A 144,179-nucleotide genomic window follows, 5' to 3' on the forward strand; every position below is an offset into this window, starting at 1 on the left:
TAGTATTATCAGCAAAGTGTACTTCAGGTGAAAGTAGTATTCAGATCTTTTACTAAAGGCTGACTCACACTAACAGATGTTTCAGATCTTACCAGATGTGTACAATGAGAGCGAGTCCACACGTAACCACATGTTGAGTTAAATGTAGTTAGTTTACAGATTTTTAAAACGGAGGTTGTGTGGACAAGAAGGAAGAAAAACAATTCACAAAAATACCTGAGTACTCGGCGTAGAAGTACTTGTTATATTATGCCATTTGGTTATTACTATTGATACATTACCATATAAGCTGGATATTAATGTTGTAGCTGGCTGCAGTAGAGCTACTCTGACTCATTTAAATACTGTTGGCTGATTTAATTGACTGTATTTTAAATGCTTCATCTACTAAATAACCAACTCCAGCTGTCTGATAGAAATGTAGAGAAGTCAAAGTCTGAAGTAGTAAAATACAAGTACTGCACAAATCACCTCAGACATGAACTGCAGTGAAATACCTGAGTAAATGTAGAAGTATTAGGTACTAGCTGACAGTAGCTGCAGGGTTGTTGAGGAGCATCAGCAGACACAACCACAGAATCAGAAACAACAGAATCATGTGACAGTAACTCATCACAACATCCTGCAGCCGCCGCCGGCTGTCACAGGAAGACGCCAACCTCAGAACAACACCGACAGCATCACTGTCATCACAAAGCACCCAAAGCAGCGGTTCTCAAAGTGCGTCCCGCGGGCCAACGACGGCCCTCAGAAACATTAGTGCAGCCCCTGAATGTGACATGAACTGAAGGCATTATATCTGAATCTCTTCCAGATATAATGCAGTCTTTCAGTAGAAAGACCAACAAGCAGCTGTCGGGGTAGAATTGAGAACTTGTAGAGAGTTACTGGTCTGATGGAAACTAGCAACTCATGGAAATTATGTTCTGTAATCAATGCTAGTGCGGTTAACATAATAAAAGATTGAAACGTCATAGATAGTATATTATGAACATTTGATGACTTCTTTAGACACTATACTAAATATACATAAGTCATAATATAGTATGTCGAAATTTTTAATTAAAAAAAAATCAGTATAGTATGTCAAAATTTTTAATTAAAAAGTCATAGTATAATATGCCAAAAATGTAATAATTAAAAAGTCATAGTATAGTATGTCGAAACTTTTAATAAAAAAAAAGTCATAGTATAGTATGTCGAAATTTTTAATTAAAAAAAAGTCATAGTATAGTTTGTCGAAAATTTTAATAAAAAAAAAAAATCAGTATAGTATGTCGAAATTCTTATGTCGAAATGTTTAGTAAAAAAGTCATAGTATAATGTCAAAAATGTAATAATTAAAAAGTCATGGTATAGTATGTCAAATTTTAATTAAAAAAAAAGTCATAGTATAGTATGTCGAAACTTAATAAAAAAGTCATAGTACAGTATTTCGAAATTTTTAATAAAAAGTCATAGTATAGTATGTCGAAACTTTCATGAAAAAAAAATGTATTCTATAGTTGTGTCGAAAATTTTGTGAAAACAAAGTCATAGTATAGTATGTTGAAAATGTAATAATTAAAAAGTCATAGTACAGTATGTCGAAAATTTTAATAAAAAAAAAAAGTCATAGTAGAGCATGTCGAAAATTTCATTAAAAAAAAGTCATATGATAGTATGTCGAAAATTTTTATGACAAAAGGTGATGGTATCCTTTTTTTCAGTCATTTTTTCGACATACTATACCATGACTTTTTTCTAATTAAAGTTTCGACACATACTATATAATGATTTTTTTTTCATGAAAGTTTCGACACAACTATAGAATACATTTTTTTTTCATGAAAGTTTCGACATACTATACTATGACTTTTTTTATGAAATTATTCGACATACTATACTATGACTTTTTTTCCAATTAAATTTTCAACATACTATACTGTGACTTTTTTTTCATTAAATTATCGACATACTATACTATGACTTTTTTCCTGAAATTTTGAAACATTATACTAAGACCTGTTTTTTCATGACATTTTTGACAAACTATACTATGACTTTTTTTTCATGAAAGTTTCTACAAACTATACTATGACTTTTTTTCCCAACATACTATACCATTACTTTGTTTTCACAATTTTCGACACATAATATAGAATAATTATTTTTTTCATGAAAGTTTCGACATACTATATTACGACTTTTTTCTAATTACATTTTCGACATACTATACTAAAAAAAAATTTCATTAATTTTTTGACATACTGTAGTATGACTTTTTTTTAATGAAATTATACAATGACTTATTTTTTCATAAAATTATCGACATACTATACTATGACTTTTTAATGAAATTTTCGACATACTATACTATGACCTGTTTTTTCATACATTTGACATACTATGCTACGATTTTTTTTACATAAAATCTTCGACATACTATACTGTGACTTATTTTCCAATTAAATTTTCGACATACTCTACTATGACTTTTTTTAATGAAATTATTCGACATACCACACTATGACTTTTTTTAATAGAATTTTCGACATACTATACGATGACTTTTTTTCATGAAATTTTCGACATACTATAATATGACTTTTTTTAATGAAATTTTCGACATACTATACTATGACTTTTTTACTAATTACATTTTTGACATACTATACTATGACATTTTTTCCAATTAAATTTTCAACATACTATACTATGACTTTTTTTTACATAAAATCTTCGACATACTATACTACGACTTTTTTTCTAATTAAATTTTCGACATACTATACTATAATTTTTTTTCTGAAAATCTTCGACATACTATACTATGACTTTTTTTCCAATTAAATTTTCGACATACTATACTCTGACTTTTTTTTCATTCAATTTTCAACATACTATACTATGACTTTTTTACTAATTACATTTTTGACATACTATACTATGACTTATTTTTTCATGAAATTTTCGACATACTAAACTATGACTTTTTTTAATGAAATTTTTGACATATTATACTATGACTTCTTTTTCCAATTAAAATTTCGACATACTATACAATGACTTTTTTCTGAAAATCTTCGACATACTATACTATGACTTTTTTTTCATGAAATGTTCGACATACTATACTATGACTTTTTTTCCAATTAAATTTTCGACATACTATACTATAATTTTTTTTCTGAAAATCTTCGACATACTATACTATGACTTTTTTTCCAATTAAATTTTCGACATACTATATTATGACTTTTTGTTCATTCAATTTTCAACATACTATACTATGACTTTTTTTAATGGAATTTCAACATACTATGACTTTTTTTTCATGACATTTTCAACATACTATACTATGACTTTTTTTTCTGAAAATCTTCGACATACTATGCTATGACTTTTTTCTGAAAATCTTCGACATACTATACTATGACTTTTTTTTCATTCAATTTTCAACATACTATACTATGACTTTTTTACTAATTACATTTTTGACATACTATACTATGACTTTTTTTCCAATTAAATTTTCGACATACTATACTATGACTTTTTTTTCATTCAATTTTCGACATACTATACTATGACTTTTTTTTCATTCAATTTTCAACATACTATACTATGACTTTTTTACTAATTACATTTTTGACATACTATACTATGACTTTTTTTCCAATTAAATTTTCGACATACTATACTATGACTTTTTTTTTCATTCAATTTTCGACATACTATACTATGACTTTTTTTTCATTCAATTTTCAACATACTATACTATGACTTTTTTACTAATTACATTTTTGACATACTATACTATGACTTTTTTTCCAATTAAATTTTCAACATACTAAACTATGACTTTTTTTCCAATTAAAATTTTGACATACTATACGGTGACTTTTTTACTAATTACATTTTTGACATACTATACAATGACTTTTTTTCCAATTAAATTTTCGACATACTATACTATGACTTTTTTTTCTGAAAATCTTCGACATACTATACTATGACTTTTTTTTCATGACATTTTCAACATACTATACTATGACTTATTTTTTCATGAAATTTTTGACATACTAAACTATGACTTTTTTTAATGAAATTTCAACATACTATGACTTTTTTTTCATGACATTTTCAACATACTATACTATGACTTTTTTTTCTGAAAATCTTCGACATACTATGCTATGACTTTTTTCTGAAAATCTTCGACATACTATACTATGACTTTTTTTTCATGACATTTTCAACATACTATACTATGACTTATTTTTTCATGAAATTTTTGACATACTAAACTATGACTTTTTTTTTCATGACATTTTCAAAATACTATACTATGACTTTTTTCTGAAAATCTTCGACATACTATACTATGACTTTTTTTTCATTCAATTTTCAACATACTATACTATGACTTTTTTACTAATTACATTTTTGACATACTATACTATGACTTTTTTTCCAATTAAATTTTCAACATACTAAACTATGACTTTTTTTTCCAATTAAATTTTCGACATATTATACTATGACTTTTTTTTCTGAAAATCTTCGACATACTATACTATGACTTTTTTTTCATGAAAGTTTCGACATACTATACTACGACTTTTTTTCTAATTAAATTTTCAACATACTTTACTATAATTTTTTTTCTGAAAATCTTCGACATACTATACTATGACTTTTTTTTCAAATTAAATTTTCAACATACTATACTGACTTTTTTTTTCATTCAATTTTCAACATACTATAATATGACTTTTTTACTAATTACATTTTTAACATACTATACTTTGACTATTTTACTAATTACATTTTTAACATACTATACTATGACTTTTTTACTAATTACATTTTTAACATACTATACTATGACTATTTTACTAATTACATTTTTAACATACTATACTTTGACTATTTTACTAATTACATTTTTAACATACTATACTATGACTTTTTTACTAATTACATTTTTAACATACTATACTTTGACTATTTTACTAATTACATTTTTAACATACTATACTATGACTTTTTTACTAATTACATTTTTAACATACTATACTATGACTTTTTTTCCAATTAAATTTTCGACATACTATATTATAAATTTTTTTATGAAATTATTCGACATACTATACTATGACTTTTTTCCAATTAAATTTTCGACATACTATACTATGACTTATTTTTCTCAAAATCTTCAACATACTATACTATGATTTTTTTTCTGAAAATCTTCGACATACTATACTATGACTTTTTTACTAATTAAATTTTCGACAAACTATACTATGACTTTTTTACTAATTAAATTTTCTACATACTATACTATGACTTTTTTCCAATTAAATTTTCGACATACTATACTATGACTTTTTTTTAATGAAATTTTCGACATACTATATTATAATTTTTTTTCATACATTTTTTTAACATACTATACTATGATTTTTTTTAATGAAATTTTCAACATACTATATTATAAATTTTTTTATGAAATTATTCGACATACTATACTATGACTTATTTTTCATGAAATTTTCAACATACTATACTATGACTTTTTTTTTCATAAATTTTTTTACATACTATACTATGACTTTTTTTTCAAGAAATTTTCGACATACTATACTATGACTTTTTTTCCAATTAAATTTTCGACATACTATACTATGACTTTTTTTAATGAAATCTTCGACATACTATACTATGACTTATTTTCCAATTAAATTTTCGACATACTATACCATGACTTTTTTCCAATTAAATTTTCGACATACTATCTTATAAATTTTTTTTCATAAATTTTTTGACATACTAAACTATGACTTTTTTTATGAAATTATTCGACATACTATACTATGACTTTTTTCCAATTAAATTTTCGACATACTATACTATGACTTATTTTTCTCAAAATCTTCAACATACTATACTATGACTTTTTTTTCATTAAATTTTCAACATACTATACTATGACTTTTTTACTAATTAAATTTTCGACATACTATACTGTGACTTATTTTCCAATTAAATGTTCGACAAACTATACTATGACCTTTTTAAATGAAATTATTCGACATACTATACTATGACTTTTTTTAATGAAATTTTCAACATACTATACTGTGACTTTTTTTCCAATTAAATTTTCGACATACTATCTTATAAATTTTTTTTCATACATTTTTTGACATACTACACTATGACTTTTTTTATGAAATTATTCGACATACTATACTATGACTTTTTTCCAATTAAATTTTCGACATACTATACTATGACTTTTTTTCCAATTAAATTTTCGACATACTATCTTATAAATTTTTTTTCATAAATTTTTTGACATACTAAATTATGACTTTTTTTATGAAATTATTCGACATACTATACTATGACTTTTTTCCAATTAAATTTTCGACATACTATACTATGACTTTTTTCCGATTAAATTTTCGACATACTATACTATGACTTTTTTACTAATTAAATTTTCGACAAACTATACTATGACTTTTTTACTAATTAAATTTTCGACATACTATACTATGACTTTTTTTAATGAAATTATTCGACATACTATGACTTATTTTTCATGAAATTTTCAACATACTATACTATGACTTTTTTTTCATTAAATTTTCGACATACTATACTATGACTTTTTTTTCCAATTAAAATTTCGACATACTATACTATGACTTTTTTTTCTGAAAATCTTCGACATACTATACTATGACTTTTTTTCCAATTAAATTTTCGACATACTATACTATGACTTTTTTTTTCATTAAATTTTCAACATACTATACTATGACTTTTTTCCAATTAAATTTTCGACATACTATACTATGACTTTTTTTTTCATTAAATTTTCAACATACTATACTATGACTTTTTTTAATGAAATTTTCGACATACTATATTATAATTTTTTTTCATACATTTTTTTTACATACTATACTATGACCTTTTTTAAATTCAATTTCAACATACTATACTATGACTTTTTTACTAATTAAATTTTCGACAAACTATACTATGATTTTTTTACTAATTAAATTTTCGACATACTGTACTATGACTTTTTTACTAATTAAATTTTCGACAAACTATACTATGATTTTTTTTCCAATTAAAATTTTGACATACTATACTATGACTTTTTTTTCTGAAAATCTTCGACATACTATACTATGACTTTTTTTCCAATTAAATTTTCAACATACTATACTATATATTACTATATACTATATATGAAATTATTCGACATACTATACTATGACTTATTTTTTCATGAAATTTTCGACATACTATACTATGACTTTTTTACTAATTAAATTTTCGACAAACTATACTATGACTTTTTTACTAATTAAATTTTCGACATACTATACTATGACTTTTTTTAATGAAATTTTCGACATATTATACTATGACTTTTTTCCAATTAAATTTTCGACATACTATACTATGACTTATTTTTCTCAAAATCTTCAACATACTATACTATGACTTTTTTTCCAATTAAATTTTCAACATACTATACCATGACTTTTTTTCCAATTAAATTTTCGACATACTATATTATAATTTTTTTTCATAAATTTTTTTTACATACTATACTATGACATTTTTTTCAATTTTAAACATACTATACTATGACCTTTTTTAAATTCAATTTCAACATACTATACTATGAACTTTTTAGTTAAATTTTCGACATACTATACTATGACTTTTTTTCCAATTAAATTTTCGACATACTATACTATGACTTTTTTTTAATGAAATTTTCAACATACTATACTATTACTTTTTTACTAATTAAATTTTCGACAAACTATACTATGACTTTTTTACTAATTAAATTTTCGACAAACTATACTATGATTTTTTTACTAATTAAATTTTCGACATACTATACTATGACTTTTTTACTAATTAAATTTTCGACATACTATACTATGACTTTTTTTAATGAAATTATTCGACATACTATGACTTATTTTTCATGAAATTTTCAACATACTATACTATGACTTTTTTTTCATACATTTTTTTACATACTATACTATGACTTTTTTTTTCATTAAATTTTCGACATACTATACTATGACTTTTTTTTCCAATTAAATTTTCGACATACTATACTATGACTTTTTTTTCTGAAAATCTTCGACATACTATACTATGACTTTTTTTCCAATTAAATTTTCAACATACTATACCATGACTTTTTTTCCAATTAAATTTTCAACATACTATACTATGACTTTTTTTTTCATTCAATTTTCGACATACTATACTATGACTTTTTTCCAATTAAATTTTCGACATACTATACTATGACTTTTTTTTTCATTAAATTTTCAACATACTATACTATGACTTTTTTAATGAAATTTTCGACATACTATACTATGACTGTTTTTTAAATGAAATTTTCGACATACTATAGTATGACTTTTTTACTAATTAAATTTTCGACAAACTATACTATGATTTTTTTACTAATTAAATTTTCGACATACTATACTATGACTTTTTTTCCAATTAAATTTTCGACATACTATACTATGACTTTTTTTTTAATGAAATTTTCGACATACTATATTATGACTTTTGTTTTAATGAAATTTTCGACATACTATACTATGACTTTTGTTTTAATGAAATTTTCAACATACTATACTATGACTTTTTTACTAATTAAATTTTCGACATACTATACTATGACTTTTTTCCAATTAAATTTTCGACATACTATACTATGACTTTTTTACTAATTAAATTTTCGACAAACTATACTATGACTTTTTTATTAATTAAATTTTCGACATACTATACTATGACTTTTTTTAATGAAATTATTCGACATACTATACTCTGACTTATTTTTTCATGAAATGTTCGACATACTATACTATGACTTTTTTTAATGAAATTATTCGACATACTATACTATAACTTATTTTTTCATGAAATGTTCGACATACTATACTATGACTTTTTTCCAATTAAATTTTCGACATACTATACTATGACTTTTTTTAATGAAATTTTCAACATACTATATTATAAATTTTTTTTCATAAATTTTTTTACATACTAAACTATGACCTTTTTTAAATTCAATTTCAACATACTATACTATGAACTTTTTAATTAAATTTTCGACATACTATACTATGACTTTTTTTTTAATGAAATTTTCAACATACTATACTATTACTTTTTTACTAATTAAATTTTCGACAAACTATACTATGACTTTTTTACTAATTAAATTTTCGACAAACTATACTATGATTTTTTTACTAATTAAATTTTCGACATACTATACTATGACTTTTTTTTCCAATTAAAATTTCGACATACTATATTATGACTTTTTTTTCTGAAAATCTTCGACATACTATACTATGACTTTTTTTTCAAATTAAATTTTCGACAAACTATACTATGACTTTTTTTTTAATGAAATTTTCAACATACTATACTATGACTTTTTTACTAATTAAATTTTCGACATACTATACTATGACTTTTTTACTAATTAAATTTTCGACATACTATACTATGACTTTTTTCCAATTAAATTTTCGACATACTAAACTATGACTTTTTTACTAATTAAATTTTCGACATACTATACTATGACTTTTTTCCAATTAAATTTTCGACATACTAAACTATGACTTTTTTTATGAAATTATTCGACATACTATACTATGACTTTTTTCCAATTAAATTTTCGACATACTATACTATGACCTTTTTTAAATTCAATTTCAACATACTATACTATGACTTTTTTTAATGAAATTATTCGACATACTATACTATGACTTATTTTTTCATGAAATGTTCGACATACTATTTTACAAATTTTTTTTCATAATTTTTTGACATACTATATTATAAATTTATTTTCATAAATTTTTTTACATACTAAACTATGACTTTTTTTTATGAAATTATTCAACATACTATACTATGACTTTTTTTAATGAAATTTTCGACATACTATATTATAATTTTTTTTCATACATTTTTTTACATACTATACTATGACCTTTTTTTAAATTCAATTTCAACATACTATACTATGACCTTTTTAATGAAATTTTCGACATACTATACTATAACTTTTTTTTCGATTAAATTTCGACATACTATACTATGACTTTTTTTTCATGAAATTTTTGACATACTATACTATGACTTTTTTCCAATTAAATATTCGACATACTATGACTTATTTTTTCATGAAATGTTCGACATCCTATACTATGACTTTTTTTAATGAAATTTTCAACATACTATATTATAAATTTGTTTTTATAAATTTTTGACATACTATATTATGACTTTTTTACTAATTAAATTTTCGACATACTATACTATGACTTTTTTCCAATTAAATTTTCGACATACTATACTATGACCTTTTTTAAATTCAATTTCAACATACTATACTATGACTTTTTTTAATGAAATTATTCGACATACTATACTATGACTTATTTTTTCATGAAATGTTCGACATACTATTTTACAAATTTTTTTTCATAATTTTTTGACATACTATATTATAATTCTTTTTTCATAAATTGTTTTACATACTATACTATAACTTTTTTTCAATGAAATTTTTGACATACTATATTATAAATTTTTTTTCATAAATTTTTTTACATACTAAACTATGACTTTTTTTTATGAAATTATTCAACATACTATACTATGACTTTTTTTAATGAAATTTTCGACATACTATATTATAATTTTTTTTCATACATTTTTTTACATACTATACTATGACCTTTTTTTAAATTCAATTTCAACATATTATACTATGACCTTTTTAATGAAATTTTCGACATACTATACTATAACTTTTTTTTCGATTAAATTTCGACATACTATACTATGACTTTTTTTTCATGAAATTTTTGACATACTATACTATGACTTTTTTCCAATTAAATATTCGACATACTATGACTTATTTTTTCATGAAATGTTCGACATACTATACTATGACTTTTTTTAATGAAATTTTCAACATACTATATTATAAATTTGTTTTCATAAATTTTTGACATACTATATTATAATTTTTTTTTCATAAATTGTTTTACATACTATACTATGACCTTTTTTTATGAAATTCTCGACATTCTATGCTAAAACATTGATGTTGAGTTTGGAAGAACGATAATATATATAAAGCATATAATAAGTAAGGATGTACGAGGAGCTCACCTGCCCAGACCTTTGATACCAGACGATCCTCTGGTCAGACACTGCAGCCGGAGTCTCTCCACCGGGTCAGAACACTCCTTCAGCTGACGCTTGGCGTTCATCGCCATCTCTCGATCGTGTCTCGACGTCCCCGCCATCGCTGCCGGCACAAACACACAACGTTCATTATTCAAAGGACTGATGGTGGAAATCAATCAAAGTATTCTCATGTCAATAATTCACAGAGAAGTACTGAACGACATCTACTGTACTACATTCATCTGGCAGCTTTACTGACTTTACACAGTAAAACATATAAATATATACAAGTACAGCTGAAACCATTAGTCTATTAATCAATTACACAATCAATCAATTAGATAATAAATCAATTAGTCCATTAATAAATCAATTAGTCAATTAACAGACAATTTGTGAAACTGTACTTTTATACTGAACATTTTCAGTGCAGTACTTTTACTGTTACAGAGTATTTGTACAGTGTGGTATTAGTACTTTTACTATAACAGAGTATTAGTACAGTGTGGTATTAGTACTTTTACTATAACAGAGTATTTGTACAGTGTGGTATTAGTACTTTTACTATAATAGAGTATTTTTTACAGTGTGGTATTAGTACTTTTACTATAATAGAGTATTTTTTACAGTGTGGTATTAGTACTTTTACTGTTACAGAGTATTTGTACAGTGTGGTATTAGTACTTTTAATATAACAGAGTATTTGTACAGTGTGATATTAGTACTTTTACTATAATAGAGTATTTTTTACAGTGTGGTATTAGTACTTTTAATATAACAGAGTATTAGTACAGTGTGATATTAGTACTTTTACTATAACAGAGTATTTGTACAGTGTGGTATTAGTACTTTTACTATAATAGAGTATTTTTTACAGTGTGGTATTAGTACTTTTACTATAATAGAGTATTTTTTACAGTGTGGTATTAGTACTTTTACTGTTACAGAGTATTTGTACAGTGTGGTATTAGTACTTTTAATATAACAGAGTATTTGTACAGTGTGATATTAGTACTTTTACTATAATAGAGTATTTTTTACAGTGTGGTATTAGTACTTTTAATATAACAGAGTATTAGTACAGTGTGATATTAGTACTTTTACTATAACAGAGTATTTGTACAGTGTGGTATTAGTACTTTTACTATAATAGAGTATTTTTTACAGTGTGGTATTAGTACTTTTACTATAATAGAGTATTTTTTACAGTGTGGTATTAGTACTTTTACTGTTACAGAGTATTTGTACAGTGTGGTATTAGTACTTTTAATATAACAGAGTATTTGTACAGTGTGATATTAGTACTTTTACTATAATAGAGTATTTTTTACAGTGTGGTATTAGTACTTTTAATATAACAGAGTATTAGTACAGTGTGATATTAGTACTTTTACTATAACAGAGTATTTGTACAGTGTGGTATTAGTACTTTTACTATAATAGAGTATTTTTTACAGTGTGGTATTAGTACTTTTAATATAACAGAGTATTAGTACAGTGTGATATTAGTACTTATTAAAAGTGTTATCATCAAAATATACTTAAAGTACCAAGGTAACTTTAATATTACATTAACGTGTCAGAGACTCACCGACTCTTCAAGGTTTTAATCTTCAGCTGGAAACAACAACCGGAAGTAGGACAGGCTGCCCTTCCCCAAACAACCCGGTTACCATGGAGACCTGCTGTCCTCTCCTCTGATTGGCTGTCTGAGGCTCTACTGTTTCTAATAAAGACATCAACGTTCACATCAGCGCTTCTAAAGTTAAACCGAGTGACGAGCCAGATGTGTGACGCACTTCCTGTGGTTGTTTCAAAATAAACGTCTACTACTCGCCTTCACATTAAAATGCTTTTATTTTGTATTATAATGAAACACACATGAAGAGTTGTGTTAGTGTGATCAGTAGCTGTATAAATGATCAGTAATAAAATAATGATATGAAGTCAATACATTAAATAAAAACGCAGGATGTGTTTTAATTACATTAAAATATTTAATCACAATTAATTACTCATGTTTTATCTGTTCTAAATGAACCTTAAAGGGAGAATAGTCCAGTATTTAATCCTCTTATCAACATGGGACTGGACAAATATGCTGCTTTATGTAAATGTATGTTTATATTTATTATTGTAAATCAATTAACACTAAACAATGACAGATATTGTCCAGAAACCCTCACAGGTACTGCATTTAGCATAAAACAATATGCTGTAGACTTTTCTTCTGCCTTTCTTTCAGACATTTATCTGACATTTTTTGGACTTTTTCTTTTTTACATTTTGAGACATTTTTTCAAAAATTTTGGGACTTTTTTCAGATATTTTTGAGACATTTTTTGGACATTTCTTTGGGACTTTTTATTGGACATTTATTCGGACAAAAACCCTCACACATTCACTGATCTGGAGGTCAGAGGTCAAGGGACCCCTTTGAAAATGGACATGACAGTTTTTCCTCTCCAACATTTAGTGTCAGTTTGGAGCGTTATTTAACTCCTTCATGACCAGCTAGTCTGACCTGGTTGGTACAGATGGATTCATCAGGTTCTACAGTTTACTATGAAACCAGGAGTAGTAGTAGTAGTAATAGTAGTTGTTGTAGGAGTAGCAGTAGTCTGATGTAGGGATTTGGCAGTAACAGGTTTGGTTATTAGCAAATTAATTAATAAATAATAATTGAATTATTAATAAAGATTATCAATAATCATTAATAATAAACGGGGCACCACCCTGGAATCAGGGACCAATAACCAAAACGTTAATATAGTCTCATTAAATATACTAAACTATCAATTTGGAACGCTGATTAATAATTAAATTAATAACTATAACCAAATTAGATAGTAAAGGTTGAAGGATATCGGAGTTCTTGACATAGCAGAGGTTGGCATTATTCACTCTTGTGCAACATTAAACAGACCAGCATGTATATTCCACAAACATTTATTTACAAGATAATAAAGGTTTAAAACACAATATTCATCTAACTAAATAACTAAACTAAACAAACCAAACAAAGTGTGTAAGCATGTGTGTGTGAGTGAGTGAGTGAGTGAGTGAGTTAGTGAGGGAGAGAGACAAGATGGCTTCATGTCTCAAGATGTCTGCATGGCCTACAGACAAAAGGGGCGAGCACTGTAAAACTACAATGATGGCGGGATCAAAGATGGCCACCAACATGTCACCACATGACCTCTTTGTTCTTCAGAGCACATGTGCTCAGGAAGGACAGAGAGGGGGGTGATGTGGGGTTAAGATTATCTGAAGCTGTATGTTTATGTTTAACTAATTCACAGTTCCTGTATGTGATCTTAATGTGTGTTAGATAATACAGTAGGTTAGAAAAGATGGTTAGTTTGCATGCAAGACCTTGTCTATGTGAAGCATAAACTAAACACATCAGATGTGGCAAAGCCAGCTACCCAAATATCATAACCACAAATAATATCACAACAGTGAAACTCAATGAATAACATTAAACATATCAATACAAGTACATTCTAGAAATCAAAGTTGAACAGTCTTGCTCAGCCATGTGTAATTGCTACTGCTAAGGTAAGCCCAGTACGTTACCGATCCATGGAAGAAAAGGGTTTGTGATTCCATGTGTTGAAGTTGTGGTTCCAAGTCAAAGATGTCGTCTTTGCTGTGCAGATTGGAGGAAGCTGAGCGCTCCAATACTTCTTCCCAGCAGCTTGATAGCTTGGTGCTAACTTCCTTGCGGTTGTTGCTTGAAGTTAGTTGGTCAAAAGTCAGGCTCTCGCGTCCTCTGCCTTAGAGGTTCCTTGTGTTCCTATGGCTGTTTCCTAACAGGCCATAGATCAGAGCAGAGCTGCTTCTGGTCTGGAGAGCAGCAGCTCACCTTCAGCAGGTCAGCTGGGGTGAAGAGAAGATGAAGAAAAAAAGAAGGAACAAAGAGATTCCTCTGGTTTTGTCCTGGGTGAATTTCACACCTATGTGTGAATGCTACAGTAGCCAATGGCTACTGAGCTCAATCCTCAGCCAATGGCTACTGAGCTGAGCTGAGTCCATGGGCCAAGGATCATGTTACTGAGTTCATGTGGTCACTTGTCACCAGTCAAATTGGTGGGTCCCTACACTGACATGGTTGGTACCGATGGATTCATCAGGTTCTATAGTTTCAGATGATACCAGGATCTTCACTCTTGTCAGGGATGTGAGTTTAAAGGGAACCCAAACGCAGAGTTACCAGGCAGAAAGGTAGATTTAAATAAAAGCAAGCTTTAATAAATGAAGCTGAACATCCAAAACAACAAAAACCAACAGGCATCAAAAACCAAAAATGCAGGGAGGGGAACAAAGTACAACAGAATAAATCCAACAAACAACAAAAACCAAACTGAGAACAAAACCAAAATTACCAACCCGAGGACACGAGGAACTCTAGGATCAGGTCAGGAGGGACGAGCAACACAGGGGACAAGGTAGACGAGGCTGGAGCGACAAACGAACCGACCAAGACAGAGGTGAACACACAGGGTTAAATACAAGAGGGTGATTAAACACAGGTGGAACTAATCAGAGCGCGGCAGACAATCAACAAAGGCGGGAAAACAAACAAAGGTAGGAAGTAGAACCAGACAAGACACAGGAGGAGTGAATTACAAAATAAAACAGGAAACACTGGAATGAAAGAATATAAAAGAAACCAAATCCAACACAAACCAAAATCACATTAACAGAACTAATAAACCCAAAGGAGGAACATTAGACATCTTAACTTATAACAAACAGCCAGACCACGACAACTCTAGCTTTAAAACTGAGCCGCTACAACCTCCCCGAGATTGATTGCACGTTATTATCGCGTTAACTTTGACAGCCTTAGTCCAAAATCAAACCTAAAAAAGAAAATGCAGATATCACACTCATAAAAGAAATGGCAGAAATATCAATACTCTTAATTAATGTAGGAAACACTGAAGGCTAAATGTGCAACGATCCCATGCTCAGTCATTTTATCACTTACGATGTTACTGCGGTTACAAAACTTATACTTAATCAAACAACATCAAACAATAAGACTAGAATAGTTTTGAAGCATTTAGGCAGATTCATTTGTCTATATTATCATATCTGTTATACAAAAGAAAGCATCATTAAATACACAGTTAAAAAGTCATTAATCTGCTGTGAAAGTTAGAATGCTTTAATTTCACTATAAAGGGAACAGACCACCGTAACAGACAGAGAGCGTATTAGAAGCTGTGTAAAACTACTGCTACCACACACTGCATTATGGGTAATGATTGAATGACCTGTCATGCATCTATACAGCAACCTGCTGATGCAGCCTCCCAATTATTCAATATTATATAATTTACCTTTCCCCTTAAACATCTAAAATAATGCATTAGAAGACTAAAACCATATTAATAACCAGCGTTATTATACAATCCATGCTGGCCCACTTCTCAAAACCATATTTACTAAAGTGGGAAATGTGATTTAAATATAAAAATATAGAGTATATTTACACCAAATTATAATATTCTTTGCTGAACAAACACACCATAAACATATCCTGTTAAAACTAGCAGGATTGTTTTGTTAATAAGAAATTTATACCCTTAAACATTAAGTTATTTATAGTTTTATTGACTTTTATTTGCTTGAGGAGGACCTAAACCCTACAGCAGCTCACCCCATCATTAATAATCATGAATTATTATAAATCCTCTATGATTAAATGACAGTTCTATCATTAATAATCATAAATGATGGAGTGATAATGTGGATCAACAAATCACCTTTTAACTGCTATAAATCACTTCTTCTGCTTTGACTCATTACCTCTTTAATCCAAACTTTTCAATTTGTCACTTCTAAAATTACAAAATCTATTTACACTCTTTTTATCCTCTATTTTATTACCTTTTGTTTCTCTTTGTCTGATGTAAAGCACATTGTACAAATAAATCTACATCTCTCTTCATAATGTCAATATTCATTTAGTTATCAATCACCATTAAGTCCCTTTTAAATGTGAGTCATTCTAATACAATAAATACTAACTTGTCTGATGTTTGATTCTATTGGTTTATTATAAACAGTAATAAGTGTTGACGGTTGTCATTGGTGTAAAATCACAAGCATTCACTGCCCTCTAGTGGTCGGAGTCAGGAGCTACAGTTCTCAGAGGGAATAATGCAGCCATTAATACTAATTTAACTCCTTATTAGTGTTCTTGTTATTATAGGTAAAGGAGAGGATGTAGGTCTGGTGTAACTTCCACTGGGGATGAGATAGAAATGACAGTTTCAGTTTGATTCCTTCATCCTCTGAGTGTCTGAAGTGTTCTTCAGGTGTCACAGCGTTTAAAGTCTCCAAGCAGCAGCAGCAGGAGGAACTCAGCCAGACAACATTCAGGCTGTTGGGGCTGTCTCCTTGTGAGGAAAACCTGCAGACTCCTCTCAATTATGGCTTTTTATTTACAGATAATTCTCCTCAAAAGACGCTCACGCTGATCACCAATCAAAGATAACGCAGTAACAGACTGAACTCTCTGTAGGAGGGAAAGAAAACTTTATTTAATGAGTATTGTTGACATTGGAAATAGTTTTTTAGTCAAATATTTGTAATATAACATAACAACAATATCAGGTTTCTATCAAGGAAAACAGGTGATTGGTGTTTTATAATGCAGTGATTTATACTTTATAACGCTGTTGTTTTATGTTAACATTAATGTGGAAAGCATGATAAACTATTTAATTATGATTTATAGTTTAGTAGTATAATTTAGCCAGTTTAATTAATGATTCACAGAAAACTGCATCAGTCAGGACGTGATTTCATGTAAAATAACAGAATATAATGCAATCACTAAAAACACGGCAGCTTGTACAACATGAATGGATCAAAAGGCATTAATACACATGAAGACACCAGAGTATATAATATATATGAATATGTATTGATTATATATCAGATAAAAGTACATTAGACTTCGTGACTGGAGGTTTAACGTTTGATTGAGCTCCAACACAACAGAATAGTTCTGTACCAAACTGATTAACATGAGAAGAAAACATCAAGTTTAACAGCTTTATATGTAGATATAAGTAGATATATGTATATATTCTATATGTCAGTGATGTGTTACAGTCCCACCACCAGTTAACTTCTGTCATCAGAATAAATCACAGCCTGGACTGACTGAAAAACACTTTAGATAAACCCTGAAAACATTAAACTCAAAGAAAGTAAAGAAAATAAATGTGTTTTTGTACATCACATCTTTGTGTTTGATGTGTAATGACCTCAAAGAGGTCTCTTTGTCTCTTTGTGGTGGTTTTGCGTCTCTTTGTGGTTGTCTTGCGTCTCCTTGTGGTTGTTTTGCGTCTCTTTGTGGTTGTCTTGCGTCTCCTTGTGGTTGTTTTGCGTCTCTTTGTGGTTGTCTTGCGTCTCCTTGTGTTTGTGGTTGTTTTGCATCTGTGGGATCATTACACATGTCTCTGTTGTCAACTTGTCTCTTTGTGGTTGTTTTGCGTCTCTGTAATTATTACACATCTCTCTTTGGTCACTTCATCTCTTTGTGGTTGTTTTGCATCTCTGTGGTTGTTTTGCGTCTCTTTGTGGTTGTTTTGCGTCTCTTTGTGGTTGTTTTGCATCTCTTTGTGGTTGTTTTTAGGTCTTTTAGTGGTTGTTTTCAGTCTCTTTGTGGTTGTTTTGCGTCTCTTTGTGGTTGTTTTCAGTCTCTTTGTGGTTGTTTTGCGTCTCTTTGTGGTTGTTTTGCATCTCTTTGTGGTTGTTTTCAGTCTCTTTGTGGTTGTTTTCTGTGGTCTCACCCACCGGCTAACCTGCTGCACGTCCCAGCGGCGTGTTTTGGTCTCCCCGCCCGGGCGAAGCCTGTAGCTTTGCGGCTACAGCCAACACACTCAACCGCTCCACCTATACATGGCTGGCTTTGTGGCCTCATCATCATCATCTGGATTACAAAACTGTTGGATTATAGTGTTTTACAACTCTCCACACCATCATGTTGGTCTTCAAACTCCTCATCTGGATCGCTCTGTGTTTCACCGTCACAAGCGCCACCCTGCCGCTGAAATACTCTGCAACAGAACTGTTGTCTCTCCGATCTCACTACACGATCCCTCCAGCTCTGCTTCCACATCGGGACATCCTCAAACGACCCAGATATGTGCATCGTGGATCACGACGGAACTTTCAGTTCACCAAGCACAACAACAACAACGACAACAACGACAACAACAACGACAACAACAACAACAACAACAACAACAACAACACAACCATTCCCTCCTTCTGGTCCATTAAGCCCCAGCCCCCTCGCACTGCCACCCGTCCTGTCAATCATAGTGTGTTGTCCCCCCTGCACAAAGCAGCCACCTATGCACCACTTGTCTGTTTAAAACTGGCTCTTTTTAACATTAGATCCCTCACTAGCAAGGGTTTGCTGATTAATGAATTTATTATGGACAACAAACTGGACCTTTTATGCCTCACTGAGACCTGGCAACAGCCAAATGATTTCTCCCAGCTCAATGAAGCTGTCCCACCTGGCTTTAATTACACCAGCAAACCCCGTGCTTCAGGGAGGGGGGGCGGTCTTGCTGTGCTCTATCGTGAGAGCATCAAAGTCTGTACAGTCACCGTCCCCCCTCATTCCACTTTTTAATGTTTAGCTGTAAAACTCACAGGCTCCACACCCATCATCATTATCACCATCTACAGACCACCAAAGCCCTCTGCCCTCTTTCTCACTGAACTATCACCACTATTAACATCTCTGTGTGCCATGTCCCTCCTGTCATCCTTCTGGGTGACTTCAACATCCACATTGACAACTCTTCCAGTGGTCTTATCAATGATTTCACCTCACTCCTTGAATGTCTCGATATCACACAATATGTCAACTTCCCAACCCATAACAAAGGACACATACTTGATCTAATCTGCTGCACTGGTATCACCCCTCATAACCTCACTAATGCTGACCTCCCCATCTCTCACCACAAAGTCATCCTGTTTGAAATCTACGCCCCCCTATCCAAAATAAAAGAGCAACGGACCATCTCCTTCAGAAACATCAAGCATATCAACCCCACAGATCTCATCACCCTTATTAACTCCTCCCCCAGTCCTCAACCATCCGCCTCCCCTGCTGAACTGGTGAATCACTACAACAACTGTCTCTCCTCTTCCCTGGATACCCTGGCTCCCGTGAAAACCCGCACAGTCTCCTTCACCCACACAGCTCCCTGGTACACCGCTGACCTCCGCCATCTTAACACCACCGCTCGTCGACTTGAGCGGTTATACAAAAAGACTGGACTTTCAGTGCACATCCAACTCTACTCAGAACACTTACACCTCTACAAGAACGCTCTCTCCACCGCCAAATCCTCCTACTACTCCAACCTCATCAGTACCGGTCAAGGTAACACCAGAACCCTCTTTTCAACAGTCAACCACCTTCTTCAGCCTCCAAGAACCCTCCCCCCAAATACCTCCACTGATCACTGCACTGCCTTTCTGCAATTCTTTGAAAACAAAATCAACACCATCCACCAACAGCTGGCCTCATCCTGCACCTCCCCATGTGACCCACCCTGGATGGTTACCTCCTGCCAACCACTCATCAGCACCCTCTCTAACTTCACACCCACAACGGAATTAACCATCACTGAGCTCATTCATAAAGCCAAACCCACTACCTGTCAGCTCGATCCCCTCGCCACAATCCGCGTCAAAGCCTGTCTGCCCTCCATCTTCCCATGATCACAAGAATCATTAACTCCTCCCTCACCACTGGTATTGTACCCCCCACCCTCAAAACTGCTGCAATTACACCAACTCTCAAACAACCCGGTCCTGACCCAGCTGATCTGAACCGCTACAGGCCCATCTCCAACCTCACCTTCATCTCCAAAACCCTTGAGAGAGTGGTCGCCGCCCAACTTCAGTCCCACCTCAACTCAAACAACCTCCATGAACCCTTCCAATCTGGTTTCCGCCCCAAACACAGTACTGAAACATCCCTGGTCAAAATCACCAACGACCTCCTCCGTGCAGCTGACTCTGGACTGCTCACCATCCTCATCTTTGACGCCATCTCCCACCCACTACTCATCAAACGTCTGGCTGACATTGGTATCACTGGTGTTGCACTCACATGGTTTTCCTCATATTTCACCGACAGACAACAATATGTACAACTGAGCAACCACAGGTCAAGGTGTTCCACGGGGTGTCCCCCACGGGTCAGTTTTGGGTCCACTGCTATTCATCATTTACCTCCCTTGGCACTATCCTCCATCATCACGATGTCCACTTTCACTGCTATGCCGACGACACACAGGTCTACATTTCAACTAAACCCACCGCTGCCCTGCCACCCACCTCCCTCGCCTCCTGCCTACAACACATCAGGAGCTGGATGAGCAGGAACTTTTTAAACCTCAATGGCAATAAAACAGAGGTCCCGCTCATCGGCTCCAAAAACAACGTCTCCAAATCACAAAACACCACTGTCCCAAACCTCATCATTGATGGCTTCTCTGCACCCTTACAAGAGCCTCGGGGTCACCCTAGACAGCACCCTCTCCTTTGCACCCCACATAACAAAATGTCACCCACACTTCTTTCTTCCACCTCCGCAACATCTCCAGACTCCGCCCATCCCTGTCTCACTCCAGCACAGAAATCTTTGTCCACGCATTTGTCACATCCCAGATTGACTACTGCAACGCTGTCCTCTCTGGCCTTCCCACCAAACTGCTCAACAGATTTCAAATCATTCAGAACTCTGTCGCCCGGATCCTCACCCGCACCAGATCCTCCGACCACATCACCCCCCATTCTCATCCAACTACATCGGCTCCCTGTTAAATACCGGATCGACTATAAAAACCTTCTGCTCACCTACAAAGCCCTCCACAACCTCACCCCCACCTACCTCACTGACCTCCTTCAGGAGTATATCCCCTCCCATTCCCTGTGCTGCTCATCAGCTGGTCTTCAGACCCCCCCCCCCACCTCACACCTCAGCACCATGGGAGCTAATGTGTTCAGCTGCACTGCTCCCAGGCTCTGGTACTCACTCCCTCCTCACATCCGGCAGTCTGACACCATTACAACATTCAAATCCCACCTCAAAACTCACCTGTTCAAACTGGCCTATTCTCTGTAGTGTCCATCAGTTCATCATATGAGTCTGCCTAAATGTGTCTCTGTCATGTCCGGCTGTTTTTATCTGTTAATGTATAATTTTATCTTTGTTAAGTGACCTTGGGTGTCCTGAAAGGTGCCACCAAATAAAATGTATTATTAGGGCCCGAGCACCGACAACGTCGGTCCGAGGACCTATTGTATTTCAAATGATTATTATTATTCTTCTTATTATTATTATTCTATTATGTCTTTGCGCGTAAAAATGAGGTGCTTGGGATAATGAACGCGTTTTGAAATTTTGCACACGTGTCAGACGTGCGTGAAATAAATATCTGATATGGGTTTCGTGCTCGGGTGTGGCAAATTGGCTCGCTAGCGCCCCCTATTGAGTAGCCCCGACGACACGTTTCCCCTAAATTTACGAAATTTGGTAGGTATATGTACCATGACGAGACGTAAATAAAACCCTCTTGGAGGTATACCGTAAACCCAACCGGAAGTCGGCCATATTGGATTTTATGGCGTTTTTTTACCATTTCCAGGCGCTGTACTTTAACGAACTCCTCCTAGAGATTTAACCCGATCAACTTCAAATTTGGTCAGTAGTATCTTAAGACCTTTGGGATGAAAAGTTACTCAAAGATCAAAAAGTTATCGAACTATGTTGCCGTGGCGTGGCGGCGAAAAAGCGCCTTTCGCCAAGAAACAGGAAGTTGTTGTAACTTTGTCGTACATTAACCTATATGCTCCAAATTTCTCATGCCTGATAAAGGTCCCTGTCTGACAACATCCATATGCAAATTTTGACTCACAGTCATAGCGCCACCTAGTGGTAACAGGAAATATCATGTTTTACACGTTGATGTACTCTGCCTCAGAAATTAATCACATCTACCTGAAACTTGGTCAGTAGTATCTTAAGACCTTTGGGAAGAAAACTTATCAAAAGATCAAAAAGTTATCGAACCATGTTGCCGTGGCGTGGCGGCGAAAAAGCTTCTTCGCCAAAAAACAGGAGGCTGTTGTTACTTGACTTTACATAGTCCAATCTGCTCCAAACTTCACAAGCTGGATAATGGACCAGGCCTGAAGACATATATGTGGTATTATGCGTGATAGTCATAGCGCCCCCTACAGGAAACAGGAAGTTGTTGTAAATTGGCTATACATTGTCCAATCTTCCCCAAATTTGACATGTTTTATAAGAGTCTTGCCCTGAAGACATGTACGTGCCCCGACGTGCGCGTTCCCCCGACGTGCACGCGTGGGCGAGGGCCCGATCATCGCTGCTTGCAGCTTTATTCTTATTATTATTATTACCAGAGGGCGTCCTCACTCCATTTAAGACCAGAGCTGTTAGCTGTCTCTTTTTGGTTGTTTTGCATCTATTAGTGGTTGTTTTGCATCTCCTTGTGGTTGTTTTGCGTCTCCTTGTGGTTGTTTTGCGTCTCTTTGAGGTTGTTTTGCGTCTCTTTGAGGTTGTTTTGCGTCTCCTTGTGGTTGTTTTGCATCTATTAGTGGTTGTTTTGCGTCTCCTTGTGATTGTTTTGAATCTCTTTGTGGTTGTTTTGCGTCTCTTTTAGGTTGTTTTGAGTCTCCTTGTGGTTGTTTTGAATCTTTGTGATTGTTTTGCGTCTCTTAGTGGTTGTTTTGCGTCTCCTTGTGGTTGTTTTGCATCTATTAGTGGTTGTTTTGCGTCTCCTTGTGGTTGTTTTGCGTCTCCTTGTAGTTGTTTTGCATCTATTAGTGGTTGTTTTGAATCTCTTTGTGGTTGTTTTGCGTCTCTTTTAGGTTGTTTTGAGTCTCCTTGTGGTTGTTTTGCATCTATTAGTGGTTGTTTTGCGTCTCCTTGTGGTTGTTTTGAATCTTTGTGGTTGTTTTGCGTCTCTTTGTGGTTGTTTTTACAAACTAATGTGACATGATGCTGCTTTTATTTTACCAAACCTGTACGACAGTGCTGCTTTAATTCCTTTATCTTTCTCCATTCGACCTTTCATCTCCTCCAGTTTCTGGACCTTCTCTGTGTCTTCTTTCTCCTTCATCTTCTCAATCAGGAAGTCCACGTGGTCGTGAGTGGACAGTGAGTCCACATTCAGGGCGATCTCCTCCAGTTTGATGACATGCTGGAAGGACTCTGCCAACAACTGATCCTTTTCTTTCTGAAGTTCCTCCATTTCCTTCTCAAGAGTTTCCAAAAGGCTCAACTTGCTCTTACTTCCCGCCTCGTTCTTTTCATATTTTTCCTTCACATTTTGTAGGGTCTTTTGAACTTTCCTTGTCTTGGTCACATAGATCAACTTTTCTTTCACATGAACTGATGCAGGACACTTCCCAGTGCATACAGTGCAGCGGCCACCTTTCATGACCTCACAGTGTTCTGTGTACCAGGCCAGTGTGCATGGATAGTGACAGTTCTCCTGACAGACATTACAGGTGACAGCTCCTCCATGATTTAACCAAAGCGCCCACCATCTCCCCTCACTGACAGGTACTTTAACTTTGTAGGGCTCATCAACTTCTACTGTGAACTTCTCATTGCTCTTCATCTCTTGTTCATGTTTCTTCAGAGCTTCCTGAGTCTGTTTTATTTCTGTCTGTTTCTTTTCAGTCAACTCGATCCTCTCTTGCAGGTTTTGGATGCAGGCTGCCAGTCTGGTGCGTGTATCCAACACCTCAACAGTTGTTCTCAGGTTCTGAGGTGACGTTTCTTTTAGGTAATCAGTGAATTGACCCATTTGGTCCTTTGTTAAGTCCCAGGCACCTTTTAGAGCAACCTTATTTTTCTTTGTTTTCTGAGTGCTCTGGCAGTTATTGAACATGAAATGAAGAGGCTCATCCTCTTCATCTTTGGCACATTTAATGTTTGCATCTTCGAGGGCCTGTAGAACATTTTCAGGTGTCAAACCATAGGAGTGTGTGACGAGGGCTACGATGTTCTTCTCCATGTCTTTTCCAAACAGAGACATCACTGAGTTAAAGATGTACCTCAGTCGGTCACTCAGTCGATTCTCAGTTGCTTTCAGCACCAGACCCACTGCATTGATCTCATGAACTCCGTCATTTAAGCGGAACAACTGAAATAATCTTTGATCAACGGTGGCATCTTCTCCAATCCCTCTGGTGTCTCCGTATCCAGGAGTATCGATGATGGTCAGAGAGTACGGCAGAGTTTTACCTTCAAACCCAAAGATCTCGTACACGATCACATCTGATGTCTGAGTCTCTGATTGATTTTTCTTCTCCTCGTCCTCTACGATCTGAAACCAGACTTCGTCCTCCCGCTCCACTCCCATGGCGTAGTTGACCAGAGCGTTGATCAGAGTAGACTTTCCTGTTCCGGTTTCACCCACAAGCAAGATGGTTTTGTTTGACTTGTTTGGATCTTTTTCACCCAGAGTCACTCTCTTTAGAGTAATTCCCTCTACATTTCCAATGTTCTCTTTCTTTGGTATCAGCTGGTAGACAGCAGGAGATCCTGGAGGGATCAGAACTTTGCAGGGGATGTCATATTTGGATGAGGTGTTCCTGTAGAAAAGTAAAGACATTCATTCAAAAAAGACTACTAATATAAAATGCCATTTAGTGTAATAACAAGGCAAAAGTGAGCATGGCTCATTTACCCCCGCTCACTGCTTGACCCCTACTAAAGTAAGGCCAAAGGTTTTGCCCTTTTTTGAACTAATGTAACGAGTTCTACTCCGGAAACGAAATTCAACTGGAAAAAAAATCACAGGTTTTGGCCAAAATTTCAAAAGCTTTAGGCACCCTGGAATTCCATCCCCCAAAAGGCACAACTAGACTACCCTGTCAACCATTCTACCACATTTAAAGTTCCTAAGTTAAATAGTTTCTGAGTTCTACTGTGATAATGTAATATTGCAGTTATTTAATAATGCAGTAATGTAATAATGTAGAAATGTATTGATGTAATAATGTAGTGATGTAGTAATGTAATAATGTAGTAATGCAGGAATGTATTGATGTAACTGGAAAATGCATTTCCTGTTGAAAATGTGGGGGAATGCTGACAGCTGAAATTTATTGCAAAGCATTGCTGAAAATGCAGAAATGTGAAATTACTTGCCTAAAAATGTTAAAGCTCAAATGCACTGCACTGCTGAAAACCCTAGAAGATGAAATGTACAACTGGCAGAGTTGGAAGCTGAACTGCATTAGCTAAAGAAGCTAAGAGCTGAACTACATTGCTAGAAAAGCTGGAAGCTAAATTGTAATACTGTCAAAAGTGGTAAATTTGGGGACTTCCGGTCGATAGGCAGATGGAGTAGACGCACTAGCCGGTGCTCCGGTAAACTTTTCATTTTTATACCATCCAGCCCTCTAACTTCCACGCCAAAACAAAACCTTTTTTTTTTATTTATCTAATTTTTCTCCTGACCGACCCTTTTATTTCTCACAATGACTTCAAAAGGAGCCAAGGGGAGCAAAAAAGAAGATGCTAACGTTAGCTTAACACTGGAGGCTATCACCACGCTGCTCGAGCAACACCGTGATGCGCTAGCTACCGAGTTCAGAACATCATTCAGCCAGCTGGACTCAAAACTAGACCAAACACGGCTCACAGTGGAGGACCACGGCCAACGTGTCTCCTCCATGGAACTAGCTGCAGAAGACCTCAGCCAAAGAGTCGTGGATCTGGAGAACGTGTGCACCACCCTGAGCGAGGATAATGCTAGGCTAAAGGCCAAAGTTACCGACCTGGAGAGAAGCAGGCGCCAGCACATCCGTATCCTGGGTCTCCCGGAGTCCATTGAAAGCGGACGCCCCACTGAATTCTTCTCAAATTTGCTGCGCGAGGTGTTCAGTACCGAGACACTGCCATCCCTCCCAGAACTGGACCGGGCCCACCGCTCCCTAGCTGCTAAACCGGCCCCCGGACAGCGACCGCGCCCGGTTATTCTCCGCCTGCACCGGTATCAGGCGAAGGATCTGCTCATCAGAGAGGCACGGCGGAGAGGTAAAGCCCATCCGTGTTCTGGAGGACTACTGCCCTGAAGTTGTGAACCAGCGGGGGGAACACAGAGACGTGATGGCAGAACTTTATCAACTGGGACAGAAGCCTGCTCTGCTCTACCCAGCCCGGCTCCGTACAGCGGAGCCAGAAAGTGGATCAGCTCAGTGGACGAGGCACACAAGTACATCAGCAGCCTCCGCAGGTCACCGGAACATTCATAAAGGGACTCTTTAGTAACTATGGACCCACTGGATGAGAGGTAGCACTGTCTATAGCCCTACCAGTTTACACGCAGTGCTGCATGGTAACTGTCACGTGGGTTTGTTTACATCGGTGAACATGTGCATTTATCCAGACTATGCACGTGTTTCTGCGATGCTCTCTTGTAAAGCTACATATACAGACAGTTGCAAACATTTACAAGCAAACATTACTTTATTTAGCCTGGTTCTATACTGGCTCTCTGGAGCTGTTATCACATATGACAGCTTTGCCCTTTCTGAGTGTGATGCCGTTTCAATTAGAATCTGCGCTGTATTTTAAAGGGCCAGTTGAACAGTTAGTTCACATTTCAAGCTGGAATTATCATTTTAAAGACTGGTTATTCTACGTTTGTTAGTACTTAAGTGGGTCTTGTCCTGTACCGTTAATTCAACTACTTAGCTATCTGCTATGGCACAAGTGAATCCATTTTTTTTTCTCCTCTCTCTTTTTTCTGTCTACTTTGAAATCACAATTCCATATGACTGTCTGATTCCTGCTTCTGTGGTTTTGTTGAAATTTTGTTTTTAATTTTGATTTCTGATTTCTGAAACTCGTGCTAGAGCTTCCCAGCTTCCACAGTTCATAAAGTTGATTGTTTAAGCCAAAATATTGTTTTAGAGGTGCTTGAAATCTACTTTTGTATATATACCGGAGCAGCAGTTAATTTAGTTTAAGACAGGAAGAGTTGTTGTTGTGCAATGTTTGTTCTGAAGAGCTTGCTGCTTTCTTTTTTAGCAGTTTTCTTGGTTGGGGAGGAGGGTGGGGGGAAGGGATATGTCACTGCCAGTAACACCTTAGTAACTTACACAAACCTATTACTGTACACTAGTCACTCCTGGTCTCCACTGACCTGCTACAGCTGTAGCTTAAAGCAACCACTTGAATACTGTGCTCACGTCCTAACCTTTTTAGTCAAGCTGCATGGATAGGCACTTAAAACTACAGAGCTGGAATGTCAAGGGTTTGAACCACCCCATTAAAAGAAAGAAGGTTTTCTCACACCTCAAACAACTTAAAACAGAAATAGCCTTCCTGCAAGAAACCCATATTCGCAGTTCAGACAGTGGTCGTCTTCTGTCAGGCTGGATGGGGCAGAAATTTCACTCCGCTTTTCAAGCCAAAGCCAGAGGGGTTTCAATCCTTATCAGTCAAAGTATTTCCTTCGAACCATACAATGTGATTGCTGACAAGTTCGGTCGATATGTTATTGTATCTGGGAAATGATATGACACACTGGTAGTGCTTGTGAACGTGTATGCCCCTAACTCAGATGATGTAGGTTTTTTCGAACATTTGTTTTCTCTGCTGCCAGACCTCAGCACATACTCTCTCATACTTGGTGGTGATTTCAATTGTTGGCTAGACCCAGTTTTAGACCGATCTTCCACTAACCCCAGCACAATAAGTAAATCAGCCTCTTTCATTCAAGCCTTTCTCTCTGACTACGGTGTCTGTGATGTGTGGCGCTCTCTACATCCAAACGATAGGGAATACTCGTTCTTCTCGCACGTCCATCATACATACTCCAGGATCGATTATTTTTTTATCGACAACCGACTAGTCCCGCTGGTTCAGTCCTGCGCCTATCAGAGTATTGTCATTTCAGACCACGCTCCTATTGGTTTGACCATGTCCCTCCCTGGCCTCCCACAGAGGAGCAGGCACTGGCAGTTTAACTCAACCCTACTGTCTGACGATAATTTTGTGAAACATATGGAGAAAGAGATAGCCTTTTTTCTTACTACTAATATATCCCCTGAAACCTCTAGCCTAATTGTATGGGATGCTCTTAAAGCTTATCTTAGGGGGCAGATCATAGCATACACTGCTCAAGTGAAGAGAAAATCCTATAAAGAGCGCTTAGATCTGGCCCACCAAATTGGAGAGATAGACAAACAATATGCTCAAACTCAAAGTCCAGACCTTTATAAAAAACGATTAGAACTCAAAACCAAATTTGACCTGCTTACAACTCACTCAACTGAACACTTGCTTTTAAAAAACAAGGCCAGGTTTTACATATATGGAGACAAATCTGACAAAATGCTAGCCAACCAACTCAAAGGCTTCAAAGCAAAACAAAATATCTCCAAAATCCGAATGTCAAATGGTCACATAACTTCAGATCATTCACAAATTAATGAGACATTCAGGGATTTTTATTCCCAGCTTTACACCTCAGAGTCTCAGGCCGATCGTAATGTAATTCTTGACTTCCTGCACAGTCTAAATATTCCCCAACTTTCTTTGGACTTCAGGAAGAGACTGGAAGAGCCCATATCTCAGGCAGAAATAGCTTTAGCAATTTCCTCAATGCAGTCAGGTAAGAGTCCGGGTCCCGATGGTTTCCCGGCAGAATTTTTTAAAAAGTTCTCCTCGCTACTTTCCCCACAGTTATGTTCAGTCCTATCTGAATCCTGTAGGCAAGGTTCCCTTCCTCAATCATTTACCGAGGCTTATATCACTCTCATTGCTAAAAAAGGTAAAGACCCAACCGAATGTGCTTCCTACAGGCCCATCTCCCTCTTAAACACAGATGCAAAAATTTTGGCTAAGGTCCTAGCCCGTAGACTGGAGAATGTCATTCCTACAATTATATCCAAAGACCAAACTGGCTTTGTCAAGGGCAGACAATCGTACTTTAACATACGACGACTATTCAATATCATCTACTCTGCATCTGAGAAAGTGCCTGAGTGTGTTGTGTCTCTCGATGCGGAGAAAGCATTTGACCGCGTTGAATGGAACTACTTATTTGCTGTTCTGGACAAATTTGGTTTCGGCCCGAAATTTACCTCGTGGATTAAGCTACTATATTTGCTTCCCTCAGCCTCAATTCGTACTAACTCCCAGCAGTCTAAACCATCTAAACCATTCAACTTACATCGTGGAACCCGTCAAGGGTGCCCTCTGAGCCCCATACTTTTTGATCTAGCCATCGAACCGCTTGCCACAGCCTTCCGCAGTTGCAGGGACATATCTGGTATTTGGAGGGGCAACACAGAGCATAGGGTCTCACTTTATGCTGATGACCTCTTGCTCTTTGTCTCAAACCCAGGTACCTCACTACCCCCCGCTCTGTCGTTGCTCAATCAGTTTGGTCAATTTTCGGGATACAAATTAAATCTCAACAAAAGCGAGCTTTTTCCCATCAATGATGAAGCACGAGCCTTAGACCTTACCAACCTGCCTTTCAAAATTGAAAAAAATAAGTTTTCCTATTTGGGCATCTCAATTACTAAAAAGTACAAAGATTTATTTAAGGAGAATTTTATTGCTCTGTTAAACCAGATTAAACAAACACTGAAACAGTGGTCACCTCTTTCCATGTCTCTCGTGGGGCGTATCAATTCCATCAAAATGACCATCCTACCCAAATTTCTCTACCTCTTTCAGGCCCTACCACTTTTTATCCCCAGATCTTTTTTCAATCAACTTGATTCAATTATATCCGCCTATATATGGCAGGGTAAGCGTCCCCGTCTTAGCAAGGTACATCTCCAAAAAACCAAGGCTACTGGTGGTCTGGCACTTCCAAATTTTTGTTTCTATTATTGGGCTGCTAACTTGCGATGTCTTGCGTTTTGGTCCTTCTTTTACAATCAGCCCGACTGTCCTTACTGGGTAGCGATGGAACTCCACTCGGACGATAACCTGTCTGTTCTTGCATTGCTTGGATCCTCGCTTCCGCTCCCCTCAATGAAATCTATTAGGAACCCGGTAGTTAAACATTCTTTAAGAATATGGGCTCAATTCAGGAAATACTTTGACTTGAACAGCTTCTCTACTCTAAGCCCCATTGCGTCAAATCATCTTTTCAAACCATCTATTCAGGACCCTGTTTTTCAAGAATGGCACAGGAAAGGTATTGTGCGTTTCAAAGATTTATTTGTAGATAATACTTTGGCATCATTCGAGCAGCTAAGCAAAAAATTCAGTCTTCCTAAGTCCACCTTTTTTAGATATCTACAAGCAAGGCGCTTTGTGCTCTCTCAGTTGTCCAGCTCTGCATCGACAGACGCGACAATTGTCAATACGATCCTTTCTTTAAATCCATCACACAAAAGGCTTATCTCCGTTGTCTATGGCATGATATCAGACTTGAAGCGTGCCCCCATGGACAAGCTCAGAGCAGCATGGGAGGAGGACTTAGGCCTCTCTCTATCACCGGATATGTGGAATTCCATACTGAAGCAGGTTAACTCATCCTCTCTATGTGCTCGTCACTGCTTACTTCAGTTTAAAGTGGTGCATAGGGCTCATATCTCAAAAGCCAAACTGTCTCGCATGTATCCTGAGATTAGTCCCAACTGTGACAAGTGCAAAAGCGCTGAAGCCTCCCTTATTCACATGTACTGGTCATGCTCTAGTCTTACAAACTATTGGACGGAGATCTTTCAAACTTTATCTCAGGTGTTAAACGTCAAATTAGAACCAAACCCTCTGGTTGCTCTGTTCGGGGTCACCGGAAGTGAGACGCAATTAACTGCAGAAAAACGACGCACCTTATCCTTTGTTTCCCTTCTGGCTCGGCGAGCAATCCTGCTCAGGTGGAAGGGCGCTGCCCTTCCCACTCACACACAATGGTTGGCGGGCATCATGTCTTGCTTAAAGCTTGAGAAAATCAGATACTCGCTTCAATATTCACATGGGAGATTCCTGAAAGCATGGGGCCTTTTTTTAGATACATTCCAGACACTGTAAATACTTGATTACTAAGTGCAGCTTTACTACATCACAAAGTATTCAATCATTCATCGCAAGTCATTGGCGTGACAGTTAGCTTTCCATATGGCGAGCTGGCAGTGACTGGGGAGGGATTGTTTTATTGTTTATATACATCCTTTGTTTTGACTTGTTTATTTGTTGGCATTGGTGCCAGCTGCTAATAATGTATACTCATACCTGTCATTCTTTTTTGGTTACCGAATAGCGCTGTACTTTTGCTATATACTGCAAAAAAAACCCAATAAAAAGATCTTGATTTCAAAAAAAAAAGTGGTAAATTTGAATTTTCCTGAATAGGCAGAACGAAGAAATGCTTTGTATATATATCAGACAGAGGAACTTCATTGCTAAATACAAAGAGAGACAGAGAGGGAGAGAGTAGTATTTGGGTAAAATAAACCTTTAAAACTATAAGTGCTTGGACATAAATAGTATTTTCACTGAATGAACCTTTAAAATCTATAAGTTGTTACACAGAAAGTGGTATTTGGGTGGAAAGTAGCATTAGGAGTTGTAGTGATAGTAGAAGAATTAGTAGCAGAAGGAGCAGGAGCAGTAATAATAGTAGTAGTGGTAGCAGTAACATCACTGGTAGTAGTAGTAGTAGTAACAGTAGTATTAGTAGTAGTAGTAGTAGTAGTAATAGTAGTATTAGTAGCAAAAGCAGTAGTAACAGTAGTAGCAGCAATAGTAGTAGTAGTAGTATTAGTAGGAGTAGCAGAAGGAGCAGCAGCTGTAGTAGGAGTAGTAGTAGTGGTAGTAGTAGTAGAATCAGTAGGAATAGAAGCAGTAGTAGTAGTAATAGCAGTAGTAGTAGTATTAGTAGTAGTAGCAGAAGGAGCAGCAGCTGTAGTAGTAGTAGTAGTAGTACTAGTAGTAGCAGTAGTAGTAGTAGTGGTAGTAGCAGTAGCAGCAGTAGCAGTAGTTGCAGTAGTAGTAGTAGTTAGTATTAGTAGTAGTAGCAGAAGGAGCAGCAGCTGTAGTAGTAGTAGTAGTAGTACTAGTAGTAGCAGTAGTAGTAGTAGTGATAGTAGCAGTAGCAGTAGTAGTAGTAGTTGCAGTAGTAGTAGTAGTAGTAGTAGTAGAATCAGTAGGAACAGAAGCAGTAGTAGTAGTAGTAGTAGTAGTAGTGGCAGTAGTAGTAGTAGTGGTAGTAGTGGCAGTGGTAGTAGTGGTAGTAGTGGCAGTAGTAGTATTAGCAGTAGTAGTAGCAGCAGTAGTAGTAGCAGTAGCAGTAGTAGTAGTAGTAGTAGCAGTGGTAGTAGTGGTAGTATCAGTAGTAGTAGTAGTAGTAGTAGTAGTAGTAGCAGTGGTAGCAGTGGTAGTAGTGGCAGTAGTAGTATTAGCAGTAGCAGCAGTAGTAGTAGTAGTAGCAGTAGTAGCAGTAGTAGCAGTAGCAGTAGTAGTAGTAGTAGTAGCAGCAGCAGCAACAGTAGTAGTATTAGTAATAGTTATAGTAGTGCTGAGTGTTGAGTCATGGTTGGGAATGACTGGTGAAAACACAGAGAAGGTACTACCTGAAAAAGACCCCCTCAGTTAAAGCCCTAAACGATCCACGCAATACACACCCATTATAAAATCTGAAACTCTGAAAAAATAATCAAAAAGCTGAATCATAGCTTAATAGTTCAAAGACTTGTAACCCATTTAAAGTTTAAATGGAGTCTGTAGCTGAAAGTGTGCGCAAGCAGTAGCATTTCAAAGTGGAGTAGGTTTAAGAGGATTTGAAGATTTTCTCCATTGAGTTACATTGTAAAAAAAATGTGGAAAAAGCTTAATATTTTAAAAAGTATAAATAAATTGGAAAAACAAAGTTTGGAAACTTGTGTTTGGTGGATTATTTCTCTGTTGTTACAATGCTAATGGTCATTGTATTTTACATGGTTGGAAAGCCTGTTTATTTACCTTCGCAATGATGTCCAACTTGTAAGGATCATGCATTTGTGGGATGAGCAGCACAGCTGATTATGTGGGTAGCGCCCAAGAAATATTTGCCAAAATGCTCCGTCAATGGTAAACAGTGTATTCTCCTGTTGGTATTCACTCTTGTTTTGAGTTGTTTGGTGGATTGGATGATTGAACTCTCCATCAGTAACAAGGAACAAACAAGACATATTGATTGATTGAATCCACCGTCAGGAGCCTCAGTAGCGTTGTAATGTACACACTAGTAATGTGTTGATGTAATAATGTAATAAGGTATTGATGTAACAATGTAGTTACGTATTGATGTAGTAATGTAGTAACGAATTGATGTAATGATGTAGTAATGTATTGATGTAATAATGTAGTAATGTATTGATGTAATAATGTAGTAATGTATTGATGTAATAATGTAGTAATGTGTTGATGTAATAATGTAGTAATGTCCATCCATCCATCTTCAACCGCTTATCCGGAATCGGGTCGCGGGGGCAACAGCTCCAGCAGGGGACCCCAAACTTCCCTTTCCCGGGCCACATTATCCAGCTCTGACTGGGGGATCCCGAGGCGTTCCCAGGCCAGAGTAGAGATATAATCTCTCCACCTAGTCCTGGGTCTTCCCCGTGGTCTCCTCCCAGCTGGTCGTGCCTGGAACACCTCCCAAGGGAGGCGCCCAGGAGGCATCCGTGCTAGATGCCCGAACCACCTCAACTGGCTCCTTTCGACGCAAAGGAGCAAGGACTCTACTCCGAGTCCCTCACGGATGACTGAGCTTCTTACCCTATCTCTAAGGGAGACGCCAGCCACCCTCCTGAGGAAACCCATTTCGGCCGCTTGCACCCGCAACCTCGTTCTTTCGGTCATGACCCAACCCTCATGACCATAGGTGAGAGTAGGAACGAAGATTGAACGGTAGATCGAGAGCTTTGCCTTCCGGCTCAGCTCTCTTTTCGTCACAACGGTGCGGTATAGTGACGATGTAATAATGTATTGATGTAATAATGTAGTAATGTGTTGATGTAATAATGTAGTAATGTGTTGATGTAATAATGTAGTAATGTATTGATGTAATAATGTAGTAATGTGTTGATGTAATAATGTAGTAATGTATTGATGTAATAATGTAGTAATGTGTTGATGTAATAATGTAGTAATGTGTTGATGTAATAATGTAGTAATGTGTTGATGTAATAATGTAGTAATGTATTGATGTAATAATGTAGTAATGTATTGATGTAATAATGTAGTAATGCATTGATGTAGTAATGTGTTGATGTAATAATGTAGTAATGTGTTGATGTAATAATGTAGTAATGTGTTGATGTAATAATGTAGTAATGCGTTGATGTAATAATGTAGTAATGTATTGATGTAATAATGTAGTAATGTGTTGATGTAATAATGTAGTAATGCGTTGATGTAATAATGTAGTAATGCGTTGATGTAATAATGTAGTAATGCGTTGATGTAATAATGTAGTAATGCGTTGATGTAATAATGTAGTAATGCGTTGATGTAATAATGTAGTAATGCGTTGATGTAATAATGTAGTAATGCGTTGATGTAATAATGTAGTAATGTGTTGATGTAATAATGTAGTAATGTATTGATGTAATAATGTAGTAATGTATTGATGTAATAATGTAGTAATGTGTTGATGTAATAATGTAGTAATGTACTGATGTAATAATGTAGTAATGTGTTGATGTAATAATGTAATAAGGTATTGATGTAACAATGTAGTTACGTATTGATGTAGTAATGTAGTAACGAATTGATGTGGTAATGTAGTAATGTATCGATGTAATAATGTAGTAATGTGTTGATGTAGTCATGTAATAATGTAGTACGTTATTGATGTAACAATGTAGTTACGTATTGATGTAGTAATGTAGTAACGAATTGATGTAGTAATGTATCGATGTAATAATGTAGTAATGTATTGATGTAATAATGTAGTAATGTGTTGATGTAGTCATGTAATAATGTAGTACGTTATTGATGTAATGTAGTAATATATCTATGTAGTAATGTATTGATGTAGTAATATAATATTGCAGTAATGTAATGTAGTAAAGTATTAATGTAATAATGCAAGAACGTAGTCATGTAGTAATGTATTGATGTAGTAATGTATTAATGTATTGATGTAGTAATGTATTGATGTAATAATGTAGTAATGTATTGATGTAATAATGTATTGATATAATAATATAGTAATTTATTGACGTAATAATGCAGCAATGTATTGATGAAATAATATAGTAATGTATTGATGTACTGTAAAACTGTAAACGTTGGTGTTACTCACGTTGCCATGGTAACGTGTTCACAGCAGCTTGATGATGGAGCAGCGTCTGAGTTCTCTGGATGATAGAAAAACTAGTCAGTAACCTTCACTTCCTGTCAGCTGTTCTGATGTCATCAGATACTGAACGGTAACCGACAGGATTAAACACTGAAGGGACACGCCCGTCTAGTCTGAGCCCAACTTCTACACACTTTAGCATTTCAGAAAAACAATAACATTTGCATTATTATCGTATAAAATGGTAAACCAGCAGCTGGTTAGTCTAGCTTAGCATAACGACTGGAAACGGGGAAATAGATTCACATATTTAACTTTACATGTTTTACTGGGAACTGTAAAATATTAGATATAGAACAGTATCGAATCAGTGATGAGCTCTCTATGAATTTCTGTTGTAAAAGTTAACGTGTTATGTTTTTAAAGGATTTCTAGTCAATGTGCTAAATCACTAAAACACAGGTTTGTTCTTTAAAGCTGGAAAAATGTCTCTCATGTTTCAGAATTATTGATTATGAATGAAAACTCAATTTAAGAAAACAATTGTTAACTAAACGGACGGGACTACCGGGTCGGGATCCCATGCGCGCTCGCGTGTGGCCGGAGTCTCTGCTCCTCTGCCTGCCTTCACTCACACACCGCGCGTGTTCTCTCTCTCTCTCTCCACCTCTCACGTGCATGCTGCTCACTCCACACTGCAGAAGAGTTAGTTTAGCTCTGAGAATATCTAGTGAATGTTCAGTGGACGTTTTGCAGAAATAACTGCTGCAGCTCCTCCATAGACATGAAGGAGCATCGCTCAACACAGTGAGGAGACACACGTCAGCTAAAAGCACAATATCACTCTATATTTCAGCTGCTTGGCAGTAATGTTAGCTGACCAGACCAAGGTCTCTCCATGAATCAATGCTGATCCTAGTGTTGGCTTTTCCCGCCTCAGCCTCCCGACCGCGGCCGGAGGGAACGGGGGAGACGCCGGAGTTTTGGTCGGAGACGATAACGTTTCTCTCTGCGGAGCCCCGTCACTTCACAAGACACGGGAAACCTCTGTTGGTCTGGAGGAGCTGCAGCAGTTATTTCTGCACAAACGTCCACTGAACATTCACTAGATATTCTCAGAGCTAAACTAACTCTTCTGCAGTGTGGAGTGAGCAGCATGCACGGGAGAGGTGGAGAGAGAGAGAGAAGGAGCGTGGTGTGTGAGTGAAGGCAGGCAGAGGAGCAGAGGAGCAGAGTACAGCAGAGACTCCGGTCCTGGAGACCAAAGCTACGGTCTCCCCCGCGTCCTCCGACCGCGGCCAACACTGTTTAACAGCTTCACTAGATACAACCAAGAGGTTTTGGTGCTTCACTGGAGTTTGTGTTGGAGTCTGAGTCTGAACAGCGGAGACACACGAGAGACCATGAGACACACGAGAGACCATGAGACACACGAGAGACCATGAGACACCGACCAGCAATGATTTATACCTGAAACAAGTTACTAACAGGAACTTTAACGGGCTGACAGCAGGAACTGGTGTGAACACCAGCGTCGGCGTTAGGGGCGTTATGTGGGGGTCATGGGGGTCCAGGCCTGCCCGAGAAGGTCACTGTGCCCCCTCAGCTGAATTATCTCCTGACAAAAAAACTAAACTGAAATACTTTTACAGCTAGGCTATAAAGTCATACAGTTTGGTAATGGAAGGACTTAACACTGCAATGCAAAATAAAGCACAAAACAGTGATAGTTTTGCATTTAGGAAACGACATGTACTTGGGCTTGATTACATTGCTTTCTATTGGAGGGTCCTAACTGGACAGCGCGGCGCCACGTTTTGTCTGAACTTCTGTCGGATACACGGTTCCTATTTTTTCCTGTCACTCACATTGAGAGGAACGGCTGATTAGTTTAGATAAAATGAGCCGAGAAAACCGGGTCAGTTGTCCTGGATGTAAATGAAAATATTAACTTGATTACTGACACTTTCAGCACAGGCATTGACGCTCGCAGTTATATGTAATAACGTTCACTAGTGAAACTTTACTACATTCTTTTTTTTTTTTAAATTATTGTTTTTGGGGGGCATTTTTTAAGCATTTTATTGATAGGACAGTGGATAGAGTCCTGGAAAGGGGGAGAGAGAGATGACATGCGGAAAAGTCCACAGGTCGGATTCGAACCCGGGTCCACCGCGGCTAGGCCTGAGCCTTGGCCATACATGGGCGCCCGCTCTACCGACTGAGCTAACCAGGCGCCCAACTTTACTACATTCTACCTGTCAAAAATATAACAGCCACCTCACTAATGGTTCAAATAAAACATGAACACACAGCACAAAGAGACAACTATGGAAACTCTGGGAAATATGACCCGTCACTACAATATTTCAGTAAGAAGCCTCGTTTTGATCCGCTCCATTTGAGTGTTTGTTTTTTTTTTGTTTTTTTTAATCTAGCTCAATAGAAAAAAAAGAGAGAAAGTAGACCTACAGACCTGGTGCATTAAAGCACAAGAGAGGACCAAGAGAGTAAAAAGCATCCTGTTCTCCTCTCACATCTTACTTCTTCTACCTGTTTGGATTATTCTGTTCAGTATTGTGGAATTAAACAATGGACTAATGTTACACTACAGCAGGCTGAGCAGGGACAACAACTGGTGAGACAAACATCCACATTTAGTCTTTATTAACTTAAATTATAGTTATGAAGAAATCAGTCAGACTGTTAGATTAATGTGTTGTTTAACTGCCTGTTTATCTCGGTACCCGTCTGTGTGCACATTTTGACCCTGGCTCTAGCAGGACGCAGGGCGTGCCTTATGAGTTATCTGTAGCCTCCAGTACCTCCTCGTTTCAAAACAGAAACCATAATGAGGTGGCAGTTGGCTGGAGAAGATCACTAGATAACAACCTACTTGCTCTTGGCTATATCGTATGTTATTTCCAGTAAATATCACAAATAAAACGTGTTTTCTGATAAAAAAGTACAAATGTAGGAAGATTGCAACTAACCCATCTTTTAAGTGGTTATGTCTCCAGCTGCGGTCTGATCTGGAGCTCACAGCTGATATGTATGTGGTTTGGACACGGTGTGATGGTTTGTGTCCACAGGGGTGTTTTTTATCGCGAGGGGACGCGACGCTTCCCAACATTGGACGCTTGGTGTGCTGTCCCTAGAAACAAGGCACTCGGCTCCTGATTGGACGAACGCTTTCCCGCCGTTGGCTGCTGCTCCCAGCTTTCAAACTGGAGCCAGTCTGGAGGCTCGTTTGGAAACTTTATTTCTTATTTCACGAAAATAGTTCACTGAAATGTGTTTCTGAAAACATTTGAGGTGAGAAATAATCCACGCAGTTGCTGAATCTGTCTTTATTTTGGATCGACAACGTTTATTTTAAAAGATCCTCGGGAGTTTGGAGAGGCGGCGAGTCGCGTCGGACGCCCGTGATTTGCATAAAGTAGACGAGCCCTCAACTTTATGCAAATGAGGAGCGGGCGTCGTGACGCCTAGTCTCTCGAATCGCGACGCCACGCTACCAGAATGCATTGCGCGGCTGCTTACATAGACAATGAATGGGGAGCGTGGAAAGGACGGAGGCTGTGGACACGGACCATCAGTTTATAACCTGTTTTTGTGGACATAACAGCATGTGTATGCGTCCGTGCGAGCCTGTGCACATAAGTGGCAGTATGTATACACCTCTCTGTCAGTTTATTTCTTTCATGAAACCTGATAATGTTAAAGATACACTTAATAAAGGCTAGGCCTATATGAGGTGAAAAAAAATGCCCCCCCCCGTCAAAGCTGTTTGCTACTGATGTTATGTGACGTGCCAAGGCGTCGGAGCGTGTGTCGAGTAATCCAGGAAGTTTTCCGCGATGCGCGTATCGAGGCTTGTATCGTTTTAGACCAATGACGTCATTGATGACGTCCGAAGCCTCGCTGCCCGGCCGTACCGCTGACTGGTTCAGGAAGTGGTTCAGTTCTTCACTACAATACAATTATTGACCAAAGGATTGGTTTACACACATAAGAGGCATTACTCATAAAACAATTACAGTTTATTATACATGTATGTTATATACTCATAATATACTTACTATAAAATAGACATTATATTATATATTATATAGATATAAATGGATTACATTGTAATAGATTTGTTTTTCATTGTTTAGTCATTCAGCCTTTACTGGCTCTAAATACAGAATATCACAGATCTGTGGTCCCAGTGGACCACTAACACTTACACACCAAAAACTGACAATAACCTGATATTTTCAGGTGGAATTTCATTTCATTCTCGCTGTGCAATATCCTTTTCCACTTGTGCAATGTTGTTAATAGTGTGTTTATTGTCAATACTGTATATACTGCTCCTATTTTTATACTTCCTCCTATTTAATGGTTCATATTTTGTTTCACTTTGTTAAGCTTTTTTTTACTGTTAGCTGATGCTTCTTGTTTTCTGCACTATATATCCTCTTTGCTGCTGTACACTGCACATCCCCCCACTGAGGGACTAATACAGGAATATCTTATCTGATCACATGGTTCAGATCATATCTGCCTGTTTTACACTCTTTGACCACCAGGTGGTTTCCTGCACATGAAGATGAGAGAAATGAACCCTTTTGCCAACCAATTTGCTGGAAAGCTTCAAAGCTTCATGAAGCTTCATGAAGCTTCAGCTCGACATCACTGCTGACTGCCCGTCCGCCCCTAACACTCCGCCACGCGCTCTTGCTGTGTTGGAGTCTGAACAACGCGCGCGCACGAGACACCGAGCAGCAAGTGGAAGAAGTTACAAACTCTCTGTATCTGGTGATAACTGCTGATGGGAACACTTTAAAGAGCTCTTACCTGTGCTGTTGGTCTCTGATGAGGAGGAGGAGGAAGAGACAGAGTTTCCGTGTTGTTGAAAGGCGCTTCTGAAGATTCTGTCGTCACGTGACTTCAGAGAAACCTTTCCCATTTCTGATTTTATACGGCTTGACTCCTCTCCTCGCGTCTTAGTCCCGCCCACAAGAGATGAGAGCGGAGGAGGCGAGGAAACGACTCGAGGAGATAGGAAACGAGGAAATATGTCTTTAGAGACATGAGACGTCGTTTCCTCTGAAGAGTCACATGAAGCAACGACCGTTTCTGATGACAGCAGCAGCTGACCACATCTGGATCAGCTGATCACATCTGGATCTGCTGATCACATCTGGATCAGCTGTCAGTCTGAACTGATCTAATACTAATAAAGAAACAGAGTTATCAGAGCAGCAGTGTTTCTCTCTGTAGTCTGTTACCTGTTGAACAAACACCTGCACATGAATAACAGCTGCAGTCTGTATCTCTACTGTGGACTGAGTCCTGCTTAGAGGACCAGGAACCATCTCTACTGTGGACTGAGTCCTGCTTAGAGGACCAGGAACCATCTCTACTGTGGACTGAGTCCTGCTTAGAGGACCAGGAACCATCTCTACTGTGGACTGAGTCCTGCTTAGAGGACCAGGAACCATCTCTACTGTGGACTGAGTCCTGCTTAGAGGACCAGGAACCATCTCTACTGTGGACTGAGTCCTGCTTAGAGGACCAGGAACCATCTCTACTGTGGACTGAGTCCTGCTTAGAGGACCAGGAACCATCTCTACTGTGGACTGAGTCCTGCTTAGAGGACCAGGAACCATCTCTACTGTGGACTGAGTCCTGCTTAGAGGACCAGGAACCATCTCTACTGTGGACTGAGTCCTGCTTAGAGGATCAGGAACCATCTCTACTGGATCAATATCTTTATATTATTTATTCATTATTAGTGTCTGTAGTTATTGATATTCTGACACTATAAATTATGTATCAGGCTGAATGTTTGAGGGAAAATGATGACTCATATCAAACCCAACGCTCAGGAATGATCAGCCTCATGTGACTGAATGGAAATGAGGATAAATGATGTAAAAGGTGTAAAAGACAGACCCTCCTTCTCTCTCTGACTTTAACTGTGTGCTTAATAAACTTTAATGGAGGAAATAACAGATCATGAAAAGAAAACTCTTTCTAATAAATGCAGAAAGTAGTTTGATGTCTGTTTGTTGTCAGCTGTTATAAAGCTCTTTCAGTAACAGACTCCTTCAGTGTGTGAAGCAGAGATCCTGCAGGTCCTTCTGCTGCTGGAACACTTCACCATCAACAACTGCAAATGTACGAGTGTACGAGTATTAGGGCCACATTGAGGGAAGAAACATCTGAGGTTTACACAATAAAGTCACAATATTACGAGTGGTAACTCAGTCATCTCCAGCGTTCCTCGTTTGTTGGAATCAGGAATAAATAGAAACAGCGTCTGACAAAAGTTCAGCTCTAAACGGCCCGTTCGTTCATTCTAATAGAAATCAATCAAAGTGATTGAGTCCCTGATGCTGGCGTTGCGTTCTGTCTGGAGGGTTTAATACATCTCAATACATTAAACCCTCGACCTTAACGTTCAAACTGCACCGATGCTGTTTAGCTGTAGAATGAGAGAGTTTGTGACCCGGCGGCCATGTTGAGATCTGCTGGGGAAATACCAAGCCCCGCCCACCAGCCGGAGCTCAGCCAATAGGAACGCTCTCTCTCTGAACTGACCTGTGATTGGTCAAAGTCTCCCGTCAGGCTAGATGTTCTAAAGTCTGTAAACAGCCATGAGGAGGAGCAGAAGTCTAGTTCTCTCTCAGAACACTTGAATTACAATATACTGAAAGGTTATTATGGGATGTCTGCCCAATGATGCCAAAAATATACTGACTACTGCAGCTTTAATGCTTCATCCTCACACTCTGGTCACAGCGTAGGAAAGCACCGTGCTATCACCAGATGAGGGACGACTTTGTTCACCTCATTTCCTGTGTTTCATGACAGCATGGTGGAATTAGAGAGCTAAGCTAGCTAAGTAGCCGGCCGTCCGTCCAGCAGGCTGGTGGCCAACGGCAGCGCTGGAAAGATAAACTGAGGGCGTATAAATCTGTGGATGTCTCTAGTTAACTCTCCTTCAGTAAAGTCAGTCACAAAGAGAGTCGGACAATATCAGAGAAGCGTTTCAGAGACAGAGAGAAAGGGTTGCTAATAGATTAGCCTTCTGCTAACAGCAGCTAACGGCTCATGTTAGCTGCTGTTAGCAGAAGGCTAAATATTAGCATCATTTCCTCTCCGTCTCTGAAACGCTTCTCTGATATTGTAGCTCTAGAGCTCCAATCACAGTTACTCATCTCTAATGTCTGAGATCTGGATTCAGCCAACAACACAGAGGACATTTAGATGTGGAGCTTTAGCCCACTGCTAGCATTAGCCTCCAGCTAATGTTAGCCCACTGCTAGTGTTAGCCTCCAGCTAATGTTAGCCCACTGCTAGTGTTAGCCTCCAGTGTTTCCTTTAGTTAGCCTCCAGCTAATGTTAGCCCACTGCTAGCCTTAGCCTCCAGCTAATGTTAGCCCACTGCTAGCGTTAGCCTCCAGCTAATGATAGCCCACTGCTAGCGTTAGCCTCCAGCTAATGATAGCCCACTGCTAGCGTTAGCCTCCAGCTAATGTTAGCCCACTGCTAGCGTTAGCCTCCAGCTAATGTTAGCCCACTGCTAGCGTTAGCCTCCAGCTAATGTTAGCCCACTGCTAGCGTTAGCCTCCAGCTAATGTTAGCCCACTGCTAGCGTTAGCCTCCAGCTAATGTTAGCCCACTGCTAGCGTTAGCCTCCAGCTAATGTTAGCCCACTGCTAGCGTTAGCCTCCAGCTAATGTTAGCCCACTGCTAGCGTTAGCCTCCAGCTAATGTTAGCCCACTGCTAGCGTTAGCCTCCAGCTATCACCGTGACCTCATCATGACGTCATCACTAAAAGGGTCTATAGAGACGTTTCATTTCTGGTAGAATACAGAGAACGCCAACTTTCATGTCGGGTTCGGTGTGAAAGGTTTGAACGCAAAAATGGTCAACGAGTATACCCTATAGTCCTTGTTTTCGTTTAGCTGTTTCATTTTGTCCCCGGTGTGTACCGTACGTATGAGGTCCTCATGATTAAACACACAGCTTCAGTTCATTATCAAGGTAGATTTTATTAACATGTTATTATTATTATTATTATAATAATTAGTATTATTTTAAGGCAACATGTACAGCTACAAACGGGGGCGGGGCTTCAGTCTCACAGTTTGGCCTTGCTCATGTGGCCCATGAGTTTCTCCAGTTTGATGGCGAGCGTCATGTCGCCTTTGATCCGCAGCTTTCCCGACATGAAGGCCAGCGTGGGCTTCAGCTTCCCTGAAACGGCACGCAGAAAGACAACACAGCTGTTACCACGGAAACAACACCAAAAGATCTTACTGAGACCATCGCTATGGTTACAGCATCATGTTTCCTACGGCGAGATCAGTTCGTCTATCTCCGTGTTGGACGTCATTCTCAGCGTTACCCTGGACATGGCTCACCTGCGAACATCTTGCTGAAGTCGCCGGAGTCCATCGTCATGACGACGTCGGCTTGGACGGGCGGCTCGCCCTGCCCCGCGCTGCCAGAGCCGCTCTTCAAGTCCAGAAACCAAATGCCCTCGTGTTCTCCTAATATGGGCATAAACACGTTCACATCAATACCACTCCTACAGGATCTCCTTATATGGACATAAACACGTTCACATCAATACCACTCCTACAGGATCTCCTTATATGGACATAAACACCATCCATCCATCTTCAACCGCTTATCCGGGATCGGGTCGCGGGGGCAACAGCTCCAGCAGACATAAACACGTTCACATCAATACCACTCCCACAGGATCTCCTTTTATGGACATAAACACGTTCACATCAATGCCACTCCCACAGGATCTCCTTATATGGACATAAACACGGTCACATCAATACCACTCCCATAGGATCTCCTTATATGGACATAAATACGTTCACATCAATACCACTCCCACAGGAACTCCTTATATGGACATAAACACGTTCACATCAATACCACTCCCACAGGATCTCCTTATATGGACATAAACACGTTCACATCAATACCACTCCCACAGGATCTCCTTATATGGACATAAACACGTTCACATCAATACCACTCCTACAGGATCTCCTTATATGTACATAAATACATTGACATAAGACTCCCACAGGATGTCCTAATATGGACATATTCCTCTTCCTAACAGACTGTTACCTGATAGATCGAACCGATAGATGGCCTGCGTCAACTTGACGACGTCATCGTTGATGACTGCTCTGATGGCGTCAAACGTGCTTTCTATTGGTGCATTGGAGGCTGATGATGATGACGGCGTTTTGGAGGCTGGGGTCGCCCCTAGCAACGGGGAGACAAAAAACGGGTTTTCATGGGACTCTCAGTAAAGACCTTAGGGGGCATCTATATACATACATACACACACACATTTTATATATATATATATATATATATATATATATATATATATATATATACATATATTAATATATGTTTTGATGATTTTATTTTGTCTCTTGAGATCAGCTGTAGTACTGGCAGTAGTATTTACAGTATCTGTAGTAGTACTGGCAGTAGTATTTACAGTATCTGTAGTAGTTACCGTGCTCGACCGGTGTTTCTGCTTCTACGTCCAGGAATAAGTCCAGCATCAGGGGGTGACCTGTCGACCAATCAGAGACCACCATGAGTACCACATGACAGCGTGTAGGAAACTGCAACTACCCATGCTAGGTTAGCGTTAGCTCAGTTAGCGTGCCGTCACCTGGCTCGATGGCGTACTGCTCGAAGTCTTTGACTCCCATCTCCATCAGGATGTCCTCGTCCACCAGGAAGTGACCCGTGTAGTCCTTCGGTCGGGACAGGACGGCGTAGGCTGCGTCCGCCATGATGTCAGTCGTACGACACTGTTTACCGATGTCCTCTCCGCCCAACATATCCATCGCTGCTGTCTGGATCGCTACGGCAACAACACACAGGTCAGAGCACGGTTAGCATCGTGAAGAGTCTGTTAGCATGCTAGTTTACTATGAAGAGTCTATGAAGAGTCTGTTAGCATGCTACTTTACTATGGGAGACTATGAAGAGTCTGTTAGCATGCTAGTTTACTATGAAGAGTCTATGAAGAGTCTGTTAGCATGCTACTTTACTATGGGAGACTATGAAGAGTCTGTTAGCATGCTAGTTTACTATGAAGAGTCTATGAAGAGTCTGTTAGCATGCTAGTTTACTATGGGAGTCTATGAAGAGTCTGTTAGCATGCTAGTTTACTATGAAGAGTCTATGAAGAGTCTGTTAGCATGCTAGTTTACTATGGGAGTCTATGAAGAGTCTGTTAGCATGCTAGTTTACTATGAAGAGTCTGTTAGCATGCTAGTTTACTATGGGAGTCTATGAAGAGTCTGTTAGCATGCTAGTTTACTATGAAGAGTCTGTTAGCATGCTAGTTTACTATGGAAGTCTATGCTAACATTTAGCCACTGACCAGTTTTAGGCCAGAGGGCGTTGACGGCAATTCGACCTTTGAACTCTTCGGCCATTCCCAGGGCGCACATGGACATGCCGTACTTCGTCAACGTGTACGCTGAAAAATAAACAAACCAAGAGACGTGTCTTTAGAACAGCACAGGTGTATGATGGGATGTTGTCTGGTCAGTTCCTATGGTTACCTGTGTGGTTCTTGAACCAGACGGGGTTGAGGTTGATCGGCGGCGACAGGTTCAGGATGTGAGGATTGAGACTCTTCAGCAGGTGAGGGATGACCAGTTTAGACCTGAAACATACAGACGCTCGTTACCTGAAGCTCGTTAACTGGAACTCATTAACTGGAGCTTGTTAACTGAAGCTCGTTAACTGGAACTCATTAACTGGAGCTCGTTAACTGGAGCACATTAACTGGAGCTCGTTAACTGGAGCCCGTTAACTGAAGCTCGTCTACTGGAGCTTGTCTACTGGAGCTCGTTAACTGGAGCCCGTTAACTGAAGCTCGTCTACTGGAGCTTGTCTACTGGAGCTCGTTAACTGGAGCTCGTTAACTGAAGCTCATTTACTGGAGCTTGTTTACTGAAACTCGTTTACTGGAGCTTGTTAACTGAAGCTCGTTAACTGAAGCTCGTTAACTGGAGCTCGTTTACTGGAGCTCGTTAACTGAAGCTCGTTTACTGAAGCTCGTTTACTGGAGCTCGTTAACTGGAGCTCGTTAACTGAAGCTCGTTTACTGGAGCTCGTTTACTGGAGCTCGTTTACTGGAGCTCGTTAACTTAAGCTCGTTTACTGGAGCTCGTTTACTGGAGCTCGTTAACTGAAGCTCGTTTACTGAAGCTCGTTTACTGGAGCTCGTTAACTGAAGCTCGTTAACTGAAGCTCGTTAACTGAAGCTCGTTTACTGGAGCTCGTTAACTGGAGCTCGTTAACTGAAGCTCGTTTACTGGAGCTTGTTAACTGGAGCTCGTTTACTGGAGCTCGTTAACTGAAGCTCGTTTACTGGAGCTTGTTAACTGGAGCTCGTTTATTGGAGCTCGTTAACTGAAGCTCGTTTACTGGAGCTTGTTAACTGGAGCTCATTTACTGGAGCTTGTTAACTGAAGCTCGTTTACTGGAGCTCGTTAACTGAAGCTCGTTAACTGAAGCTCGTTTACTGGAGCTTGTTAACTGGAGCTCGTTAACTGAAGCTCGTTTACTGGAGCTTGTTAACTGAAGCTCGTTTACTGGAGCTTGTTTACTGAAACTTGTTTACTGAAGCTCGTTAACTGCAGCTTATTTACTGAAGCTCGTTAACTGAAGTTTGTTAACTGAAGCCTGTTAAATGGCCGTTAACTGAAGCTCCTTAACTGATGTTCCTTAACTGGAGCTTGATTGCTGAAGTTCGTTAACTGAAGCTCGTTTACTAAAGCTCGTTTACTGAAGCTCATTAGCAACATTTAATGAACAGTGTTCATTAGCTTTGCTGACATCATCTAATAAACAACAGCTAGTTAGCAACAGCTCGTTTACAGAAGCTAATTAACATCAACTCGTTAACTGAATCTCTTTATGAGCAGCTCATCTCAGAACGCTCTACTGGTCTCTGCAGGACCTTAACAGTACTCTTCTCCTGTTCAGAATGTGGTTTACGGGGACGTCCCAACTTGACGTTACCTACCTACGAATCAATACACGGTACAGACGTGTGTGTGTGTTTGTGTGTGTGTGTGTGTGTGTGTGTGTGTGCGTGTGTGTGTGCGTGTGTCAGATTCGTACGTCAGGTAGGTTCCCCTCACGTTGATTCCCATCATCAGGTCGAGCTTCTTCGAGGGCGTGTCCAGAGTTCCGCTAAGATTGATGGCGCTGGCGTTGTTCACCAGGATGTCGATTCCTGCCAATCAGACACAAGCACTGTGATGATGTCACCGCCGGAGCTACATAGCTGTCGGTCTGATCTGGAGACCGAACCGGATCTTTTACTTCTAAACTCTCAAAGAACCTTCACTTTGATTTCTATGATAAAAATATTAATATTTACAGCAGAGTTTAATAAAAATCTACATGAGAGAAACAATATCTAATTTGTATAAAATGATTTACATTACCAAATAAATATTATATAATATTGTAATAACATATATTAATATTAATATAATAATCATATTAACATGTTTAAGTACTTAAGCCATTTTTTAAATAAGAATGTAAAATTATTAAATAAAAAAAATATTTTGAATATTTTTTTTAATATGACATTTTAATACTTTTTACTTTTTAACGTGTCGAATGAGTGATGAGCTGAAGTTACAGGTTTCACCAATAATCTCTGTATTATCTGAGATTTTAGGATATTTAAATTATAACTACGACTGTTTTTTTGGGTAATATTAAAACTTAATTCTCAAAATCTCACATCATTTGCTCCGTTGTAAAAACATGCCAGGCCTGCATTCATTTAGAAAGAGATATAACATATAACATTTTTGTATACAATTTTTTTGTTGTTAAATGTCGTTAACTTCTTCAGTAGTTTCTTTTTAATTTTTGTAATTTTCTTCTAATAAACACATAATTAAGTGACCTTCAGTATTTCTGTTCTAACTGAACTGATTCTCTGATCTGTTTACTTGTTCAGTAATTTATTTTTAATGTGTCATTTCTCCTGTTATGAAATGTTATTTTTTATGTCCGAACAGATCGACTCTGATGTTTTTATTCAACACTGTAAAAAATGTTGTACCTCCAAACTTGTCGACAGCTTTCTGAACGGCTTCTCCGACCTGCTGCTCATCACGGATGTCGACGACACAAGCCAACGCTTTCCCACCGGCCGCCTCCACTGAAACACGCACAGAGAACAAGTTCATTCACATGTGATGCTAACGTAAAGCATGAAGACCGATCACTTTCTAATGTTGGTCACAAACGTCCTGGTCCTCAACACCAAGAAGACCAACGATGGAGCACACGCTCCCATCTGTATCGACGGGACGGAGGCTGAGCGTGTCCACATGTCTGAGGACCTCTCTTGGACCCTCAACACTTGGACCGCGGTCAAGAAGGCTCAATAGTGTCTCTTCGTCTGAGGGGACTAAAGGAAGTCCATCTGTCTCCTCAGATTCTGGTGAACTTGTACCGCTGCACCATCGAGAGCATTCTCACCAACTGTGTCTCGGTATCGTATGGCAACCGTAGGCGCAGTTTGAACTTTCAGGTCGGGGTTCACAAAAAGTAATGTAGAGGGAATGTGATGTGAACGCAGAGAGGTCTAATGTCTTGGGATGTGTGTAGCTACATATTAAACCCTCCAGACAGAATGCAACGCCAGCGTCAGGGACTAAATCAGTTTCATTGTTTTCTATTAGATTGAACGAATTGACTTCAACTTTAAAGTCCGTGTCCACAGGCTACGTCCTCAACACGCGTCCCATTCATTGTCTATGTGAGCAGCCGTGCAATGCATTCTGGTAGCGTGGCGGCACGGACCGTCACGTCGCTCGCTCCTCATTTGCATAAAGTTGAGGTCTAGGCTACTTTATGCAAATAAAAAATATTTGAAAAATATCCGAATTTTTCCCCCAAAAAATATGTGAAAATATCCAGAAAAAAATCTAGAAAATATCCCCAAAATATTAGAAAAATATCCGAAACATATTAGTAAAATGTGAAAATATGTGTATAAAATGTCTGACAAATATGTGAAAAATATCCAGAAAAAAATCTGGAAAATATTAGTAGATATGTGAAACATATCTGTAAAAAATGTCCAAAAATATGTAAAAAAAAAAAAGAAAAAAGAAAAAATACTTGATATAGATGCATTTCTAGGGGGTCCAGTGAGACCCTGAACCTGAACCCTGGGATGGTAACTGCTCCGTCTCGGACCAGAATGCACTGCAGAGGGTGGTGAAAACCGTCCAACGCTTCAGCTCTCACCACGGGGACACCGACTGTTTGCCCTCCAGGCTCAGGAACAGCCTCTTCCTCTCAGCTGAACTCTGCACCGCCCGCCATGATAGCTTATCGGTTCTGGCACGATGTGACTGCAGCCGGGCTTCCTGTGAGTCACTACTGACTGTACATTCAGTTCTAGCTTTGACCTCTTCCACCTGACGGACCCGGTACCGGTACTATCTGACTTCCTGTCTGTGTCTCTCAGCCCCCGAGCCTATTGGTTCCTACTGAATCATCTCCTGAAACAGCTGCTCTCTGTAGTTTCTGTCTGGACCTCAGAGAACCAGCAGCTCTACAGACACTAAAGTCTACTGAGGGATGAAGTTACAGGATTGGTCGGCCGACTGTTGGAGTCTCCTCATTGGTCGTTGCTCTTTCAAAATGAAAAGGCGGAGAACAGTTCTGTGTTTAGGTTTTCTGGGGAGCGTGTCAGAGGTTCATTAACATCATTACATCGTGCTGTTGTTTATGTTGGTTTAAGTTACGTTATGTTGTGCTTCGTATTGTGTTACCGTGCATTCACACCAAGCGCCAAGCACATTTACGCCTCGCTTTCCTCCTGACTGCATCTCACATCCACACGTCGCTACTGCGATATGAACCCAAAATAATAATGATAATAATAATAATAATAGAATAAACGGATCAAAGTGACACACCACTTCTATGATGAATGCTTTAGCTACACATGCTTTAATAACAAACTGAAATACTGTTAACCTGCAGACTGTATGTCATGCTGATACCTTTCACCTTGTATACATGTATAATATACTGACTAGTAAATGTTACCGTTCACTATTACTGAATGTCATTGGCTTATAAGTGAGATATAGAATATATAAGTGGAAAAAACGGTTCACTAAACATGATAGACATGACCTCTGACCTCTGACCTCTGACTATTGGTGGAACAATTTAGCCACAAATTCACAGACTGACCAGATCCGGTCCAGACAGATCCTCCGTTTGGTTTGGTTTGGTTTGGTTTGGTTTGGTTTGGTTTGGTGTCTTGTTATCAAACAAACAGGAAATAGTGACTTTGTTGGGGACTATTTTCAGCGGTGGATTAATCCATATTTGGTGCTCCGTGAATGTTAGCAGTTAGCCTATTAGCTCCTCACCCTCCTTAGCGGCGGTGTAGATGGTCCCCGGTAGTTTGGGGTGGGGTTCGGCGGTCTTGGCGGCGATGACGATGTTCGCTCCGTCTTTGGCGGCCTTCAGAGCGATGGCTTTACCGATCCCGCGGCTCCCTCCGGTGATGAAGAGCGTGCAGCCGGCTAACTTCCTGAAACGGAGAAGAGAAGAAGAGTTAGTTAGTTATCTGTGTGTTGGCTAACTCCAGCTCATGAGGTTAAACTAACATCCACAGAGTCTCCCCCTGCTTCCAGTCTTTATGCTAAGCTAGGCTAACCCCGTCTCTGAACCTCGTGTTCCTGACGTACGTCATCATTTCTGCAGCTTCAGGCTTCATTTCACTCAGTCAGAGTTCCTGTTCGGCTGCTTGTGTTCAGACAACAATAAATATTTGTCTCCCGGAGGTGGGGGGGGGGACGGGGATTATTTCTACAACGTCCAGTTATTCATTAAACAAAAGAAGCCAAAGTTGACAAACTGTCGTCTTTCTGGTTTTTCAAGCTGACTGGTTTTATACTGGAAACCAACGAGCAAAAAGACTTCTGGTAAAGAGACAGCAACAACACAGACAGATGTTCAGGGAAAGAGGTAACACAGAGAAATAATAACACTGAGAAATAATAACAGAAATAATAACATGGTTTGTCCAGTTTGTCTTCTTTAATAAAGGGGGGAAATCTAAAGTTTTTAATCTGTAAAAACTAAAGTAAAATGAAGCTTCATTTGAATTTCACCTTCAAAGTAAAAAAAAATTGATTTAAAATATCAATCTGGTACAAAGACACTTTATTTTTGCAAAATATTGTTTGGAGTTTAAATAATATTTTCAACAACATACGCACAATTTAAATGCGTGCATTTTTTTACATTAATTTCATTGAAAATATTTTGCTTTATTTTCTTGTGTAAACTAAAATTCAGTTGTTCTTTCTATTCATATTGTTGTGCTATTTAGTTCTTTTTTTCATATTTTCTTTTTTTTAGGTTGTTTTCATATACAATTAACAGTTATTACATTTACGTAATTACAATAGTTTATAAACCGATTTTTTAAGTAGTTGAGCTTAGAGACGAACACAATAAGTACACTAAGGGAAACAACCTCAGCATTCAAAATTGAAATAAAATTAAGAAAAAAAATAAAAATAAATAAATAATAATAATAAAAAAAGAATAGAATAATAATTTAAAAAAGTAATAATAATGTTAATACAAAGGAAAGAAAGTAATAATAATAAATTGAATAAACAAATAAGTTAACAGAAAAAAAATTATATGAAATATGTTTAGTTCAAGAAAGATTTTAGAAAAACTTCCCGTTCACTTTTCATCATAAAAGCCCCCAACACAGAAGATAATACAGATTTTATTGTGAAGGAATATTTCCTGTTTGATTATATGAGTGTTGCCATGACAACAGCCGAAGAAGGTGGAAGAATAACACAACATTAATATGCAGGAAGTGTTGTTATCCAGCAAGCTCCCAGCTAAATGAAGAGTTGGCTGCTTTTCACCAAACTCCTGTGAAAACACCAGGTACTACATTTATTTCATTTAAATTTATTTATTTGACTTGATTTCATTTGAATTCTTTGGATTGTTTAAGTATGTGTCCTCCCTTTTTCTCTGAAATTAATTGAAATTATAGTTTAAGATGAAGTCTTGTTTTGTTTTTGTGTTTTCCCTCTCCTCTCTTGTTTTAAGTTGTGTTATTTTGTGTAAAAACAAAGAGACAGCTGTCAAATGAAAATAGAGTAGGAAAGAATGTGATGATGATTGGATAAGTTGCTGAAACTGAAATAAAAACTAAGTTAAAAAAAACAAACCAAAAAAAACATCATGTACTTGTGAAGTGCGTTGCTCAAAGGTCAGCAGACAGAACTACATGCCGTCTCTGAAACACACCAGGTTCTGGAGTTGGGTCTTAGTCTGCAGTGAATAAAGTGGATTCTCATCTTTTATCATTATTCTGTATGTTGGAGCAGAAAACTCAGCTGTAACAACGAGATGACCTTTAATCAGAGCTGCTGGTACCAGACTCCATAGAAGAAAACTGAACTTGTTTAAAGATCACAGTAGTTGGAGAAATTGTGGTACACATATTAACAACCATATTCACATATTTTGGACATGCTCCAAATTAAAAACATTCTGGGAAGAGGTATTTTGAAAGATGTATTCGACCAAAACTTCACTAAAGATCCAAAAATGGCACTGCTGGGAGAAATACTGGAAGGCATTGATGGAAGAGCCAAACAATATCTCTTACAAATATTGCTAACAGCAGCAATTAAATACATCACAATTAAGAGGTTAAAACCTGAAATACAGTTTATGGATTGAGAAGGTATGGGACATTTACCACATGGAACAAATAACATATTCCCTAAGACTCCAAAAAGACACATGTATTAAAAGGTGGAGTCCTGCCATGATTATACTAATACAGTGATTGGTGAATATTTGTATATATCCTGGATCATACTTGTATCTCTGTCTTCCTGACCCAGGTCATCTCTCTAACCACAACACACACCCTTCCACACACTGACCTCTGACCCTTCATCACATTTAGTTTTATTTTAATTAATTAATTAATTTTATTTTACTTTATTTTATTTTAATTCTTTGGATTGTATTAGTATGTGTCCTCCCTCTCTCACTCAGCTGTAACAACGAGATGACCTTTAACCCAGAGCTGCTGGTACCAGACTCCATAAAGGAAAACTCCCTTTTAAAATGACTTGTTTAAAGATCACAGTAGAGACGACCAGAACCAGAACTCAGTCCAGTTTCCGAAGCAGGTGGGTCTACTACCCAGTTCGGCTCATGTAAAGTCCCGATAAGAACAGGTGTTTGTTGTCTTTTGAAGTGGTTTTAGGAGTGAAGTGGACTCTTGACTTGCAGGAATGTTAAGAGCTCCTCCCAGAACTCTGCAGAGAAACCTTCAACTTTCACCGTGTCTTGCTCAAAGGTCACAGACAGAAGGATCAGAACCAAACTACTTTAATGTCTGACACAGAACATGTTCATACACAATTCGGCGTTAGTGAGATCTCAGTCTAAAGCTGCTTAATGAGTAAAATATCAACTAACTCCTCAGTGGGTCTGGGTTTTGTAACGAGCCGTTTGGTTAAAGTCATCTTTGTTCTGCGTGTTTCTGTGAGAAGGAGACCAGACTCACTCACCCTGTGTTCTGCAGCATCGTGAGATCTGAGCTGAAGGAGGAAGGTGGAGGAAGGTGGAGGATCCGTTCACACAGTGTGAAGAATGACAGCAGGTCGTCTTCTCCACCTTTCACCCACTTACACAACCGGAAGTCACCGATCACACGCTCTAATACACTTCCGGTCTGCAGGCAAAGATGCACACAGATCGATGAGATGTTCAACTTTTCAACATTTCAAGATTCAAGATTCAAGATTCAAGAGTTTTATTTGTCATTTCCACCTATAATATATAATAATAATAATAATAATAATATAATATATAAGTACATGTTAATTCTGATCAGTTTACACCGAGTCAGCTTTAAGAAAAGAAAAAAGGTAGAAAAGGCAACGAGGTAATTACAGAACAAAATAAGAAGCACATTCAACTCAACACAATAAATAAATACATTATTACAATATAAAACTCCCTCAGTGTAGTCAATAAATAAACTGAACTACCCTCTGCATAGGAACAATACCCCCACATTACTAATATACAGTATATATACATACAGTATATATATATACTGTATGTATATATACAGTATATATATATATGTATATATATGTATATATATATACATATATGTATATATATACATATATATATGCTCCATGACCATGTTAAAAGAACTTGTAAATAAATAAATAATGTATATATACATACAGTATATATATATATATATATATACTGTATATATATATATATATATACATACTGTATATATATATATATACATATATATATGCTCCATGACCATGTTAAAAGAACTTGTAAATAAATGAATAATGAATATATTTCAGAGGATGCACAGTGGAAGGCAGCATATTGCACAGTTTTACAGTGCATTCAGTTCAGGTGTCCTGTGTGTCAGTGATGGTATGGAGGTGAGGTGAGGTGTGGGGGGGTATTTGTGTCCCTCTTTAATGTCCTTCTCGGTTGTGATTGATTGTTGTTGTAGGGATATAATTCACATCATGTGACATGTTTTGTGATATTTACTAACTTTAAAATGTGGCTGAAAGCTCTGGGAAAATTCCAGTAAATGGACCTTACTGTGAAAATATTCTGTTGAACTACCTGTAGTGTTTCTTCTTCTTCTGTTGGATTTAGATCCACACCTGCTTTTATATCACACAGTATACTTTAATAAGGCACTCTCCTTTATTTCTGTTATTATGCTGTATATTTCATGGTGTTGTTATTATTACTGTGTAGTATGTGTATATTGAATACTGCACATATATATCAGCCTATATGTATCAGTATATACTGGAATAAATGTTATTGTATGTTATTACATATATACTATATATATATATATATATATATAGTATATATACTTACTGTATGTGATAATAACATTTTGGATAAATTATTCTGATTCCTGTCCCCTTTTTATTATCCTTTTTTCATGCATTAATAATAATAATAATAATAATAATAATAATAATTATTATTATTGTTATTAGTATTGTTATTATTGTTATTGTTATTATTATTATTATTGTTATTATTGTTATTGTTATTAGTATTGTTATTATTGTTATTGTTATTATTATTGTTATTGTTATTATTGTTATAATTATTGTTGTTGTTACATTAGTGACCCTTCAGACAGCAGACTACCACAGAGACATGATACATAATGATTTATTACAAATTAATAAGAGAATAAAACAACTTGCATTGGACTACAAACAGGAGAACATCTTATTTTAATTTTTCTGAATGTTTGACATGTTTTGTTTCTCTGCGTTTGAGCTGAGTTATTGATTATTATTGATCTGATCTGATCTGATCTGAGGCGGGTCCGCCGCCATGTTGTCCCGTGACGTCACCAAACAGGAAGTGAGCTCGTCGTTCTCTCCGTGGTGGCGGCTGGCTGCGGCGCGAGAGATACTCTTCCTCCTCTTCCTCCTCTTCTTCTTCTTCATCCTCCTCTTCCTCCTCCTCGCGGACCATGGACGGGTGAGCGCGCCAGAACCTTTCCCGCCGTCTCTCTGGTTTCCCTGGTGACTGAACCTGCGCGAGCCCTCCGCGTCACTCCCTCCTGTCTGCTGTTGTTGTTGTTGTTGTTGTTGTTTACCGGAACATTTTCCCGCCACGCAGCCCTCTCCCTCTTCCCGCTCCTCGCGCGCTGTTCTTCTTCTCGTGTTTCTGGTTGTGTGTTTTTGTTGAGAGCGTCGCGAGCGAAGAGTGACGATTCAACGGCGGGATTTGATTTGCTGAACTCTCGCGATAGCTGCGTGAACACAGAGAACAGCCTGTATAGAACAGTATTTACATTCTCTGAATCCTTCGTGTTTATGTCGTTAAAATGTTATAAATGTTCTCAGTTCAGGTGTTTCTAATGTGTCCTGAACTAACCGGACAATGTTTATTAAAGGGACTGTTCGTAACGTCTAACACGTATGAGTCATTGCTGGTCGGTGTCTCGTGTTTCTACTCTATTCAGAGTGACGGTCCGTATCCACAGCCTCCGTGCTCTCCACGCTCTCCACGCTCTCCACGCTCTCCATTCATTGTCTATGTAAGCAGCCGCGCAATGCATTCTGGTAGCGTGGCGTCGCGATTCGAGAAACAGAGCGCCACGACGCCCGCTCCTTATTTGCATAAAGTTGAGGGCTCGTCTAGTTTATGCAAATCACGGGCGTCCGACGCGACTCGCCGCCTCTCCAAACTCCCAAGAATCTTTTAAAATAAACGTTGTCGATCTAAAATAAAGACAGATTCAGCAACTGCGTGGATTATTTCTCGCCTCAAATGTTTTCAGAAACACATTTCAGTGAACTATTTACGTGAAATAAGAGAAGAAAGTTTCCAAACGAGCCTCCATACTGGTTCCAGTTTGAAAGCTGGGAGCAGCAGCCAACGGCGGGAAAGCGTTCGTCCAATCAGGTGGGGACAGCCTGGGTCTAGTGACACGCCCACCAAGCGTCCAATGTTGGGAAGCATCGTGTCCCCTCGCGATAAAAAACGGCCCTGTGGACACGAACCATGACGGTCCGTGTCCACAGGCTCCGTGCTTTCCACGCTCCCCATTCATTGTCTATGTAAGCAGCCGCGCAGCAATGCATTCTGGTAGCGTGCAGTAGAGTGATATTGTGCTTTTAGCTGACGTGTGTCTCCTCACTGTGTTGAGCGATGCTCCTTCATGTCTATGTAGAGCGAGCACAAGCGCCAGCAACAGGACGCTGACTTTAGTTGACTTAACGGACACAGGTGAAGCTGTTAACAACACATTATGATTCTTACTAACAGACCCTTTAACGGTCTTTATGTGAATAAAACAGTAAAAATACTAAACATAAACAGCCATCTTTAGTGATTCTTCAGTCTGTTCTTCAACAGTTAGTCGATAGAAAGATAATTAGTCCGCGTTGTTTTAATAATCGATTAATCGTTTGTGTCGGATATGGGCCGATCAATAAATATCATTAATAAATAATGTAAGTAATTGTTAGTTAGTTACAACCCTAAATGATGTTATGAGATGAAACAAATAAAATAAAGGTGGAAGTAGAGCAGAGACGTTGATCAATTAATCTGTTCGTCAATCAAAGAAAATTACCATTTTTTATAATTAATTAAATTATCAAACAAAAATGTCAAACATCCTTTGGTTCCAGCTTTTACTACTCCTTTTAGTAGATTCATATTTATTTGATGTTTATATATAATATACATATAGTATTTTATATATATATATATATATATGTATTTTATATATATATATATATATATATATATATATATATATATACATACTGTATATACTGTATAATATTAACATATGTGTTTGTCTCTATAGGAATCAGTGTTTACTTCCTCCTTCAGCTGCTCTGCGAACATGAGCACCTCCAACCTGTCCACAGGTGAGACCAGCCTCTCAAAACATGCTGGCCCATTATGAACGTACCGAGGACTCACCTGTGTGTTTGGTTACTGGACTCACCTGTGTGTTTGGTTACTGGACTCACCTGTGTGTTTAGTTACTGGACTCACCTGTGTGTTTAGTTACTGGACTCACCTGTGTGTTTAGTTACTGGACTCACCTGTGTGTTTAGTTACTGGACTCACCTGTGTGTTTAGTTACTAGACTCACCTGTGTGTTTAGATACTGGACTCACCTGTGTGTTTAGTTATTGGACTCACCTGTGTGTTTAGTTACTGGACTCACCTGTGTGTTTCGTTACTGGACTCACCTGTGTGTTTCGTTACTGGACTCACCTGTGTGTTTCGTTACTGGACTCACCTGTGTGTTTAGTTACTGGACTCACCTGTGTGTTTAGTTACTGGACTCACCTGTGTGTTTAGTTACTAGACTCACCTGTGTGTTTAGATACTGGACTCACCTGTGTGTTTAGTTATTGGACTCACCTGTGTGTTTAGTTACTGGACTCACCTGTGTGTTTAGTTACTGGACTCACCTGTGTGTTTAGTTACTGGACTCACCTGTGTGTTTAGTTACTAGACTCACCTGTGTGTTTAGATACTGGACTCACCTGTGTGTTTAGTTATTGGACTCACCTGTGTGTTTAGTTACTGGACTCACCTGTGTGTTTCGTTACTGGACTCACCTGTGTGTTTCGTTACTGGACTCACCTGTGTGTTTAGTTACTGGACTCACCTGTGTGTTTCGTTACTGGACTCACCTGTGTGTTTCGTTACTGGACTCACCTGTGTGTTTAGTTAATGGACTCACCTGTGTGTTTAGTTACTAGACTCACCTGTGTGTTTAGTTATTGGACTCACCTGTGTATTTAGTTAATGGACTCACCTGTGTGTTTAGATACTGGACTCACCTGTGTGTTTAGTTACTGGACTCACCTGTGTGTTTAGTTAATGGACTCACCTGTGTGTTTAGTTAATGGACTCACCTGTGTGTTTAGTTACTAGACTCACCTGTGTGTTTAGTTATTGGACTCACCTGTGTGTTTAGTTAATGGACTCACCTGTGTGTTTAGTTACTAGACTCACCTGTGTGTTTAGTTATTGGACTCACCTGTGTGTTTAGTTAATGGACTCACCTGTGTGTTTAGTTACTGGACTCACCTGTGTGTTTAGTTACTAGACTCACCTGTGTGTTTAGATACTGGACTCACCTGTGTGTTTAGTTATTGGACTCACCTGTGTGTTTAGTTACTGGACTCACCTGTGTGTTTCGTTACTGGACTCACCTGTGTGTTTCGTTACTGGACTCACCTGTGTGTTTAGTTACTGGACTCACCTGTGTGTTTCGTTACTGGACTCACCTGTGTGTTTAGTTACTGGACTCACCTGTGTGTTTAGTTATTGGACTCACCTGTGTGTTTAGTTACTAGACTCACCTGTGTGTTTAGATACTGGACTCACCTGTGTGTTTAGTTATTGGACTCACCTGTGTGTTTAGTTACTGGACTCACCTGTGTGTTTCGTTACTGGACTCACCTGTGTGTTTAGTTACTGGACTCACCTGTGTGTTTAGTTACTGGACTCACCTGTGTGTTTAGTTACTAGACTCACCTGTGTGTTTAGATACTGGACTCACCTGTGTGTTTAGTTATTGGACTCACCTGTGTGTTTAGTTACTGGACTCACCTGTGTGTTTAGTTACTGGACTCACCTGTGTGTTTAGTTACTGGACTCACCTGTGTGTTTAGTTACTAGACTCACCTGTGTGTTTCGTTACTGGACTCACCTGTGTGTTTAGTTAATGGACTCACCTGTGTGTTTCGTGTCTGTCCACAGTGGATGGCACTGATAGGCTGTGTGTTTCTGAGCGCGCTCAGTGCGTCCCGTCTCCGGTCCTTCACCTGCGTCAGCTTCCTGCTGACGTCTCTGAACAGGAAGTGCTCACTCTAGCACTTCCTTTCGGCCGAGTTAGTAAGCTGATAACGCTGAAGGCCAAAAACCAGGTGAGTGCTAAGAGCTAACAGCTAAGAGCTAACAGACTCAAACCGGTTTATGATCCATCGGGGACATTCTGATGTTTGATGATAAAAATGTAGTAATTACCCAATAATACAAATATTAAAAATAATGCTGTTTCCAGGTTTTCCTAAAACTAAACTTCTGTTCTGATTTATTTCTGTGAATTCACAGAAACAAAATGCTGAATTTCTAAAAATTCTACAGAATTTTTACGACTTCTGTAATTTCTTTTTTTATGAGAAATTAATTTAATTTGAGCGACATTTTAAAACACGACAGACCTGCACTACATTTATTTTAGAATTTTATTTTCAACAACTTTTAAAGATATTAGTATTTTTTTCTGTGGACTCAGAAATAAGAAGTTTAGTTTCAGGAAAATCTGAAGAATAAAACTATTTTGTTTAATTTCCACATTTATTTATTTATCAAAAACTAGCACAACAGGTGTATTTCTTTTTATAAATATTTCTATATATTTTTTAATTTTCTTTATTGTAAATTTTTTTATTTAATTTCTCATTTGTTTCTTGACTTTTGTATGATTTTTATCTCCATGCACCAAAATCCTTCTTCACACATTTTAAATGTTTTTAATTTTAAATTTTATGTATTTGCGTCTCACCTTGATTCATGGTTCTATTTATTAACGTTTTCATTTGTTCTAAATCTGTCATAAACATATTGTCAGTGTCTGTAATCACTCACTCCTCACTGTCGATCCATTAGAATGATTAATCACAGAACTGATCATAGTTGATCGTCCATATTGAGCCGTTATCTGTCTTTTTTTCCTTCAGGCGTTTTTAGAAATGGCGTCGGAGGAAGCGGCCGTTACCATGGTGAACTACTACACCTCGGCCCCGCCCACCGTCAGGAACCAGCCAATCTTCATCCAGTACTCCACCCACCGCGAGCTCAAGACCGACAACCTGACCAATCAGGTGAGGAGCAGCGGCTCTGGCCCCGCCCACTTCAACACTTCAACTGTTGTTATTGAAATTCTTTTTGAGAATTTTAACGTCAGAATGTGTTAATATTATTATTATTATTAATAAACATAGTGCTTTACAGATGAATTTAAAATACTAAATAATTAAAACAAAAAGGAAATTAACTGTAACGGACAAATTAAAGTCATCCCATGGTGATATTAATATTTATTTGTTGTATTTTTAAATGTTTTTCTCACCTTAAGAGAATAAAAGTTTATTTGATTTTTAAATGTACATTTTTTTTAACCTACTATTAAAATGATATTTTACATGTAATCGTTCTTTTAAATAGTTAAAATGTGTTTGTTTGCTGACAGAGAGCGGCGCTGCAGGCCATCAGTGCAGCAGCAGTGCATTCTGGGAACATGGCGTCAGGAGGAGAGGGGCGGGGCTTAGCTCCCGGTCAGAGTCCCGTCCTGAGAATCATTGTGGAGAATTTATTTTACCCGGTGACACTGGAGGTCCTGCAGCAGGTCGCATATCCATGCTTCTATTATTATAATTATAATTATTATTAGATTTATTATTATTATTATTATCGTTATTATTAGAATTATTATTAATATTGTCATTATTATTATTATTATTGCTATTATTTTTTATTATTGTTATGATTATAGCTATTTTTATTATTATTGATGTTCTTTATTATTATTATTATTATTTGTATTGCTATTATTATTGTTTTTGTAATTATTTATATTATAATTATTATTATTGTTGTTGTTTTATATTACTGGTTTGTTATTATTATTATTAAAATTATAATTATTATTGTTTTATATAGCTGGTTGATTATTGTATATTATTATATTGTTGTTATTGTTGTTATTATATATAGCTGTTTTATTATTGTATATTATTATATTGTTATTATTGTTATTATATATAGCTGTTTTATTATTGTATATTATTATATTGTTATTATTGTTATTGTTGTTGTTTTATATAGCTGTTTTATTATTGTATATTATTATTATTATTGTTTTATATAGCTGGTTTATTATTGTATATTATTATTATTATTGTTTTATATAGCTGGTTTATTATTGTATATTATTATATTATTATTATTATTGTTTTATATAGCTGGTTTATTATTGTATATTAATATTGTTATTATTATTGTTGTTGTTTTACATAGCTGGTTTATTATTGTATATTATTATATTGTTATTGTTGTTGTTTTATATAGCTGGTTTATTATTGTATATTATTATATTGTTATTATTGTTATTATATATAGCTGGTTTATTATTGTATATTATTATTATTATTGTTTTATATAGCGGGTTTATTATTGTATATTATTATATTATTGTTATTATTGTTTTATATAGCTGGTTTATTATTGTATATTATTATATTGTATTAATATGTGGTGTGTTTTCAGATCTTCAGTAAGTTCGGCTCGGTGTTGAAGATCATCACGTTCACCAGAAACAATCAGTTTCAGGCTCTGCTGCAGTTCAGTGAGATCGTGCACGCTCAGCACGCCAAGGCCGTGAGTCACGTGCACGCTCTCTCCATCACACACACACAGGTGTATAAATGCTATTCACTGTCCCTGCTGAGCTGTGGACCAATCAGATGGCCGCTGTGTGTCTTCCTGTGTTTCAGTCTCTGGACGGTCAGAACATCTATAACGGCTGCTGCACGCTGAGGATCGACTTCTCCAAACTGAGCGCGCTCAACGTCAAGTACAACAACGACAAGAGCCGAGACTTCACCAGAGCCGATCTCCCGACCGGAGAGCTGGACCCCGCCGCCGCGTTCGGTAAGACCGGCTCATGCTGATGCTAATGCTCACCAATGATACCGGAAACCAAACAAGCGACTTATCTTCTGTCACCGTTACTGCAGGACGCCGACACGTCTCTGAGGGCGACTTGACAGGAAGTAGTTTAATACAAGGTGGCTACTTTGTATTAAGTTGTTTTACTAATAATAAAATGGCCATGACAGTTTTTCCTCGCCAAAATGTAGTGTAAGTTTGGAGCGTTATAACCTCCGTCACTCCGTCTCTGCTGTCTGCTGACGGCTGAGTGGACGGCAACATCTGGAAACGTCTTTTACACTTTGTTCACGTCCACGGTGCTCTGCGGTGTTTAACAGCTGTTCTCTGGTACAATAACTCCAATTATACAGACTCACGATGGAGTCACTGACGAACACTAGAACAAGCTATGTAGCTGAGAGCTGTTTAATCCCACGAACCATCGGGACCTGAACGCCACTCCCAGAAGCCCTCAGAGACGGGAACTACAACATGCAGCACCGCCCAAGATCACCACACCACCACCAGTCCTCTGGTGCCGATGTTGTGTTGAAGTCTGCTCCCCCGTCCAATAGTGTTGAACGCCGCTGCTAAGCAACGGATATATTAAAGTTACTGTCGGCGTCTAGAAGCTACAGAGGCTAACAACAGTAAGATAATGTAGGAGATGTAAATGTATAACGGCAGAGGAAGAAGATGAGGCCGTTGGAATATCAACACTTTCATCAATTACCAAGAAAAACAATATACGACTAAAATTACAATATATTAACTTATTATGCACCAAAAAAATTCATATGGACTCTATTTGAAGGAACCATCGGTTCAGGTTCAGGTTCAGGTTCAGGTAGGGGGGACACATTGACAGGAAACAGAACTCAACACAACACCGGCTTCACAACAACAACTTCTCAACTTGTCGCAGTCAAATGTTGGAATTAAATCCTGAGAGTTTTGCCTGAGTCGTGGCGCTCTGCCGTGATGAGAATGACACGTTTGTTTTTGTCTTATTTGGACGTGTTGCTGCTGCAAGAGCTGCTCAATGAATGCTGTGTTAACTGTGTGTGCGTGTGTGCGTGTGTGCGTGTGTGTGTGTGTGTGTGTGTGCGTGTGTGTGTGTGTGTGTGTGTGTGTGTGTGTGTGTGTGTGTGTTTATGTGCGTGTGCGTGTGTGTGTGTGTGTGTGTGTGTGTGTTCCAGGTGTAGCTCTGCCTCCATACGGAGCTGCAGGTTTCCCGCCGACCTTCCACCAACACACAGGTGAGTCATCAAATATGTTAAATGATTATAACTAGAGATGCAGCGATACCGCCGTTTATCAGACCGAGTACAAGTACTTACATGTGGTTCTCTCCGATACGGAGTACCGATACGAGTACTTCTCTGTGCCAAAAGACCCTCGTTAACAGCCAGCTGGAGGGTGTGAGCGACACACGGCGGGCTGGTGGCGAGAGGTTAACGTCACGCTGACGTAAAGTGGCATCGGTGCCGTTTTGTGAGTACGAGTACATGAGCACAGTATCGGACCGGTATCGGTATCGGTGCATCCCTACTTATAAAATAGAGCAAAGAATATAAAAGAAGCACTGAAGGAAAAAGTAAAAGTAATACTTCCTCGTCCTCCTCTTCCTCCTCCTCTTCCTCTTCCTCTTCCTCTTCCTTCTCTTCTTCCTCCTCATCTTCCTCCTCCTCCTCCTCCTCCTCCTCTTCCTCTTCGTCCTCCTCTTCCTCTTCCTCTTCCTCTTCCTCTTCGTCCTCAGGCATGTCGATGGCGGCCGTCCCCGGCCAGCTGATGTCTCCTCCTTGTGTCTCGCTGCAGGTGGCGCCTCCTGCAGGTCACTCTGTGCTGCTGGTGTCCAACCTGAACCCAGAGGTCAGAGGTCACACAGTCACACAGCAAGCGACCAATCAGAGCGCTGCACTCTCTAACTAACTTTATTAACCCTGTTTGTCTCTGCAGAGCGTCTCGCCTCACTGCCTCTTCATCCTGTTTGGTAAGAAACATTAAAAACATTCACCATTCATATTAAGAAATATAATTATGACTGTAAAGCCACCAGACTCCATTCACAAAAACACTGATCATACCTCTCAGAGCACGGCAGCATACTGCACGTACAACCACACTACAGACACATCCACACTAACCCTTCACTTCATGTTTATATTCAACAGTTTAATAAATAGTATTATTTATGGTTCATTTAAATTTGACCATTTGTAAGCCAATTAAATGATTAAATATTAAATAATTAAATTCTAGACTTGTCTTATGGTCAGAAGGACTTAAAGTTCATATCAAATATTAAAGGATGATGTTTAGATTATTTTAGTTTTCTGTCGTCTTTCTGAACAGAAGTGAATCATATGTTTTATGTTTTTGTGTGTTTTTGTGTGTTTCCAGGTGTTTATGGGGACGTTCAGCGAGTGAAGATCCTCTTCAACAAGAAGGAAAATGCTCTGGTTCAGATGAGCGACGCCACTCAGGCTCAACTCGGTACGACAAACATTCACAATGATTTCTTCTGAAGCCTAAAAACATACAAATGATTTGTGTTAAAACTGTTTCAAAGTTTAATTCAATGAGGCGGCGGAGAGCAGAGCGGCTGCAGACGTTCTTCACATTTTATAATACTTACCTAATCATTATAGAAGATTAATGTTGCAGACAGAAGACGGAAGCTGAGAGCTTTTTATTAAATCTTCAGATCACATTATTAAATTAATTATCTCGAGGTTGATAACAGTTTATTGTTAAATTAAATTCAATTAAATTCAGTATAGACTGAAGAGTTGAGGAGTTTTCTTCATCAAAATCTACAAATGTCTGTGTGTCGACAGAAAAATGCGATAACTGAATTAAAGAATTTAATTAATTAATTAATTTTAATTTATTTTATTTTATTTTATTTATTTCAATTTAATTTGTTTTATTTAATTAAAACAAATTAATTAAATTAATTAATTAATCAATTAAATAAATACATGTTAAGTGATAAGAAAGTCATAAAACAACATTTTTGGAAAATAATTGATCATGAGTTTATGGTTTATCAATTATTTAAGTCAGATCAACACTAATAATATTTGTGAGTTATTAAAAGAACCAACAATAACATTTTGAAACAGAAACTTCACTGGAAATTAAATTAATATATAATAAAAAATAATAAATATGCTGTTCTCCGCGTTTTATAAAACAATGAAGAAACAAATTAAACACTAAAATATTTTTATTTCTGACGAAATGGAAATATACGGAAGCCCTTAAAGGCAAGCGAGAAATTTAAGAACAGGTGGAATTATTATTATTTATTTCTTTTGCCAGGATAATCTTTCTACGTTTTTGTCTGTGAAACAGATAAAAATAATGTAAGTTATTGTTTTTTCCTGTCTGAAAACAAGTGATTATTTTATTTTGCCTCTTAGGGAAAACGGGTAAAAAGAAATGTACGCTAATTTCTTTTCTTTTTTTTGGCAGATTTTTCCAAGTTATTTATTTTTTAAGGAAAACAGATGGAAATATTTTTTTTACAGATTTTTCGAAGTTACTTTTTTTTCTTGTCTGAAAACAAGTGAATTTTTTTTTTTTTGGCAGATTTCTTTAAATATTTGTTTTCTTTTGTTGGATAAAAAAATATTTTTTTTTCTTTTTTTAGGGAAAACAGATGGAAGAATTTTTTTTCACTTGTTTTCACACAGGAAAAAAAATTAACTTAGAAAGATTATCCTGGCAAAAACGTTTTCCCGCCTGTTCTTAAGTCATGAACGCAGGAGAGAAAAATTATTTAGATCAGACTTATAAAATGGATCACCAGAAAAAAAAAGATTCCCACTTGCTGTTCAGGGCTTCCGTAGGAAAAAGAGTTTTAGTATCGCTCCTTTCTTTAAGTTAAAGTAAAGTCATATGTAATTTATTTTTCTTCCCCCCCTCCTATCCCCCCCACCAGCAATGAGTCACCTGAACGGGCAGCGTCTCCATGGTAACGTGATCCGGGTGATGCTGTCCAAACACCCGGTGGTGCAGCTGCCTCGCGGGGGGGCGGGGCAAGAAGAGCAGACGCTGACCCGGGACTTCTCCGGCTCCGCCCTCCACCGCTTCAAAAAACCTGGATCCAAAAACTTCAACAACATCTTCCCTCCGTCGGCCACGCTGCACCTCTCCAACATCCCGTTACGTTCCTTTACTTCACTACCGCAGACAATATACAGATAACTCTCTGAACACGAGCATCCTCGTTCCTCTCAACATGTGCCGTCACTCTCTCCAGTCTTTCTGTGGTTGTTAATGTTCCCTCGTCTCGTGTCGCAGGTCGTCGGTCAGCGAGGAGGTGTTGAAGGACTTGTTCTCCTCCGCTGGATTCACAGTTAAAGCCTTCAAGTTCTTCCAGTGAGTAACTCTGAATCTCTCGATCTCTATCTAAACTGTTTATTTACTCTCAGACAATATTTATGATCAGATCAAATCAATAATCAATCTCTCGCTGCCTCACAGGAAGGACAGGAAGATGGCTCTGATGCAGCTGGCGTCGGTGGAGGAGGCCATCGAGGCTCTGATCGCTCTGCACGACCACCAGCTGGACCACAACCAGCACCTCCGAGTCTCCTTCTCCAAGTCCACCATCTGACCTCCGAGTCTCCTTCTCCTAGTCCACCATCTGACCTCCGAGTCTCCTTCTCCTAGTCCACCATCTGACCTCCGAGTCTCCTTCTCCTAGTCCACCATCTGACCTCCGAGTCTCCTTCTCCAAGTCCACCATCTGACCTCCAAGTCTCCTTCTCCTAGTCCACCATCTGACCTCCGAGTCTCCTTCTCCAAGTCCACCATCTGACCTCCGAGTCTCCTTCTCCTAGTCCACCATCTGACCTCCGAGTCTCCTTCTCCTAGTCCACCATCTGACCTCCGAGTCTCCTTCTCCAAGTCCACCATCTGACCTCCAAGTCTCCTTCTCCTAGTCCACCATCTGACCTCCAAGTCTCCTTCTCCAAGTCCACCATCTGACCTCCGAGTCTCCTTCTCCTAGTCCACCATCTGACCTCCGAGTCTCCCTCTCCTAGTCCACCATCTGACCTCCGAGTCTCCTTCTCCTAGTCCACCATCTGACCTCCGAGTCTCCTTCTCCTAGTCCACCATCTGACCTCCGAGTCTCCTTCTCCAAGTCCACCATCTGACCTCCGAGTCTCCTTCTCCTAGTCCACCATCTGACCTCCGAGTCTCCTTCTCCTAGTCCACCATCTGACCTCCAAGTCTCCTTCTCCAAGTCCACCATCTGACCTCCGAGTCTCCTTCTCCTAGTCCACCATCTGACCTCCGAGTCTCCCTCCAACCCTTTTATCTGACCTTTGACCTTTGACTTCAGGGCCTCTGATTGGCTGATGGTGGGAACAAACCGACCAATGGGAGAGCCCCGACACCACCGAGCTTTCTGTGCCTATTAAACACTCTGACATCACAGATGATGTCCCAACGCGGCGGTGGGCGTTGCCATGGTTACAGAGGTTACAGAGCACATCATTCCTGAGCAGACTGAGCTCCCAGTAGCAATGCATTGTGGGTAGTGGAGTCCCAACAAGGCGCTATTGTGAGTTAAACTTTTTTTTTTGTCTAAATGTTTAAATTAATGTGATGAAAATAAAAAAAAATCTTTTTAGTTAAAAAGAGAAATTAAAAACTGCTTTTTCTCAAAATCCCCAAAATAATGGAAACATTTTAAATTTTATTTTTCTTTATTTTGTTTTTTTTAATATTTAAAGTTACTCAGCATGGATAAAAATAAAACCAGTAAATCTTTATTTATTGAGGTTATTTTTTACTGTAAAAGCAAAATGAAATCATTAATATTTTAATCATTGTCTGAGTTTTTTTAATTGAGTCCATTTTTTATTGTTAATTTTTTTAATTCTGCCTCTTTAATGAACTTCTGGAAAACAACTTTAACAAAAGCTCATTGAAATCGGCAGTTTTGGGCAAAGGCTTTCGATGGTTTACAGATCTTTGAATCCTCAGCGACGTGCCTTTCTCAACGGCACTTCATGCTACTGTTTTGACTTAAATTATTATTATCATTATTATTGTTACGACTGTAGAACTTTAGCTGGCTGCGATCTCAACCGACCTTCTTCTGTGCCTTATTTTCTGAATTATTCTGCTGGTTGTTATTTCTTTTTTACGTGGAGTTTTGGTGGAGTTCTGGTGGAGTTCTGGTGGCGGGTTGTTTTGATCTGACTTGATTTTTTTGTACAAGTTTTTCACTTAGTTAGTTGAAAATGATTTTATGTCGTATTGTTGGTTTATATATTTTGGGGAAGGTTTTTTAATCATGAATGTGTTTATACTGTAAAACATGACATAGGTAATGCTTTCGACGTCCCGCCCACCTGTCGTACCTGCGTGTGTGTGTGTGTGTGTGTGTGTGTATTTATACGTGTGTGTATATATATTTGTGTGTATCAAGCTGAGCTGTGATTGGTTGATCTTCAAATGTCCCACCTTCTTTTTTTTCTATTAAAATATATATTTAATTCAAATCCAGCTCTTGTTTTTTTAAACCTTTACTTAGTTTTTATTTTAATTTTATGTTATTGGATTTTTGGTGTTGATTTTCTTTAAACAGGAAAAAAAAGCCACAAAAAACAGGAAGCTGCCGATTCCCAGTTTGCCTTCTGACCTCTGACCTCTGACCTCCCGACCGGAGCTGATTGGGTTAAATATTAAATATATACATATTAAATATTGTGAAGGAGGCGGCGGCTGAGCTTAGCTTGGTTTACATTTTTGGTTTGTTTATCAATAAAACGCAGCGTGACAGCAGACATAAAATCAGCAAAAATATTCAAAATATTTTGATTTCAATTTTTATGTAATTATTTTGCAACAGCAAAACGTCTGAAAATGTTTTAAATTAAATTTGGTGATAACGAAGCCTTGAAAAAAAAGTGGGCGGCGAGGTCAACCAAACCAAAGTTTGCGTGCCTTTTAATTGGACCAACTCATTCTTCCATTATGACATCACTTCCTGTTTAAATGGCTTTCCAAACTTTTTTTTTTTTTTTTTTTTTACTTCCCAGTATTTAAGTTTTTTCTCCGTACACACAAAACATATTCTTTAACGTAAAGTTATGTAAATATTTATGTTTTCATGTCTTCACGTTTCAGGTAAAAAGGTTACTGGTTTCACATGAAGTGAAAGTCGTTTTTTTGTGACATCACATCCTGTTTCAGGGCTACATGTGAACTTATCATATAGCCCCGCCCATCCCATCAATGAAAACAACAATCAATTAAAACCAAAGGAAGGGTTAATTAATTAATTAAAGAATCTTTTACCTCATAGCTCTGCCCACTCTTTGTTAGATATCCCAGCAGGCATTTCAGAACTTTACGATACTGTTCTTGTTGGGAAGCGCTGCTGATTCACTGCAAGAAAACATGTTGAAAATGTTTTACGTTTTAAAACCTGACTAATAAAACAGCACATTAACAATGTTACACTTGTAACTTGTTGTAACATGAAACATGATGTGACGTTACATTTGTAACATGTTGATGTGATGTTACGTTACACTTGTAACATGTAACACAATGTTGTTACACTTCTAACATGTAACATGATGTTACACTTGTAACATGTAACACGATGTTGTTACACTTGTAACATGTTGTAACATGTTGTGACGTTACACATGAAACATGTTGCTGTGATGTTACGTTACATTTGTAACATGTAACACGATGATGTTACACTTGTAACATGTTGTAACATGATGTGACGTTACACATGAAACATGTTGATGTGATGTTACATTACATTTGTAACATGTAACACGATGTTGTTACACTTGTAACATGTTGTAACATGGTTACATTACATTTGTAACATGTTGTAACATGTTACATTTGTAACATGAAACATGATGTTACATTTGTAACATGAAACATGATGTTACGTTACATTTGTAACATATTGTAACATGATGTGACGTTACACATGAAACATGTTGATGTGATGTTACATTACATTTGTAACATGTAACACAATATTGTTACACTTGTAACATGTTGTAACATGTAACATGGTTCAAGTAACAGTGAACATTTTACATGTATTGTGAAGTCGTAACAAGTTACAGGTGTACATGTTACAAGTACTGTCATTTGTAAATTACTACTCGTAACAGGTGACAGTACTTATAACTCAATGAATAGTGTAATTGTACGTACTGTATCATGAAACATGTTAAATACCTGTAAACTTGAATCTTACATACTTGTAACACTTGTTACACATAACAATACTGCAATGCGTAAGTTACTACCTGGAACAAAGTGACAATACTTGTAATTTAAAGTATTGTAATATGTTACACACTAGTTTGTATCTTGCATACATGGTAGTATACATGTTACAATATGTATATTATCTATAATGACCATAATTACATGTTGAAAGTATGCAGATACAAGTACGTTACACTTGTATACTAATGTTAAGTTATTGCTTGTAATGTATTATACTTGTGTTAAATACAAGTATGTAATAACATACACTACATGCTAAAGTACATGTATTGTCAAATGTAGTATTATAACGTAACATACTTGTATTTTTCAACCTTGTATAAACGTTACAATACTTGTTATAAGTGTTGTAACATGTTATAATACTTGTATGTATTTTAAAACATCATACATGTTACATATTAAATACTACTACATTGTATGTAACACGTTACAATACTTGTGCATGTAAAGCAACATGTCTTGTATGTTGCGTACTCGATACTGTAACTTTAGAAGTATTGTTACTTGTAACATGAAAACATAAAACAGTCTCGACAGTAATTGAAATTATTGAAATCTAAAAATTGTTAGAAATATTTGAAACTCCTTCAGAAATATCAGAATATGTTCAACATGTTTTTAGTGAATTAAAACGGGTTCACATCGTTATCCATTTTACCCAAATTCCCCCTTTTGTACCTGAATGTTCCTGTTTTTCTATGCTAATGAATGTAAAGTACTTGTGGTGCATTGTGGGAGAAGGTAGGACTATTATTGTTATTATTATATGGAATATTTTTTAATATTAATACCAGTGCATGGGGGGGGGGTCTGTGCTTGATTTAATTTTTATTTATTCTGAAAGTGTGACAGGAAGTTGTAGCATGAGTCACTGAATAAATAAATAATCTGACAACCAATGGCTGTCGTCGGTCTCTGCAAGCCCCGCCCACCGTCTGTCCAGCCAGCCAATCAGATTGCGAGACACATTCTCAACAAACCAGCACATTTTAAAGTTCAGCTTTGAAAGGATAAAACTTTATTGTTCCTGTGTTGACGCAATCCTCAGCTGTGATTGGTCGCTTCGCAGACTACAGCAGATATTTGTAATAAAAAAAAGAAATACAACAATAAACAAATAAAGAATCCTAACGATCCAATCGGACGACGGCGACAGAGGTTCGTCCGACTCAAAGCTGACGTCATCAACCAAACCCCCCCCACCCACCCCCCCGCCCCACGTGGCTACGCTAACAGCTAATGGCTAACAGTGAAGCAACACAGCTTTAAAAAAACACCTGTGATCGTCCACGCACACGCACGCACACACACACACACACACAGTGTACAGTGTTTAGACTCAGAAATGTGATTTATTTATTTTTTTGTCATTTTATAGTTTCTATATTTGGTCCTGTGTTTTATTGGATGTTTTGTGAATCTCATGAAATGCAGCGACCGTTAAGCGTCACAGAATACTGGAGAGTTCATTCAGTGCTGAATCGGGTTTAACTCTTTACTTTTATCGGGGGGGAGTAACAACTTAACAAAAAAATAATATATATATATAGAGAGAGAGAGAGAGAGAGAGAGAGAGAGAAAAAATACAAAACTAATTAGATTTACAACTTAACAAAAATTCTCTGATCTCATTGGCCAATCTTTGTTTCTGTCACGGCTCGTTCTCTCGTTTCACTGAAGACGTGTTGGGGTCTATTAAAGGGACTGTAAGTAACTTCTTAACGTATAAATCATTGCTGGTCGGTGTCTCATGGTCGCTCGCGTGTGTCTCCGCTGAAAAAAGCCAACACTAGGATCAGCATTGATTCATGGAGAGACCTTGGTCTGGTCAGCTAACATTACTGCCAAGCAGCTGAAATATAGAGTGATATTGTGCTTTTAGCTGACGTGTGTCTCCTCACTGTGTTGAGTGATGCTCCTTCATGTCTATGTAGAGCGAGCACAAGCGCCAGCAACAGGACGCTGACCTTAGTTGACTTAACGGACACAGGTGAAGCTGTTAACAACACATTTAGGATTCTTACTAACAGACCCTTTAACGACGTCTCGTAGAGTTCCTGTTTTTAACTACGATACAGATTTTTACTCCTTCTACAATTATTTTGTAATTACGAGATAAAAAAAAATCACGTAATTATCTGATTTTTGTTACAATCACCGATTTCTTACTCACAAAATAAAGTCGTCGTAATTATGAGTTATTTTTTTATTAGTTTTGTAACTATGAAACAAAAAGTTCAGACCAGATAAAGTAGTTTTAAGATGTGTTTCATAATTATTAGGGCTGTCAACGTTAACGTGATAATAACACGTTAACGCACATTTAATTTAACGTCACTAATTTCTTTAACGCAATAACTTTTTTAGGTTGTAGCGGCTCAGTTGTAAAGCTAGAGTGAAGATCCTGGTATCATAGTAAACTATAAACCTGATGAATCCATCGGTACCAACCAGGTCAGACTAGCTGGTCATGAAGGAGTTAAATAACGCTCTGAACTGACACTAAATGTTGGAGAGGATAAACTGATTTACTATAATAAATATACATACATTTACATAAAGCAGCATATTTGTCCACTTCCATGTTGATAAGAGGATTTTAAATCTCCCTTTAAGGTTCATTTAGAACAGATTAAAAATTGTGTGATTTCATATTTTAAGGATTGACAGCCCTAATAATTATAACACCGATTTAATAAAGTTAAACTTTAGTTTGTTTGTTAAAAGGTTCCGTTTTCTCTTTGTGTGATGATTTCATAATAAAGACGTCGTTATCATATTATATATTGTTTTATATTTACTTGATAACTAATTTTGTAATTATGAGAAGCAGAAGACAGTTATAGTTATTTTAGTAAACGCAGTCGTCTTCTGCAAAATGAAACCGTTTTGTTCTTTTTAAGACAAAAACGATCCGAACAGATTGGAGTTCATTCTCTCTCCTCGTCGGCTGACTGATCCTCCGTCAAACTGAAGAACAGAGGAAACTAACTGAGACATCTTCTTGTTATGATTACTGACATTAATCTAATAATCAGGAGATGATTCACATTCTGAACCAGAACTGAGACACTCGTCTGGTTTCTCTTCATCAGAGGAACGATCGGAGACCAACGTTTGGTTCTCATTTAGAAACGCGCGCCAGCCCTCACTTTCATCACGCCACGGGGTTTTTCTTACACCCTCTGACTCGCGCGTATGTTAGACTCCTTGGTCCGTGTTTGAAGACGGGTCGGGTGGGTTGTCGACATCGCCACAGACCCCTGGAGCCTTTTACGTGGGCCGCGGCACGACATGGTCGGGGCTCACTGAGGACAGACGGTCGACAGTCGCAGCGGGAGCAGGGAGCCCCGTCCCTCCCCGGCAGGGAGAGGACGCAGCGAGCCCTTTGTCCACGGTGCAGCGAGGTCCGGGCAGGGAGCGCTGTAAAGCTGTGGCCGCGAGCCACCTTCCCCCCCGAGCCTTTCCAAGCCGCCCTAGAGCCGGTGGCGGCGCACCGCCTCGTATGCGGGACTCCCCAGCCTGCCGTGTGTCGCTCTCACCCTCCAGCTGGCTGTTAACGAGGGTCTTTAGGCACAGAGAAGTACTCGTATCGGAGAGTACTCAAATGTAAGTGCTTGTACTCAGTCTGAAATGCGTCGAAAGCTCCACCGGAGAGACCGGACACACCGCCACCCGACGGTAAAGATCAGTCAGCTCGCTACACATGTCGACCGCCATCTTGTCCTGTAAAACGTCCGCTGTGGTCGGTAACAGCGGTGATGTCACCAGTTTATTAAGCGGTGGGAACGTTTCCTCAGCGTCACATCCGTAGTATCAGGAAGGAGAAAGCCGGTATCAGAACACCTCTGGTTCTCCGTGTGAGTTCTGCGTTTGAGCGATCAGAGACGTTCCTGAAACCCGTCAGAAGGTCCAAACCCGGCTGTCGTCATCATGGACGTCTCAAACTCAAGAAAACGTCTCCGGTTGGTTTTTCTCTGTCAACGCGTCAAAGATTAAAGATTTGTCGCCTCTTTTGTTTTTTGGCCAAAAATCTGATATAATAAATAATAATTATTTTCTCATTGCAAAAACTCTGAAAGCAAATAAGTGAACAGAAGACCTGACGGAGGACTGAAGACCTGACGGAGGACTTCAACCGCCACTGAATACTGTTCTAGCACTGAGACCATCAGTAGAGGTTCTGAGGGAACGTTATGGAAACGTTACGGTGAATCAGCACCGCAGCAACGCTCACATTCAATATCTCAACACCATCTATTCATAACAGAAAGTACTCAGTGGAGACTAAACGTCTCTCTTTCATCTGCACTTATTTTAACTTCCATATAAAACTTCATGAAACTCTCAGAAGCCAATCAGGAGAGAGGATTCTGCCTCCTCTCTCCTGATTGGTTGATTGATTTTCTCTGATCAAAGATCAGACGACTCAGTGCGATGCCCCTTCCCCCCTCCCCCCGTCTCATCTATCCGGTGCTCTCATTGGCTTCTTCTGGCATCATTTAGTTTAGCACCAAAAGGAACATAAATAGTTAAAAACACACACACACACACACACACACACACACACACACACACACACACACACACACACACACAGACACACATACACACGCAACAAACACACATTCTTCAGTTTTTCTCATAAAAAAATCAAAAACAAATAAACATCAGTCTCTTCCTCTCGTCTCCTCCTCTTCCTCTTCTTCTTCCTCCTCCTCTTCCTCTCCGCGATCACGATGAAGAGGAGGAGGAGGAGGAGGAGGAAGGTGTGCATCCGGTTGCCGTGGTAACTACACGTCGAGGATCTCCTCGGCGGTGCCGCCGCAGCGCAGCCGGTAGCGTCCGGTCCTCCAGCTGATGGTCGGGTCCCACAGAGCCGAGAGGAAGATCTGCACCGCCATCGACTCCCTGATGAACCACGCCACCGCGAAGTCCAGCTTGGAGAAGCACAGCGGGCCGCCCTGCAGGATGATGTCATCCATCAATAACCAATCAATAACCAATCAGTCACCGTCTGACAATATGACACATTTACAACTTTTTATTTAACACTTTTATATTTGTTTCTTATATTTATTTATTTATTTATTATATAATTCTTTGTTTTTAATGTATTTTTAGTTTTTAATTTAATTTTAGTATTTTATTCTATTTATCAGTCACAGTCTAAAATATAACACATTTATAACCTTTATTTAACCTTTTCCTATTTATTTCTTATGTAATTTGTATATACAGTATACTATATATATTTTATATATATATATATACACAATTGTATTTCTTTCTTATTTTTGTTTTTAATGTTGTTTGTTTTTTTATGTAATTTTACATATTTGAGAATATAACACAATTATAACTTTATATATATATATATATATATTATATGTAATTTTGAATATTTTCTTGTTTTTAATTTAATTTTCGATTTTTTTCTCTTTATTTTATAAACTTTATAAAACCCAAATATAAATATATAAATATATGTTATGGTACACAGATATAAAATATCATGTTTATAAAGTACAACTAGACGTAACCGGGCAGTTTACTCACTTCATCATTTTTTCCTGTCAGACGTTCTTGTGAAATCGTTATTAATTTATTAATTTATTAATTAGCGGATGAATTCTTGAGTTACGGACAAAAACGTGTTTTGTGAGGTCACGGTGACCTTCGACCAAACTGTTCTAATCCGTTCGTCCTTGAAGCCGAGAAGACGTTTGTGCCCAATGTAACACGACTCCTGAGACTCCTGGGACGGATGGACGTCACGGTGACCTTTGACCTTTGACCAAACAGTTCTAATCCGTTCATCCTGGAGTCCAGGTGGACGTTGGTGCCAAATTTGAAGAAATTCCCTGCCGGCGCTCCTGAGATAGCACGTTCACTAAAACGGTCCTGGACGGACGGACGGGCGGATGACCTGAAAAACGCGGCGACGGCGGCGGCGAGGAGGTGAAAAAACCACCCTTGAAGACACCCTTACAAAATAATAGTCTAAAATAAATGTAAGTGTCAAGCAGGTAAATGTTTGTGTTCATAATTTAATTAATAATCATTTTGCTTGAAAGTCGTCCTTTCAAAATAAAAGCATGTAATTGTGTGCGAGTACCTGAACACCCGTCAGCTGGATGTAATCAGAGATGAACCAGGCGAGACAGTGACACATGAAGAACACCATCATGTCCCACCTGCAACACACACACAATACATTATCTTTACACTGCCCCGCTCTCTAAGCTGTCTGACAGCCAATCACAGAGCAGCAGCAGGCGTCCGGTGGCGTACCTGAACACGTAATGAGCGGCCCAGCCGATGATGAGGCTGGCCAGGAAGCACTCGGAGACGGGCTCCAGCACGGTGCCGGGAAGCATGTTGATCCTCAGCTTCGTCCACCTGAACACGTCAAACACAACTTTATTAATATTATTAATATTAACTCTCACAGATACACAAGAGAACTATATCTTAACAAAATAATAATACATTTAATCACCACATTCAAATTAATACAGTCATCTAACAGAAATAACACGTCAATCTGGAGGAATAACTATAACTATAACAAATATTAGAATTTATACACAAATCATTTTCACACGAACATTTAGGCCATCACAATACTGTTAAGATATAATCACATAAAAACTCCACAAATATATGACATCATAATTTGAAATATATATTTTAGGACTGTCAAAGTTAATAACGCAAAATCGTTTTACAACTCCAATTCCTTTAACGCATTCGATCTTTCAGAGGTCGTAGCGGCTCAGTTTTAAAGTTAGAGAGAAGATCCTGGAATCATCTGAAACTGTAGAACCTGATGAATCCATCGGTACCAACCATGTCAGACTAGCTGGTCATGAAGGGGGTTAAATAACGCTCCAAAAATGTCTGAAAAGCCAGAAAAATGTCTTTAAAAAAAGTCTGAAAATTGGCAAAAAAAATGTTGAAAAAAAAAAAAAAGTGGGAAAAATGTTGGGAAAAAAAATTAGTCGGAGAAAAATTAGTTGGGAGAAAAAAAAAGTCATAAAAATGTTGGGGAAAAAAAAGTCGGAAAAATGTTGAAAAAAAAAAGTCAGGAAAATGTTGGGGGAAAAAATTCGGGAAAATGTTGGGGGAAAAAATTCGGGAAAATGTTGGGGGAAAAAATTCGGGAAAATGTTGGGGGAAAAAATTCGGAAAAATGTTGGAAAAAAAAAAATTCGGAAAAATGTTGGAAAAAAAAAACAGTAGGGAAAATGTTGGGGGAAAAAAAGTTGGGAAAGTGTTAAGAAAAAAACAAAAAAGTTGGAAAAATGTTTGGAAAAAAAAGTCAGAGAAGAAAGAAGCAAAGTCAGATACTGGTAGTCATGTGAAACTATAAAACCTGATGAATCCTTCGGTACCAACCAGGTCAGACTAGCTGGTCATGAAGGAGGTTAAATAACGCTGCAAACTAACACTAAATGTTGGAGAGGAAAAACTGTCATGTCCATGTTCAAAGGGGCCCCTTGACCTCTGACCTCCAGATGTGTGAATGTAAATGGGTTCTATGGGTACCCACGAGTCTCCCCTTTACAGACATGCCCACTTTATGATCATCACATGCAGTTTGGGGCAAGTCATAGTCAAGTCAGCACACTGACACACTGACAGCTGTTGTTGCCTGTTGGGCTGCAGTTTGCCATGTTATGATTGGAGCATATTGTTTATGCTAAATGCAGTACCTGTGAGGGTTTCTGGATCAATATCTGTTATTGTTTTGTGTTGTTCATTGATTTACAGTAATAAATATATACATACATTTACATAAAGCAGCATATTTGTCCACTCCCATGTTGATAAGAGGATTAAATACTGGACTAATCTCCCTTTAAGGTTCATTTAGAACAGATTGATTGACAGCCCTGAACCCTTCAACATGAATAATAAACAGCCAATCAGATGAAGAGATATGAGGTCACCTGATCATGCGGGACTGGAACTGGCCGATAGAGTACGACCCAGAATTCTGCAGCGCCACCTGCGTCGCCATGGAGAACTTCCAGCCTCTGAGGAGAGATGGCAACAAACGATCCGTTTTTATTTCACTTTAGAATAAACGCACAACTCAACGGGTGCTAATGCTAACGTGCTAACCTGTCGGCGATGGCTTTAGCCATGAAGTAATCCTCGGCGATGTACTGAGCGAAGGCGACCAATCCGCCGGCTTGATCCAACACGTCCTTCCTCATCAGACACGACATCCCCGTCACACACTTTATCCCCGTCACGTTAGCCGAGATGTAGGAGCGAGGGTGGGACGTCCCGAAATACACCTGACAACACGTTAGCATTAGCATCTGTTAGCATTATCAAACAGAGAATAAACACTATAAAATAACTAATAATAATATAGAAGATGTCATTTTAAAATAGAATACATAGCACTGAGACATTAGCTTTAGAGGCTAGTGCTAAATAGCATTTAAACACATCATTTCACACATTAGCGTTGGTATCTGCTCGCTAAATGGAAACCAGACTTAGCATGATGATAGCTTGTTAGCCTTACCTGCTCCAGTGTGGCGGCGAAGCCTTGGCGGTCTGCGACGTATGGCAACCCGTGGACCAATCCCACCTTCTCTGTCATCTGATTGGTCAGATCTGTCAGGGTGTCGGGTTTCACTGACACACACACACACACACACACACACACACACACACACACAGTTAGTATTCTCAGTGACCAGCTCTCAGCGTCTACAGTTTGTATGTTGGTGAAAACTAAACCCGACTGTCCGGACCTCTGATGCCGCTGTCACAGATCCAGACCAGGCCGTATTTGGCTCCTTCATAGCCCGGCATCAGGTTGTTGATCTTGGGGTTGATTCCAACTTTCTTCCCCCCTGAAAACCAAAGAACACCCCACGCTAACATTAGCTGCTGTCTAAGGACTAAAGGAAGTGAGTTAGATGTGGTTAGATACTACCAGAGGACATGACCACAGATTAAACCCGATACGGGATACAGTACGTTGAATGAGTCTTTTCTCACCGATGAATAATCGAGCGTCTACGTTGGGATATTTGCCCAACAACTTTTTACAGACGTCAACAGCTGGATCATCTTGGTCCTGAACGCACAGCAGGATCTCATACTGAAACACAAACATGTTCAAATTACAGTACAAATCAACGCCTGGAAACACCCCAGGTTCAGCTGGTTTGTAGCTTTGGGCCATCGATGGTAGTTTGTAGGGATGCACCGATACCACCGTTTATCTGACCGAGTACAAGTTCTTACATGTGGGTACTCTCCGATACCAAGTACCGATACCGAGTACCGATACGAGTACTTCTCTGAGCCTAAAGAGCCTCGTTAACAGCCAGCTGGAGGGTATGAGCGACACACGGCAGGCTGGGGAGTCCCGCATACGAGGCGGTGCGCCGCCACCGGCTCTAGGTCGGCTTGGAAAGGCTCGGGGTGAAGGTGCTTCCCGGGGCCGTGGACAAAGTGCTCGCTGCGCCCTCGCTCCTGAAGAAGTAATCCCTTTTAACTATATAAAAATGTGATAAACAACGATAAAAGTATTAATCCTATAACTTTGTTTTTATTGAAACAGCATATATTCCTAGTGCAGCTGTATAGACCCCAGTGCTGTAATACTCACACTGGCCGCTGTAACTCACAGCTCTAATGACGTAACGCAAACGAACTTCAAGTCGCATCATAGCTGTGTAGAAAAAGATGCCACCCCAAGAGGCCCAAAAAAGGACATCTCTAACTTAACGGATGGCAGAGGAGGACGAATTTATGCTGATTTGTAGGCTAGTTTGACGGCGACCAGTAGAAGTGGAGAATGTAAATTTCATGATTACAAGATAAGAAGGATGTGTCCTTGTTTCAAGTATATACCCATATGATGTTAAGCTAGCGGTCAGTCGTGTTCCGGATCGGCTCGGTTTTGATTGTGTTTTGTCTTCTGATTTTTAAAACACAATAAAACTCTATTTTTCTTGCAACATACTTGTACAGCATCAAGTGATTCATTTGAGTAACCTGTGTTGACTTTCTGACACTATTAGAATTGAACATTGAATAACATTGAGCTGTGATCTCAGCCGTCTAGGCCCAAGGCCTGAGATTTCCAGATTCAACACTCCCCGCCGCGGAGGGACGGGGCCCCCCTGCTCCCGGTGTGACTGTCGACCGGGGCGGACTGTCCTCAGGGGCAGGGCTCCACCCACGTAAAAGGCGCCAGGGGTCTGCGGCGATGTCTGCAACCCACCCGACCCGTCTTGAAACACGGATCACTCGCACGCGCAGGTCAGAGGGTGCAAGCAAAACCCCGTGGCCCAATGAAAGTGAGGGTCGGGTTCACCACCGGCCCGTCTCGCCCGCACCGTCGGGGAGGGTGGAGCGTGTGATAGGACGATGGATCTATAAAGAGAAGGATAGGACCCGAAGATGGTGACGAGAGGTTAACGTCACGCCGCCGTAAAGTGGTATCGGAGCCGTTTTGCGAGTACGAGTACATGAGCACAGTATCGGACCTGATACTGATAGCAGTATCGGGAATCGGTGCATCCCTATTAGTTTGGACAACTACAGTGGGGGGGTAGTCAATGTCACCTTGGGGTAATCCAGAGTAAAAAAGGTCTCCAGGTTGGAGATCAGGTTCGGGTCGACGCCCTTCAGCGGCTTCAGCAGAGAAACTCCTGCCAGCGTCACAAACGGCTGTTTGACCTCCGACCTTTTCTTGTGGTGGTGGAGACGCCTGAAAGGGACCGAGACACAGAAAGGTCAGAGGTCAGGGGTCAGGGGTCAGCAGCAACTACATCAGGAAAGCAAGAAACGTTCTTGGTCTGATTGATTGTGTTTCAGTGAAACACAGGATGTATATTGTGATTGAAGGATGTGATCATTTACACCGTGACAGAGTGGAACCATCAGAGACCGTTACAATATCACTGTATACTAAATACAGAAATACATGCATTTAAAAATAAGTATAAAACAAATAAAAAGATACGCAAAAATAAATTAATAAATAAATTCAAATATAGATGACTAAATAAAAATAAACGCAAAAATAAATATATACATTTAAAAATAAAAAAAATAAATACAGAAATAAATAAAAGGGAAATTTAAACAGAAGAGTAAATAAATAAGGGAATAATAGAAAGATAAATAAAACAGAAATATAAATTTATGTCACATTTTATCAATTAATGGCTACATTTATTTTTAATATAATTTTTTGCTACATTTAATGACATTTATTTATCAAGTCTTTTATTAATTTATTCTTTAATTGACAGGTTTCGTCCTCCATAATTTTAGGAAAAAAATAATTCATTGTGAAAAATAATCGGCAGATTAATCAATAATGAAAATAATTATTAAATGCAGCCACAGACTGAGATAGAGAGAGATATACAGTATATATATATATATAGATGTATATATCTATATCTATGTATAGATATAGATATATACATCTATATATATACTGTATATGGCAGCCATACAGCAGATTAATCAAACGACAGACTGTGAAATAACAGGAAGTGATTGTCGCTCCTCTCACAGAGCCAACAGGAAACAACTGTGTGTTTCTGTGGGTGTTAAGATGAACGTGATTGGCTGTCGCCTGGCTGGCGTTCACATTGCATCAGAGGACATTATTATATATAACAGGATAAACCTGTTGAGATGCATCATCTCGTTTTCAACAGGGTCCCAACAAACACAACAGAACAGTACTAAATAAATAAACTAAATAACTATGGGACAATAAGTAAAATAATAATAATATTAAAATAGGAAGGAGTACAACCGTAGACTCAATCAATGACCAATCCTTAAATACAGAGGGGAACAGTGACAGCCTTACTGAAAGCATTGGCGGTCTATTTAATACGACAGAGTATTACGGACACATTGAAGGAATACAAATCTGAGAATGAAGTCATACTATTTCAAGAAAAAAAAAGTAGTACTATTACGAGAATAATGTCGTAACTTTACAAGGAAAAGAGTCATTTCCTCCTCCTCTAAAGAGTCATTTCCTCCGTCAGGTACGTGTGATTCTTTCTTCTGAATAAACTCAGTTTCTTTCACAATCTCTTCCAGGTCCTGATCCTGATGAAAATGTGCTGCTGATGAGCCAGAAGATGAACCATTTGGTTATTAGTGAAACCGAAACTAAAGCAGAACTTCACAAGATGCTCCACGTTCCTCATTTTCACACTATTTACCCTCTAAAATAACACGTACAATTACTACTTTATAATATTATCACTTTATTCTCATAATATTACGATTTTTATTCTCTTAAACTTATGACTTTATTCTCATAATATTTTTACTTTATTAAATCTCAGATTATTTTTTTTAATACTACTCCGTCATAATTTTAGATGAGAAATCAAAACATTTTTATATAAAGAGTATAATGACAGAACTAATATTTAAGTGTAACTTGTTCTAATGAGAAGGAGCCCGTAACAATCAGGCTTTTTACCAACTTCTGTAAGAGGATCTGATCAGAGCCTCTTAGTGAATAATTGATGTATAAGGAACAAAAAATGGCTTTAGACAATCAGGATAGTTTAAAGTTATTACATTTGAAAATGAATTGGTAACAGTGATATTGACGTCTTATGTCTCGAGGGAGCCTCCCAAGTGTATCTAACATTGTGCAACGCGAACATACTGAAGGTAGGAAAACTGACCGGATGTTTTCTGTTTTCTTTCTGACCGGTTGGTTTTTATCAACGAGCTTCTGGTTTATTTGTATTAAGTGTGAAAACAGGCTGAAAAAGACCCGACCAAACACGTGATAGTTATATTCTTAGAACTTCAACAGCTCTATAAAACATGTTTGTATCTGTGGGAGAATGTGCTTAAAAACTCAACGTTTACATATTTTCATTAGTATTTTAATTCTCAGACTCAAAGGAGTTTTATTAAATCTGCTTCCCAGTAACAGAGTCAGCAGATCTGGAGGGTCGTTAAACGTTCTGGATACTTCAGAAAATCCTGTAATCTTTTAAAGTCCCCCAGAGAATTACAGTCTAAACAAAGGAAATGTTATGTTTAACAGAAATAAGTGGGTTTTTCTGTGCAGCTTAACAAACAGACAGACAGACAGACAGACAGCGACAAGATGAATTCTGATTCTCTCATTCTGCCAAAAGGTCAATGACCTTTCAGGAGCTGTCCAGGAATCTCAGGTCATATCTGGTAATTAAAGCATTAATTCAGTCTATACAACCAAATCCATTTTCATGTCTTTCCAGGTTCTGTTTGTGTAATTCAACATCTCAAACCCACATCATGTGTGTTAAAATGTGATAGAAAGTTCATTTAAAGCAGTAAATGAGTCACACTTACCGGACCAACTGAGAAAGAGTTACTGGAAGAACCCATGTTGCCCAACAACATGTATCCTGCCAAACCTCCACTGCACCAAACACACACAAACGACTCACTACCAAACTATAAGTACATCTAGGACAGAGTTCTTTAATCTACAATTACTATCTATTCATTCCAATAACACTTTCTGTTGCTCTGTTTGCACCGTTAGTGGACTAAAGCCATTCTAAACCTTAACATGTAGAACTGTACGGGATCGAGTGCTACTATGTGTCTATATCTAATATATACACACACACACACACACATATCTATATATAGATATATATAGGTATATATATATATATATCTATATCTAATATAGATATATATAGAGCTCCAGTGAGCGGAACGAGCTAGCAGAGCTAGCCGGTTAGCTCAGTTAGCTCTGTTAGCAGGAACCCGCCCAACAGAACCTCCAGAACCGGAGGTTTTATCTGCTGTCACACATTCAGAACCCGCAGAGGAACTCAACATGTCTTCTGTTTGTGTTTCATCTCGAAAATAACAAAGAAGTTAAAATAAACACAGAAACAGGAAACAGGAGCAGCTCAGCTAGTCTAGCCTAGCTTAGCCTAGCCTAGCCTAGCCTAGCCTAGCCTAGCCTAGCCTAGCCAAGTGGACTCATACATAGATGATGGACATGCTAGCTGGGGTTAGCCTAGCCTAGCCTAGCCTAGCATATCTTAGCTCAGTGGACTCACACATAGATGATGGACATCAGGTGCATCATCCAGAGGACGCCGAACAGGATGAAGCCGAACAGGGCGAGTCCCTGCATGCAGAGCTCCAGCAGAGCCATGACGCTCCTCCGGTCCTCCGGTCCTCCGGTCCTCCGGTCCTCTGGAGGCGGCGGGCCGGCTGCGGGTCACTCAGGCTCCGGGAGAACGGACCAGCTGCCCAGCCTCAGAGCCTCGGAGCCTCGGAGCGGAGCCTCCAGCGGGCAGCGGGGCGGGGCGGAGCGGCAGTCCGGATCAGGAGGCCCGGTACCGGGGTAACGGGTAACGGGGGTCCGGGTCACGGTTGGGTTCGGTGGAGCTGCGGCGGTTTGACAATCAGTCACCAGACCGGCCGACGGTCAGCTGACCTACCGGGGGGGGCGGGGGCGGGTAGCAACAGCAAACAAACCACTTCCGCTGTCCTTCAGAATAAAAGCCGTGTTTGAACTGTTGGTCGCTCCGGACAGTAAACTGGATGTTTCACTGTTACATTGTTAAATTGAACTCCGTGAGAGAGTATGAGTTGTCATTTCTTGGAAGGAAATCTGACAGAGCTGCATGACGAACCTGTTGCTCAGGAAATCACCTGAGCCGGAGGTGTGATGAAGTTACCTGATATGCTCCGCCCACACAGGTGAGTCAGAGGAACTATTATTACTATCATTTAATCTGGTGTTCCATGGAACAGAGTTTCCACCACATCACTGATGGGGCTATTGGTAGACTAGGTAGACGTATTGGTAGACTTATTGGTAGAATTGGTAGACCTGTTGGTAGACTTATTGGTAGAATGGGTAGGTGTACTGATAGACATATTGGTAGACCTATTGGTAGAATTATTGGTAAACTTATAGGTAGATTTATTGGTAGAATTAGTAGATTTATTGGTAGACTTATTGGTAGATTTATTGGTAGACATATTGGTAGACTTATTGGTAGAATTGGTAGACGTGTTGGTAGACGTATTGATAGAATTGATAGACATATTGGTAGACTTATTGGTAGAATTGGTAGACGTATTGGTAGTGATAGAATTGGTAAACATATTGATTCTTTCAGATGTGCGTACACCATCTTTGAGTCTTGTCCCTGACAGGATGGACTTCAGATCAGGACTCGCTGTATCTGACGGCTGATAGCTGAACTTGTTGGTACAAACAAAAACTTCTCTCATAATACTGCAAACTAACCGGTAACTCCTGCTCTCAGATGAGTGCAGTAAAAAGATCAATATTCCCCTCTGAGATGGGCTATCAGAGAACAACCTGTCAGAGAACAACCTGTCAGATCCAACAGATTTAACAATCAGAAACACAGTTCATGAGTTATAATAGAGAGCTCATTCACACCACAAACGACATCTGATTCAAACTTAATAAATTCAGTGTTTTATTAATAATCTGCAGCTCAGACGTTCTCTGTGGAGGACGTAGCAGGATGACGTTTACTGCGAGCGGCCCACGAACACTCGGCGTTCTCCTTCCAGCTCGCCTCCTGCGTGTCGTAAACTTCCTGTCAATCAATAATCAATAACATTATGATCAATAACATCAGTCTGGATGTTGTGCTGCAGCGGCTGAAAACATCTGTTACCTTCTTCCAGATGGGGATGTTGGCCTTCAGCTGCTCGATGCAGTGCCGGATCGCCTGCTGGCCGTCCTGGCGATGAGGAGACGAGATCGCCATGGCAACACTGGCCTCGCCCACCTTCACCCACCTGAGAGAGGAAGTTCAAAGGTGAGTTACACCAATCAATAATTCAAACTAATCAATAATGCCTCATTAGACCACCTCTTTAGGTTTACCACAGTTAGCATTAACAGTTAGCGCATTAACAGTTAGCGCGTTAACAGTTAGCGTTAGCGTCTCACCCATGGACGAACTGATAGACGTATTGGTGGACGTATTGATAGACTTATTGATGGACGTATTGGTGGACGTATTGATAGACGTATTGGACGTATTGATGGACGTATTGGTAGACGTATTGGTAGACGTATTGATAGACGTATTGATGGACGTATTGGTGGACGTATTGATAGACGTATTGGTGGACGTATTGGTGGACGTATTGGTAGGCGTATTGGTGGACGTATTGATAGACATTATGGTAGACGTGTTGGTGGACGTATTGGTAGACTTATTGATGGACGTATTGGTGGACGTATTGATGGACGTATTGGTGGACGTATTGATGGACGTATTGGTGGACGTATTGGTGGACATATTGATAGACGTATTGGTGGACGTATTGATAGACGTATTGATGGACGTATTGGTAGACTTATTGTTGGACGTATTGGTGGACGTATTGATAGACGTATTGATAGACGTATTGGTAGACGTATTGGTGGGCGTATTGGTGGACGTATTGATAGACATTATGGTAGACGTGTTGGTGGACGTATTGATGGACGTATTGGTGGATGTATTGGTGGACGTATTGATAGACGTATTGATAGACGTATTGATAGACGTATTGATGGACGTATTGGTGGACGTATTGGTAGACGTATTGATAGACGTATTGATTCATTCAGATGAGCGGACGCCATCTTGGAGTCTCGTGTGGTCTCACCCCAGGCGGTGATGGACACAGACGTGTGTCACGGTTGGCCAGCGCTCTCTGATGTCAGCACACAGCTTACTGAACTCTGATTGGGCCATGAGCTCGTACGCCTCGTACTCCAGACCAATCACCTTCCTGCCGCCCACCTCGTCCTCACGGGTCGTACCTGCACACGCACACGCACACACACAGGTGTTTTATTTATTAAAGATGGAATGACGTTTTTTTTTAAGTTTTTAAATGTATTTCAAATCATTTTAATTTTATAAAATATTCCAAATTCATAAATCTCTCTCTAACATACACATGCACAATTTATGTATGAAATAATTTAATATATTAAGATGTTAAATATATCTGAAACATGTGAAAGAAGAAAATATTAAAATACAGAATTTTCACATTTAAAACAAAAGTTTGTAGTTATGAGAGAAATAATAATATTAATAATTAATAAATAAAATGTGAACCTATAAATACTGAAATGGCTCCACAGGAAGAGCTGCTGACGGCGTCCACCACTTCCTGTACTGACAGCCAATCACGGCTCAGCTTGAAGACGTCTCTCCGTTCCTCCGACTCGGCCATCTGAGAAAATTAAAGTCATGTTCACTAATATCACCACAGAGAGAGTGACGTATTAAATACTGATCAAAGACTTTTTAATGATTAAACAAAGACAATACTAATAATAAACATACATTCATTGTTTTATAAGAACTGTTTGTCTGTTCTGAGTTTGTTTATAAACAATAAAGAATTTATCACCATCAACTATCCGTTCATTCTAATTATCGCTCAGAATTACCAGAAAAACGTCTCCACACAAAAACGCTTTTTACATTTCATCACAAACACAAACATTTACTCTAAATGTTGAATTATTATTATTATTATTATTATTAAAAAATAGAAAAAATATAATACTGAATCTTAAATGAACAAAATGAATACATATTTTTCATCTTTTTTTTTTTACATTTCATCATGTTTGACGAACTCAAAAAGTGTTGAATTATAAAAATTAAAAATTAAACCAATCACAACAACATTAATGTTACGACTTTTTTCTTGAAATATATATATATATTTTTTTATTTATTTATTCTTGTGATCTCACGTGGAACAGGTCGGACAAGAAAATAGAAAAAATATAATACTGAATCATAAATAAACAAAATTAAACCAAATATTTTTTTACATTTCATCATGTTGGACAAACACAAAAATTTACTCTAAATGTTGAATTTTAGAAATTAAACCAATCACGACAAAATTAATGTGAAATATTTAGGCTTTTTTTTCATTTATTCTTGTGATCTCAAAATAGAAATTAATACTGAATCTTAAATTAACAAAATTAAAATTAATGTTATGACTTTCTTTTTAATATTTTTTGTTTTTTCTCATTTATTCTTGTGATCTCACATGGAACAGGAAAATAAAAATAGAAGAAAATAGAAAAAACATAATACTGAATCTTAAATAAACAAAATTAAACCAAATATTTTTTTAATCATTTATTTTTAAATGTCATCACGTTGGACGAACACAAACACAACAATTCACTCTAAATGTTGAATTATAAAAATATTTTTTTTTATTACTTATTCTTGTAATCTAAAAAAAATAAATTAAAAAAAATAGATATACTGTATATATATATATATATATATATATATATATATATATATATATATATATAAAAAATTGTTTTAATTTCCTGATGTTGGACAAACACAGAAAATTCAATCAAACACAATAACTCAGGTCCTTATTGTTGTTTTATGAATCTGAAGCAACACTTATTGATATTTAATTGATTCAGATCAACCAATCAATCAATCAATCAATAACTTACCGTCTGTCTTTATCCTCCGCTGAGCGGCGGCACCACGGCGACCTCGTCCCCGTCTCCCAGAGTCACCACCTGGTCGCCGATGGCAACGTACTGCTGACAAACCGCCAACACCACCTGATCCTGCAGGACAGACAGTCTGCACACACACACACAATAAAACGCACACACACAATAAAACACACACACATACATTACACACACACACACAAACTCTGGAAATCATCACTTCAACAGTCAACAACTTAAAATGCTGAATTATAAGAAGAACCAACAGTCACCGTCCAGATTTAAAGATCCTGCTACATATTTATTATGTTTATGTTATTGATCTCTGTGCAGCAGCTCATATGTTGATGATGTTCATGATGATGTTGTTGCCTTTTAAAAACTGTGACTTCATTAGCCCTGAATATTAATTGATTCATGTTCTTCTTCTTCTTCTTATTATTATTATTAATAATTATATTATTACTACTTATATTATTATTTAATTATATTTTGTATTATTTATTTATATTTTTTCAACATTATTACAATTACCATATATTTACACATTTATTGATTGATTTATTTCTCCTCAGACATACCTTCACATGCCTTTGACACACTTCCATACATGCAAACAAACACATAAAATACTAATAATAAATAAAATACTTACAATAAAATAATAATAAAATAAAAATATAATAAATAAAAATAATAAAATAAATATATTAAATAAAAATATAATAAATGAAAATAATAATAATGAAATAATAAAACAAACATGTAAAATGTTGAGTGGTGACCTCGCAGATGTTATCGTGATGACAGTGAACGCATCGCGGTACCTCGGGTGTCGCTGTAGCAACAGTCTCCAAAGGTCCCGGCTGCTGATTGGTGTTGGCACGGCAACGATCTCCTCCTCCTTCACACCGGTCAGCTCCGCGCTCTTAGCGAAGTACAACGCAAACACCTGAAGAAGAACAGTTTAGTTTCACAGCCAGTTGCTTTTGTTCATCCGACGACTGTTTCTCCCATGTGTCTCATTAATTGTGAAATAATTAGATTTAAAAACTCTGAATATTTTGATTAAAGAGTTTTAATATTTCAGGAGGAAAGGCCCAAATATTAATGTCGTGTTTTGTTTCATTTTAATCATTTAAGATTTAGAGTAAATTTCTGTTGTCTTGTCTTCTATTTATTGCTATAAAATTTTAAATTGATGTATTATTTTTTTGAATTATTTTTTCATTCATTTATTAATTTTTGCATTTATGTTTTATTATTATTATTATTATTCATTTTTATAAAATGATATTAGTGTTATTAAATTATATTATAATATTGTAAAACTATATTATAATGTTCTAAAATTATATTATAGTGTTGAAAATTATATTAGTGTTCTAAATTATATTATAAAAAATACATTATTTACGTTATACAATTATATTATATAGTTGCATTGCTATTATGATGTTATACAGTAATAATATTTGGTATACCTGGTTTCTATAGGCTTCATATCAGGAGTTAACCGAAGTAAACTATTAATATTTAATGTGTGGTGTGGCTGCATCTCCAGCTGGGTTTAGGTGGACCGGTCCGGGTCCCTGGACCCCGGACCCCGGACCCCGGACCCTGGACTCTGGTCCCTAGACCCCGGACCTCTGCTGTGACAGACTCGACTCTACCAGTGTGTGTTTGTGTGTGCGTGTGTGTGTGCGTGCGTGCGTGTGAGAGTGTTTGAGCGTGTGTGCGTGTGTGACTTCCTGCTCAACGTCCACCTGGTCGGCCATGATACTGATATCAGCTACAGCGAATCTCCATTTGGAAATCTTTAAATTTAAACATTTCCTCTCCTAACAACATCATATTTACATAAACAACAGCTAAAAAATAATTAATCATATCAAAACATAACCCGACTTCACTTCGGCTTGAACATTACTGATTAATAAACCTGCGAACACACTTTTTAAACGTGTTTTTTCCTCTCGCTGCGTGGACGCTGGTCACGTTAGTCGACGTGCAGCGTGCCGTTAAATTAAGCGGGAAAGTGAAGGGAGTCTGGTGTCCACTCTCACCCAGAACAACGCTGGTCAGAGAGGCGTGTTTAGAGTGAAGCATCGTGAAACTCACCCGCGCACTCATGAAGAAGTCTGCAGGTTGTGAACATCTGAAGAAACTGAACTCAAGCTTTTCCCCAAAAACACGTCTGTTTACCAGCTGACTGTCTTCTTCTTCTTCTTTGGTGTTTACTGGCGGTTTGCGAACCAGCTTAAAGGTGCATTACCGCCACCTACTGGACTGGAGGGGGAGCAGGAGATCGGCAGGAAAAAATAAATAAAATTAAAAAATATATATTTCTTTTATAATTATTAACAATAATAATAATAATATGAATTAAATTCTCTCCATTATTCCTGTTGCCCTTAAGTAATTAATTAGAAGATTGTGTACTTTCTTAGATGTCTTTCCTAGCAGATTGTAATATTTCCATCCTTTGCGTGTGTCCACCCTTGTATAGGGGGGGTATATAAACTGCTTTGGAAAACAATTCGTCAACAAAAAGGAAAATTATACAATAATTTATTTTGTATTAAAACCATAAATTTGCCCCAAAATAAACAAAAACATTTAAACAAATCCATGGAAGTAAATATACATTTTTTTTTTTATAATTTTAACTTTTAAATACTTCAAATATGTTTCAGTAATAAACATGTTTACAGAAAATATAGAGAAATTCTAAATTATAAAAATACCCAGAGGATTTTCCCAAAATGTTTTTTTCACAGCAGAAATACAGAAAATTACACTCAAATATAAAATCATCCCACATTTAAACCAGTAAATATGTGCATTCTGGAAAGATTCACCAACAATTTGAACACAAAATTACACAAACTGATAAAACTGTTGATCAACAGATCAATAACATAAACACAGTTTACCCATAATGCAACATTCTTTCATAAAACAGAAAAAAAACTTCATTTTGTTGAAACAAACAGAACAGCAGTAACAGGAAGTCCCATCCGAACTGTGATTGACAGTCACCATGGAAACGCCCACACACATTCATTAAACAGCTGACGACTAGTTTGGTCCCTTTTTGTTGCCATAGCAACCGACAAAAGTTACATTTCAGTGTTTTCTCAGATATTTTTAATTAAAAAATATATATATCTATATATGTATCTCTGTCTTTGACCTTTAACCTTTAGACTGACCTGTTTCTTTAACCTGTTAGCTCGTAGAAGAATATTTCTATATTTATAGTATAAAAGTGTAAATATTGTCACATTTTATTGACCTTTAACCTTCAAAGAAAAGATTAAACTCCTTCATTCGCCCACTTTTACATTTTTTTCTTTTTTTAATTTATAGTTTTTTAAGAAATAATTTAATTCTTTGTTTATTCTTTTATTGCTTTTCCCTTTTTATTTTATGTTTTCCAGCATTACATGTTGATTTATATATTTTCATCTTTAACAGGTGAATTATATATATATATTTGTATATATATATATATATATATATATATATATATATATATATATATATATTTGTATATATATATATTTGTATATATATATATATATATATATATATATATATATATGATAACGTTTCGGGCTCTCAGAAAGTTCCGAAGGTTTGATTCTTAGAAACGTTCATCTATCTTTGTTATTTTTATTTAATTTTATATTTCTATATCAGGGCTGTCGATTGATTAAAATAGTTAATCATGACAGTTCTAAATGAACCTTAAAGGTGTCAGTATTTAATCCTCTTATCAACATGGGAGTGGACAAATACGCTGCTTTATGTAAATGTATGTATATATTTTAGGCGATAATAACGCAGTCGATCTTTTCGGAGGTTGTCGCGGCTCAGTTTTAAATCTAGAGTGAAGATCCTGGTTTCATATTTATAGTTGCCTGTTGGGCTGCATTTAGCATAAAACAATATGCTCCAATCATAACATGGCAAACTGCAGCCCAACAGGCAACAACAGCTGTCAGTGTGTCAGTGTGCTGACTTGACTATGACTTGCCCCAAACTGCATGTGATGATCATAAAGTGGGCATGTCTGTAAAGGGGAGACTCGTGGGTACCCATAGAACCCATTTACATTCACTGATCTGGAGGTCAGAGGTCAAGGGACCCCTTTGAACATGGACATGACAGTTTATCCTCTCCAAGGTTTAGTGTCAGTTTGGAGCGTTATTTAACTCCTTCATGACCAGCTAGTCTGACATGGTTGGTACCGATGGATTCATCAAGTTTATAGTTTCACATGAAACTTTTTAATGAGATTTTTCAGACTTTTCTTCGGCCTTTTTTCAGACAGCCGTAGTTTCTAATCATCTTTAACATTTCAAGTTGCCTTTTTCAGTTTAGATTTGAGTGTTAAACTGATAATCCTTCGTATATCTGCAGTCTAGTAGGTTCTGATTGGCTCGTGGTGTCAGTGATCAAAAAAGTGGAAACATTTTACGTTCTTGTCTTTTAGTCCATCTCCACGCGGAAAGCGCTGATTTCCATCGGTCGCAGGTGAGTGACGCGTGGCGCCGGCTGCTCCGGCTCGTCGTCGTCTCGCAGCAGAGTGAGACCCGACCGGCGGACCGAACGCAGCTGAAGAGGAGAGAAGAGATCATCCAGATTCACCTGGAAACACAGAAATATGAAATCAGCTCAGAGACGTGAAAACAGACGACGAGCTCAAGAATCAGAATAAAACTCATGTTAATTAAAATGCAATAAAACAATTTTAGAAAAATGTATTAAAGAAAATACAGAAGAACAAAAATAATTAACAGAATTAAAAAAGGAAAAAACTAATTATTTTTTTTAAAGTAACTGTCATTTTAAAAACGTTAATTAAAATTATTGTGAAGTAAATCATTGTAAAAAATAAATAATGTGTGTGTGTGTTGTGTTCACCTCCTCGTGCGCGCTCCACGTGCACTGCAGCGGCGGCTCGGGGGCGGAGCTACAGTCAAAACCCTTTCTGTGGAGGAGGAGAGCCACTTCCTGTGACGGACTTCCTGCTTCCTGTTTACCACAAAAACACAGAAGACAAACATTTATTTGTTTTGATGTTCAACAGGTTTAAAAAACGTCTTTGAGTTGTTTTCACGTCGTTGATCCGCAGAGTTTAACCTCTAACGAGCCAACGTTTCGTCCTCCGGCAACTTTGGAAAAACATTTTCATTATAAAAATCAGGAAGACTTTCCCAGAATGCAACGGGGTCACAACATCTCTAATGCTGCGTTCAGACCAAAGCAAAGTTACACCTCACTTTACTCGCGCCAGTTGGACCATATTGGAGGAGGAGCTCGTCTCCATGCATACCAACAACAATTCCTCCATCAGCCGTGGAAATAACCTCTGTAGCTGCTGTGTTCATGTTGGTGAAGTCCCAGATATGTCAGAAAACCAAACACCGTCGTGTCTGGTTCATAACGTCACCCGGCGGCGAGCTGTATTCACATCCAGTGACATCACACTGACTGTATCTAGCAGACGCACGTTGTATCGGCAAGAATCTGACGATGCAGATCATGATACAGGCGGAACGATTCAATATATTGAGATTTGTTTGTGTCATAGCATAAAAAAATACACCATGTTAGAATAAACAAACTGCATGTGATGATCATAAAGTGGGCATGTCTGTAAAGGGGAGACTCGTAGGTACCCAGAGAACCCATTTACATTCACTGATCTGGAGGTCAGAGGTCAAGGGACCCCTTTGAACATGGACATGACAGTTTATCATCTCCAAGGTTTAGTGTTAGTTTGGAGCGTTATTTAACCTCCTTCATGACCAGCTAGTCTGACCTGGTTGGTACCGATGGATTCATCAGGTTCTAGAGTTTCAGATGATACCAGGATCTGACTTTTCTTCTGCCTTTTTTTTTGGACTTTTTTCTGATATTTATCTGACTTTTTTGCCATAGATTTTCTAGTTTCATAAGATACCAGTATCTTCAGTATCTTAAAACTGAGCCCGCTACAACCTCCGAAAGATCGGACAGCGGCCAGGCCCGACGGCGGACCATCGGATTTATAAGAGGTTAATTAAAAAAATCAACACAGTGTCGCACAACATCATATCACGATACTCATGTGTTTCAATATTTTCTTACACCCCTAATATGAACCCAAACTAAACTGTGATTTAATATCAATAAACGGATCAAAATGATGCTGAAATAACTACATCATGATGCCGATCAGTAAAAAGTCTGAATTCATGCTTTGTCAGGTCTGTTACCATGACGACAAGCAGACGACTGTTAAAATGCTTGTTTTCTGAATGGAGTCTGGATGGATCAGTGCCAGGCGATGCAGCTGCTCCATCAACACTCAACATCACGTCATCTAGAGACGTTGTGGGTTCTACCACAGACAGTCTGGTCTGGTTTCTGCTCTCCGGACAGAGATGATGGACTATCGGAGCTCCTGAAGTTTTCCCGTGTTTGTTTAGTTATTATTTTATAAGTGAATTTGTGAAAACATTTTAGTATATGTGAGTAATTCCCCTCCAGGTGTTTCCAGGTGTTTCCAGGTGTTTTCAGGTGTTTTCAGGTGTTACCTTCGAGTCTTCCAGCGTCCTCAGGTTCAGCAGGTGAACGTCGCACGGCAGCGACAAGCGGAGCGGCAGGAAGGGGCGGAGCTTCGGCGCCACGCTGTCGCTAGGGGCGACCATGGTGATTGGCGGGTGGCAGAGGGAGAGCGAGGTCAGGTGGGCGAGCAGTGACAGGTGTTCCACTGAGGCTCCTCCCACTTCCTGTTACACAAAAAATAAACAGAATATATAAAATATATACAAACCAAAAACTAAATAACAAATATAATAGAAATAATAATAAATAAAAACTGAGGAAAGAAAAACATAAAAAATTAAACGCATTGGAAAATGGCAGCGTCAAAAGGTTCAGATCCAAACTAACGTATTAATAATTGTATATTATATATACATATATATATATGTATATATAATATATGATTGTTTGTAATTCTTTATTCCTTCATAATGTTTTGTTTTTGCTGCTTTAGTTAAACAGTGTTATTGAACTTTAATGTTTTAAAGTTGTTTTGAAGCAGAAATCGTTCAGCTGCTTCCTGAAATTAAATGAATCTGGAGCCCACCGTGTGTCACTTCTTACAGTACGTAGGGGAATATTTTACATATATCATAGTGATTTATTGTGTCCACATGTTTATACGGAAGACCTGGAAGGCCAGAAAATAGTTTTTTCTAGTGATCCATTTCCTAAGTCTGATCTACATTATTTTCTCTCCTGAGTTTAAGACTTTAGAACAAGATAATCTGTCAAAGTTACTTCTTTGTCCGTGAAACAGGTACAATATTTTAAGGTAATTCTTTTTTTCATTTGTCTTTTAGGCAGATTTTCCCAAGTTACTTTTTTTTTTGCCTCTCAGGGAATACGGATGAAAATTGGCATCAGCTAATGGGGATTCTTTTAAATACATAAATAAATAAAAAAATTAAGTTGATGAGACTTTAAACTGTCGTCAGTAACGGATTCATCTATAAATTATAGCCCCGCCCCCCTCACCTGAGCCCCACCCCCTCATCTGAGCCCCGCCCTCCTCACCTGAGCCCCACCCCCTCATCTGAGCCCCGCCCCCTCACCTGAGCCCCGCCCCTCCTGTCCTCCAGCAGCAGGTGGTAGAGACTCGCCGTCAGCTTGTTGTCGGTGATGCCCTGACCAAGTCCACGGTTATCATCCTGCTGCAGCCGCCGGTCCAACACCACCTCCAGCTCACCTGCACAGGTCAGAGGTCACAGGTCATATACAGTAATGATTGTTATTATAAACAGACAGAAAAGTTGTCAATAAAATGATGAATTTAGTCAAATTAATCACCAAAAAAATTTAAAAAATCCTGAAAACATGTGACGTAAAAACGGTGAAACGTTGAGACTCACCTGGTCGGAGTGAAGCGACGGCCTGACTTTGAGCCGACAGCAGAGACACACGAGACGTTGCGTCCTGCAGGAACGACGCCGAGGTCATCGGGTAAAAGTTGGCCTGCAGGGGGAGCTTCGACAGCGTCCGGCGCTGCTGCATCTGCACCAATCAGACAGGCAGGGTGAGCGTGTGACATCATCAAACGGTGTGACATCATCAAACGATGTGACATCATCAAACGATGTGACATCATTAAATGGTGTTACATCATTAGAGGTGTGACATTAAATGGTGTGACATCATTAAATGGTGTTACATCATTAAATGGTGTGACATCATTAAATGGTGTAACATCAGAGGTGAGAGGTGTGACATCATTAAAGGTGTGACATCATCAAACTCTGTGACATCATCAAATGGTGTGACATCATTACAGGTGAGAGGTGTGACATCATTAAATGGTGTGACATCATTACAGGTGAGAGGTGTGACATCATTAAATGGTGTGACATCATTAGAGGTGTGAGAAATAAAAGAAGAAGAAAAGGGAGGGAACCTGGAAGCTGTTGAGGTCGGTGTAGAAACGGTTGCCGTTGGCGACGTCGCTGATGAGCCGCATGGCGAGCTCATGGTTGTTTTCTGACCTGATGTCCACCAAGTTGGAAATCTCCAGGGATCTCCCAGCATGCCCTGGGGTGGACGCAGACAATCTTATTGTGAAATGATTCACTCAGATGAATGAAATGAAAACAGAAAGATGAATAAAGCGTTCCGGTCCGGTTACCGTCCAGGTGGTAGAGGCGCACTCTGTGAGTGAAGTGTTGGAAATAGGAAGTGATGTCAGAGAAGACCGGACCTCTGGAGACCCGAACCAGGGGGGGCTCTGAGGACGAGTAGAGCTGCGGGGGGGGGGGGAAACATTTAGTCCTGGTCTGACTGATCTGGTTCAGACTGGTTTGTGGTTCTGGTTCTGGTCTTACCTGGGCCCCCTCCTCCCCAGGCAGGAACAGGTAGGCTCCGCTCTTGTCCCGGATTTTTCTGGTCCCGTACCACAGAAACTGGACCTGGACCTGACGGACCAGACCGGACTGCAGACGGAGCTTCTACATTTCAAAATAAAACGTTTCAGTCATGTTTTAAAGAGTAAAAATAAATAATTAATGTCCTTCTTACAATAACAATTAAAATCAGTAATTGGATTAATAATAACAACAATATAATAATAATAATTATTATAATAATAATAATAACATATTAATTCCATAATTTATGTTACAATTTATCTGATTAAATTAATTTAATATATCATACAATCAAACAAATTGGTACAATTATAATAATTCCATTATTTAAACTTATTTTTTTATATAATTGTATTTTATTTTATTTTGTACTTTAGGGGTACATATACATTTTGGGGTTTTGATTAATTAATAAAACTTTCCACTGAAAATATTTGTGGTTTGTTATAATTTTATATAATTTATTTATTATTTTTCTTAATTTAATTTACTTGAATTTGTTGTGATTTTTTTCACCCATATTCAGTTAATGAAACATGTTGCTGTTAAATAGACTCTGGACAGACTTTTATTTTGAAAGGTCTCACCTGCAGCAGGCCGGTCTCTGGGGAGCTCCAGATTTGGATGTGCTTGTTGCTAAGCGACAGGGGGGCGTCGGCCTCAGGTCCTTCTGGGCGGGACACTTGAAAGTGTTCGGTCTGGATGGTCGGCGGGTTGCCGCGGCGATGGAAGGTGTACCGAGCCCGTTGGGCGGAGCCATCGGAGACTTTGGTCACATGATACACGACGAGTGACAGAGGAGGAAGTTCGGCCACGAAGTCGAGCTGGAGGTGAAAACAGAGAACGATAAGAGAACAAAGAATCGATAAGAAGTGAAAGTCCATGAAACGTTTCATTGCAACGTCAGCGTCCAGCAGCAGAGCTACGCTGCCGCCATTTTGGACTGAAAGAGACAACCAGACGCCGGTAAAACGTCCTCCTACAAAGAGACGTACAAAAGTAAAACTACATTATTTTATTCTATTGTCATATTCTACTGAAATGGCCTGTGACGAACAATAACATATTCTAAATATAATAAGTGTTTTCAGTCCAAAATGGCGGCAGCGGCTGTTGTCAAAAAAGCACTGGAGTTTCGTCTCTTTGCTTCTAAACTCTTTGGTGAAATATAAAAGTTACTGTTGCTCTGTTGTGATTGGACAATCACTGTTCAGGGGAGGGGCTAACCATTAACCAGGAATAATAAACACATTAAAACAAGTTAAAAATTATATATATATAAATATATAAATATATATATATGAAATATAATATATATAATATACAATTTATAATAACAAAAAAATTTAATAATTAATCACGCAAAATAAAAATGAGAAATTAAAGATAAAAAAAACTTGAACCTGGAAGGATTGTGTGGACGCCCGACTCGGCTCCGCCCACACCGCAGAGATCTGCGCAGCCATTGGTCGACCAGTTTCTGCGTCGACAACACGAGCGTCCACAGAGTCGACTACGACGCTGATGACGGACGATCGGAGCTGCTCCGTCGGGTTGAAGATCACTAGTGACCTGAAACAAAAACAAAAAATACGATTTTAAATTATATTTCAATAAAATAACAATGTTTACAGATGTTATTTACACGTCTGGCGCTGCTTTGATTGATAAAAAAAACGAACATGTGTCATTAATAAATCAACAGAAAATAAGATAGTAAGCTGGTCTGACTCCGCCTCTGCCCTCTGTAAGCCCCGCCCCCTCACCTGGGCTCATCACTGAGCGTGAGCGGCGTCTTCTGAGGCAGAGCGTCCTGCGCTGACATCACATCATCCTGAAAAACAGATATCACAATATCAACCTCTGAGGCACCATTTATTAAATACCACGGTGACGTGTTAGTCACCATGGTGACGTGTTTAGTGTTCGGAGCGTTAAGTGGAGGCAGAATAACTCTCTGAGTTAACGCTTGTTTTTTTAACAACTGAATAAAATGCTGGTTTCTCTCAACATGTGCCGTCACTCTCTCTCCAGCATCACCTCTGGATCTCTCTAGTTAACTCTCCTTCAGTAAAGTCAGTCACAAAGAGAGACGGACAATATCAGAGAAGCGTTTCAGAGACGGAGAGAAAGGGTTGCTAATAGATTAGCCTTCTGCTAACAGCAGCTAACGGCTCACGTTAGCTGCTGTTAGCATCAGGCTAAATATTAGCATCATTTCCTCTCCGTCTCTGAAACGTTTCTCTGATATTGTAGCTCTAGAGCTCCAATCACAGTTACTCATCTCTAATGTCTGTGATCTGGATTCAGACAACAACACAGAGGACATTTAGATGTGGAGCTTTAGCCCACTGCTAGCGTTAGCCTCCAGCTACTGTTAGCCCACTGCTAGCGTTAGCCTCCAGCTAATGTTAGCCCACTGCTAGTGTTAGCCTCCAGCTAATGTTAGCCCACTGCTAGCGTTAGCCTCCAGCTAATGTTAGCCCACTGCTAGCGTTAGCCTCCAGCTAATGTTAGCCCACTGCTAGCGTTAGCCTCCAGCTAATGTTAGCCCACTGCTAGCGTTAGCCTCCAGCTAATGTTAGCCCACTGCTAGCGTTAGCCTCCAGCTAATGTTAGCCCACTGCTAGCGTTAGCCTCCAGCTAATGTTAGCCCACTGCTAGCATTAGCCTCCAGCTAATGTTAGCCCACTGCTAGCGTTAGCCTCCAGCTAATGTTAGCCCACTGCTAGCGTTAGCCTCCAGTCTTTCCTTAGTTTAGCCTCCAGCTAACACCGTGATGTCATCATGACGTCATCATGACGTCTATATGTCACGATAAGATACAAATATCACATAAAATATACTGTACAGGACAATAGTGAAAGACGTGATGGGGTCAAAGGTCACCATTTGCATGAAGGGTTTTGATTGGTCGTGGTGGTACTGGCTCTTGTCCAATAGCAGCAGCCAGTGGGCGGAGCTCTGCAGCACCTGGTGCAGGTTCAGGATGGAGTGAAACAACCTGCAAAATAAAATCTGTTTTAGTTCAAACTAGGAATTTGTTTTCGTTCATTTTCAATTAGAAGACTTTTGATTTTCTTTATTTTTGAATTCAGAAATTGTACTTGTTTTTCATTCATTTTATTTCATTAATTGACTTTATTCAAACTGCAAATGTGAGATTACATTGAATGATTTATGATTTATTAGTCTGCTTTTTCCCTGCACTGTAAAAACTATTGACTTTACATGAGAACTAAAGACATCTCACAACTTAACAACATAAATAATGGCTGAGAAACGACACTACGACACAACGTTAATGATACGCTCTTCCAATGGGAGTGATGGGAAATTAATGTTAGAAGCTAATGCTAAATGAATGGGTATGATGGGAAGCTAATGCTAGCTGCTCACACTAAGCGAGGCGGTACCTGTTACCGTTGCCAGCGGCGACGCCGTCCTTCAACGGAGAGCATGGAGGGACAAATGAGACAAAACACATGCTAACGCTAAAGACGCTAAAGAGTTCCAGGTGCTACGATGCTAACACTGATTTGTTATCGGCAAATGTAACGAAGGATACATTAAAAAATCTGAAATATTAAAAAAATAATCATGAAGGAACACAACTGAAAATATCTCAACAAACCAAATTTACGATAAACGTTTATAAGGTAACAAGCTCGAATTACCTAAATAAGAGTGGTCAAATTATTACGTGCTAACATGCTAACATATTCATGTCCTACATATTTTGCCTTCCATTCCCAAAGCTGACTACGCCAACATGCTAACAGGAAGTAGCCACCTGGTGCCGTAGTCGACCACCACGTGGTCGCGGGCTGTGCCGGTGACGGCGTCGTGGTGCTGGAATAGCGCCAGGTTCCGCCTCCCCGTCGTCAGACGCTCGAAGTGTTCGCGCACCGGATAATCTGCCGCCAGACGACCGTCGCCACTGAAACGACGCATTTCAGCCAACGTCAAGCTGAAGAGGATTTCTGTCGCCCTGTCGGAGAGAAAGAAAGAAAACATTTATAGATCAACAGAAAGATTCAGACATTTAGAAATAAACGGAACAAACTGTGCAAATGTGTATTCAGAATCTCTGTGTGGGATCTGATTTGTAATGTACGCATTTATAGATTAATGTACGCATTTACAGATTAATGTACGCATTTACAGATTAATGTATGCATTTACAAATTAATGTACGCATTTACAGATTTGTCTACACATTTACAGATTAATGTACGCATTTACAGATTAATGTACGCATTTACAGATTAATGTACGCATTTACAGATTAATGTACGCATTTACAGATTAATGTACGCATTTACAGATTAATGTATGCATATACAGATTAATGTACGCATTTACAGATTAATGTACGCATTTACAGATTAATGTATGTATATACAGATTAATGTACACATTTACATATTAATGTACGCATTTACATATTAATGTACGCATTTACGAATTTGTCTACACATTTACATATTAATGTACGCATTTACAAATTTGTCTACACATTTACATATTAATGTACGCATTTACAGATTATTGTACGCATTTACAGATTAACGTACGCATTTACAGATTAATGTACGCATTAACAGATTTGTCTACGCATTTGCAAAACTCAATACACTTGGCAAATCTGAATACCATTTTTCTTTTACACATTTACAAATCTTAAACACAAAGTATGAAATAAAGACTGATAAATATATAAATATAAAATAAAATACACTGTAGAAACATGTTATGTACCTGACTCGTGTAAAATAAATGAGACAACGTACCTGAGCGTGGCCTCCAGCGTTCTGTCGAGGCGTTTGTAAAACGGTCTGGAGGTGAAGTATCCGCTCCAGTAATGATCGTCACGGTCTGCGTACGTGAAAAAGTCGCCGCGAAGTGTCGGCAGAGTCGTTCCTGCCGCGCTCAAGCGCCGATGAAGAGCTTCAAAGTAATCTGAGAGAGTCCCGAAACGAGCCTGAAAAAAGACAGGAGAAGAAGAAGAACTGAACTCTACATTTAAAGACTAGTATACTAGTACAGTATGAGATTGTAATACTAGTACAGTAGGAGGTTGTAGTACTAGTACAGTATGAGATTGTAATACTAGTACAGTAGGAGGTTGTAGTACTAGTACAGTATGAGGTTGTATTTCTAGTACAGTATGACGTTGTAGTACTAGTACAGTATGACGTTGTAGTACTAGTACAGTATGAGGTTGTAGTACTAGTACAGTAGGAGGTTGTAGTACTAGTACAGTATGAGATTGTAATACTAGTACAGTAGGAGGTTGTAGTACTAGTACAGTATGAGATTGTAATACTAGTACAGTAGGAGGTTGTAGTACTAGTACAGTATGAGATTGTAATACTAGTACAGTAGGAGGTTGTAGTACTAGTACAGTATGAGGTTGTATTTCTAGTACAGTATGAGGTTGTAGTACTAGTACAGTATGAGGTTGTATTTCTAGTACAGTATGACGTTGTAGTACTAGTACAGTATGAGGTTGTATTTCTAGTACAGTATGACGTTGTAGTACTAGTACAGTATGAGGTTGTAGTACTAGTACAGTATGAGGTTGTAGTACTAGTACAGTAGGAGGTTGTAGTACTAGTACAGTAGGAGGTTGTAGTACTAGTACAGTAGGAGGTTGTAGTACTACTACAGTAGGAGGTTGTAGTACTAGTACAGTAGGAGGTTGTAGTACTAGTACAGTATGACGTTGTAGTACTAGTACAGTAGGAGGTTGTAGTACTAGTACAGTAGGAGGTTGTAGTACTAGTACAGTAGGAGGTTGTAGTACTACTACAGTAGGAGGTTGTAGTACTAGTACAGTAGGAGGTTGTAGTACTAGTACAGTAGGAGGTTGTAGTACTAGTACAGTAGGAGGTGTTCACCTTGATGTGGAGCTCCGGGTGTTGGTTGAAGTAGTCGAAGAGTTTCTGGTAGTTGCTGAACTGAGCGTCCCACTCGGTGGACTCCACAAATCGAAAGTCGTCGCCGAGCGGAACGAGAAGAACTGGAGAACGAAAGAGACGAGACTTCTGTCGGTACTGATCCAACAGGACGAGAGCTCTGAGAGGACAGACGGGGACAAGAGAAACAAGGAGAAAAGTCAGGAACCTCAAAGTTACAGAAGTCCATTCAGAAATCAGCAGTTTGAAGGAAACACTTCGTGAAACCACTGCAATTGTTTTTATTAATATGAGCTTATAATATATTATTACACGGCGTTGTTGAATACTCGATTCTGATTGGTCAATCACAGCGTTCTTTATAGCAGACCGTCGCTACGTATAACAGACCTTTACTACGTATAACAGACCGTTGCTATGTATAACAGACCGTTGCTACGTATAACAGACTGTTGCTACGTATAACAGACCTTTACTACATATAACAGACCATTGCTACCTATAACAGACCGTTGCTATGTATAACAGACCGTTGCTACGTATAACAGACCGTTGCTATGTATAACAGACCGTTGCTACGTATAACAGACCGTTGCTACGTATAACAGACCGTTGCTACCTTTAACAGACCGTTGCTATGTATAACAGACCGTTGCTATGTATAACAGACCGTTGTTACGTATAACAGACCATTGCTACCTTTAACAGACCGTTGCTATGTATAACAGACCGTTGCTACGTATAACAGACCGTTGCTACGTATAACAGACCGTTGCTACGTATAACAGAACGTTGCTACGTATAACAGACCGTTGCTACGTATAACAGACCGTTGCTACGTATAACAGACCGTTGCTATGTATAACAGACCGTCGCTACTTATAACAGACCATCACTACCTATAACAGACCGTTGCTACGTATAACAGATCGTTGCTATGGACGCAGCTCTGATGTCGGACTCTGGAGGACCGTTTTTGTGTCATATTATTGATTACTTCAGTAAGTAGCCGTGTAATACGCGGGATAACGTACAGTTAGCGGGTCATTGTTGTGTTCGCCCTGTTGGGGTTTATTTCACAACCATGCCCGGCTCGTTGTACATTCTCCCTTACTTATAATATATATGATATAATATAATATATTTTATTAAGGTAATAAATATTGATTATTGTTATTTCTGGCCCCGCCCCCCTGCTTACCTATCCTCGACATTCTGCTCTGTGATTGGCCGCGGCGGTATCTTCCATGGACAGAAGACCCGCCCCCCCAGGCGGTGGAAATCGAACTGACAGCAGACCGCCGGGTTCGGACCACACGTGTGCGGTACGTCGTAGCTGTAGAACGGCATCATGTGACACGTGATGTCACTGCGGGGGGAGGAGTCTGACATACAGGAAGTGGGCGGAGTTAGAGAAACAAAGCAAAGCTTTCCATATTTTACCCAAAATGTAAATCTAATCTCACAGAAATATCTAAGAAATAATCCTAAAACTAAAGGCTATTTCCTCTCAAAAGAAATTAAAAGTTTTTCATATTTTTTTTTTTCCAAAATTTTTTATTAAACCAATTTATTTTTAGTCAAATCTTAATTTTTTTAACTAATACGATTTAATAATTTTGACCAATTTTACCTCAATGTTTTTCTATTCAAATTTGATTTCAAATTACAAATTTTGATTTAAAGTTTTTTTTTCATTTAATTTTTTTATTTTTAATTCCACAGAGACATTTTTTAATAAATCAATTTATTTTTTAACAAAGACATGAATGTTAACAATTTTCAAGTTATTATAACACCATATATTTTTTTACAAATTTTGATAATTTGGACCAATTTTACCTTAATGTTTTTCTTTACTTAAAATATTTACATTTGTTTTAATGTAATTTATTCAAATTGAAATTTGTTTAAAATTAAAATGTTTGTATTTTATTGTTTGTGTATAATTTTATATCTCTTGGATTATATTGTATGATCTTATTTATTTTGATTTATTATTTGTATATTTTCTCATTCTTCTGTTTTACTTTCTTTTGTTTACTTTTTTTGCGTAAGCACTTATTAACAATTACTATTATTATTATTCAAATTATAATTAAAAATCCTCCTTCACTTTTCTTTTAATATTGTTTCAATAATTTTTGCTGTTAATTCTTAATTCATTTTATATCTTAATTTTATTATAAAACATTTATATTTTTCTGTCTCTGTTCATTATGCCCATTATACCCACCCCAGCTCTGTCGCCATTGAAACTCGAGCGTCTGTTGCCGGGCGAAGTGCTTCTTGACGGCGTAGTGAACGCGTTGGATGATCATGTTGCTAAGTCCCGCCCCCTTCAGCAGGTAGGCCATAGAGGGGGAGTGGCCAAACGGATCCACCGCCCAACCGCTGCTCGGCTTCACACCTGGACAAAGAGATCAAGTTTACAGCGGCGATGCGTTAAACGACGTCGCTACCAGCGAGAGGACATGAAGCGTCGAGGAGGTGACATGAACCCAGGTGTCGCTGGATCCACTGGTGTCCCTCGATCAGCTGATCCAACAGAGCGAAGTAGTGAGAGTTTGCTTCGTCGGCCATCACCCAGCCGCCCGTCACCAGCTCCAGCTGACCCGCCCTCACCAGGCTGACCAATCACAGAGCAGCAAACACACACAACAAGAGAAGAAGAAGACACGACTTCAAACGAGGGAAAATCAATAAATACATTAAATAATGACAAACACAACATTAAATAAGTAACTTTAAATAATAGTAAATTAAAACTATAAAAATGAACTAAACATGATGAATAAACCACAATAATGTAATTTAAACTAAAATTTAAAAGCAATAATTAAAGCAGCGATGAACGCACAAGTTAGACGTTATTTCCTGCGTGGATTGAGTGGGATAGGAAATAACGTATTGCATACAGGGAGAAAAAATCACTCAAAATTAAAAATGTCCGACTTCCTGTTGGGTTTAGAGCGTGGCCCCAAGAGACTTTTTTCTAAGTCTACGTGCGATACATGTGGCTAAAAAATCTCGTACATCTAGGTGAAACGTACCGCGAGGGCTGCTTCGTTGAAATTTTGTAGGGTGCGCTATCGAGCTCCCTTGCCACACCAAAGCACAGAAACCAATCCGTTAACACATTACAGCACTTCTAATGAGTCGGACAAGTTTCGTTTGTTTTTAAGCAACATTAGCACCTCAAAAACAACTTCCTGTTTCATGGCGAACAAAGCATCACCCCGGCAATGGCATCTCACAAAAATTCAAAAGCTTACTCGTCTGGCATCGTGAAGGTCGTACCGATTTTTTGTGAGAAATGAAATATAAAGAGATGAAAGGGACTGAAAATGAAGCTAAACTGAGAAAATCTACATTTTATAAACAGATAAATAGTTGTTTTTTCCACTTCTAGTGTGTTTCTACGACGGAGTATCAGGACCACATCCAGGACAAAAATAAATATGAGATTTAGAGAGTAAAGTTGTAATATTATGAGACGAGTACATTTATTTTATATATAATTATAAATTTAATATTACGACTTTTTTTCTTGTAAAGTTATGACTATTATCGTAATCAGAGATTTGTTTTCTACCTCAGTGTGGCCCTGATATGGTAAAGAATTATGAATGAAGATGAAAACATTTTTTAACAGTAATTTTTTTTAATCAAATCATTTTTTATTTGTTTATTTTGCCCGTTTTTTCTTTTGATGTTTTATTATAATTTATTTTTATTTTTCATGTTTTCCAGATTTTGTTTTTGTTTGTGGAATCTTCAGTCAGAGATGTGGGATGAAAAGTAGAAGCTGAAGTTACCGTTTGACCATCTCTCTCTTCTGCTCGTCGATGTCGTCCCACCATTTAGAGAAATAACTGACTTCTGCCCAAATCATCTTCCTCCTGATGAACAGAGAATACGATGCTGTCAGTTACACAAACCTGATACCGCCACGTCCCTTCAGTCTTCCTTCGTCCAACATTACTGATCCAGACATCTCTACATATCTGACAGAATCCCGTCAGGCTGAGTGTTGTCTGTAAATAACCAACTGTTTGATCTACAGGCTGAGATTTAGTTGGAGACGACAGTCTGATGCTGCTAGAACGTTAATGTACGACTGCATTACTGCAGCAGACTCTCACTCAAACTAATAGCGCAAAAATATTAGTAAAATATCAGAAAAATAATAACTTAGCAGACATACATTTATAAAATATCCCAAAAAATATTAGAAAATATCAGAAAAATAATAACTTAGCAGACATACATTTATAAAATATCCCAAAAAATATTAGAAAATATCAGAAAAATAATAAATTATCAGACATAAATTTAAAAAATATCCCAAAAATAGTTAAAATAAATGAGCTTCACTTTTAACAGCTGCAACATTAAAGTGATGAACAAACAAAATATCCCAAAAATATTAGTTAAATATCAGAAAAATAATAAATTTTCAGACCAAAATGTGTAAAATATCCCCAAAAAATATTCAGGAAATATCAGGAAAATATTAGTTAAAGGGACTGTTTGTAACTTTTTAAGCGTATAAATGTACCGGGTCGGGACACATGCGCGCTCGCACTGGACGCTGACGTTGACATGGAACGAACTATAGACTTTCACTTCTTATCAATATGCTGAACGATCTTTGGTCTAAACTTTGAGATCAGTAGAAATAAAACAAGATGGAGATGAAGAGGAGTACCTGCTGTCTTCAGTCAGCTTGATCAACATGTTGTTGAGGATATGTTTCGTCTGGTCGTCATAATAACGGTCAAACGTCTTCAACCAGCCTGAAACACACACACACACACACACGCACGCACGCACACACACACACACACTGAAACTACTTCATCTAAATGCACTGATTATTTGAGTATTTAAAGGTGTCGCTGGTGGTTTCTCACCGGGGTCGTTGTGTGAGTGAGGAACCAGAAGAATTTCCAGCGGTTGCTCGTCCCACTCGTTGCCTTGGTAACTGATCTCAAAACCTTGTTTCCAGGCGCCGCCGTCGGTATTATCGAACGGCAGGAGGTCGTAAACGTCCAGCAGCTGCAACGCAAAACAACCTTTAATACATTTAATCAACTATACACAGAATATTCTGTATACTACTACATATATTTACTAACGTGTACTTTTTATTCAAAGCTACAAAACAAGTTACTTTCTTTCATTACAGCACTTTAAAAACACAAAGTACCTTTAATACTACATTAAATACACTCTTCATCATATATTTAACCCACGTAAATATCAGGTAAAATATATAAATGTACAAAACAAACTTATATTTGTGTTATACTGCTTCCCTTCTTCTTACAGCGAACACGTTTACACACAGTATCAGAGTACTACTGTAAAAAATACTTTGATGAACCTGAAACGTAACGTGTTACGTTACAAATTACTTCTTTTTCATGCATTTTATAATCTTAAATTAAAATCTTCGAAACCTATTTAAATACGAGGTCAAATATTTTAAAAGTACACATATTATAACTAAATTAAAATACCTCAAATCTCCTCAAATGATATTAGAAAATAAAATAATAAATTATCAGATGTAAATTTGTAAAATATCCCCAAAATAATTAAAATAAAATGAGCTCCACTTTTACGAACTGCAACATTAAAGTGATGAACAAACAAAATATCCCAAAAAAATAATACATTTTCAGACAAAAAAATATTGGGAGAATTTCAGAAAAATATTAGTTAAGTATTAGACATAAATGTTAAATATCCAGAATAATAACAGTACAATATCTAAATATTTAATTATGAGGTCAAATATTTTAAAAGTACACACATTATAACTTAATTAAAATACCTCAAATCTCATGAAAAGATATTAGAAAATAAAATAATAAATAATGAAAATAACTTACACATTCTCATGTTCAGAATAACACATGAAAAACCTGCTACTATTAAAAATAATACTTTAAATACCTTCTAAAAACTGCATAAGTCTTTCATTTTAATTCAGATGTATTGTACAAATTTATATTATAATTTTCTTCATTCATGTTCGTGATATTTGCAGTACTTCATTTTATTTTTTATTTCATGTTTTTATTGTTGTTTATTGCACCAAAACACCAAAGAAAATTCCTTGTATGTGAAAACCAACTAATCCGGATTTACTTCTTATATTCTTAAATACACGAGGGCTTCAAATATTTAATTGCAATTAATCGCAAATTAATCGCACAATTTTTGAGATTTGTCGCGTTAGTTTCACGATACCTTTCACAGCCCTTACATGATCACTAAATAAACTGGTACTATTAAAAAAAAAATACTTTAAATAACTTCAACACAGTTCCAAAGTATTATTGTAAAAACAGCTGTTAGCGTATGCTAAGCTAACCTGCACTCCGTCGGCTCCGCCCTTCATCTCTTTGGCCAATCGGCAGCCAGGCAGCTCGGCAGCTCGGCTGTGGGCGGAGTCTGAGCTCACATTGGCTCCTCCTCCTCCTCTCGTTGTTTTCCATGATGCTTTGTGGTGGAACAGCGAGTCACGCAGCTCCACAACCAGACGGTTGTTGTCGCCAAGGAGACGCTCCAACCTGTCAATCTTCTGCTTGAGGCGGGACAAATCCTAAAAGATGTTGATTGATTTTATTATTATTATTTATTAAACCAACAACGACAAAATCTTTAACTACAAACTGAAAAATGTTTATCAGCGTTTTTAAATTTCAACATATATTTTTTTTTCTAGATGTGGAAGTCTATCTAAGTTTAATTATATCCCTCTTTCTCTGTCAGTAACCATGGTGACGTGTTCAGTGGTAGTTGAGAAAGTTAACATGAACTCCAGCTAACACCGTGATGTCATCATGATGTCATCACTAAAAAGGTTTTCCTTTACTTAGGAAAAAGTAGAAATATCACCTCTAAAAATACAAGTAAAAATCCTGCATTCAAAATGTTACTTAAGTAAAAGTAGAAAAATATTATCAGCAAAACATCAAAAATAAAAGTTCTCATTGTAATTATAGAATATTATAGTATTCTGTTTTTTCAGTCAGTTTGCACATTACCATAAAAACATGTTATTTTTATGTCAAATGTTACTATAAATGTAGTGGAGTAAAAGTGTCACGTAGCATAAAATGTAAATACGCAGGTTAAGTACAAGTACATCAAAATTGTACTTAAGAACAGTAGTTGAGTAAATGTGTGTAGTTACAGTACACCACTGGTAAACCGACACTTTATTATGAAATTCCACTGAATCAGTGACTGTTGTTGCTAAAAGATCAGAAACTAGAATCAGTCTCACGTCGTCCCCCTGTCCATCAGGTGTCTCCAGGCGCTGCTGAAGCTCCGCCCCCTGCATCAGCTCCAGCCTGCGGTACAGTGACATCACCGCCACGCAGAAGACCCCGCCCACCAGCACGGCCAGCAGTCGACTCCTCTTCATCGCTGAGAAACCAGTAAGAAACCAGCAGAAAGGGTTAACGAGATCTTAAGACATTTAACACTTTGAAACAGCGACGGTCAGAAACAAATGATTCGTTCTGAAACCCGGAAAAAAAAGATCGAAAAATGTCCAAAAAATTTCAGAAACTGTCCCAAACAATTCCCCAAAATGTCCCAAAAATGTCTAAAAAAAATCGAAAAAATGTCCCAAAACTTTCCAATAAGCAGTCTGAAAAAAATGTCTGAAAAGAATTATCCCAAAAATGTAAAAAAAAAAAAAGTCTGAAAAATGTCAGAAAATGTCCCAAAAATGTCCTACAAAAGTCCTACAATTAATCTAATAGTTGCTGCAGATTAAACTAGTCAAAAGGATATAAAGGATAATACAACATTAAAACAGCAGTAATATTAATCCAGAATAGATAATAGGAAAACACTGAGCACTGACACATCAGTACTTTTACTGGACACGACTTTAACTCCGTTTAGATGATAATACTGACATACTTTTACTGCAGTAAGGTTTTAAATATACTTTTACTCGTAGTGGAGTATTTTCTTAGCGTGGTATTAGTACTTTTACTGCAGTAAAAGTTATGAATACTGCTGTAACATTAGTTTACACTCTATTTAACACTTTAACAGATAAAACAATGAATCATAATTTACAAAAAAGCCTGTGTCAAACTTATAAAATATACATTTGAAATGCTCTGCAATAATAATACTGCTTTAAAAACAAATAATGAACAAATACAAAATATTTTGTATAATTCCTAAAAAAAAGTCTGAAAATTGTCCCAAAAATATCCGAAAAAAAGTCCAAGAATTTCTGAAAACTTTCCAATAAGCAGTCTGAAAAAAGTCTGAAAAGAATTATCCCAAAAATGTAAAAAAAAATGTCTCAAAAATATCCTACAAAAGTCCAAAAATGTCCAAAGAATGTCCTACAATCAATGTAATAGTTGCTGCAGATTAAAGTAGTCACCAGGATATAAAGGAGTTTTAATACAACATTAAAACAGCAGTAACATGAATCCAGAATAGATCATAGGAAACACATCAGCCTGTCAAACTTAGAAAATATACATTTGAAATGCTCTGCAATAATAATACTATTTTTAAAAAAAAATAATGAACAAATACAAAATATTTTGTATAATTGCTGCTGCTGACTGACCTAATAACCGCTCCTGCAGGTCAAACAGCGGCGCAGATACAATTAATTAATGAAAGTTATGTTTTGAATTCAAACTTTGCTCGCTGAACTTCCGGGTTGTAAACAGCAGCAGGTCTCGCGCTCAGGTGAGTCTCGAGCTGTGTCTCACCTGCTCGCTGACGGAGCTTCTCACTGAGGTTTCCCGCTGAAAAACACAATTAAAATAAATGAATGTTTTTATTGTTAGAGTGGAATAAAGTGAGCTGGTCGCAGCGCGAGATCAGGCTGCTGCTGGTTTTGCTTCCGGTTTGATTCAGCTGACTCAGCGCTGCGGAGACTTCCGGTCCGGATATGACGTCAAATAACAAGCAGGAGGACATGACGTCAAATAACCAGAAGGGGTTTTTGGTTTTTTGTTTTTTAATACTTTATTTAAAAAGTTCAGTGCAACATATATATATATATATGTATATACATGTATACATGTTCAGATTTTTCATTTAAATTCTGCAAAAATATTTTAAAGTATAGAAAATAATATAAAAATAGTCAACAATGAACAACAGCTATGAAACTGAACATTAGCTTGATAATGTTGTAGAATGTGAAGTTATTTCGGAGCCTACTGTGTGACAGAATGTGTATTTTTATGGATCAATAGGTGTGACAGCAATCTCTCCAGGGTGTCGGATCAGGACACTAGTTTGTGCTCAGGTGAGAATGTAGAAACAGAGAGATGCAGAGTCCAGATGTAGAGTTAAAGCTGTTCATCTTGATGCAGATCAAAGCATATCAAATAATGGTGTGTGAAATGAGCCTAATGAGAAATTAAAGTGTTAAATGCAAGGTCCATCACAGTGTCTGTATATTCTCCATGGACGCACACATGAAACGTCCATTAGGCATCAATCATAGCAGGTGAAGTCCAGCCGTCTTCTCCTTATCTGTATTTGTCCCTCATTGCTGTATTTGGGGTCTACTCAGTGCAGGCACACTGATGGCACATGCACAGTGCATGATCAAGCACAGGAGATAGTAGGAGGAGACATGCACACTGATGGCACATGCACAGTGCATGATAAAGCACAGGAGATAGTAGGAGGAGACATGCACACTGATGGCACATGCACAGTGCATGATCAATGTGAGTAATGTAAATGTAATGTAAATGTAAATGTAATATAATTTATTATTTAATGGAGCTTCCTAGCGAAAAGTATTTCACACGTTTGTACCTGTACAACCGGCGTGACAATAAACATCTTGAATCTTGAATCTTGAGCACAGGAGATAGGAGGAGGAGACATGCACAGAGGCCTTTTATACACTACTCTGAGAAGGTGAGGTGGGGACCTCTGTTGGAAAGGACCACAAAGGCGATTTCCACATATAATTAATTAGGCTTTTAATTCACGCTGCACAACTAAATAGTACATCACAAAAAAGAATAATAAAAAAATACAATACGTTATCTTCAATGAGGCCTGGAGAAATAACAAAAAGGATTGTGTACCTTTGTGTCTTTTAAGAGTTAGATCATAGAGCATTGTGAACATATTCACTGCTTATTAACTGTGAAATAATCTTATTCAGATAAGCTGCAGTAGCCTTCTATCATCATTTCTATGTATCTGGCTCCAACTGGACTGCAACCTACTTACCGGTCTAGCAGAAAGCTTCTATAGTGTTGCCTTTACAAAGTAACACACAAAGACATTACATCAAGATGAATTAAATCAAATGATCATTAAATTACTTTTAACCTTTTAACATATTAATTACTATGAATTAACTTATTCAATGAAATCACTTATTTATCTCACCTACATAAAATACAGATTGTGCTTATTTATTAAACTAAAACATGTATACTAAACTTGGCTCCCACATTGGCCTTTACTTCTACTGTAAGGTACTGACACACGTCTGTTCACACGACTCATCTCACATCCAGATGGATTTATAACACACAACCCACCAGCAGATCATTTTATACGCATGTTCCCTTTAAACAAGCTGTACATATTATATTACATTATATACTATATTATTATTACTCTCAACATGAAAACCAACAATGTGTTAGTCTCTTCATACGTTCTGACTTCCTGTCAGCTTCCATCTCATTGGTTCCTACTGAAGACGTAATTCTTTAAAAACACTTCCCAAATATATAGTTTCATTTGAAAACTAGCCTTTAAAGCAGGAATACCGAAGTCCAAGCAGCCGGCACAACTTAAAACTAAAGACACACCGACCCAGGCCGATCGGGAACATCCATCCATCCATTATCTCTAACCGTTTAACCAGAGGTACCTGTACACCCTGGAACCTGGAAATGAGCAAAATAGGTCCTCTTTAATTTTGTACATTAGGGAATATACTTAAATTTGTGATAAAAAAATGTACTTATTTCATGAGAATTTTGCTTAATTTTGTTAACAAGATGTCCTCATTACTAATCCAATAATGTGAATAAAAATATGAACACATATGCAGCAGCAGCCTTCAGAGATGATAAAGATTAATAAATTAATAAAAATGTGGTTTATTCTACGTGGAGAGGACGTCACTTTAGGACGTCTGATCAAAACCATTTAAAGACAATATGAGAACATTTTTATGACACATACTTGTATTGCACAGAGACATTTAGTACTAGTACTACTTTAACAAAGTTCTTTTTGAAGTCGGGTCCAGGTGGATCATTATTGGACGACACCATGTGACCCGTCTGCTCACAACCATTTAACAACCAAAACCAAAGCAGAGCGTCATCAGAAGGAGAACTTTACACTCACCTGTGCAGATCTGTGTTCAGATGTGCTCCAAATATTCAGTTCTCAGGTCACCATTGTTGCTGTTGGATCAGGACTCATGTTTGCTGGGAGAGATGAAATGATTCAGATCACTGTAATAAATGTATCACCATCATCTGCTGTGTTCAAAGAAATAAAACCGCTTTCAGAAGCTATGAAACTCTGTGAATGAGCTCATTTTAACGTTGTGAAAATGTTTGGTTTGGTTTCTTTGTACGTGAGCGCTCTGCATTCACCAGAGAAGACGACGTCAAGGCTTTGGTTAGGACTTACTATCTCATTATCACCAGAACAGATCTGAGAATTACCAGGAAACTGTTTTAATGATGAGATACGGATGTTGTAATGATGAGAGGTTAGGATGGTTATCTCTCTTTGAGGAGACAGGAGTGATGGAGCTACCTGATTTCACCAGTCTGAGATATTAATGTGACTGAGTTATGTGGACGGTATTATTATTATTATTATAATAAAGTACTAAATGATCCTCTGTTTTACAGACATCTCTTTATACATCCATGGCCACAGACTCATTGGCGTTTTCAGTCCAAAATGGCGGCAGCGCTACCTCAGCACTATCTAGTGGCCGATGTCACGTTCTCTCTTTGGAGTGAATATGATGAATGAATGTCCGCCGCTCTGCCCATCCTGCTGTGTTGATCTGAACAGTAATGTCTGCTCAACAGTGTAAACAATAACCAGATTTATCTGAAATAAAAAGATATCAAACACCACAGAACTTCAAAATGTAAATATTAAATCATTTAATATTGTGTTGAAGAAAACTAAAAACACAAACAGACGCAGCGAAGATGAATCAATAACGTTTAATAAAATACAAAACGGTGTGTGTATTTGTCTGTGTGTGTATTTGTGTGTATCAAAGCAGTGCACTCTTGGCGTACGAAAGCAGACACAGTGATTGGTCGAATGACGACCGTAGCTCCGCCCACCCCGTCTCCAGCCGGGAGGAGAGGCGGAGCAACGCTGCCATGGCAACAGAGTCCTGCGACAACGAGCGGAGATGGAGCTGAAAAAACAAAAAACTAAATAAAATAAAAGATTTCCATAATAAAAGACGTCACCGGACATCTGTTAACGTTTTAAAATGACAGCTGTGTTCTGATTGGCTCACCTTCAGGAAAAGCGCCAGGTAAGCTTGAGCCAGGTCGAAGTCCCGCCCACTGGCCAACATGCTGTCAATCATGTGAATGAAGGCAAGCAGGAGGCTGCTGGCTCCGCCCCCTTCTGATGACAGACAGGTGAGCTCCACAGAAAGCGCCGCCGGCCCACAATCCTTCAGGCGACGCACCGGGCGATCGACTGCACAGAGAGAGAGAGAGAGAGAGAGAGAGAGAGAGAGAGAGAGAGAGAGAGAGAGAGAGAGAGAGAGAGTTATTAATGGATGTCATGTCTTTATTCTCATTTAATAATAATTTTTAAAAGAATTCATACAAGTCAAATATGATCTACAAACATGTTTATAGATATAAAATATTTATAAAGAATTGTAAACATTCCACTCTAAACATATATTTAGTAAATTCAAAAACCTTTTCATAACAAGAATATATTTATCATAATAACTGAGAAATAAAATCAACAATATTTTACACAAATATTTAAACTATAAAAGAATTAAACGACATTTAGGAAAAATAACTTCTTAAACAAATAAATAAAAAGAAAGAAAGAAGAATATTTTAAATCCTCTCAAATTATAAAAATAGAAGATATATATATATATATATATATATATATATATATTATAATAAAGAGATCTACAAGAATATATTTATAAAAATATGAAATTAATCAATAGACATAAATTCATTTAAAGGAATTCAACAATCTAATAATAAACATGTTTTTATAGATATTACATATTTTTTTAAAAGATGAAATAATTTTGATATTCAGAAAATGAACAGTTTTATTTCAACAATAAAAAAAATCACTAAAACTAAAACAAATGAAAAATAAATATTTTGAACATTGAAATGTGAAAGTAAATATTTTATTATTAATGAAAGCGATGGAGACTCACACGATCCAGACTGTAGAGCCGACTCCAGATCAGAACTGAACTCTGACCTCTGAGACAACAGACCCCAACGCAGCAGCTTCGACTGGAACGACACGTCACCACCAACATTACTATTATTACTATTATTATTATTATTATCGTTGTTCAGTGACGTCTCTGCAGATCTGAGGTCAGAGGTGACACTTGAGACTTTGCAGGAGGAAACGGGATTTTAGAAATAAAAGCTCTGTATGAAAGACGAAGAAGAAGAAGGAGGAGGAGGAGAAGGAGAAGGAGGAGAAGAAGAAGGAGAAGAAGAAGCAGAAGAAGGAGAAGAAGAAGGAGAAGGTCCAGCAGCTGTACCTGTGTTTCCTGTTGGGTTGCCGTGGGCGACGTGAATCGAGGCGTGAGACCAGGAAGTGTTGGCAGGAAGAACGGAGCAGCAGCCGCAGCAGCAGGGGGCGCTACAGGCTTATTCCTCCTCTACAAAACACACACACACACACACACACACACACACACACACACACACACACAACACACACGCACAACACACACACACACACACACACACAAGTTCAAGTTATGTTGTTTATGTATATATTATATAAATTATGTTGATTATAGGGTTTATGAGTCTCATGTATGACGAGTTCACTCTAAGAACCCGGGTGTTGTCCTCAAATCGTTGAGTGAGGATCGATGGACACTTCTCGCCCTCAACGGTCGCCGTCTTCGCTACGTAGCGGAAGGGGAGGGGCCACCGACCCTTTTCAAAAACTTGTGAAATGGCGGGCGAGGAAGCTGCAGCGGTGGTGAACACCGAACTACAGATTTAAGTTATGCATGTGTTTCCACTAAGTACCATTAAAGCTAAAGCTAACCGTTAGCTACCTGTAGCTCCAGTTTTGCTTGGTGTATGTCTGATAAACGCCGGCGGTACATGACGATGACTCAGCAGAATCTGTGAAGCTGTAAGAACTGACTCCAGACCAGGTGTGAGGAGTCTCACCTGTGACGGCAGACTCACCTTGATGGTGTCCAGGTGCAGCAGACTTTTCCATCGAGACTCCGGCAGCAGAGACAGAGTCACAAGCTCCGCCCCCAACTGCTCAGCTGACACGTACGCATCATCATCAACCTCCTCTGATGTCACTTCCTGTCCTGACTCGTCCGCCGTGACCCCCGGTAGTGTCTCCTCAGCTGGTTGGTAGTCAGCGGGGAGGGGGCGGAGCCCCACCGGCCCACACAGACTCTTATTGGTCCTGAGGGAGGAGAGCTGCACTGTGATTGGCTGCTGCAGGGGATCAGCTGACAATGACTCAGTGATGTCATCTTTACACATAGAACTTATTCTACAACACATCTGATTGGCTGCTGTAATTAAACACTGCATTAAAATCCTGAAAGGTGATTGGTTCAGACCAGAGGTAGACGCCCAGACTGTCAACATGAGCCGTCGCCAGGAAGTCTCCGGTCGGCGACAAGGACACGGCCACCGGTGCCATGGCAACCAGGAAACAGTCGACGAGACTGAAGAAGAAGAAATACAATTATTCCTGTCAACATATATATATATAGTTTATATATATATATAATATAATATATACATATATATATGTATAAATAATATATATATGTTTATATATAATGTGAATAAGTAAAGTAATGCATTAATAATAAGCCCTTAATGAATGTGTTGAAGGTTGTCTGTGTGAAGGTGAAGTGGGTTGTTCCATTCTCACCATCCAGAGGGGAGATCCCAGGTGCGAATGGTGCAGTCCATCGCCACGGTAACCAGCCAGCGGCCATCAGGACTGAACGTCTGAATAATATTAACGCTGTTAGCATGCTAGCTTATATTGAACATCATTAGCAGGTTGTTAGCCGTCCGGGACCCACCATGTCGTTGATGTTGCCGTGGTGACCGGCAAACTTCCTGACGATCCGCCTGGTTTCTATGTCGACCACCAGCAGTGTGAAATCATCCAGCGCTAAGGCTAACATCCCGCTAACACAGAAAAACACAACAACGCTGTTAGCTATCTTTGTTAGCAGCATGCTAACTGTTAGCTACCTTTGTTAGCAGCATGCTAACTGTTAGCTACCTGTCTCTGTGTAGCAGCATGCTAGCTGGTGCTGCATGTAGCTTTAGCTGCTCTTCCTGTTTCCTGCTCTTGAAGCGCCAGAACTTGAGCAGCCAATCAGAGCCTGCGGTGAGCGTCAGCTGGTTCAGGGTATCCGTGGCGACGCCGCGCACCGCCCCGCTGTGAGCTGGAACAGAAAGGGGCGGAGTTAATGACAGACAGACACAGAATGGACCAATCACAGACGAGAAAAGGTGAACACACCTTTCTCATCGTCGCCATAGCAACCGCGGTGCAGGCCGGACTGCAGGTTGTAGACGTCGACGCGGCCGCACGACGAGCCGATCGCAGCAAAGTTGCCACAGGAAGTGATGTCGACAGCCTGACAACAGAGACAGGAAGTCACGTGACCCTCAGAGAAAGTAGTGGGAGGAGCTTAGAAAAAATACAGGTGTGAAAGTGCCGTTACCGTGGCGATGCCATTCTTGCGATCGGCCGGCGGCTGCAGGTGATGAGCTCCCATGGTGCACCGCTGGTAGTTCCACGTGGTGGTTGCTAGGCGACCACGATGACACGCGACGATGCCGTCCCAGTCTGACTGACGAGCAGCGGCTGTAAATCATCGGAGAGAGAACATGTTGAAATTGGACTTTTTCTCGACGGCGTTCTGTGTATGTTAAGTTTGTGTCAGAGCGCCCACCGGAGGAGAACGCCGTGATGGCAGGAAGACGCAGCTCCTCGTAGGACAACCCCTTCTTCTTCTTCTGTTCCTTCTTCTTGTTGATGGAGCCTGGACAAAAACACGACCACACGGAACATTACGTTTCATCCAGACTCCTCATCACGTTCTCGTCTCTCAGCAGAAGCACAGAAGTCCAACATGAGACCTCGTCTGATTGGCCGAGAGCTGCTCAATCAATTCAGCTCAAACAAATCCATCAATAATAAACAAATAGTTATTTTCAGTTTCACCAGACTCCCTCCACATTGAATGGGAACTGATACAGAGAGAAAGACACCCGCATTAAAAAAATAAATAATCCTGTTTTACTAAATACATTCAGATTTTTGGTCGTTACCATGGATACCAAATCAAACAGAAGCCTCTGGCCAGTCACACAGCAGTTCGGTTTGAGACTCGAGACGTCGTTCTCGTTAAAATCATAGATTTGTTAAACGGAGTCTGGTTGAAGGGCTGAACTGACCGTGACCCAGGTTCTTGTTGAATCGCTCGTGGACGGTGGAGAAAGACTGCAGCGTCCCGTCCTGACCTGCAGCGGACAGAAAACACATCTCGTTTATGTTCTGTTCATTTATTATATAATATATTGTCCAATATGTAAACAATACAGAAAAATATAATTGACACATATAAGTCATTTCAAATATAAAGAGAATCCAGAGCAAAGAATAAAGCTAACTGGAAAATATGAAATTTTGTTTCATAACTTGATTAAATAAATAAATTAACCTGAAAAAAGGAAACTATTAAAAGTTGAACTAAAATAATGAAAACATGTCATATAATAACAATATAATATAATAATATCATCACATTGTTAAATAAAATAAAAACATTAAAATGAATGATGTTTATGTACCAGCACTGAGGAGGTTTTTTCCGTCGTTGCCGTGGTGATGGATGGTGGTGGGCGGGGCACTGTGGCCCTGACGACTCCGCAGCAACCTGGCTCCGCCCCCCTCCTGGTCAAATATCCACACCTGAAAAAAAATATATGAATTTATTATTACAAGTGTTAGTAATAAAGAGTAATAAAGAGATCTAAAATAAAAATATATTTTAAAAATAAATCTATAAACTATCAAAAAGAAAAGAAATCATAAATTAGAAATGATTATAAATATTATAAATAAAAGAAAAAAGTAATGATCAGTTTTATATGATTATTATTATATATTATTTAATATTTTATATAGTTTATCGGTTTTACCTTGATGGCGTTGTCGGCTCCGTTTGTGACCAATAGCGGCTCTCCGTGCAGGAAGGTTGCCGCGGCGATGGCTGTGCTGTGGGCGTGTCTCTGCTGAGTGACCAGCTGACGGCGTTCCAGATCCCAGAATGCAATGTGGCCCTGAGGACTGCCGGACGCCACGATGGGAGGACCGTCTGAGACAAAGAGAGAGACACTGTTTAACAGACGGGCTTCACTAGATACAACCAAGAGGTTTTGGTGCTTCACTGGAGTTTGTGTTGGAGTCTGAGTCTGAACAGCGGAGACACACGAGAGACCATGAGACACACGAGAGACCATGAGACACCGACCAGCAATGATTTATACGTGGAAGAAGTTACAAACAGTCCCTTTAAGTGAAGGATCTGAATCCTGTCTGACCTGCCAGGCAGCGTTTGCTGTTACATCTGTACCTGTTCTGAAAGCGAGCGAGCTGATTGGTCCCCAGTCCTGCGTGAAGCTCATCAGCGTCTCGTCCAATCGGATGTTGTGAATGATGATGCGTCCCGTCGCCGTGCCGACACCGACCACGTCCACCGCGGGACTCTGGGAAATTACGTTTTTATTATTATTCAATAAATGGAAAAAAATTTATTCATAATTATTTTCTTTTCAAAATAAAATCAATAATTAATAAATGACATCTATGAGCAACATTCAGTTCACTTTATTTACAGTTTAATAATAGTCGTCATAAATCAACATTTATTTCTTATATTGTTTGAAAGTATTTATAATTAAATACTTTTGTACGTCAATAAACAGATTTGATTCGATTTTAAATATAATAAAAATTAAATAAAAGCAAACATTAACAATTACAGTTAAATAACACACTTATTTATTTATTTATTTATTCCTTTACTCTGTTTTATGTTTTTTGAGTGAAACATTCCTCAAAATGAAATATTTTTTTCTAAATAAAAAAAGTGGATAATATATATATATATATATATTATTATATATAAATAAATTAATATATATGTATATATATATATATATACGTATATATATATATATATACGTATATATATATATATATACATATTAATATATATAAAAAGGAAACTATTAAATTTTAATGTTTTTATTTTAATCAGTACAAATACGTGATTAGCCTGAGTTATTAGCGTATTAGTGAGCAACAGAGTGCTGAGTGACGGACCTGCTGCAGAACTGTGACTCCTGCTGACCAGCCGGGGAACGTGAACAACAACTTACTGAAAACACAGAAACACAACATCAAAAACAAAAACAACGACATTAAAAACTGAATGAAAGATGATTTAATTATTATTGAGGAAGACGTTGTGTTTAGATTTGAATAAAGATCTTAGTTGAACTAATAGAACACAGTATTCTGTGAGCTGCTGCTTCTTATTTCAGGTGTTTCTTTGATGGACGTCTGAATGGACTGAACACAAACAGGATGTTTACCCTTTAGGGGTTTCACAATAAAAGCTGAGAGACCCGTTAGCCTGGATGCTAACATGCTAACATGCTCACCTGGTCTTGATGTTCCAGAGCTGCAGTGCACCCTGGGAGCTTCCAAGCAGCACCTTGTTCAGGTAGGTGCTGGGGTGCATCATGGCCGACACGTCGAAGGTGACGGGGTCAAACTGCAACCGCAGGTAGATTTCTGAGAGAGAGAGAGCAATGCATTATGGGTAAGAGGACAGGTAAAATAAAGAAGCAGACAGTGAGTGACAGTAAGCGAAGCCCCCCCCCTCACCTCCTCCCTGGACGTCCCACACGATGACATCACCGCCGCTATCGGCTGAGATCAGCTGATCACCCAGAGGAAGCAGCAGACGCACTTCCTGTCCGTGTCCATGGTAACGCATCACCACCTGTACGGATAGCAGACGGGGTCAAAACACTTTTCATTCTATTATTTGACATTTGTTGTTATTTTATTTTATTCTGTTTTTTAAAGCATCAAATAAAAATAAATCTATAAAAACGTTCGTGATAAAAGAAGAAATGTTTGTAAATAAAGTTTTCGGACCTCTTTGTTACGGGCGAAGGCGCTGATGACTCGCCCGGCAGCGGCGAACACCAACATCCTGTCCGCTGCCACACAGTTGATGTCATCTGACAGGCTGTTACCTAGGCAACAACCACATCACATCAGGACACAGCAGCCAATCAGAGAGCACAGCTCTCAGCAGCCAATCAGAGAGCACAGCTCTCAGCAGCCAATCAGAGAGCACAGCCCTCAGCAGCCAATCAGAGAGCACAGCTCTCAGCAGCCAATCAGAGAGCACAGCCCTCAGCAGCCAATCAGAGAGCACAGCGCTCAGCAGACAATCAGAGAGCACAGCTCTCAGCAGCCAATCAGAGAGCACAGCTCTCAGCAGCCAATCAGAGAGCACAGCGCTCAGCAGCCAATCAGAGAGCACAGCGCTCAGCAGCCAATCAGAGAGCACAGCGCTCAGCAGCCAATCAGAGAGCACAGCGCTCAGCAGCCAATCAGAGCAGAGAGCACAGCACTCAGCAGACAATCAGAGTTCAGTTGAATTAATATTGATTTATATATATAATATTAATAATTAATGTACTCACTGACAGCAACGATCCCCAACCTGTTCACCTGGAAGTAATCAATACATCAACCAATCAATCAATCAATCAATACATCAGACAGACAGACAAGTGAGGAGACAAACTAACAGACAGAAAGAGACAGACAGACAGACAGACAGACAGACAGACAGGTGAGGAGACAGACAGACAGACAGACAGACAAGAGAGACAGACAGACAGACAGGTGAGGAGACAGACAGACAGATGAGGAGACAGACAGAGAGACAGACAGACAGGTGAGGAGACAGACAGACAGACAGACAAGAGAGACAGACAGACAGACAGGTGAGGAGACAGACAGAGAGACAGACAGACAGGTGAGGAGACAGACAGAGAGACAGACAGACAGGTGAGGAGACAGACAGAGAGACAGACAGACAGGTGAGGAGACAGACAGACAGACAGACAAGAGAGACAGACAGACAGACAGGTGAGGAGACAGACAGACAAGAGAGACAGACAGACAGACAGACAGACAGGTGAGGAGACAGACAGAGAGACAGACAGACAGACAGGTGAGGAGACAGAGAGACAAGAGAGACAGACAGACAGACAGACAGGTGAGGAGACAGACAGACAGACAGGTGAGGAGACAGACAGAGAGACAGACAGATGAGGAGACAGACAGAGAGACAAGAGAGACAGACAGACAGGTGAGGAGACAGACAGACAGATGAGGAGACAGACAGAGAGACAAGAGAGACAGACAGACAGACAGGTGAGGAGACAGACAGAGAGACAGACAGACAGGTGAGGAGACAGACAGACAGACAGACAGACAGACAGACAGGTGAGGAGACAGACAGACAGACAGACAAGAGAGACAGACAGACAGACAGGTGAGGAGACAGACAGAGAGACAGACAGACAGGTGAGGAGACAGACAGACAGACAGACAGACAGGTGAGGAGACAGACAGAGAGACAGACAGACAGGTGAGGAGACAGACAGAGAGACAGACAGAGACAGACAGACAGATGAGGAGACAGACAGAGAGACAAGAGAGACAGACAGACAGACAGGTGAGGAGACAGACAGAGAGACAGACAGACAGGTGAGGAGACAGACAGACAGACAGACAAGAGAGACAGACAGACAGACAGGTGAGGAGACAGACAGAGAGACAGACAGACAGGTGAGGAGACAGACAGACAGGTGAGGAGACAGACAGACAGACAGACAGACAGACAGGTGAGGAGACAGACAGACAGACAGACAAGAGAGACAGACAGACAGACAGGTGAGGAGACAGACAGAGAGACAGACAGACAGGTGAGGAGACAGACAGACAGACAGACAGACAGGTGAGGAGACAGACAGAGAGACAGACAGACAGGTGAGGAGACAGACAGACAGACAGACAGACAAGAGAGACAGACAGACAGACAGGTGAGGAGACAGACAGAGAGACAGACAGACAGGTGAGGAGACAGACAGAGAGACAGACAGAGACAGACAGACAGGTGAGGAGAACACAATGACGTCATGTTGTCATAGCGACACATTAAAGACATGTTTAAAGAACATGATGAAGTTGAGGAAGTTTAAAGTTTCTTACGTTGTACGTGTGGAAACATTTACCGACTGACGTCACCAGGTAGAACTCGCGGTGCTTCCGGTGGTACCGCAGCGCGAGCGGCACGTGGTTAGAGTAAAGACCCAGAACCCGGAACCCGGAGAACAGAGAGCTGCCCGGCATCACCACGACCAGAACCACAACCAACAACAAGACCACGAGAACCCAACCGGACACACAGAACCCAACCGAGACAGGAAACACATGGAGGAGAGCCGAGGAACTGAGTCCGACCGGAAACAACAAACACCAGCATCAAGGTTCCGCTCAGAGGACGAAGGTTCCGTCTGCAGCAGAACAGAAACATCAGAGCATAGACACCAAAAGCATTTTAATAAATTAAAAATAATAGATAACACTATATATTATATTAAATATATATATTAAATAAATATATTTTAAATAATAAATCATGTACTATAAACAAAAATGTTGTTTTGGTTTAATCATTAAAAATCCAAACTAATAAGATGATTTTCAATGATATAAAACGTATAAAACCTACACAGTAAGCTGCTTATGAGGCCGTTTCAGAGCGCTTAACTTACATTTATTATTCATGATGATTCTATATATTCACATTTATATTTGTATTAAGAAACATGTTTGCAGATTAATCTGAACAAGCAGCATCGTCTCCACTGAGAGCTCATTTCATTTTATTTTATTTTATTTCACATGAAAACAAATTTACAGCAAAAAAAACCTCTTCAGAGTTCAAATTTTATTTTTCTGCGGCACAAGTGCAAAGTTTCAACATGTGACATTAACAACAAAAACACAACAAAATATAAACAAGTGCAGATTCAGTGATTTTAGCTGAAGTTTAAAAAATAAACCAACACTGAATAACTTTTATTTTATTTTAATTTGCGTCTTTCAGACTGACGTAAATGTTGCATCTATTTCCAAACATTTATTTTTGAAAAATCAAACACCAAACTCAGTCCCTTTTAACTGATCAATTTCTTTTTCACACATTTAATTTGAATATTGATTTAAATATTTATGAATCACATTTAATTTCATCTAAATCTACATTTATTTTAATACATTTTCCATTTTTACAACTTTATACAAATAAAAAGTGGCTTCACGTTCTCTTAAATTTGCTGTTGATGATATTTCACTCTGTAGATATTCATGTGTGTCGGTACTTCTATTATGTATATTTTTAACACAGGATCATGAGGTCATGCTTTCATGCTGGAACAGGATCTGCGTTTCTATGGCAACACACGACCACCACGACATTTTGTTCGAAGGCAGGAAGTGACACAAACGTTCAGAGTCAACACGTGAATCCGACCTTGTGTTGTTGGAAGGTGGATTTCTTTCTGTTTTCATGGAGCTAGGCTAACAGTTCCCCCTGCTTCCAGTCTTTCTGCTAAGCTAGGCTAAACACGATCTGGAGCTTCTACTGAAGAAAATTTGGTGCGATTGCCAGAAAAAACAGCAGAAGTGTGTAACCACTAAAAAGGAGCTGAAGTGTGAGTTGTTATAACATGTTACGGCACGTTATAACATATGTTGTTATACCATGTTATAATGACATGTTATAGCAACACATCATTATAACATCACATTATACATGTTATAACATGTATAATGACATGTTCTTACATTGTAACATGTTATAGCAACACGTCATTATAACATGTTATAACATGTCATTATTACATGTCATTACATGTTACAATGTAAGAACATGTCATTATAACATGTTATAATGACATGTTATAACATGTTATAATGACATGTTATAATGACATGTTATAGCAACACGTCATTATAACATGTTATGACATGTCATTATTACATGTCATTACATGTTACAATGTAAGAACATGTCATTATAACATGTTATAATGACATGTTATAACATGTTATAATGACATGTTATAACATGTTATAATGACATGTTATAGCAACACGTCATTATAACATGTTATAACATGTCATTATTACATGTCATTACATGTTACAATGTAAGAACATGTCATTATAACATGTTATAATGACATGTTATAACATGTTATAATGACATGTTATAACATGTTATAATGCCATGTTATAACATGTTATAATGACATGTTATAACATGTTATAATGACATGTTATAATGACATGTTATAACATGTTATAATGACATGTTATAATGACATGTTATAACATGTTATAATGACATGTCATAACAAGTTATAATGACATGCTCTTACAACAACATTATAACATATTTTAGCAACATGTCGTTTCATCTTTTTAACATTTTTCTTGTTGTAAAGAGAAGCTGAGAAAATGTTTTGTTGTCATGGCGACAGAAATAATTTGAACTTTGGAAGTGAGGCTGCGTCTCCATGGTAACGCCTCTAGCTGGCCCTGCCCTCCAGCAGCAGCAGCCTCAGCAGCGTCCTGGCTGCAGCCAGCAGCGCTCCGTGCAGCGCGTACTGTGTCGCCAGCGCTCCGAAGCCGCGGTAAAACCCGGCTGCGCCCTCCTTGCGGCGGATGTTGTGGAGGCAGTCGGAGAAGCCGTCGTACTGCGTGTTGACGGGCAGGACCAGCGGGCTGCCGCCGTTTCCCGCGGCGACCACACCGTCCGTGGCGTCGATGATGGTGCGTGTGCCCTGCAGGCTGAGGCGGTGCAGCGCCGTCTCCAGAGGAAACAGCACGATGTCGGCCACCAGAGATCCCGCCCATGCCGCCGCCAGCTCGGGAAAGTAGGCGTCCAGCGGGTTGGATGGGTCCGCCCGCTGCTTCCGGCCCCGCTGGTGCAGCCACAGCGCCACCCGCTGGACAGAGGCGGCGATGGCGTACCGCAGGATGGCGTGCAGCGCGACAGGAAGCAGCAGAGAGCTGAGAGGAAGCAGACGGCGACTGTGAGGAGCGCCGACACCCAACAACCGAGTCAAACCTTCACGCATACAATCCAGCAGCCCAGAGGACGAGTCGTCACGGACGATCTCACTCTGTGGAAACACGAGAGGACGTTCAGCAGCAGAAAAACAGCGGCCCTTTAGTCGCTGTTCTGGAGCTTTCAACAGAAGCCTTCCTCAACCACCTGGTTTCTAATCATATCTAATCATATATATATCTTTAACACGCAAACATTTCCTAACACATAAAACATGGAAGAAGAAGTCCATGAGCTTTTTGGTGGTGAAAGCTTCACAACTGCTACTAAATGGACCCTGTGTGGAGAATGATTCAGATTATTGATCACAGATGACTTCAGATAGAATCAAATCAAAACAGCTCAAAGCAGACAGCTGACCAAAGCTTGATAAAAACATTTGAATGATCAATAATAACCTGGACGGTCTCGATGAGGCTGGCACAGTAAAAAGGAAGAGCCACCACAGCCGTTAACCTGCGGTGAGACACAGAGAGAGGCCTCAGATTAAATCTACAGAAATGTAACGGAGGTTCTGCAACTACAACTTTCTTTCATCTTTCATTCAGTAGAAGAAGAAATTCATTCAATAAATGAGTAGAAGAAGAAGAAGAGAACTGACCCTTTAAGCAGCAAATGTCCAGCCAGCTGTTTCCAGCTCCACCTGTGAGGAAGCTCCCTACAGACAGAAAACACTCTGTAATACACCAGTAATACACCAGTAATACCACAGTCTGTGGTTAGTTACCGTGGTAACGGTGTGAACTCGCTGAGGACGCCCTCAGCTCCGAGCGTGATGCCGTGAACGATGAAGGTGCTGCCCATCCCCTTCCACAGAGCCTTCGGACCCTGAACAACAACAACAACACGTTACTGATCCCTGATCAGACTTATTACACCACATGATGACCGACATATTTAAATTTATTATTTACAGTTCATATTTTTAACTCTGATGAATGTTTGTAAAATACTGTTTATGCAATTGCCCTAAAATAAAATAATAATTTATAGTGTGTCAATGAACATGTATTATTGGTAATTTAATATTTAAATATATTAAACATATTTCATGTATTATTTTTATGTTTTTTTATTTCAAATATATTTTATCCCTTAAACAGTCTTGATCATTTATCATTGTATTTTTTATATGACTAATATTGTATATTTTAAATATTTCCATTCATTAGGATATATTTTTCAAAATAATAATAATATGTTATTGTTTTTTTATTTATAATTTGTGTTTCTGCTATGAAATATGAACATATCTGTTAAATGAAATATAAATTTTCGCTGTCAGACTGTTGTCTCACCTGAGCCTTGGTGATGGTGTACATGACAGCGACGGCGCTGAACGGGGTCAGGTGGTAACAGCGGGCGTGGTAGTTCACCTGAGACAAACGGCCAATCAGAAGGCAGGAGGGGAAACATTAATTATTATTAATATGAACTAAATGTGTAACAACTAAATTAAGATCATAAACATGAAGCTGTAATTATAATAACGTATAATAGTTTATGTTTAAAGTTTGTTGTTCATTAGTTTCAATTTCACATTAAACTTTAAAAATACATAAATATTATAAACATGATTCTTTATATTCTCTAGAACGGCTGACTGCTTTACAAACTGCATCCCCACACAGTGATGAGTTAAACTTCCAGGAGAGAAAATACAAAAAGAAAAAGACTGAAATTGTCCTTCGATGTTTGATTCATCTCCTCCTGATGCGTCTCAGATGTTCGTTATTGATCAGTTATTGATAAGAAGGTGAGCGGTTACCTGACACTGCCTGCGGAAGACGATGCAGGGGTGAGCGAGGACGTTCTCAGTGAACAGACTGCAGACAGACAGACAGGTTTATTTAGAGACATTTATTCTGAAAATCACTGAGAAATGCATAAGAAACCATTTATTATACGATTATAATTATATTATTAATAATAAGAATGTATTTCCAACCTGACAAGTCCGATTCCAAATCCTGCAAATCGATTGAGCTGCTCTGCAAGAACAACAACACATCAGCATTAATAAACATTAATAACAGACTAATAACAGATGTATTAACTCTGCAAGAGCAACAACACATCAGCATTAATAAATATTAATAAACATTAATAACAGACTAATAACAGATGTATTAACTCTGCAAGAGCAACAACACACAGCATTAATAAACATTAATAACAGAATAATTCATTTAGACTTTTCGTGCTGGTGTCATGAAGACATTATTATACAGAAGTGAGAAGTAGAAGAATAATATTAAAGTTTATTTTCACCAGACAGAAAAAAACAATGAAAATGTTAATATAACAATAAAAATCTAAAATTCGAAATTAATGAGACAGAAATCAGTAAATCTGAATAATAATAATGATAATAATAATAATAATAATAATAATAATGATAATAATAATAATAATAATAATAATGATAATAATAATAATAATAATAATGATAATAATAATAATAATAATAATGATAATAATAATAATAATAATAATGATAATAATAATAATAATAATAATGATAATAATAATAATAATAATAATAATGATAATAATAATAATAATGATAATGATAATGATAATAATAATAATAATAATAATAATGATAATAATAATAATAATAATAATGATAATAATAATAATAATAATAATGATAATAATAATAATAATAATAATGATAATAATAATAATAATAATAATGATAATAATAATAATAATAATAATAATGATAATAATAATAATAGTAATAATAATAATAATGATAATAATAATAATAATAATAATGATAATAATAATAATAATAATAATGATAATAATAATAATAATAATAATAATAATAATGATAATAATAATAATAATAATAATAATGATAATAATAATAATAATAATAATGATAATAATAATAATAATAATAATAATAATAATGATAATAATAATAATAATAATGATAATAATAATAATAATAATAATAATAATAATGATAATAATAATAATAATAATAATGATAATAATAATAATAATAATAATAATAATAATAATAATAATAATAATAGGACATAACATGAAGAATAGCGTGCTAACTGACAGTTAGCCTCGTTAGCTGCAATGTTCCATGTACTTTATATACCTAGCAAACAATTAGCCCGCTACCTAGAGTTAGCTTTCTGTTCTAGGATTAGCCTGCAAGCTAACGACCCTGTAGCATGATGCGTTAGCCTTCAGTGTGTCTTGTTGGCTAGTTAGCCTGCTAGCCTGTTACATTAACTTTTCATTGTACAGTTAGCCTGCTAGCTAACCGACCTACCCGCAGGAGGGACGCCGGGCTGCGGAGCCTCCCAGCCGGCTGCAGCTCCAGCAGCTCCGGGCTCCTCCAGCGGCTCGTCGCTGTAAGGTGTCCGCTCTGCGTGGTGCAGGTTGCGGCTGCCCGGGATGTCCGGCGGCGTGGTGACCCAGTGGTGCTGCTGCAGCTCCGCGGGGCCTCCGGCGCTCCTCACCGGGTACCCGGCTCCGAGCAGCGGGTCCTCACGGCCCCGGTAGCCGAGCCCGTCGAAGCTGTCCGGCCGCCTGGAGGCCATCAGAGGGCTGAGACTCAGATCCGGTTAACGGATACACACATCCACGTCCCGGTAAATAACCGGAGAGATGATTTAATGATTTAATGATTTAAAGATTTAAAGATTTAAAGGAAGATTCGACTGATTTGACCTGAAACACAACAACATCCACCTGTCACCCGGAAGCTCTTCTTCTTCACTTCCGGAAGACTGGCGGTGTTACAGCTCGTTACTTCCCCTACAGGTCAGTTCTGACCAGAAGTCCATATACATACATATATACAGTATATACGTATATATATATATACGTATATATATATACATATATACACACATATGTATATATATATTGAAGAAAATTAATTTACAAACATTAAAGGTTCTGTTTGTAACTTGTTCAGGTATAAATCATTGCGGGTCGGTGTCTCACGGTCTCTCCTGTGTCTCATGGTCTCTCGTGTGTCTCATGGTCTCTCGTGTGTCTCATGGTCTCTCGTGTGTCTCATGGTCTCGCGTGTGTCTCATGGTCTCTCGTGTGTCTCATGGTCTCTCGTGTGTCTCATGGTCTCTCGTGTGTCTCATGGTCTCTCGTGTGTCTCATGGTCTCTCGTGTGTCTCATGGTCTCTCGTGTGTCTCATGGTCTCTCGTGTGTCTCCGCTGTTCAGACTCAGACTCCAACACAAACTCCAGTGAAGCACCAAAACCTCTTGGTTGTATCTAGTGAAGCTGTTAAACAGTGTTGGCCGCGGTCGGAGGACGCGGGGGAGACCGGAGCTTTGGTCTCCAGGACCGGAGTCTCTGCTCCTCTGCTCCTCTGCTCCTCTGCCTGCCTTCACTCACACACCACGCTCCTTCTCTCTCTCTCTCCACCTCTCACGTGCATGCTGCTCACTCCACACTGCAGAAGAGTTAGTTTAGCTCTGAGAATATCTAGTGAATGTTCAGTGGACGTTTGTGCAGAAATAACTGCTGCAGCTCCTCCAGACCAACAGAGGTTTCCCGTGTCTTGTGAAGTGACGGGGCTCTACAGAGAGAAACGTTATCGTCTCCCACCAAAACTCCGGTGTCTCCCCCGTTCCCTCCGGCCGCGGTCGGGAGGCTGAGGCGGGAAAAGCCAACACTAGGATCAGCATTGATTCATGGAGAGACCTTGGTCTGGTCAGCTAACATTACTGCCAAGCAGCTGAAATATAGAGTGATATTGTGCTTTTAGCTGACGTGTGTCTCCTCACCGTGTTGAGTGATGCTCCTTCATGTCTATGTAGAGCGAGCACAAGCGCCAGAAGTTATAATATAATAACAAAAATAAAAGACGGGGTAGAAAATAATTCAAGGAACAAAAAAGAAATGCATAAATAAATAAATAATAATAAGACAGCACTCCTCCATAGTAGCTCTATGGGTTATCATCATATACAGTATGTTCAGTTCTTCATCAGCTCTGAGGAGACACTTTGCATGTTGTCCTTTCATTAGTCTTAAAGCATTGAGATGATTGTCCACGAGGTCCCTTTTGAAAACAGAAAATAGGGGTTTCATTTTCCTCCATTTGGATACATGGATGAAAACATTTGCCAGCAGTATCAGATTGTTCAATATCAAGTCACTCTTAATATCCTTCATGTTGATATCAAACACAATATTTTCTCTTGTGAGAGGAGCAAGTAGTTGGATTTTGGTTGACAGCGAGTCCTGCAGTACTCAGATCCCTTACTACGGTTAAAGTAGTAATACCACAGTGTAAAAATACTCGCGTTACAAGTAAAAGACCTGCATTTAAAAACATTAAAAATAAATGTAGCCATTAATTAATTGATCAAATGTGACATAAATTGATATTTCTGTTTTAATTTGCTTCTTTATTTATTTATTTATCTTTATATTAATTCCCTTATTATTTACTCTTCCGTTTAATTTTCCCTTTTATTTATATATTTATCTTTATTACAATTTTAAAGTTATTTATTTATTTTTGCATTTATTTAATCATTTTTTTATTTATTTATTTATTTATTTTTAAATATATTTATTTCTGCACAACTTTCGCTGTGCATTTCACCTCTTTATTTCCCCAAATTTATTTATTTCTGTATTATTTTCGTTTTTATTTCTTTATGCAAATGAGGGGGGCTGTCACTCAACGTGTGTCATGTGGTAAATATAATTAATATTCTTTTTGCTATTTTAAATGACATTTATTTATTTATCGAGTCATTTATTTATTTTTGATTTTGGCAGGTTCCGTCCTCCGTATCAGGGCCTACGTAGATCTGCTACAGTGAATTATAAGCTCTGTTGTTAAAATGTTTCAACCAACTGTATTATTTTTTTAATTATTAATATTTCTACTGTCTGAGGTTCACTTGCTCCGTACAGACGAGACGACGAGTTTCTTCATAACCTTTATTCTGTGTTTTTTCAATAATTCCAGCATTTGTGACAATTAAAACATTTATTCAGACACTTTAATATTCTGATGAACGGTTTCCTTCACAAACAGTTTTAATCAGAAAGCCTCGACTTCATGTTCAACAACATCAACAGATTCACACTGAGAGATTCAACCCGAGCTGCAGCCTCCATTACAGTCTGACAGGACATGGACAAAAGTCTGTGGACATCTAATAACACTGCATGGAGACACCTGATCACAGCGAACTACGTGGACAAAAGTATGTTGACAATTTGTATCTAAAATCCAGTAACTGCAATCTGTCCCCGCAACCTGATTGGTCCAGTTAGTAAACTCCTCCCACCTCTCAGTGTAAATTGATAAAATAAAATCACAATAAATCACAATGACATCTATGGAGGTCAATTTCAGCCAGAAAGAAAAGATAATTAAAGTTAGGAACCAGTCAAAATGTTGACTTCAGGGGTATTTTTGTCTTTTATTTTTGGTCTTTCCTAACAAATCATCGTTTGTCCCTGGAGGACACCGACCTCCACTGACAACACATTTCTTCTCAGACTCAAAAAACTACAAAAGTAAGGAGACAATAGTTTTCAAGTTGTACTAAAGTGAAACCAGCAGAGCTTCCACGTTAACAGACACGTTAATGTTGAACAGCAGCACCTAAAGATCAAACACTGGCCTCATGTCAGTAGTACGTACGTACGGACGTTTGTCAACCACGTTAAGGCAACAGGTGTCGGGTTTAAGGCCGACGGTGGCCGAGAAAAACATGTAAAAAAACACAAAATGGGTTTTAAAAAAAAGTATTATTTTAGTAAATTTCATTCATGAAATTTCGTTTGATTCAAGAAGCGGCTCAAAGTTACATGATGTTTTTATTTTAAAAAGAAAACTGAGAAAAAGTTTTGTTTTATACTTAAAAAAACAAAACAAAGAATGTTTTGTAAAATGTCTGAGCTCTGATTGGCCGGCTCGCGGACCAATAGGAGTTCTCCAAAAGAAGATAATCTGAACAAATTTATTTTGAAATTCTTGAAAATAATTTTCAAGATATATCCTTATTTTGAAAATGTAATTCTTAAAATAGAATTTGGCTGATCAATTCTGCTCAATGTTTACTGGAGATGATGTTTTTATTGAACTGCAAGAAAAAATAAAATGTTATTTTTAATAATTTCATTTAAATGAAAACATCTAAATGAAAACGTTTGTAAAACATCTATTCGCTAATAAATTATATTCAAAATAAATGTTAAAGTACAGTTTTATGATTGAGGGCTAACTTCTAACAAGCTGCTAACAATGCTAACTAAAACATAAGTGTAATGTAAGCTATGGATGCTAACATGTTGGCTCGTAGGAGCTAGCAGTAACCTTCCAGTTGTCATGGCACCAAAGAGGAAGGGTGACGGGATTTGGCCAATCAGAACCTTCTGAGGTGATCCGAGCTGTGATTGGCCGGCTCGCCCACCAGCAGGAGTTCACAAAAACATTTTATTAATCACTAACTACAGACGTTAGTGTGCGTGTTAACCTACAACAAGATGTTACCGTGGTTACCGGGTAACGTTTGTAATATAGTGTCTCGTTTTCTGTGCTAACGTTCTGGGGTTTGTAGTTCCAGGTTGGCTAGCGTGCTAACATAGGGCAAAAGTGTTTGTTAGCGTTTTAGCGATTGTGATAAGCAGAAACCAAACCTCCCGATCGGATGCTAACTAGCACGCTAGCTAATGGCAGTGCTCGGTGATGTCGACGACCACGGCTTTCCGCCAGCTGAACAGGAAGTAGCCCATGCCGGCGCCGGCTGCCACGGCGATGCAGAGGTAGGCGTTGTAGGTCATGAAGACGAGCATCAGGAAGTAGCTGACGACCACCTGGACGATGTGCAACAGCGTCTGCAGGAAGTGGGCGGGGCTTAGCATCCGCTGCCTGAGGACGAGATGAGGGGTTAGCATTACTGCTAGCGTTAGCATTTCAGATAATGATGTTAGTGTTTTTAGCATTAGCACTACCGCTCATCATAAAGAGTAGCAGCATGGCACCATTAACACTATCAGTGTTAGCATTAGCACTACCGCTCATCATAAAGAGTAGCAGCATGGCACCATTAACACTATCAGTGTTAGCATTAGCTTTCTTTGTTGTTGGTGTTAGCATAGCAACATGTTTTACGAGCTTTAATAACTCATAAACCTTCATAAAGCCATTCCTCCATCTTCGACATGTGATGTAGCTCTACACCGCCGTTAGCTTCAGCATATCATCTCTCATGTTAGCATCACTGCTAATGTAGCATGTTTAAACTCAGAAAGATGAAATGCACGTAGCAGAGTTAGTGTTAGCGTTTCTGTCCACATACAGGAGGTTTCATATCTGGGTTCAAACACATTTGTGTTACAGTTCATGTTAGCATTAGCCTCAGTGTTAGCTTCAGTGTTAGCATGTTTAGCGCCCAAAAGACAGATCCGTTCACCCGGCCTCCACACGCTTTGAGAAAACTGAAACGTTCCTCTGAAGGGATGGAGATGATTCTTAATGTCAAGGACTTCCTGTGGTGGAAGTATTGAGATGCTCCAATCAGAATCTGTATCAACCATCTGTTCTGGTCTGATCAGAGCACCTCAAACAGCAGGTAAAGGACCAGAACCAGAACCAGACCCAGACCCAGAACCAGACCCAGAACCAGACCCAGAACCAGGACCAGGACCAGACCAGATCTCTACAGTTACCTGATAGAGAGGCTTGAGAGGCGGGACTTTAGTCCAACAGGAAGCTCCGCCCCCTCCAAACACTGACTGTCAATCATTGAGCTGACGGTGAACAAGACGTTTACATCACATGACTGTGATTTCAGAAACCGTTACATGTCAGCAACAAGCGTCCTTGGGTTTCTTGAAAGGCGCTATATAAATCCAAGTTATTATTATTATTATTATTATTATTATTATGATGTCATCACTTCCTGTTGTGTATGTATTGTTATTGTTAGCATTAGCATTAGCCACCTACCCGACAGTCTTGTGCGTCTCCATCAGCACCGTCCCATCAGCCCCCGGGAGCGGCATGGAGTTGTAGCGGACGTTGACCTGACTGCGACGCAGCAGCGTCTCACGACCCATCTTTAACCCCTCGTACAGGACGGCCAATAGGAAGACACCGATACACGCCCCGACCATCTCTGATTGGACGAGGGGGGAGGGGTTAATGTGGACACACGGCGAGAGGGAACGAATGAACGGGACACTCAAATATCTAAACAAGAAAAATCATGAAAATATAAATATAATAAATATATATACAAGGATAAAAATGTAAATATGTAAAAAAAAAATACTTGAAATAAAACCTATGAAAATATAAATATATATATAAATATATATAAATATATATACAAGGATAAAAATGTAAATATGTAAAAAAAAATACTTGAAATAAAACCTATGAAAATATAAATATATATATAAATATATATAAATATATATACAAGGATAAAAATGTAAATATGTAAAAATACTTGAAATAAAACCTATAAAAATATAAATATATATATGAATATATATACAAGGATAAAATGTAAATATGTAAAAAAAATACTTGATATAAAACCTATAAAAATATAAATATATTAGTACCTCCAGGTGAGTTGATGAGCAGACCGGTGAACAGCAGCTCCACGTTGTTGTAGCCAAAGTAAAAGGTCATCACCTAGGCAACGGCAACGACAACGTTAGCATGTTAGCCCCTCAGTTAGCATTCTAACATCACATGTAGATTGTCTTTATCACATCATGTAGGAGTTAACCACCACGATGCTACTGTCATAGTAACATGACGTAGCATGTAGCAGTGATAAACCCCGCCCCTCACCATTCCCCCGTGTCCTCCGACGTTCCCATCAGTCCCTCCTCCTCCTCCCCCGTGGTCGTGTCCGGTGGTGGCCGGGGCCATGGTGTGATGGTTGTGGTGATCCATGGAGCTGTGGTCCATGGCTGCAAGAAACAAGTTCATATTCATCCATTTAATCCCTTCAAGTTGTGGAACTTCAGTTCCCATGATGCTTTGGGGGGATGTAAACAAGAAATATAATGCTGCCAATTTTTTGCTGACAAATTTTCTTTAATTTAGCCGGTTTTAGTCAAAGAGTTATTCATCATTCCAATAATAAATCGTACACCAGCAACTTGGTAAAAAAATCTTAGAAATTAAAATTTGTCTACAATGTATATGGTATATAAACATAGAATTGAACTGAATAGATCGGCCCCATTGTCACCGATTCAATACTCATATGTGAATACAGCTCGCCGCCGGGTGACGTTATGAACCCAGACACCACGGCGTTTGGTTTTCTGACATATCTGAGACTTCACCAACATGATCGTGATCGAAGAAGCAACAGAGGTTATTTCTTCCATGGCTGATGGAGGACATGTTGTTGGTATCTATGGAGACGAGCTCCTCGTCCTCTACGGAGCGTCTAGAACACAGATGATACCGGCGATCCGACTGGCGCGAGTAAAGCGAGGCTAAAATTTGCTTCGTTAGTGCGAACGCAGCGTTACACTTCCCATGCACTCTGATGTCCATCCAGAATAAACGTCCATAAATCCAGTGAGACATCAGAGAGAAGACACGCTGCAGTGACATCATTCAGCACGACTACATGTAAACAAGTTTCACGTACAGGAGCTGAACTCTTACCTTAGCGACACCTCTTCACTCAAAGTGATGCCGACTCCACCAGAGAGAGAGACAGACTGAACACCGTAACCGTGGTAACAGCCTGACATCACTGAGCAGACGCCCCGCTGTAATCTGATTGGCTCTCAGGCCCTGAGGCTACAGGAGGCAGAACGGACCAATCAGAGCGCTCCGAAGCGCCGTCTGCCATCGGCCAATTAAATCAGACCAACATTAACGGGAAGGTCAGTCGTCACCGTCGGCAACACTTACTTCCTGTTGTCTGTTTGGACGGGTCAGCATCACTTTGAGTTAAAATATAAACGAGACTCTCTCTCTCTCTTTTTGTCTCTATGTGTTTACAATGTCTCTCGCCCACCCGTTTAAACGCCACTAATTTCTTTAACACACTAACTTGTGATTTTTTAGGTCGTAGCGGCTCAGTTTTAAAGCTAGAGTGAAGATCCTGGTATCATAGTAAACTGTAGAACCTGATGAATCCATCGGTACCAACCAGGTCAGACTAGCTGGTCATGAAGGAGGTTAAATAACGCTCCAAACTTACACTAAATGTTGGAGAGAACAAACTGTCATGTCCATCTTCAAAGGGGTCCCTTGACCTCTGACCTCCAGATCAGTGAATGTAAATGGGTTCTATGGGTACCCACGAGTCTCCCCTTTACAGACATGCCCACTTTATGATCATCACATGCAGTTTGGGGCAAGTCATAGTCAAGTCAGCACACTGACACACTGACAGCTGTTGTTGCCTGTTGGGCTGCAGTTTGCCATGTTATGATTGGAGCATATTGTTTTATGCTAAATGCAGTACCTGTGAGGGTTTCTGGATCAATATCTGTCATTGATCTGTGTTGTTCATTGATTTACAATAATAAATATATACATACATTTACATAAAGCAGCATATTTGTCCACTCCCATGTTGATAAGAGGATTAAATACTGGACTAATCTCCCTTTAAGGTTCATTATGAACAGATACAAACTGTATTTTAGTTGATTGACAGCCCTGTTATAAAAACACATTAATACATGGAAGAAAGTCATTTCTAGTTTTAATGTCATTTAAGGAAACGACAAACAAAATCATGTTCGTCAACAACCGTTGATTGATGATGAAGATGAGACGGTATCAACGTGCAATATCGTTGATGGAGAAAAGACTAAAATGTAGTTTTAAAAACCAACAGGATGAGGCGACTAAATATGATAAAAACTAACTAACTAAGGACATCTGACACAGAACGGAGACTATATCAGGAAACAGCTGACAACATTACCAGTTATATCGCATCAGTTTCATCTTTGGACCTTTGGGAGGCCTCGAGCCTCGGGTTGGGAAACACTGTGATATAAACTAGATAACAACATGACCTCTGGTGTCTCACTCTTCAGTCTTTATGTTTCCTGTGTCTTTATACTGTTAACCCTCTGAGACCCACAAGAGAGACATTTTAGTCTTCTTTAGGGGGTCCAGGGGGTCTTTAGGGGAGATAGCAGGTCAACAGTAGAGGTCACATAGAAGTGGTGAACATCATCTGAATGCTCTAGGTCTCTAGTTTGATCCAACCATCCTCTGAATATTCTAGGTCTCTAGTTTGATCCATCCATCCTCTGAATGCTCTAGGTCTCTAGTCTGATCCATCCATCCTCTGAATGCTCTAGGTCTCTAGTCTGATCCATCCATCCTCTGAATGCTCTAGGTCTCTAGTCTGATCCATCCATCCTCTGAATACTCTAGGTCTCTAGTCTGATCCATCCATCCTCTGAATACTCTAGGTCTCTAGTTTGATCCATCCATCCTCTTTATGCTCTAGGTCTCTAGTCTGATCCATCCATCCTCTTTATGCTCTAGGTCTCTAGTTTGATCCATCCCCCCTCTGAATGCTCTAGGTCTCTAGTTTGATCCATCCATCCTCTGAATGCTCTAGGTCTCTAGTTTGATCCATCCATCCTCTTTATGCTCTAGGTCTCTAGTTTGATCCATCCATCCTCTGAATGCTCTAGGTCTCTAGTTTGATCCATCCCCCCTCTGAATGCTCTAGGTCTCTAGTTTGATCCATCCATCCTCTGAATGCTCTAGGTCTCTAGTCTGATCCATCCATTCTCTGAATGCTCTAGGTCTCTAGTTTGATCCATCCATCCTCTTTATGCTCTAGGTCTCTAGTTTGATCCATCCATCCTCTGAATGCTCTAGGTCTCTAGTCTGATCCATCCATCCTCTGAATGCTCTAGGTCTCTAGTTTGATCCATCCATCCTCTTTATGCTCTAGGTCTCTAGTTTGATCCATCCCCCCTCTGAATGCTCTAGGTCTCTAGTCTGATCCATCCATCCTCTGAATGCTCTAGGTCTCTAGTTTGATCCATCCATCCTCTGAATGCTCTAGGTCTCTAGTTTGATCCATCCATCCTCTGAATGCTCTAGGTCTCTAGTTTGTGGCTGTAAAGTTTCATGAGGCTGTGATTATCCTAGAGGTCACCACAGGTCATTTGATACAGTGAGGTCAATGAAATGGTTACTATGGAGACTAACATCATCACACATTAGAAGCAGTGAAAATATTCTAAATATAGCGTACACTTAAACTGATATTGTCTTTTTTTCTGCTCTAACCCTAAAACAGAGACAGGAAGTAGAATCCTCTTACCTGGAGAGCAGAGAGCGAGGGGCGATCGAGCGCTGAAGAGACTGTCTGAAAGAGAAAGAGAGAAAGAGAGAGAGAGAGTGAGAGGAATGTGTTTAACAGCCAATAAAAACTGATAACAGAACCAACTTCAGCCAATCAGACACTGGAATGATTCTCAGACAGCCAATCAGCTGCCACCCTGTGTCCGCGCTCAGCCAATCAGCAGCGAGGAGGCGTTCTGACAGCCAATGAAACGCTGTGGATTGACAGTAAAGTGATGAGAGCAGCTTCACTGATGACCTCTCACCTGCTGTCACACCTGTTGTCACACCTGTAACGTTCAGACCAGACCAGACCAGTGTACAGGTCACATGATGCTCCTGTCAGGAGGTCAGCAGGTCTCAGGTCAGATTTTATGACCTTAACGGTTCACACAGTTTGAGGACGAACAGAGAAAATAACCAGCAGATAATAATGAAAATAATCAGCAGTTGTTGCTCTGACGAA

At 38.5% G+C, this 144,179-nt stretch overlaps 10 protein-coding genes across 15 annotated transcripts in view; 1 reads left to right on the forward strand and 9 right to left on the reverse strand.

Moving 5' to 3' along the window:
* capslb (calcyphosine-like b) overlaps positions 1-16,604 on the reverse strand; it is a 22,833-nt gene extending 6,229 nt beyond the window's left edge. Inside the window, exons 1-3 of one of the 2 annotated variants that reach the window (XM_037751817.1) lie at positions 15,682-16,604; positions 12,881-13,015; positions 11,272-11,410 (exon numbers count right to left, since the gene is read on the reverse strand). In XM_037751817.1, the coding sequence (XP_037607745.1) occupies positions 11,272-11,408 (137 nt within the window). In that variant the 5' untranslated portion in view covers positions 11,409-11,410; positions 12,881-13,015; positions 15,682-16,604. The remainder of the gene's footprint in view (positions 1-11,271; positions 11,411-12,880; positions 13,016-15,681) is intronic. The other variant, XM_037751816.1, reaches the window with a different exon arrangement.
* Positions 16,605-24,335: 7,731 nt separating this feature from the next.
* LOC119477699 lies at positions 24,336-41,607 on the reverse strand. The gene is made up of 3 exons (XM_037751796.1): positions 41,496-41,607; positions 36,654-36,708; positions 24,336-25,980 (listed from the first exon to the last, which is right to left on the reverse strand). Exons 1-3 carry the CDS (start codon positions 41,605-41,607, stop codon positions 24,357-24,359), a joined length of 1,791 nt encoding a protein of 596 aa, XP_037607724.1. The 3' UTR covers positions 24,336-24,356.
* Positions 41,608-44,682: 3,075 nt separating this feature from the next.
* hsdl2 (hydroxysteroid dehydrogenase like 2) lies at positions 44,683-55,507 on the reverse strand. The gene is made up of 11 exons (XM_037751812.1): positions 55,350-55,507; positions 52,149-52,312; positions 49,811-49,909; positions 48,847-48,961; positions 47,277-47,380; positions 47,093-47,191; positions 46,373-46,567; positions 46,211-46,270; positions 45,808-45,948; positions 45,075-45,203; positions 44,683-44,907 (listed from the first exon to the last, which is right to left on the reverse strand). The coding sequence occupies exons 1-11, from the start codon at positions 55,364-55,366 to the stop codon at positions 44,792-44,794; spliced, it is 1,239 nt and encodes a 412-aa protein (XP_037607740.1). The 5' UTR covers positions 55,367-55,507; the 3' UTR covers positions 44,683-44,791.
* A 1,688-nt stretch (positions 55,508-57,195) lies between these two features.
* LOC119477701 (polypyrimidine tract-binding protein 3-like) lies at positions 57,196-73,262 on the forward strand. The gene is made up of 14 exons (XM_037751800.1): positions 57,196-57,345; positions 59,189-59,252; positions 61,108-61,274; positions 62,091-62,234; positions 62,603-62,758; positions 63,679-63,789; positions 63,906-64,062; positions 65,262-65,321; positions 65,822-65,934; positions 66,022-66,055; positions 66,466-66,558; positions 68,012-68,234; positions 68,374-68,451; positions 68,557-73,262. Exons 1-14 carry the CDS (start codon positions 57,196-57,198, stop codon positions 68,687-68,689), a joined length of 1,683 nt encoding a protein of 560 aa, XP_037607728.1. The 3' UTR covers positions 68,690-73,262.
* Positions 73,263-75,830: 2,568 nt separating this feature from the next.
* On the reverse strand, positions 75,831-86,563 carry ugcg (UDP-glucose ceramide glucosyltransferase). The gene is made up of 10 exons (XM_037751813.1): positions 86,466-86,563; positions 82,969-83,113; positions 81,391-81,493; positions 81,141-81,242; positions 80,909-81,021; positions 80,494-80,672; positions 80,319-80,405; positions 78,658-78,765; positions 78,482-78,560; positions 75,831-77,327 (listed from the first exon to the last, which is right to left on the reverse strand). The coding sequence occupies exons 1-10, from the start codon at positions 86,561-86,563 to the stop codon at positions 77,157-77,159; spliced, it is 1,185 nt and encodes a 394-aa protein (XP_037607741.1). The 3' UTR covers positions 75,831-77,156.
* Positions 86,564-87,845: 1,282 nt separating this feature from the next.
* On the reverse strand, positions 87,846-93,193 carry LOC119477715 (molybdopterin synthase catalytic subunit). 3 transcript variants are annotated; one of them, XM_037751823.1, is made up of 5 exons: positions 90,911-91,050; positions 89,520-89,637; positions 89,059-89,215; positions 88,074-88,197; positions 87,846-87,974 (listed from the first exon to the last, which is right to left on the reverse strand). In XM_037751823.1, the coding sequence occupies exons 2-5, from the start codon at positions 89,635-89,637 to the stop codon at positions 87,888-87,890; spliced, it is 486 nt and encodes a 161-aa protein (XP_037607751.1). In that variant the 5' UTR covers positions 90,911-91,050; the 3' UTR covers positions 87,846-87,887. The 3 variants fall into 3 exon arrangements, 2 of the variants coding, with proteins under 2 accessions (XP_037607751.1, XP_037607750.1); XM_037751822.1 differs by having other exon boundaries at positions 87,846-87,992; XR_005204291.1 differs by lacking the exons at positions 87,846-87,974; positions 88,074-88,197 and adding exons at positions 91,744-91,868; positions 93,038-93,193 and having other exon boundaries at positions 89,115-89,215; positions 90,911-91,046.
* A 2,056-nt stretch (positions 93,194-95,249) lies between these two features.
* man2a1 (mannosidase, alpha, class 2A, member 1) lies at positions 95,250-114,723 on the reverse strand. 2 transcript variants are annotated; one of them, XM_037751786.1, is made up of 24 exons: positions 114,566-114,723; positions 113,098-113,240; positions 112,180-112,410; positions 110,711-110,855; positions 110,506-110,593; positions 109,613-109,696; positions 108,296-108,423; positions 108,031-108,204; positions 106,996-107,179; positions 105,777-105,954; positions 104,667-104,857; positions 103,667-103,864; positions 102,763-102,877; positions 101,640-101,707; positions 101,277-101,445; positions 100,461-100,697; positions 99,832-99,954; positions 99,636-99,750; positions 99,408-99,541; positions 98,869-99,010; positions 98,572-98,705; positions 97,507-97,701; positions 95,849-95,959; positions 95,250-95,572 (listed from the first exon to the last, which is right to left on the reverse strand). In XM_037751786.1, the coding sequence occupies exons 2-24, from the start codon at positions 113,236-113,238 to the stop codon at positions 95,414-95,416; spliced, it is 3,444 nt and encodes a 1,147-aa protein (XP_037607714.1). In that variant the 5' UTR covers positions 113,239-113,240; positions 114,566-114,723; the 3' UTR covers positions 95,250-95,413. The 2 variants fall into 2 exon arrangements, with proteins under 2 accessions (XP_037607714.1, XP_037607715.1); XM_037751787.1 differs by lacking the exon at positions 114,566-114,723 and adding an exon at positions 114,418-114,549.
* A 3,300-nt stretch (positions 114,724-118,023) lies between these two features.
* Positions 118,024-127,711, reverse strand: wdr36 (WD repeat domain 36). The gene is made up of 22 exons (XM_037751789.1): positions 127,446-127,711; positions 125,867-125,894; positions 125,310-125,410; positions 125,034-125,151; positions 124,808-124,940; positions 124,467-124,521; positions 123,715-123,847; positions 123,281-123,456; positions 122,930-123,050; positions 122,534-122,599; positions 122,029-122,118; positions 121,798-121,940; positions 121,593-121,710; positions 121,350-121,515; positions 121,144-121,252; positions 120,987-121,066; positions 120,667-120,774; positions 120,272-120,506; positions 119,605-119,724; positions 119,263-119,344; positions 118,351-118,538; positions 118,024-118,245 (listed from the first exon to the last, which is right to left on the reverse strand). Exons 1-22 carry the CDS (start codon positions 127,584-127,586, stop codon positions 118,096-118,098), a joined length of 2,661 nt encoding a protein of 886 aa, XP_037607717.1. The 5' UTR covers positions 127,587-127,711; the 3' UTR covers positions 118,024-118,095.
* A 389-nt stretch (positions 127,712-128,100) lies between these two features.
* On the reverse strand, positions 128,101-134,135 carry slc25a46 (solute carrier family 25 member 46). The gene is made up of 8 exons (XM_037751803.1): positions 133,679-134,135; positions 132,323-132,365; positions 132,143-132,200; positions 131,673-131,750; positions 131,102-131,202; positions 130,976-131,032; positions 130,773-130,830; positions 128,101-130,429 (listed from the first exon to the last, which is right to left on the reverse strand). The coding sequence occupies exons 1-8, from the start codon at positions 133,947-133,949 to the stop codon at positions 129,833-129,835; spliced, it is 1,263 nt and encodes a 420-aa protein (XP_037607731.1). The 5' UTR covers positions 133,950-134,135; the 3' UTR covers positions 128,101-129,832.
* A 2,183-nt stretch (positions 134,136-136,318) lies between these two features.
* slc31a1 (solute carrier family 31 member 1) overlaps positions 136,319-144,179 on the reverse strand; it is a 10,380-nt gene continuing 2,519 nt past the window's right edge. Inside the window, exons 2-7 of one of the 2 annotated variants that reach the window (XM_037751814.1) lie at positions 143,694-143,738; positions 140,213-140,334; positions 139,978-140,050; positions 139,355-139,523; positions 139,075-139,155; positions 136,319-138,274 (exon numbers count right to left, since the gene is read on the reverse strand). In XM_037751814.1, coding sequence (XP_037607742.1) covers positions 138,073-138,274; positions 139,075-139,155; positions 139,355-139,523; positions 139,978-140,050; positions 140,213-140,332 — 645 coding nt within the window. In that variant the 5' untranslated portion in view covers positions 140,333-140,334; positions 143,694-143,738 and the 3' untranslated portion in view covers positions 136,319-138,072. The remainder of the gene's footprint in view (positions 138,275-139,074; positions 139,156-139,354; positions 139,524-139,977; positions 140,051-140,212; positions 140,335-143,693; positions 143,739-144,179) is intronic. The other variant, XM_037751815.1, reaches the window with a different exon arrangement.

This window comes from Sebastes umbrosus, chromosome 19 (genome assembly GCF_015220745.1).
Source record: "Sebastes umbrosus isolate fSebUmb1 chromosome 19, fSebUmb1.pri, whole genome shotgun sequence".
Classification (NCBI taxonomy): Eukaryota; Metazoa; Chordata; class Actinopteri; order Perciformes; family Sebastidae; genus Sebastes; species Sebastes umbrosus.

Coding starts and splice junctions, on each gene's coding strand:
- man2a1 (XM_037751786.1), bottom strand. CDS start 113,238: ATGAAGAGGAGTCGACTGCTGGCCGTGCTGGTGGGCGGGGTCTTCTGC. Junction 112,411..113,097: donor CTGATGGACAGGGGGACGAC/GTGAGACTGATT, acceptor AACATCTTTTAG/GATTTGTCCCGCCTCAAGCA. Junction 108,424..109,612: donor AAGAGAGAGATGGTCAAACG/GTAACTTCAGCT, acceptor GTGATTGGTCAG/CCTGGTGAGGGCGGGTCAGC.
- LOC119477701 (XM_037751800.1), top strand. CDS start 57,196: ATGTTGTCCCGTGACGTCACCAAACAGGAAGTGAGCTCGTCGTTCTCT. Junction 66,559..68,011: donor CGCCACTCAGGCTCAACTCG/GTACGACAAACA, acceptor CCCCCCCACCAG/CAATGAGTCACCTGAACGGG. Junction 68,235..68,373: donor CTGCACCTCTCCAACATCCC/GTTACGTTCCTT, acceptor CTCGTGTCGCAG/GTCGTCGGTCAGCGAGGAGG.
- hsdl2 (XM_037751812.1), bottom strand. Junction 46,271..46,372: donor GCAGTACGCCATCGAGCCAG/GTGACGGCACGC, acceptor ATTGGTCGACAG/GTCACCCCCTGATGCTGGAC. Junction 44,908..45,074: donor CTTCAGCAAGATGTTCGCAG/GTGAGCCATGTC, acceptor GTGCCGTTTCAG/GGAAGCTGAAGCCCACGCTG.
- ugcg (XM_037751813.1), bottom strand. CDS start 86,563: ATGGCTCTGCTGGAGCTCTGCATGCAGGGACTCGCCCTGTTCGGCTTC. Junction 83,114..86,465: donor CTGATGTCCATCATCTATGT/GTGAGTCCACTG, acceptor GGTCCCTTTCAG/GCGTCTCCACCACCACAAGA. Junction 80,406..80,493: donor GCTAAAGCCATCGCCGACAG/GTTAGCACGTTA, acceptor ATCTCTCCTCAG/AGGCTGGAAGTTCTCCATGG.
- wdr36 (XM_037751789.1), bottom strand. CDS start 127,586: ATGCCGGGCAGCTCTCTGTTCTCCGGGTTCCGGGTTCTGGGTCTTTAC. Junction 125,411..125,866: donor GTTGGGGATCGTTGCTGTCA/GTGAGTACATTA, acceptor GTTGTTGCCTAG/GTAACAGCCTGTCAGATGAC. Junction 119,725..120,271: donor TGCACCTGGACACCATCAAG/GTGAGTCTGCCG, acceptor TGTGTTTTGTAG/AGGAGGAATAAGCCTGTAGC.
- LOC119477715 (XM_037751822.1), bottom strand. CDS start 89,637: ATGGCCGAGTCGGAGGAACGGAGAGACGTCTTCAAGCTGAGCCGTGAT. Junction 89,216..89,519: donor AGCCATTTCAGTATTTATAG/GTTCACATTTTA, acceptor GTGCGTGTGCAG/GTACGACCCGTGAGGACGAG. Junction 88,198..89,058: donor TGTGTCCATCACCGCCTGGG/GTGAGACCACAC, acceptor TTCCTCTCTCAG/GTGGGTGAAGGTGGGCGAGG.
- LOC119477699 (XM_037751796.1), bottom strand. CDS start 41,607: ATGGGAAAGGTTTCTCTGAAGTCACGTGACGACAGAATCTTCAGAAGC. Junction 36,709..41,495: donor ATCAGAGACCAACAGCACAG/GTAAGAGCTCTT, acceptor TCTATCATCCAG/AGAACTCAGACGCTGCTCCA. Junction 25,981..36,653: donor GAACACGTTACCATGGCAAC/GTGAGTAACACC, acceptor ACTTTTCTACAG/GAACACCTCATCCAAATATG.
- slc25a46 (XM_037751803.1), bottom strand. CDS start 133,949: ATGGCCTCCAGGCGGCCGGACAGCTTCGACGGGCTCGGCTACCGGGGC. Junction 130,831..130,975: donor GGACATTTGCTGCTTAAAGG/GTCAGTTCTCTT, acceptor GTCTCACCGCAG/GTTAACGGCTGTGGTGGCTC. Junction 130,430..130,772: donor GCCTCATCGAGACCGTCCAG/GTTATTATTGAT, acceptor GTGTTTCCACAG/AGTGAGATCGTCCGTGACGA.